A 144,179-nucleotide genomic window follows, 5' to 3' on the forward strand; every position below is an offset into this window, starting at 1 on the left:
GGCATTGAGTGGCAGTCATGTTTGGTCTATAGACCACTTTTAGCATGTCTCTCCCACCCTGGGAGGGTCTTCACAACACCCTTTATTTGGTGCTCTCTTCTCTATCTGAGCTTCCTTCTCACCTAGCACATGTGGCTGGCCTTCAAGTAATGGAGCAAAATTCCTGGTACTAATCTGAGCCCTTCCTGGGTGTTAGTCTCCCGTTTTGTTGCTTTATGTTCCCCAGATGAATGCAATCTTTCTGTGTCTATCCCGCTCTTTCTGACTCATTTCGCTTAACATGATACTTTCCATGTAGTACCACTTGTATGTAAATTTCATAACTTCATCTTTTCTAACAGCTACATAGTACTCCATTGTGTAAATGTACCAAAGCTTCTTTAACCAGTCATCTGTTCTCGGGCACTCAGGTTTTTTCCAGATTTTGGCTATTGTAAAGAGTGCTGCAATGAACAAACAATTGCAGATGTCACTTCGACTATACATTTTTGCCTCTCTGGGATATATTCCCAGGAGTGCTATAGCTGGGTCAAATGGGAGATCGAATTCTAATTTTTTGAGAATCGTCCATACTGTTTTCCAAAAGGGTTGGACCAGCCTGCATTCCCACCAGCAGTGAAGGAGGGTCCCTTTCTCGCCACATCCGCGCCAGCACCTGTTGCTTTTGTTCTTGTGGATGTGGGCCAGTCTCTGTGGTGTGAAATGATATCTCATTGTTGTTTTGATCTGCATCTCTCTGATGATTAGTGATGTAGAGCATTTTCTCATGTGCCTTTTTGCCATTCGGATTTCTTCTTTGCGAAAGTTTCTGTTCATTTCCTCGCCCCATTTTTTGATGGGGTTGGGTGATTTCTTCTTGTGTAGTTTAACCAGTACCTTGTATATCCTTGAAATCAACCCCTTGTCGGATGTGTATTTGGTGAATATTCTTTCCCATTCTGTAGGCTGTCTTTGTATTTTGGTCACTGTTTCTTTTGAGGTGCAGAAGCTTCTTAGTTTAAGATAGTCCCATTTGTCTATCTCTGTTTTCACTTGCTCGGCCAGTGGCGTGACGTCTTTGAAGATACCACTAACTTCAATATCGTGGAGAGTTTTGCCAACTTTTTCTTCAATAAACATTATGGATTCCAGTCTGATGTTGAGGTCATAAATCCATTTTGATCTTACTTTTGTGCATGGTGTTAGGCAGAGATCTGAGCCCACTTTTTTGCATGTAGCCGTCCAGTTTTGCCAGCACAATTTATTAAAGAGGCTTTCCCTGCTCCATTTCACTTTTCTTGCCCCCTTATCGAAGATTAGATGATTATATGTTTGGGAGGAGATGTCAGTATATTCAACTCTATTCCATTGGTCTGCAGCTCTGCTTTTGTTCCAGTACCATGCTGTTTTGATTATTACTGCTTTGTAGTAGAGCTTGAAGTTAGGTAGGTTGATTCCTCCCATTTTCTTTTTCCCAAGAATTGCTTTAGCTATTCGTGGGGGCTTATTGTTCCATATAAATTTCAGGAGTGTTTGCTCCATTTCTTTGAAGAATGTCAAGCAAAAGCCCCTTCAAAAAAGCTGGGGTGGCCATACTAGTATCCGACAACATTAATTTCACATTGAAAAAGATTAGAAGGGACAGTGAAGGCTATTTTCTCTTCATCAAGGGATACATACAGCAGGAAGAAATCACACTCTTAAATGTATACACACCTAATGAGGGAACAGCTAAATATCTAAAACAACTGCTAACAGATTTTAAGGAGGACATCGCTACCAACACAATAGTACTTGGAGACTTCAACATCGCCTTATCAACTCTGGATATATCAACAAGAACAAAACCCAGCAAGGAATTATTGGCTTTGAAAGAAGAAATAGAAGAGAAAGGGCTTATGGACTTATACAGGGCTTTACACCCCAAAAAGAAAGAATACACATTCTTCTCCAGTGCGCACGGAACATTTTCCAAAATAGACCATGTCTTAGGACACAAAACATACCTCAACAGAATCAGGAAGATAGAAATAGTATCAGCCATCTTTTCAGACCATGACGCACTGAGGATAGAAGTGAATCACACACTGACACGGAGAACAAAATCAAACACCTGGAAATTAAACAACTCGATGCTGAACAATGAGTGGGTCAAGAACGAAGTCAAGCACGAAATCAAAAGATACCTGGAAACAAATGAGAATGAAGACACAAACTACCAGAACTTATGGGATGCAGCGAAAGCTGTATTAAGGGGAAAATTTATAGCTCTGCAAGCATATCTTAGGACTGTAGAAACGATGCACATAAACAACTTGACCTCACAGCTCAAGACCTTAGAAAAGGATCAACAGAAAGAGCCTAAATCAGGCAGAAGGAAAGAGATCGTAAAACTTAGAGCAGAAATCAACGACATGGAAAACAAAGAAACAATCCGAAAGATCAATAAAACCAAGAGCTGGTTCTTCGAGAAAATAAATAAGATAGATAAACCACTAGGAACACTCGCAAAGAAACAGAGAGAGAGAGCCTTAATAAATCTTTTATTTTTTAATCTCACAAGAATACAAAAGTGAAATATTTCCATGTGTGCTTTCCCCCAAAAGCATGTTACCCTAAATAACTAAAATTATGTCAAAATAACAAATATTTTGCTTCTCCCTAAATTATTTTGCAAACAGACACTACTATCCAATGCAATGTACTCATGACCAGTGGCGAGTTATTGGAGTTATTATCCCTGATGAATACACAGGATTGTCTTGCAGAAGGCTACACAACTTTAGGAATAAATTGCTCAAAGCAAATGCTGAATTTTAGTTTGTATTGATGAATCATGAGTAAAAAATTCTGTAAAGAATTGAGTTGTTATGTCTTAGCTATTAAACTGAAACACAGTTTTAAATGAAAGTATAGTTACAAGCAAATGATGCCCAATAGCAAAAGAGAAAACATTTTACAAGTAAGCAAAATTAAAATTTATATCTCACCCTAATTTTTCTGAGACATTTTATTGTCGATGAAGCTTTAAAAAAAGTCAGAATTTTGATAATTAAAAGCAAAGCTCTGAAGTCCTAATGTATCCGTTCAGCCTACAGTGGAAATCAGCCAAGGTCCGAGGCTTGTTTTATACTTGATTAATAATGTCTCGTTGGAGTTTTGAATAATTCTATGATTACCCTGATACAAATTTAACTTATTTAGTATAAAAAAAAGCAAGTTATATAAATTCATTTTTCAAGCAGAAAGTTTTTAAAATTTTTCATTAATATTGACAGGTCTTCATACACTACTATGTATCACTCGCAACATTAATTTATCACCAACATTCACAGCATATTTCCTGAAGCTCTAGGAGAGAGTGAAAGTGGAGGTCAGTGAAGAAAAACCAAAGAGAATGGGTTTAACTGTGTCAAGTACTGATGGAAGCTCAACAATTTGAAAAACTGATTTTTCAAAGTAGATGTCACTGCTGACCTTGACCAGAGCAGTCTCCATAAATTGATGAAATATACTGGGTCTAAGGAGCATGAAAAGAGAGGAATTGTAGGCATGGTTCAAACAACTCAGGAAACTTTACCCACACAATGAAAGAATGGGGAGTAACTGACAAGTATATTAGCAAGAGGTGTGTGTGTGTGTGTGTGTGTGTGTGTGTGTGTGTGTGTGTGTGTGTGTTTATGAAAAAGATGCCAGAGAGAGGGGAAAAGTAGATACAGTAGAAAAGAAGTCCTAAAGCAATTATCTTCAGATAGGTCAAAGCTGGTTGGCTCTCAGGCATATGTGGAGCTATTTTCTCATTACCTTCTGGAAATACAATCTGAGATCCAGTGCTCTACAGCAAAGACAAGGCTGCCTGAGCTAATGGCACAGTTGAATTTATTAGAGTCTGCAAAATTATTGCAGTCTCAACGTTTGCAGTGAGAAGAAAAGGAAAGCTCCAGATCACTTTCTAATGATCAAGAAACTGATGGGTTTCAGGAAGGAAAGGAGGAAGTGTAAAATCAGCATGTAAGAATGTGTTTCAAAATGTGGTGACTCACTTTCTCTCTCTCTCTCTCTCTCTCTCTCTCTCTCTATCTCTCTCTCTCTCTCTCTCTCACACACACACACACACAAACCCAAATTTAGAGAGGAGCATGATTGTGTACAAATCCAGTTACATTCTTGAAAAAAAAAAAGAGAGAGATACAGAAGTTGGGGAAAACCCAACTTTAAATAGATATATTATTTAGAGATTGGCCTAGAGTGTTCCAGAGAAAATATGCTGGCTTGGCTATTATTACTAGTTCTTGGGAAGGCATTGTTTACTGGAGATGGAAATTAAGAAACTATAAGTACATAAGAGGACATTTAATCCACTATAAAACAAATTCCAAGTCAAGAGGCCCATTTAGATATATAATACCATAATCTTAGGCCAAACTTAGTAGAACACAGATATTTATGAAATGTCAGGTGATAAACAGCTAGCAGAAGTCCGGCATACTAAAAACGGCAAGGAACCAGGAAAAAATATGAATGCACAGAAAGTGACTGTTTAAAAAATTAATGTAGTAGAGAGAATCAAGAGCAATGAGGGTAAGCACAGATAACTCAGTGTATCCAAAATAAATGGGGTATTCTGGATCATTAGCACCTTAGAAGATTTCTCAAAATGTAGTTTTAATGACATGGAAACACCATGCTGTATTCACAATGGAGAGAAGTTATGATAAATATAAATACATTAAAAACTCAGATATTTAATTGTTATGGAGAATCAAACATTTTAAATGGCAATTTAAAAATAACTTTAAGAGGATGTAATAATACTTTTTGCAGTTTATTGAATTATTATCTTAGTATCTTGGATACATTTTATACTAAGGATAATTAATAATTCATCCATGAATGTTTTTAGGTTACAGATTAAATTATGCATAGATTTAAAAATACTAATATCTCTTTTTGAAAAACATATTTCTGGAATTTCCAAAATTGTAATGAATTATTGCCAGGTTTTTTTGCTTATTTAAGAAAGAAATAAGCATTCAATTTCAAGTGTCTAAAGGCTTTTGTCTCCAAAATCCTGACATTTGGTAACAACTGGTAACATTTTTAAGGAAGTATGGATTTGGTTTTCCCAAAGTTAAAAATATAAGTTGCACTGTAAGATATATAGTAAACTCTTTTTTCCCCTGAAAGAATTCTTTTCATTATGCACAAAAACTATATGAGTCTTTTGCATATTATTTTTTCAGGTCAGATATTTTTTCAAGTAATTCCTGATTATAAGTGCAGTGATGATGGAAATATCATTATTTTATATCTGGAAGGGGAATCATTGTTTCTCCTTTTTATTAGCGAAATCTCAAACTGATTTACTTTCTCCAGTGAAACATATTTAGAATTTTAGAAAGCGATCATAAAGAGAGAGTCACAAACTAAATCCTTTAAAGTGCTAACAACAAAATAAACAGACACATCCCACGTACTTTTAGGTGTAATATCTGTAGATGCCTTGTTCTCCCTATTGCTAACACCCCATTTCACCAAAAGCACTGTTGGAAGCTGATTGACATCAGCGATTAATTTGCAAGCACAGTTTTTTTGACTAGCTAAAGAATTACTCATGTTCATAGTAACAAAAATTTAAAAAAAAAACTGACAAACAGAGCCAAGGATATTGATTTTGAAAGGGGCTCAACGAAACAGAATTTGGCATCCTGATTTGTTTTATTATATACTTCTTATTTCTCTCTTTGATTTTTTTGTCTTATTTGAGGGCCACACCTGGCTATGTACAGGGCTTATTCCTGGCCCCGTATTCAGGGACCACTTATAGCAGGCTTGGAGGACCATATAGGGTTCTGGGATCAATCCTCAGTCAGTCCCTTGCAGGACAAACACTCTACCTGTTGTACTACCACACCAGCCCCTTTTCTCTTTATTTGAAGTACTGAACAAAACTGGTCCTGACCGGATTTCATATATATAAAGTTCCCACACCACACTTTCCTCCAGTGTCCACTTCCATCCACGATTGTCTCAGGGTCCCTCCCAAACATCTGAGAATCTAAATTTTAGAAGAGATTGTGCAGAATGGTTTCAGATACAAACTTTGGGGGTCTTAAAAAAATACTAATCATGAGTTGACTGAGATCAAGGACTTGAATCTGGAGGGATTTTTATCTGCAAGCCACAGGTGTCCAGACCTAGAAAAGCAATAGAAACTTGGGAGATTGAAGAAGATAAAATATGAGAAAATAAAATCTTACTCATTAGCTTAACCCAGATTCTAAACAGGTGTAAGTCATTTTTTGAACTCTAAATCGAATAGACTGCTGAAGCTTTCTGATGCTAAGATATGATATATATGCAGACTTAAATTTAATGGCTTTTAGTTCCATCCATCAAGCCAGCAGCCCCATTGCAGAGTAATCGAATTTCTCTCTGAATAGTTATTCAATTTCAGCTCAATGCTTAATTAAAACTACTGTCTCTGCTCAAATGGTGAGATGATATGGGAGAAAAAAAATAGGTGAAGGACAAACTGCTTTACGAACTGGTTTCCACCTCATTTCTCAATGTCTTCCAAACAATATGGAATCATGGAGTTTTAGATGGGAAACTCTAGCATAACATCACCAGAATAACTACTAGTTGTGTAGAGTACAAAAAAAGTAGTTAATTCAAGGTAATGCATAAAATTTGCTTGACAAGGCACTAAATTATATGCCAAGTTTAAAGGAGTCTAACAAAAATTGCATCACATAATGTCTCCATGAAGATTTTTCAAAAGTAATGCTTGCAACATTTTAAAATCTGCAACTGATTAAAACTGAACTATTTCAGAGAACCTTTTGCTAAATATATGAATTTAAATGGTCTGACATGTAATGATTTTATTCCAGGATATTCTGAATTGTTAGCTCTCTATTTGTAGAAAATTTTCTAAATCAAATTTTGTAGCTGATACAAATACACTCCAATAAACAGTAAAACAGCACTGTCTACAATCTGTTGTTAATCTGAGCACAATCTGTTAAACTGCCAGGACCAGATTGGAGGAAATCTTACTTACAAAATCCTTGCCATTTTTTTGTGCTATAAAGTTTGTTTTTGTTTTAACCCATCCCCAACCCCAACCCCACCAACATTCCCATTCAGTTTCTCTCAATTGATTCCTACAGATAATTGGACTTGGAAATCTAGGAACTTTAAAGAAATCAGGAGTTCAAAACAACTAGGAAGAGAGAGATAAGACATTTCAAAAGACAGACATCCTTGGTGACTAATAGTTTTAACTTAGCTTATTATATCAATCAGAAATATATAAATTATGCCACTAATTAATTGGAAAAATGATAGAAAGTATAATTTTCTTAGGATATAAACCGAATAGGAATTTTTGTTTGTTTTATTGGGGTCACACCAGACAATGCTCAAGGCTTACTCCTGGCTCTGCACTCAGGAGTTACTCCTGGTGGTACTCAGGAGACCATATGGGATGCCAGGGATCAAATCTGGCTCAGCCACATGCAAGGCAAATGCCCTATTTGCTGTACTATATTTCTGGCCACTGATAGAAACTATCTTAAATTACCACTGCCTAAACTTATTTTCAAGTTCAAAAGTTCTATTGAGATAGAATATTAAGTGGAAGACTTGCATTTAAGAAACAAATAATTGGCTTTGTATACAAAAACTCATTCCAGGAATTATTACCCCATAAAACAAATTGCTGAAATATTTGTAAAGCATTTACCGGGAAATTTATATCTATATTTACCAGGAAATTTAGATCTACATTTACAGTAAGTTAATAAAAAAACAACAAAATTAGGCTGTTAAAACCAGTATCAATTCTACCATTTGTTGCATTTGATGTACATATTATGATAGGACACAGAAAGAAATTAACTTTTATGATGAAAGGAAATCAAATTTCTTGCCACTTTCTCTTTCTGTTATATTGTAAAAACTTGGAAATATTCATTTATGACTATGTAAATGAACTGAGGGGTGTGTTGATTTTCCTTCCGAATTCAATTCGTTCTTCTTTGAAAATAACATTAAAGTTAAAGTTTGTTTTATATATATTTTTTCTTTAAAAGTTTTGTTTTTGGGTCTGGAGCAATAGCACAGTAGGTAGGGCGTTTGCCTTGCACGCGACCGACCCTGGTTCGATTCCCAGCATCCCATATGGTTCCTCCAAGCACTGCCAGGAGTGATTCCTGAGTGCAAAGCCATGAGTAACCTCTGAGCATTGCCAGGTGTGACCCGAAAAGCAAATAAATAAATAAATAAATAATTAAATAAATAAAAGTTTTGTTTTTCTTTGTTATTAATTTGATAAATTCCTGTAAGGTTAGGAAGAATAAAGGGGAATTTTTTCATTCTTACAAACCACCTACAATAAAAGCCACGTTGAGTATTAGTTCATTGGACTATATTTTCATATGTTTTAGCCATCCAGAGTTGGATGCATGAAAGTTATTCATTTATATACATTTGGATCAGATTTCTATTGAGTTGTCAGGCTCTATACATTTTATAGTGCTCATGTTTGTAGAGTAATAATTTAGCTTAATAATAATCTCTTAGTTTAAGATTCTGAATACACAATTTTAAGTATATGGGGAGAAAGAGAAATAGGTATTGCTGGTACAATTATACATTTGTACTATCTATTAAAATATAAAATATTTAGGAATACAATTTAATTAGACTCATGAATTTGGCTTTTATGATGGAATCAGGAGATAAAACATTTGTCCATATTCACACCCAACTCTGCTAATTGCCTGGTATGAGGCAAATCCTTTTTCTTTCCTTTTTCATTTTTTTCTGTTTTTATCAGCATTGGTTTGTTTGGGTGGTATGCTTGGTGGCAGGGTAATTGAGGAATGGGTGGATGGAGTGAGACTGCAGATAATTTTATTTTATGTTTTCTCCATCTACTTTTCCCTTTGCATTTTTTGATATTGCCATATTGCCATGTCTACCACGTACATATTTAAACAATTTAACAATCTATTGCTATTCCCTAGCTATATAGAAGTCCTGCGTTGAACACATTTATCTTTATGACCTAATCAGGGCTATTAACATTTTTTAGATTATTTATTCAGCATTCCATCAGCTCTTGAAAAGTGTAATAAGGACCTTCTATTAGTCTGGCATGATTAGGTAAAGGGCGAAGATATGGATTCCTGATTTCATCAGCAATGGAATATGCTAGATCCTGCCTAGATCCTACACAGGGATGAGCACAACCAAGTGCCTGCCAATAATTTTGTGGTCTGATTTTCTCTCTCTTTCATTGAGAATTTTTAATGTGGGATTTTAATGTCTAAATTTCGGTTTAAATGCTTACTTTTCAGCTTTTGCATTTTCCCTAATTCCAAATTTAGCCCACATAGTTCAGACTAGTCGACATGAGTTTATATGGTTTCTGTAAATAGTAAAATGTGTTACCCTTCCATATCTGCTTCAGTTGTGACACAAGTAAAATTAGGAAACTTGTTTAAGCTGACTGAAAGTTTTTGTTTCCCAGTTAAAGTGTTAGGATATAAACATTAACACCTCATGGCTGGAAATTTATATTCTATTAAAATTATTTCAAAATGAACTCTTTTGGAGAAATATCAGAGATATTATCTTTTTTTTCTTTTTTGGATCACACCCAGTGATGTTCAGGGGTTACTCCTGGCTCTGCACTCAGCAATTACTCCTGGCAATGCTGGGGAACCATATGAGATGCCAGAGATTGACTGGGGTCAGCCACATGCAAGGCAAACACCCTACCTGCTTGCTGTTCTATCACTATAGCCCCATATCATCTTATTAGAGTTCTAATCAATTTATTCACATCCATTTCAAAAACCAAAGTATTTGATGCCCAAAGTGTACTACCACCATTTGGTAAAAAATCAACAAAGTTTGAACCCTGCTTTGTCTCCAGTCAACATAGTTCATGCCAGCTTTGGGCATCCCTAAAGAGTACAGTTCAACTCTGCCAATGAGCAACCATTTTAATTACATTTTATAAATGTTCAATAAGATAAAGTAAAAAATAAAACCTACATCTATATCAGGTAAAAAAAAACTCTTGTTTACCATCTTTCTATCAACAAGTATATCTGGCTTTTGATTTTAAAATACAGAAATCATGGGATATTTGACAATCTTGGAGTGAAAGCACAGCGGTAGGGCATTTCCCTTGGGTGCAGCCAGCACGGCTGAGCCCAATTCTTCTGCCCCTCTAGGAGAGCCCAGCATCTACCAAGAGTATCTCTCCCATATGGCAAAGCCTGGTAAGCTACCTGTGACGTATTCAATATGCCAAACACAGTAAGAACAAGTCTCAAAATGGAGATATTACTGGGCCTACTTGAGCAAATTGATGAACAATGGGAGGACAGTGTTTGTTTTGTTCGTCAAATGTTACTCAACAATTATATCTATTAAATTACAATACCTCACTTATAGAACCCAGAAAAATTGAAAAATGTTTGAAATATTGATTTGCAAAGATATGTACATCACTATGCCTACTCTAAAATTCTTTACAATAGAAGATTACTTGAGTCAGCCAAAATGTCAACTGAATGAATAAATGCGTGAGATATCTTCATTGTGGAATAGTGCTCCGCTAGAAACGAAACTGGGTTGTTTGACTGCAACAAGAATGGATCTTGGGGCTGAAGAGATAGCAGAGTGGGTAGGGCATTTGCCTTGCATGTGGCCGACCTGAGTTTGATTCCCAGCATCCCATATGGTTCCCTGAGCACCGCCAGGAGTAACTCCTGAGTGCAGAGCCAGGAGTAACCCCTGTGCATCGCCAGTGTGACCCAAAAAGCAAAAAAAAAAAAAAAAAGAATAGATCTTTAGGGTATTAGTACTGTCAGCCTTGTGGGAAAAGAGAAGTCTATCCATGAAAGCAGCTTCTTTGTTAAAAATATTGTCAGTATTTGACTTTATTTGAAGTTTTAATTATCTGTTAAATATTCTTAAATTCAATCATTCTGAAGAAATAAGTAGAGTGAAAATTCAAATACTTCTCCACTGTCCCTTTAAACTATCTTAAAATACTTTCATAAGTTTGAAAAGACTCATCGCATGAACAAAATATTTAGAACATTTTTGAGAGAGATATACAGGGTGACCTCTCTCATATGCAGGAGATAAAGCAACATAGTAAAGAAATAGCAAGTAGCCCAAAACAACAGAGCCTGAGAACTGAGCATGGTGGGAATTAAGAGTGCAGAACGGAGGGATATGTTGAAGGAGGGGGTCCTGGTTGCTGACGGTTGATGCTGGAACACTGTACATATTAAACTATCCTTAACATTATAAATCACAGTGCCTAAAATTAATAAACAACAAGTACATCCCTTGACTTTCAGTAACTTACCCTTCTGTTTTTTTTAAATGCAGTTTATTTCTACACTTATCTTTCTGTTAATAATTTCGAATACTTCCTGAATATATAAGAACCCATTAGGAATAAGCTAATGGGTGATTAAAATAAGATTGCCGCATATATGTGGATAAATTTACTGGAAAAAATCAATATTCCTACATAAGAGACTTGAAGATTTAGGTCCTCAAGAATCACTTTAGTTTCTAAATTGCATCTCTCCTTCATGTTACTCATTCAGTACCTTTTACGTTTCTAAGAGTGTTACTTTCCAGTGAAATATATCCTCTCCTTATGCACTGCCAACATTTCAGCAAACACAGCAGGATTGTGTCAGGTTTAAGGAAGATATTTTTCTGTACTAGTGGGCAAAGTCAGAGAAGAACGGCTGAAGTTGTCAAATGAATGCACTGCCATTATGTTTCCAGGAGATGGAAAAGGTTTTCTGTGAGAAATGAAGAAACAGCCCACAATTCCGTAAACTCTCCAGTGAAACAACTACCTGCATTTTCCTGTTTTTTCTACTTGGTCCAAAATACACCAGAAGTACACATATGTTTCTCCTAATCATGAGGCAATTCCTTAGAGATCCCGTTTTCACATAGAGCAGTCCAGGGCTGCTGGACTATATATAATAGCTCAGGACAGTATGCATGGGTACAGAAAAAACATAACATGCTCATGCTTGCACCCACACATCAACAAATCTGCTACAAAAGCAGATCTGTGAGGGGCTGGTCAAATTAGACATAATTTTAATTTTTTTTCACATAGTTGGGTAGTTAATACAAATTATGTGATCAGAAATTGATTATTCAACTAGTACTTATTATCAAAATTACCTATTGAAACTAATCCCTGACACAGGGGCTCTGGACTAAAACTAAATGAATGAGTATTTTTCTTTAAAATTGTTCATTCACATGTATTTTCATGTTTATGACTCAGCACTATTGCATTTTGTGCATACACAACGTGTAATACTTTTGTGTTTGCCAGAACTTTCCTGGAGGAAAACATATCTTACAAAACAAATCTACTTTCAATTGCATATTTCAGATTTGACTGATTATTTGATGGATACACTAATCCTCTTCTCCTGGGAGCTTCTACCTGTGGGGTTTGTTAGGTGGGGCTCTGTATATCTGTATGATCTCTTGCCATTTGTGACATTTTTGGAATAGTCACAGAGAAGAGTGTGTCATCCTTAGACATGGAGAAATCAACTCAAATGAGTGTTGGTAAAATAACTTTTATTCACCGAGAAGCTAAAAAGCCCGTGCTCACTTTTTCTTTCTATAGTGAATTAGGATCTTGGAAGTTAACTAGTGCCAGGTTTCTGCACCTCAAGAGAGCAGATGAGAAAGAACTATTTGGAGTTATCAAGAGGCTCTTTGGCTAACCTGACTCTAAATTGTGTTGATAATGAATATATTATTGAGAAAAGAAGGAATACAAAACTCTATTGTCAACTAGAAATGAAATGGTTCAATGGTGAATTACTTTGACACTTCAGCATTTTCTCTTCAACAGTTTGGCAGTATTCATTTGCTAAAGCTTTACTGAAAAGCAATTACATTCCCCAATTTTTATTTTTACCACTGATGACTTGAATGCTAACTTTCACTTCACCTCCATTTTATTTATTTTTGGGGAACTGTAAGAAATTGTCAGACTCCACGGATGGGATCCTGCCTTCTTATCTCACTCATCATTTCAAAGTTCTGTCTGTCATGACCTGAAATATCTAGAGTCATGTAGCTTTAAGAATGATAAATGGTAAGTTCCATAGCTTGCTGTGTACAACACAATGCATCAACTTCATCCAAGTACTCTGATGCCTTTTAAGTCTTTATATCTTAAGCCCCCTTTTGTATTCATATAATTGTTTATTTTTTTAAGTTTTTATTCCTTTTATTTGATTTTGGATCACCCCTGGTAGTTTTCAGGGCTTACTCCAGGCTCTGCACTCAGAAATCATTCCTGGAGGGGCTTACGGGATCATATGAGGTTATGGGGATATGACTCAGGTCTGTAGTATGCAAGGCAAGTGCTTTACCTGTTGTAACCATCTCTCTGACCCCAATATGACTGTTTTAAAAATCTGCATTTTATTAGATGTTTGCTAGGTAAATTGATATAAAACTTAGACTAATAACATTTTAGCTCTGTCAAATATTAAGTCTCGGTTAAAGTTTACCACTCATTATGTTCTAAAAAAATGTTACTAGTCCAAAATTATGTTTCTTTTGTAATAATTGATTCCTGAATTTTAAGAATCAAACAGTTCTTCTCATGTCTATTTCACCTATTTATTTCACCCTTAAATATTCTATGTCTTTTTAAACTATGCAGCATGACCCCATATGAAGTCACATAACTTTTAGAATTTTTTTCAACATTTTAAATTATTTAAATCATCTGTAAATTATTTGCACACCTATTTTATATATCTCTCCACCAAGATATAAAAATATCTTGGGTTGGGCTGGAGTGATAGCACAGCGGATAGGGTGTTTGCCTTGCACGTGGCCAACCCAGGTTTGATTCCCAGCATCACATATGGTCCCCCAAGCACTGCCAGAAATAATTCCTGAGTGCATGAGGCAGGATTATGCCCTGTGCATTGCCAGGAATGACCCAAAAAGAAAAAAGAATATCTTGGGTGAAAAGAGGCTAAGGGGTGGGGGAGAGGAAGTTAAAGCAGCCTTACCCTCATGACAGAAATTTCAAGATAGAAATATGACCCCTCTAGTAGTTTAAAACATCAGTCTAACATCAATAACAGTGTTACTTACCATTGTGCAATCAATGTTTTGAGAAAAGTAGGTTAAATATCATCCCTTATCAGTAACAAACATCATAGATTGCGTTATGTTCTTTTAAACCAGAAACATTATTTGGTTTAGTGCTTCTTGGCAGGAAAAAACATTTACTCAGAGTCATCCTAGAAATCAACACTTCCTCGGGTAGCCTTACAAACTCAGCATCATGCTGTCCATTCAAGTGGCCTGGGAGAGGTGAGATACTGTCTAATTTAAACACTCAGTTCCATATAATGAGAAGACAAAACAACTAACATATGTTAGCAGCTGCAAATGCTGCCATTTTTAATTAAATATTAGTAATAAGAAATACCTATTTTGTTGGCTATTTTTGAATAATGATTTTTGAAAAAAACACATAATATCTATTATTCTTTTATGGTATTTGGCATTGTGAGTTATGTTGGTTTATTTATTTTTTACATGACATCTTTGCTCTGTGTGGAGTAGAACTTGAGAAGAGGTGGGAAACAGGATCTGGAGTCCAATTGCAAAATAAAAATCACATACTTATTCATCTACATCTCTGCCAAGAGAGTCTGTGAGAACATGCTATTCTGTAAACACGCATTAAGAGTAGAGAAGTGGGGGAACATAACTTCTATCTGTCCATAAAACAAGACATGCTTAGAGCTTCAGATATTCTGAGCCCAGGAGTTTGTAAAAAAAAAAAAAGCAAAGATGTATTTGTACTACTGAAGTGATTAAACCTCCCAGCTCCTGGCAATAATTCTATTACATCAGGAGACAAAACGACTGGGATTCCAGAATACTGATAACTAATGTGATTGATTGAATTCCAAAACAGAAACACAAAGTGTAGAGGAGGTTTCAGAATTCTGAATGACCAACTGTTTTTCCCAGGCCACCCACTCATGGGGACCTTACAAAATGCCTGCATTTTTCAGTCATTACCTGAATAACAACCTGGTATTCTTTCATTCTACTAACATGGCTCATCTTCAAAAAAATATATGAAATTCAAATTAAATGTTAGGAGGGGTTGAAAAACCTAGAATTTCAGAGAACGTATTAGAAATGTGAATACTGTCCAACCATTATATTTGCCCACTATTAATCTATTTTTAGAAGTCATGGAAAATCTTCTCCATTGCTGTTCTGGAGGATGTGATGGATCCATCAGGACATCGGAGGGCAGTCATCTTGGTCTTGTAGTTGGCGAAGGACAGGCGGGCATTATGAATACTTTTCCCAGCTTCTGCCGCATCTACCAGTACTTCTGCTCTTCTCTCTTTGAGGTCTTCCTTGATCGCATCTCTGCACTGCTTTTCGAGCTCGGACATTAGCTTGCGGTTGCCTGAGGCATGTGCCAAACCACGCTGGTGAATTAGCTCAAGAGTTTTCGAAGACAGGCGTTTTTTTGTGGCTATCTCTTTCTTGGCGTTCCTCACACATTCATGGAGGTGCTGAACCAGTCGATCGTATTCCTCGTCAATGTTGTCAACAATGGCATCTTCCCATGTTGCTGCAATAGTGCCAAAGAGTTCCCAGTTGGTGGTCGTTCTGGGAGTTCTCTTTTTGAACTTTGCAGCCCTTTCTCCCCGCTCTGTGAAGTAGAATTTTGCACGAAGGAGACGGTGGCCGATCCCGTTAGAAATTTTGGGACAACAGCGATATCGGTCAGACAAAACCATCGATTGAATATGATGTGGTCTATTTCATTGTGGAATCGTCCACCGGGAGACTCCCATGTCCAACGTTTAGATTCTGCCTTCTGGAACTGTGAGTTACCATGGATGGTCTTGGTCGACATGATGAACTCAGACAGTCTCTCACCCTGTTCGTTCCATTCTAGGCCATGGTCAAATCTCTTCGATAGCCATGTCCACTTGCCAACATACCAAATTCCACAGGATGGATATGTTGTTCCCAACGTTCTCCCTCCCGAAATCCGACATGCCATTTCGTCGGTAAAGAAACAAACAGCACCCGGCACAGACAAGGTCAGACCTGAACACCTGAAGAACCTGCCGTCAGTACTCATCAATACACTGGCTCGGCTCTTCACTCGCTACCTGTCTAAATGGAAGGTTCCTTCCGAATGGAAAACCAGCAGGACCGTACTACTGATCAAGAAGGGAGACATCCAAGACATTAGCAACTATCGCCCGATCTGCCTATTGTCTGTCATCTACAAGTTGTTCACTCGAGTTATCCTAAATAGGATTGGCAGAACACTAGATGAAGGACAACCATGCGAGCAAGCCGGGTTCCGCAAAGGATTCAGCACCACTGACCATATCCACACGATAACCAAGCTCATTGAGGTTTCTCGGGAGTTCAAGATGCCGCTCTGTTTAACGTTCATTGATTTAAAGAAGGCTTTTGATTCTGTTGAGATGGAAGCGGTCATTGAAGCCCTAACCAATCAGGGCATTCAAACCCAATATCAAGATCCTGCATGAGCTGTATTGCGGATTCACTACCAGGATCTCACCATTCTACAAAGAAGTGATCGTTGATGTCAAGAGAAGGGTTCGGCAGGGTGATACGATTTCACCGAAACTCTTCAGTGCCACCCTGGAGAACATCATGCGACGACTGGAATGGGAAGGAATGGGAGTGAAGATAGATGGTCGGCAACTACACCACCTCCGCTTTGCTGATGACATTGTTTTAATAACACCAAACATCAGCCAAGCTGCACAAATGCTGGCCGACTTTGACCGTGAGTGTGGAAAGTTAGGACTACAGCTGAATCTTACGAAGATAATGTTTATGAGAAACAGCCTTGTTCCTGACGCCCCATTCTCTCTCAATGGAACGACCATCTCTGAATGCAACAGCTATGTGTACCTAGGTCAAGAAGTCAACATGACAAATGACCTGGCACCCGAGCTGTGCAGGAGGAAGAGAGCGGCTTGGAACGCCTTCAAGAACGTCGAAGAAATAGCTAAGAGGACGAACGTCTCCGGGCACATCTCTTTGATTCCACTGTTCTTCCTGCATTAACATATGCCTCAGAGACCTGGGCCCTATGCAAGCAGGATGAGAACGCTATTCAGGTCTCCCAAAGAACAGAAAGAGCTATGCTTGGAATATCACGTTTCACTCAAATGAGAGAAAAAATCCGGAGTTCCGACATCCATCAAAGTTCAAGAATCAGGGACGCTGTCTCATTTGCCAAGGTGTCAAAAATCAGATGGGCTGGTCACGTAATGAGATTTAAAGATGACCGCTGGACTAGAGCTGTTACTGACTGGATTCCACATGATATCAAAAGAACGCGTGGCCACCCACCTACCAGATGGTCAGACTTCTTCGTCAAGATCATGTACGATCGGTTTTAGGCTCTTCATGTTCCCAGAGCGAACAGATGCCATTGGGCTACACTAGCACGCTACAGGGACAAATGGAGACTTACTGGCGCCCACTTGAGCAAATCGATGACTAACGGGAAGTTAAGTGATAAGTGAATCTATTTTTAAACTGATGAATTTTAGTTTTAAAAGTACAAAGAAGAATAAAAAGAAACAGTGTACCATTAATTTCCTAAATCTGTGAAAAACCTTCCATTTTTATATGAATAATTTAAATTCAGCATTCTACAGAAATATCTAAAAGTGGCTTGCTCTTCCAGTCCATGTTTGCCCCTGAACACTTCTGTCTCTCTCCATGTTTCTGCTCACCAAATTCTACTCTGCACAGGCCTGTGTTCTCTCTTGAACACCTTCTCCTCTCTTTTTCTCTCCTCCCTTCTTTTTAAACAAGTTTCAATAAAAACTATCTCGCTTTGGGCCAGAATTATGATAAAGCAGGCAAGGCACCTGCCTTGTGAATGTTTGATCCTCTGCACCTTATTTGGTCCCTCAAAGGGCCAGCAGGAGTAAATCCTGAATGCAGTCAGGAGGAATCCCTGAGTGCCACCAGGTGTGACCCAGGAACAGGGAAAAAAGGAACAAAACAAAAATTCCTCACAACTATCTTCACGAAAAGAAAGCACTAAAACATAAAAATGAGTTCTTCATAGGTAATTAGAAAGATTACTTAAGTAAAGACTTCCTTTAAAGTAATGTAAATAGATTTTCAAATATTAGTACCATATGGTTTGATTATGGAGTTAAGAGACATTGTTAGTCAATAATACAAAATTACTCTTTAGTAATGCATTTAAAGTATTATCAGACTTACTATATCTCAAAAGCTTTAAAATAAAAGTAAAATAAAAATAATACTCATTATGACAGAAAGAAAATTGGGTATTAATATTAAAGATGTTCATAATGAATTTAGGGGAAAGAATATATTTAGGTGTAATTATTTCCAATATTTACAAAATTTAGATATGTATTTGTATGATTAATTATGTACATAAACACAACTAGATAAAAAGACTACCTTTGTAAAATATTGAGCCAATAGTATTGATAATATTTCAAGAAATACAATTTAACTGAGAAATCTGTAAGATATTTGTTATTTTATTTGTGTCCTAAATATAGTCGTAAAACTATTAATGTTTTACCAGTAAACTAAAATATCAGTTTCTATGACTCTAACTTTGTGTTAGAGCACAATATTTATTTTTTGAAGAGCACCTAAAATAAACTTGTTGTGCAAAAAAGTGGTTATTTTTAATATTTTATATTATTAATTGCTATGATACATATAGAATAAGACCATACCTTCTACAAGATCTTGTTGGTGATTTTAATGCCAAGATAGGACTGAGAAGATCAAACAAAGAACTCCACAATGGACCAATGGCCTAGAATGGAATGAACAGGGTGAGAGACTGTCTGAGTTCATCATGTCAATCAAGACCATCCATGGTAACTCAAAATTCCAAAAGGTCGAATCTAAACATTGGACATGGGAGTCTCCCAGTGGATGGTTCCACAACAAAATTGACCACATCATATTCAATCAATGGTTTTGACTGACCGATGTCACTGTTGTCCCAAAATTCTAAATGGGATCAAACGACCATCTCCTTCGTGCAAAATTCTACTTCACGGAGCGGGGAGAAAAGGCTGCAAAATTTAAGAAGAGAACTCCCAGAATGACCACCAACTGGGAGCTCTTTGGCACTATTGTGGCAACATGGGAAGATGCCATCAGTGACAACATTGACGAGGAATACGATCTACTGGTTCAGCACCTCCATGATTGTGCGAGGAATGCGAGAGAGAGAGAGAGAGAGAGAGAGAGAGAGAGAGAGAGAGAGAGAAAGATGCCTATCTTCAAAAACTCACAAGCTCATTCATCACTGTGGCTGGGCGCAAGCCTCAGGCAACTGCAAGCAAAGGTCTGAGCTCGCAAAGCCTTGCAGACAAGCGATAAAGACCTCAAAGAAAGAAGAGCAGCAATGCCGGCCAATGCTGCAGAAGCCAGGAAAAGCATTCACAACGCCCGCTTATCCTTCAACAATTACAAGACCAAGATGACTGCCCTCTGACATCCGGATGGATCTATCCCATCTTCCAGAAGGGCAATGGAGAAGATTATCCATGACTTATACTCAGATCTCTTTGATAGCCACGTCCACCTGCCCACATACCAAATTCTGCAGGGTGGAGATGTCATTCCCAACGTTCTAGCTTCTGAAATCCGGCATGCCATTTTGTCGGTAAAGAAGAGAACAGAACCCGACCCAGACAAGGTCCGACCCGAACACCTGAAAAACCTGCTGCCAGTACTCATCAATACACTGGCTTGACTCTTCACATGTTACCCGTCTGAATGCAAGGTTCCGTCCCAATGGAAAACCAGTAGGACTGCACTACTGTACAAGAAGGGAGATGTGCACAACTCTTGGCAACTATCAACCAATCTGCTTGTGTCGTCTACAAGCTGTTCACTCAAATCATCCTGAATAGGATTGACAGAACACTAGATGAAGGACAACCATGTGAGCAAGCAGGGTTCCAAAAAGGATTCAGCACAATCGACCATATCCACATGATAACCAAGGTCATTGAGGTTTCTTGAGAGTTCAAAATGCCACTCTGTCTAAAGCTCATTGATTTAAAGAAAGCCTTTGACTCTGTTGAGACTGAAGCAGTCATCGAAGTCCTAGCCAAACAGGGCATTCAAACTCAATACATCAGGATCCTCCATGAGCTGTATTACAGATTCACTACCAGGATCTCACCATTCTACAAAGAAGTGATCATCTATGTCAAGAAGGGGTTTGTACATACAAGTGGAACTACATGGAAAGTATCATGTTAAGCTAAACAAGTCAGAAAGAGTGGGATAGACACAGAAAGATTGCATTCATCTAGGGAACATAAAGTAATAAAATGGGAGAGACTAACACCCAAGAGTGGCTGAGATTAGTACCAGGAATTTTGCTCCATGACTTGGAGGCCAGCTACACGTGCTAGGGGAAAAGGGAGCTCATATAGAGAAGGGAGCACCAAATAAAGGGTACTGAGAGGATCCTCCCAGGATGGGAGAAGCAGGCTGAAAGTAGAAAATAGACCAAATATGATTGCCACTCAATGCCTTTCTTGCAAACCACAGCACCCAAAAGGAGAGAGAGAAAAAAAGGGAATGCCCTGCCACAAAGGCGGGGTGGGATGGGGGGGGGGGGATGGGGGGTGGGAGGGATACTGGGTTCCGTGGTGGTGGAAAATGGGCACTGGTGGAGGGATGGGTTCTTGATCATTGTGTAACTGAAACCCAAGCACAACAATTTGTAAGAACTGTATCACATAATGTTTCACTAATAAAAAAAAATAAACGAGGGGTTTGGCAAGGTGATACCATTTCACCAAAACTCTTCTGTGCCACCCTCAAGAACATCATACGACGACTGGAATGGGAAGGATTGGCAGTGAAGATAGACGGTCTGCAACTACACCACCTCTGCTTCACTGATTACATCGTTCTAATAACACCAAACACTAGCCAAGTGGCAGAAATGCTGGCCGACTTCTACTGTGAGTGTGGAAAGTTTGGACTACAGCTGAATCTCACGAAGCAATGTTTATGAGAAATGGTCTCATTCCTGACGTTCCATTCACTCTCAATGGAACGAACATCTCTAAATGCAACAGTTATGTGTACCTAGGTTGAGAAGTTAACCTTACGAATGACCTGGCACCTGAGTTGCGCAGGAGGAAGAGAGCGGCTTGGAATGCCTTGAAGAGTATCAAAGAAATAGCTAAGAGGACAAAGAACCTCCAGCTCTGGGCATATTTCTTTGATTCCATCATTCTTCCTGCATTAATATAAGCCTCAGAGACCTGGGCCCTACGAAAACAGGATGAGAACAATATTCGGGTCTCCGAAAGAGGAATCGAAGAAGCTATTCTTGGAGTATCATGCTTCACTCAAATGAGAGAAAGGATCTGGAGTTCCGACCTTTGTCGATGGTCAAGAATCAGGGATGCTGTCTCGTTTGCCAAGACATCAAAAATCAGACAGGCTGGACACGTATTGAGATTTGGAGATGAACCTGGACTAGAGCCGTTACTGACTGGATTACATGGGACGCCAAAAGATCGTGTGTTCGTCCACTTATGAGATGGTCAGACTTCTTCGTCAAGACCCTGAACGATCGGTTTGAGGCTCTTCATGTTCCTAGAATGAGCAGATGCCATTGGGCTACACTAGCACGTGACAGGGATGAATGGAGACGTTTTTGGTGCCCACTCGAGCAAATCGATGAGTAATGGAATATCAAGTGATCAAGTGATCAAATGATGATACATATACTCAATATAGCCACTATTGCCTTAGGTGTCAAGGTTCCAACAATGAGTAAAAGATGAGATTTTCTGTGTTTATGTTTTAATTAGAGAATAGAAAATAAGCATGAAGAACACACAGTATATTTAGAAAGAATCAGAGGAGGAACATAAACTTCAATTTTAATGAGTGGTCTGGGAAATGATCAAAAGTAGATATTGAGTGAGGTCGGGGATGAGCCATATGTCTTTCCAGTGTGATTATTAAAGTGAAAGGCCATAAAATAAATCATCTAAGTATGGATATTCAATATTCTCTCCCTTCCTGTCCCTTTTCTCAAACAATTGTAAAAAATTGACCTAAATAGTAATAGACTGTTACAAATAAGTATTTCTGGAATCTGTACCACTATCCTCCCATTGTTCATCGATTTGCTCGAGCGGGCACCAGTAACATCTCCATTGTGAGATTTGTTGTTACTGTTTTTGGCTTATCGAATACACCAGGGGAACTTGCCAGGAACTGACGTGTGGGCCAGATACACTCGGTAGCTTGCAGAGCTCTCTGAGAGGTATGGAGGAATCGAACCCCGGTCAGCCACATTCAAGGCAAATGCCCTACCCTTTGTGTTATCGCTCCAACCCTTCTGGAATCTAAAGAGTCCAATTCTAGAATTGCAGTTACAACAACGTGGGGTTAGAAGTTGCAGATTTTCTGGTTCTACGAGTGGGAAATCCACTGATCCCACAGCTCAGACCAGCCATAGCCATGGTCTCAGATCCCAGATTCGGTCCAACATTTGTGTCTCAGAAATTAGAAGAAATAGGGCCAGAGCGATAGTACAGTGGGGAAAGCATTTGCCAGGTTCAATCTCCAGCATCCCATATGGTCCCCAAGCACTACCAGGGGTAATTTCTTAGTGCAGAGCCAGGAGGATCCCCTGAGCATTACTGGGTGTGACCCAAAAATAAAAAAATCAAAATAAAATAAATAAAATAAAAACCCAGTCAGTGCCAATCCAGTAATCCTTATTTGATTTATGATGCTTTCCCTGAATATTTTATCAGATTATTTTCTGCTCAAAAACAATAAATCCTAAAATTGCTTCTTTCAAACATTTTGGAAATGCAATTCAGACAGAATACACCAGCTGCTTTCTCTGACTGAGGCACAGCAGGTAGAAGAGTCTCATTTACATGCCTTTCATTTTAGTAACTGAACTTAAGCTCCATTTCCCTCTGAGTGACAGCTGAGATGTGTATCTTTGCGTCTCAGATTATGAATCCCCAGTGGAAAATAGTTAAAGCTGATGTTTGAATACAGTGCTGAGCAACTGTTTGTATATCAATATGAGAATTTGATGCTGTGCTAATCACTGGTTGTGAAGTTCGAAACAATTTTATTTGTAAACAGACAATTCTACCATGTTCAGATTGGGGAAATCAAAATAATGCATTCATACAAATTAAAGCACTGATTCCATGTCCAGAGAAATAGCTCAATGAACTGAACTTTGCATGCAGGAGACCTCAGATGGATCCCCAGCACTGCATATACCCCCCACCAAACACTTCTATGAGTAACCCTCTCCACATTACAGAGCCAGGAGAGCCTCAAGCATCAGTGGGTGTGGACCCCAAACCAAAATAAACCAAAATATATTTGAAGGGGAAAGGAAAAAAATAGGGAGCCTGATTTTTAAAATAATTTCATGTACTAAAAAGGAGAAATATGTTAATTTTTAGATATAGTATTATTTTTTATTTGAATACAAAAATAATTAAAAGTCACTAAGCTTTTCTTTTACATACATATTATTGTTGGGAGAGGAGTGGTCATACCCGCTGATGTTCAGGGGTTACTCCTGGCTCTGTACTCAGGAATTACTCCTGGTGGTGGAACAGTGGACAATATGGGGTGTCAGGGATCAACGTGGGTTGGTCATTTGCAAGGCAAATGCTCTCCCCATTGTGCTATCACTCAGGTCACACATGTTCCTTTGAAAATAAACAAACAAAAAAACAAAAAATCTCAATTCATTTACAGTAATACAATGTTTTTTTTAATTTTTTAATGAATCATTGTGAGGTACAGTTACAGACTTATAAACTTTCGTGCTTACCTTTCAGTCATAAAATAATTGAGTATCCATCCCTCCACCAGTGTCCGTTCTCCACCACCAAAGATCCCAGTGTCCTTCCCATCCTCCCCCCACCCCCATTCCCCAATATGTTCATTTTGGTTGCTGTATTGGGCTCGCCAGGATTACCGACAGGACCTTCCTTTCTGAAGAAATTGAATGATTAATTCATCTGAAGCTATTAATCAGAGACAGAATTTTGGGTCAATTGAAGTTACAAAGACAGCACTACCCATTCTGATGTTTTCCCAACAGAGAAATGCCATGAGACCAGTAATTGAAACATGCGACCAAGACCCATGAAGAGAAATGTCAGCTGAGCAGAGGCTCATCATTCAAGAAGAGAGTTTCCTAGTTCAAATTGTACTGCGACAATTATAATTTATTGAAATTATACTGTGGCTGGAGTGATAGCACAGCAGGTAAGGCGTTTGCCTTGCATGTGGTTGACCCGGGTTCGATTTCTTTGTCCCTCTTGAAGAGCCTGGCAAGCTACCAAGAGTATCCCACCCATATGGCAGAGCCTGGCAAGCTCCCCATATAGTATTCAATATGCCAAAAACAGTAACAACAAGTCTCGCAATGGATACATTACTGGTGCCTGCTCAAGCAAATCAATGAACAACAGGAGGACAGTGCTACAGTGCTACAGTAAGATACTGTGCATTATATAACTTTTTAAAATAGGAGTAATGCAGTCTCAATCAGGAAGCAAAACAATTTTATTTTTGTTTTTAGGCCACACCCAATCAGTGCTCAGGGCTTATTTCTGGCTCTGCACTAAGGGAGTACTCCTAGTTGGGTTTGGGGACTAGATGGGGTGCCAGGGTAAAACCCAGTTGGCAACTTGCCAGGTAAAATTCTACCTGCTACGTTATCTCTGCAGCCACAATAATTTTACTTTTTTGTATTGTTTTTGGGCTGGAGCAATAATACAGCAGGTAGGGCCTTTGCCTTGCATGCAACCAACCTGAATTTGATTCCTCTGTCTCTCTCGGAGAGCCCGGCAAACTACCAAGAGTATCCCTCCTGCACGGCAAAGCCTGGCAAGCTCCCCATGACGTATTCTATATGCCAAAAACAGTAACAACAAATCTCACAATGGAGACATTACTGGTGCCAGCTCGAGAAAATCAGTGAACAATGGGAGGACAGTGCTACAGTGCTATTGTTGTCAATATGAACTGGAGTTTTCACTGTATCAAATTCTGCACTACTAAGATATAAATGAAAGAAGATTTTAATTTGCAGATTTTTATAGAAATGAGCATCTAAAACCAATAAAAGTCATGGATATTGTTCTAAGATGGGACTTAAAAAAATAAAACCTTGCCATGTGCTATATATATGTATATTTACAATACTCTGTTGGTAGGAGTTTGAATCTAATATTCCATGGCAGTTTCCTTTGAATATCTAGGAATGAGTATGTTCATTTTTATTTCAATAAAAATATTGTTTCACATGGAAATGCAAATGAAATGTTGGCAATGCCTCTTTTCACACCAGACATACTTCCAGGCAGTCTTGAAACATCCCCAGGATTTCACATTTGAACTATTCTTCCATTCAAATCACGCTGTCCTTCCTATCAGTGTCGTAAGCCCAAAACGGGGCAAACCTGTAAACCGGACACTGAATTCACCAGAGAGCAAAGTAGGGAGCAGAGAAGTCCGTTAATGAACTCGATTATGACTCAGCATCTCCCACAATTACCCCTATTATTGTGCTGAGTTGAAAACCCGTCACCCGCCCCAAATACCAAAGGATCAGCAATGCCCCCGCTCCCATGTTGACGATACAACCACAGCCCAGGATTTCTGCATTAAAGTTGAGTATTTAAAAGAATATTATCAAACTTGACAGTAAGGCATATTAAAGATTAAATAGAAACAGATGTGCAAGTGTGGTTATAATAAGCAAACACTTTATTAGCATTACAGAATCTTAATACCTGTACCCTAGATTAAATCTTTTACCCTCCAAATCTTACCACTCTTGTTCTATGTTTAGAAAGGGTTCAGTAAATCTTTAAACTCTTCTTAATTTTGTTTTTATCTACATAGGAGAGTAGATCATTAGTCTTTACAATAGGAATCATTTCTAATTTCAATTTCACACAATTGTATCTCTTACATGTTATTTCAACACTGGAAGACATGCCTTAGAAAAGCAAACAGTTCCCTGCTGAGAATATTTGATAACATCATTACATTTCCTTCATCTGCCATTTAGTTTCTCATTAGATGAATAGCACTAGAAATACTGTTATAGATTTAAGCTCCTAAATTCTAAAGGAAAATGAAATTTATATTACAAAAAAAATTTCCACCAGCATTGACCATGTTAACAGTTTTTAAAATATATCACCAATATTGAAAAGCTCACCCTGCAGGGATACAGAGAGGAATTTCATTCTTTTTTATAAGATTTATTTCTTTATTCCTGATGGTACTCTCTCTATCTCCTTCTTCCTCTCTCCCTCTCTTCATCTCTCTCTCTCTCTCTCTCTCTCTCTCTCTCTCTCTCTCTCTCTTCCCCCTTCTCTCTAATTGGTGAACTTTGTTAATATTTTTAACTACTTCTCCAGCCAGTGATTATCTTGACTTAATTGGTTTACACAAATAAATTATTATTTTTTTCTGTCCACTAAGGAGATGTGTGCAATGAGAAAAAGGCTAATGCTAGCTAATGAGAAGTTAGTGCAAAATACAGAGGATGAAGACTTAATTGTATCTTATAATACCAATTCCAGTATCTATTGTATCAAGCAAAAAACAAAAATTAAAGCTAAAACAAAGCATTTTAATCTATTTTTTAAATTAGATGATTAAAGAAAACTGTGCTTACTCATGAATATGAAGATATTCAAGTGGCCAAGAAAACTATAAATATTTAAAATATTCATGCTATGGAAATTATTACCATTTGTCTAGGAAGTTTCATTACTTTCTCAAAACTTTGAATTTGTTCTGCATGTGTCTTAATCATGGATTGAGTCATTTTATAGAATAAAATATTCATGTTTGATTTACAGTGTATTAATATTTAACTGGAAATCAATAAGAAGAAGGCCAAATATCATCTGATGATATCAAAGGATGCAGAGAATGCATTTTACCAGATTCTGCATACATTTACAATAAAAAACACAGTAAAATGGGGAGAATATCTCAATATAATAGAACTTCTCAATAAAAATAGAAGGAAAATATCTCAATATAATAAAGACTACATACTAATAATTCACAGCTAGTATCATAATGATAAAAAATTGAAATCTTTTCACTTACAGTCAGAAACAGGACATGTTTGTCCTATCACCACATCCATTTAATTTAGTATTATCGGTCTTGATTAGAATAAGAAAATAAGATATATAAATTCAGATAAGAAGTAAAATTCTTATTATTTGTAGATGGCATGCTTAGAGAGAGATGGTAAGATATATAATTATAAAGATACAATTAAGATATAGTAATATTGCTGGAGAGATAGTAGTTGGGTTCTGGCACTTGCATGCATGTGGCTGACATGGTAGAATCCTGGCACAACATACGGTCCCCTGAGCACTGTCAGAATTTACTCCTGAGTACAGAGCTATAAACAGCACCTGAGCACCACTAGATATGGCTCTAAAACAAACAAAAACAAAAATCAGTCTTTTGTCAAAATATGAATTTGGGGTGGTAGAGTTTTGTCTCCTTATATATATCAACAGAATTGATTTTTTGTCTTCAAACTCTCCCCTAAACTTGCAGAATAATTTCCTTGCATAATAAACTTGCAGAATAATTTCCTCTGTCGTCTCATGCTTTCCCATTTGTATATGTTGTAATCCTATCTCAAAAAGGTACTTACCATACCAGTTTGGAAATATACCAGGGTATTTCAATTGACCTTAACTATCACCTTAAAGGCCCTATTTTCCATAGCATGGGAGATATCTCACTGGACTTGAACTGGTGCTTGCTGGAAGGGACCCCTGGACTACCTTCCCTAGAAACAGCATCTTAAGTTTTCCTGAGCACTGCTGGTTGTGATCCCCTAACCAATATGAAAAAAAAAGTGTACCTATTACTCAATACAGTCATAGTCAAGAGTTGGGAGGTTGAGATGACTTTGGATTTAAATAAATGGATTTCAATTTGAATTTAAACATGACATATATAAAGGCATAATTAAACTTTACTTAACATGGATTCTCAGTCCTTTGTAGAATAGTAACAATAAAATCATTTAGAAATACCAATTTGTTTCTTATAATAATTTATATATAAATGCATCTATATGCATATGCCATGTTGAATTTCAAATGAAAGAATGTTTGTATAGCTAATTCAATATTACGTTTAGTTGTCTCTATGTGATTTTTGTGATCTGTACCAAGGATGACTTAGCAGTATTGTTTCTAAATGTTAGTTAGTAAAATGGCCTTGAAAAATATTTTACAAGCATTTTCCTTGCTTTTGTTTCCAAATTTTATTAAATAAAATTTTTTTATATTTTTTTACTTCAAAGCCTTTGGAAAAGGGGATAAAAATAAAGACAATTAAAAACAATGTCAAGTAAGTGGAAATCAAGCAATAAGTTACTCAAGAAAGAAGCAGAAGACAGTCAAGCTGGAGCCTGCCAATCAGTTAAATGCTTTACCATTTTTGGAGTACTGTGCTGGGAAATAAGACTAAAGAACTTATCTTACAATATAAAGGACTACTATTAGTAAGTCAGGTGGGGTTGAATCAATATTCTTGCAAAATATTACATTAGACTCTGCTATAAGAAATACCCTTCTCAAATGCTGGCCGACTTCAACCGTGAGTGTGGAAAGGTCGAACTACAGCTGAGTCTTACAAAGACAATGTTTATGAGAAACACCCTCATTCCTGATGCTTCATCCTCTCTCAATGGAACGACCATTTCTGAATGCAACAGTTATGTGTTCTTAGGTCGAGAAGTCAACATGATGAATGACCTGGCACCTGAGTTGCACAGGAGGAAGAGAGAGGCTTGGATCGCCTTCAAGAGCATTGAAGAAATAGCTAAGAGGACGAAGAACCTCTTGCTCCAGCCACTTCTCTTTAATTCCACTCTTCTTCCTGTATTAACATACGCCTCAGAGACCTGGGCCCTATGCAAACAGGATAAGAATGCTATTCGGGTCCCCAAAGAGGAATCAAAAGAGCTATGCTTGGAGTATCACATTTCACTCAAATGAGAGAAAGAATCTGGAGTTCCGACCTCCATCGAGGATCAAGAATTAGGGACGCTGTCTCGTTTGCCAAGGCATCAAAAATCAGATGGGCTGGACACGTAATGAGATTTAGAGATGACCGCTGGACTAGAGCTGTTACCGACTGGACTCCACAGGATGTCAAAACACCACGTGGTCGCCCACCTACCAGATGGTCAGACTTCTTCATCAAGATCATGAATGATCTGTTTGAGGCTCTTCGTGTTCCTAGAGTGAACAGAAACTATTGGGCTAAACTAGCATGCAACAGGGACAAACAGAGACGTTACTGGCGCCAGCTCGAGCAAATTGACTATTAACGGGAAGTCAAGTGATCAAGTCATAAGAAATACCCTGAAAAAACAAAGGGTGAGGATTGTACCAATATAAAGAAACGTTAAAAGGCCTACTAATTAAAGTAACACTGAAAAAACACAACGACACAAGATTTAGCTACCACATTAGAAGTTACTGAAAAACTATGAATAAACTCAGAAAGTATAGTACAAGGGCAAGGGGAATAATAGGAAGAGAATGAAAATCTCAACATTATTTCGTTCTATACCATTTCTGGTGTCAAAAGGAAAAGTCTCTGGAATAAATTCTATTGGGACAAGTTATTGCGCCTGTGAAAAAGTAAATATTCTACCTAACACACAAATATGAATTCTTGGTGAATTATAAAGTGAAATAAAAGTTAAAAGTCACTTAAAAATAAGAAGAAAATCTTACCATGAATCAAGAGTTGCTGAAAAATAATTATAATAGAAGTTTCCATTTCTTTGGTGCAATGAAACATTTTAATTTCTCTATTTTGGGTTTTTGGGTGATTCCCACTGGTACTCAGGGCTTCCTTTTGGTTCTTTACTCGGGGATCACTCTGGCAGGGCTCAGAGGACAATATAGGCTACCAGGAATTGAACCCAGCTTGCCAAAATGCAAGGCCAGTGCTATATCCACTGTACTAACGTCTCTCTGGCCCTCGGCAAATATATTTTTTAAAGAGGAAGCCATGTGTGACTCATAAAGGAAAAACTTTGACATTATTATTGTGGTTTTATAAATGGGAGAACAAAAGAATGAAAGGTGAATCACAGTGAGAGAACATTCTAAAACATATATCTCACAGAGACATATATACACACAAGGAGATAGGTATATAGAGAGATAATACAGGTGGCCACAGGATATTATAAAAATACATATTTCAGTATACATGCTTGAAATCAAACTTGAAAGATAAATTAACACTGGAGAACTCTGATGTCTAGCTAAAAGTCATAACTAAAAGAAATTAAGACATAGGCAATAAAATGTTTTAAAGTCAAGAAATGAAAAATAGTTTAAAAATTAACTTTAGATAAATATATACACAAAGTATCAACAGGACAGAATGTTTGAGCCTCAAATTTCTGTTCATGGTTACCGTACCTGAAAATCATATGCTTTAGCATCAAAGGTGAATATATAAAAGGAATGGCTAATTCACACTAATTTTTATATTCCATTCTTGTATAAAAGGCTAAAAATAAATGACTGAATACATAGAGGTAGACTTGCTTCTGTCACCATTTATAGGTATTTCATCTAAATTTTCTCACCATTCATCCTAAGGACTTTTTCCACACTAAAATGTGGAAACATTTTGATCCCTTTTGGTTTGTATAGATATCATGGAATTAAAATAGATTTGTAATCAAAACAGAGGCCATAAAAGTATGGTTACTATAGGGATGGTAATGGGTCATAAATTGCACTTGCTGTTCACGTGTCTGAAATTATAGTACACTGAAAGGGGGGTTCCCCTGGAGCTAATCCCTTGCTTTCCATACAAATATCAAAATCCTTATGAAACAGTAGTTATATTTCCTCCTGCAGGTAGCTAAAGCACTTCAGAAGTAATTAAAATGGCCCTGGAAGTGTTCAAAAATGAAATTAAATAGAAAGTTATATTTATGTTTCAACAATAATTTTAAATAAAGAGTCTGCCTCTTTAACCTCAAGCACCTGAATCACTGACATAAATTTTCTATTTTCATTATTTTTCTGCTTTTCAAATTAAAGTTTGCATGTGAGGCTTATTGTCTATTACCATGCATATTTGATTTCATAAAGGGTGAAATTGATATTTGCATATACAAATGTCCATCAAACATCTTCAGAAAGAAATATATTTAAAATGATTTTGTAAAAGATGTGACTTTTTTATTATGCTTTCCTGGGGCCAGAGAGATAGTACAATGGAGAGGGCACTTGCCTTGACATGGAACCAGGTTCAATCGCCAGCACCATATATGATCTCCTGAGCCCCTACCAAGAGTGATCCTTGAGTGCAGGTCAGAAATAAGCCCTGAAAACTACTGGGTATGGTTCCCCAAAATAATTATTGTGTTTTTTATAAGTGCTTTTTTATTGGGCTGGAGCAATAGCACAGCTGGTAGGTTATTTGCCTTGCACGCGGCCAACCCAGGTTCGATTTCTCCGTCCCTCTCAGAGAGCCCGGCAAGCTAACGAGAGTATCCCGCCTACAGGACAGAGCCTGGAAAGCTACCCATGGCGTATTTGATATACCAAAAACAGTAAAACAAGTCTCACAATGGAGACGTTAATGGTGCCCACTCGAACAATCGATGAACACAGAAGGACAGTGCTACAGTTTTATATTTTAATGTCAATAACCACATTTCATCCCAAATACTCCATTCAGCATAACTGGTCTTTCATCTATTGTCTAGTACCCTGTATTTCAATATACTTATTTATCTCTGATTCAGCACAATAAATTCTTTGAAAGAAGATATAAATGTATGTATATGTAGATATACATATTTAAACACTAAGTGTAATCATATCAAGGTGTATCGAATTATTAGTATATGTTTAACTATGAGTTAGTGAGTGTGGAAAGGTCGATTACAGCTGAATCTCACAAAGACAATGTTCATGAGATACAGTTTTATTCCTGACATTCTATTCACTCTCAATGGAGAAACCATCTCCAAATGCAACAGTTATGTGTACCTAGGTCGAGAAGTCAACATGATGAATGACCTGGCACCTGAGCTGCGCAGGAGGAAGAGAACAACTTGGAACGCCTTCAAGAGTGTCGAAGAAATAACTAAGAGGACGAAGAAACTCCAGCTTCAAGCACATCTCTTCGATTCCACTGTTCTTCCTGCATTAACATACTGCTCAGAGACCTGGACCCTACGCAAACAGGGTGAGAATGCTATTCAAGTCTCTCAAAGAGGAATTGAAAGAGCTATGCTTGGAGTATCATGCTTCACTCAAATGGGAGAAAGAATCTGAAATTCTGACCTCCGTCAATGCTAAGAATCAGGAATGCTGTCTCGTTTGCCAAGACATTGAAAATCAGATGGGCTGGACACATAATGAGATTTAGAGATGACCACTGGAGTAGAACCATTACTGACTGTATCCCACGGGACATCAAAAGATCACGTGGCCTCCCACCTACAAGATGGTCAGACTTCTTTGTCAAGATCCTGAACAATCGGTTTAAGGCTCTTCGTGTTCCTAGAATGAGCAGATGCCACTGGACTATGCTAGCACGCAACAGAGATGAATGGAAATATTACTGGCGCCCACTTGAGCAAATCGATGAGTAACAGGATATCAAGTGATTAGGTGATGTTTAACTATATGTGTATAACTATGCCACTAAGACATTGAAACATTACTCAGTGAATATTTAAATATTTGCTTTAATGTCACTAAGTAATTAAGCTAATGAATCTGCCTCTGTAGAAATTCTTAGCGGAAAATGATGGATGGAAGAATCGTTTGGCATGGGAGATATGTGCTGAAAGTAGATAAAGGACCAAATGTGATAGCCTGTCAATATCTATATTGCAAACCATAATGCCCAAAAGTAGAGAGAGAGTGTAGCGAGAATTGTCTGCCATAGAAGCAGGGGGTAGAGTGGGAGAGGGGTGGATACTGGGGACGTTGGTGGTAGAAAATATGCACTGGTAGAGGGAGGGGTGTTTGATCATTGTACGACTGAAACTCAAACATGAAAGCTTTGTAACTGTCTCATGGTAATTTAATAAAAATATTCTTATGGAAAAAATGTAATTATTGAAAAGTTCAAATACATTCTAGTTGAATAAAATTAGATAACAAATAGATATACATTTTCTAAATATTATAGACATTTAAGTTTAAATATTTTTACATAGGTTTATACATCTAAGAGTAAAGCAACTCATTCATTTTATATATCCCAAATTGTGCCCAGAGTAACTGTAAGAACATGGACTCTTTTAAAGAGAACTAAATCAGCTCTTTTTACACTGACATTCACTGCATCATCATATTTTCTTCCATCTGCATAAAATATTATTTGGTGTCATAAATCTAAAGGCATCCAAAAATATAGGCCCATATACAATATAACTCTGCTTATGCAAATAGTGCATCTGCTGGGTTTTGAGAAGGCCAAGTACTATTTCTAACTAGTGTTCAGATCTTGAAGACTGAATCAATAACAATAGGAATAATAACAAAACTCTATTAGCAACACTTAAAATCTTAATAAAGTCAAGTAACATCATTGTGTTCAAGCTGCCCTGAGTGTCACTTCAAATTTCCCAGAATATTTTCATGTCAAAGCATATTTTCACTTTCATTTTAATTTTTAAATAATATAAAAACAGTAATAAGGAGGTAGGAAGGACATGTACTGTACTGATTTGAAAGTACATTAAAATTAAACTAAAAATTAAACCTAAATTAAATTAAAATTCATATTATTACATTATTTATCAGATATGATGTTCATTGTCCAGAGCAGGTAAAATGTTTCCGCTGAATTTTAACCAAACTAACAATTATTACTTCTCTGTTTTATCCTGCTATAATATTAGCCACTTCTTTTGAACAAATGTTAAAATCTTCTCAATAATAATTCATCAAAGGAAGTTTAGGTAAGGCTGAAATAACCTGCCGCTTTTCTTAGACTTTACTTTTTCATCGAGCTAATTTTTTTAATTAAGAAAATACTGGTCCTTACTCTTTTTCAAAGGCATCGATTATATGTGGGACTTAAGTACAAATCCTAGGCTGCGGTGATAGCACAGTGGATAAGGCATTTGCCTTGCTTGCAGACAGCCCAGGTTTGATTACTCCGCCCCTCTCAGAGAGCCTGGCAAGCTACCGAGAGTATGCTGCCCACACTGCAGATCCTGGCAAGCTCCCCGTGGCATATTCGATATGCCAAAAACAGTAACAACAAGTCTCACAATGAAGACGTTACTGGTGCCTGCTCGAGCAAATCAATGAACAACGGGAGGACAGTGCTACAGTGCAATACAAATCCTGCTTTATAGTTTTAGGAATGCCATTATTTACATGTATTAAAGAATCTAGTTCCAGGTCCAGATGATTCAGGTGAACTTTCAATACGCACCAGGAAAGAAGATCTCAGACTTTACCCGACAGGTATCACAGAGGAAAGCTGTCCTCCCATACCAGGCCCAGGGCTGGTTCTTATCTGCATTTTCATCCCGGACGATAATATTCAGGGTCCATCTGTATCACTAGCCCAGAATACATTCAGTGCAGGGAATGTAGTATTCTTCTGCTTAAGTACTTACCAATACTCTTACAAAGACTTTCTGTTTCAGAGCAGGGGCCCTTGACTCAGATATTTCTCTCTCTGTTATTTTTTTTGGAGGGGGGGGGCACACCTGGCAGTCCTCAAGGCTTACTCTTGGGTGGGCACTCAGCGATTATTCTCGGCGGTGCTTGAGAAACCAAATCTGGCGTCTGGGATTGAACCTGATGAAGCGCATGAAAGTCGAGAGCCTTAACCCCTGTACTGTCTCTCCGGTTCTCAGTCAATTCTGCATTCAGGCCCTCCAAGATGCCCTGGCAGATAAAAATAATGGAACCTTTATTTAAGGCTCCTGAGTAAAGAGAAGGTTGCCTTACCTGTGCTACCAGCTATGGATGAACATTCCTGCTTCTCTTTGAGCTTTGTACTGAGGAAATGAAGTTTTGTGTTTCCGGAAATGAAAGACAACTCCAAAGGCTATGTTCACTTTGGCTTCTGGTCCCAAAAGTATAGCTTCATGACTCAGTAGCTTCAACTGATCCTGATTTTCAGCCTCTATGAAGAGAGTGGACCACCTATTGACTAGTCATCCATCAAAGAAAAATAATCTGACATCTATTAAGAAAATTATTTGTTTTAAAAGTGAGAGGAAGATTCTTGGGGGCAGGAATGAGGCTCAGCAGAACACAAGAATCAGCCCAGGCACCATAAAAAAATCTAGAGTCATATTTCTGGATTCTGCAGGTGATACTAAAAATTGCTAAATGTATAGCAATGCCATTCATGCTGTACCAGATCCTTTCGAATTTACTTATCTACATTTTTAATAATAGATGGTATGTATTAAACAGTAAATTATTCATGGGGAAAAGTTTTAATGCTTATGTTGCTCATGAATAGAACTCAATGCAAAGCCAAACAATGATCTCCAGAATACATAATTTAGCAAACAGTTCCTGCTATTGACTTCCTGTTGGGATGTGATTTGTATTTTATTCTGAGGCTGTTGTGGAAACAATCTGTTATAATTACTGTTGCTTATTCCTTAAGGGCATGGCATTCTTGCATCAATATCAGTAACCAGAAAGTTACTATAAATAATCTGTAATGATGAGGTGCAGGGAGTAATAACAAGAATTCAAGATAGGGAATTCTCTTCCTGCGTCCTATTAGTGGAGACTATAGAGTTTCCAGTGCTCCAGTTAGACAAAACACATACATATACAACACACACACACATACACACACAAAAGAAACCAAAGAAACATCAGATACCCTTTTTTAATTTATAATTTTAAACATTTTGTATAACATTTTCATATAAAATATATTCCATCATTTCTAATTTTGAATCTACTACACACAACTATAAGACCCTAGTTTCCATCCCTTGCCTTAAGTTTGACATTTTGCTGCAGAATTAAAAAATATAAAAGAATTTTGAAGAAATTTCTGAGTTTCTTTTGTGTTTGTTCAAATGACTACAAGTATCCTTCCTTTCTGTCTCCTTATTAGTAATGGTTTTATCTTTTTTAAAATGTCTACTACATTGTTTTTCTACTATCTCTATGTGTATTACATTTAGTTTAGGTCTATATAGCTTATGCATTAGAGTTCCATTTATATTAGCTCATAAACTTAATTCACTCATACTTTATAGTTTCACAGAGGCTCTACAGGTATATTATTTACTGGTCTCTATAAATAAGCAGTTGCTTGGAATATTATTTTGCTACTAAAAACAGTGATGCAATCAATAATGCTTTGTATGTTATTTTTTGTATGTACAAATGTATCTGTATAATCAATACCTTAAATGAAGATTGCCAGGCTGAATGACTGTAGAATAGCATCCTTGAAGAATACACTTAGAAAATAAAGCCTAATCATACTCCGTGTTGTTGCTTAATGCCTACATTTTTTTTATTACAATAGTAGTTTGGTCACTTGGTCTTTTTCAATAGAATTCCATACCACTCCAAAGAGAAATTAAACTGTTTTGCATCATGTAATTATTAAAGTTATTTAAAATACAATACATTTTCTGAAAAGCCATGTTACTTGCCTAATAACCTCATTTATATCCTTGATCTGCATACTCCCTTTGGAACCAATTGTGCCACTAACTACTCTATTTGAAAATTCTTTCTACTACCATTGGGCTAGAGCGATAGCAGAGTGGTAGGGCGTTTGCCTTGCACGCAGCCAACATGGCTGACCCGAGTTCGATTCCTCCGCCCCTCTCCGAGAGCCTGGCAAGCTACCGAGAGTATCTCGCCCGCACGGCAGATCCTGGCAAGCTCCCCGTGACATATTTGATATGCCAAACACAGTAACAACAAAGTCTCCAGTGGAGATGTTACTGGGCCCGCTCGAGCAAATCGATGATCAACAGGAGGGCCTTTACTTTACTTTTACTTTACCATTGGCATCTACTGACTTACTAGTCCTGATTTATGCCTTGCCTGAATTTTCTTACTAATTTTCCTACTAATCTTTTTCCCAGAATAGGAAGCTCTTTAGCATGATTAGTATCTGTTAGTTGATGATGATAAAAAGTCCTTAAATTTATACAAGATATTTAAAAATATCAACATTTATCCACTTCATAAGAAATCTAGAAATCTCAATGCCCTATCATTCCATTTATGTCCTCCCTGCCTACACAATAAAGTATATATTACATCAGCATAATCAAATCTGATCAAACAATATCTCAGTTCTTTGAAACATAATAATTTTAAATAGACCTAATTTTACAGAAACTTCAATAGACATATGGAACTATTCTAATATTTATACACATAAACATGGTTTCCAAGGATTTTAGACTCATAAAACAAGGATGAACTGCAAAAGATACTCTGAGAGATGATTAGTAGGTTGGATAGCAGAATCGGGTTTAAAATTAATCTCTATTTATTAAGATAAAGTATGGTTCAAAATATTCAGTACTTATGAACAAGAAGGGAGAGGTATGGTGTATGGAAAGAGATATCAAAGAATAACTGCAGAGAGGTCTAGGGTGGTAAGAGGAAGATATATATTCATATATATATGCACATACATACACAAACATATACATAAGATTCACTGTCACTGTCCTCCCATTGTTCATCGAATTGCTCGAGCAGACCCAGTAACATTGTGAGACTTATTGTTAGTCTGTTTGGCATATTGAATACTTAACAGGTAGCTTGCCAGGGTTTGATGTGCGGGCGAAATACTCTCCGTAGCTTGCAGGGCTCTCCAAGAGGGGCGGAGGAATCGAACTCAGTACAGCCGTGTTGGCTGCATGCAAGGCACATGCCTACCTGCTGTACTATCGCTCCAGCCCTACATAATATTATGCATAAAAATATGTAAATATATATTTTATGTTTATATAAACACACATTTATATATAAACACATATATACATATATAAGTATATAATATATATTATATATCATGTACATAATATATGAAATGTATATTAACTTTACCATATTATAATTTATATTTTCCTCTATATATGTTTGCCCATATTCCTCTTTATATTACTTCTGCAGATCCTTTCTTTCTTAATTCTAGAAGAAAGTCTAAGTTTTCATCATACTCATTTCAAATGATACTCATTCTCCACATTAGTCACCTTGTCTTTCAAACGGACTTCTGGGCAGAATGAATAGGGATGGACTTTCAAGGCTTTGCAACGTAAATGAGAACCACCAGAGCAGAGAACATCCTGAGCCTGTTCCACCTGATTTCTGAATTCTCATTTTCCTCTCTATTTGCCCTTGAGAACAAGAACCAAGCTTAGCCAGATACTGAAATAGGTTTCTAAGGTAGTGACACAGAGCTCAAGGAGAAATCTCCCATTTCTGCTTAAGGAGCAAGTGATTAAGTTCATAAAGTTGAGATAAAGTGAGGAAAATACTTTATTAGTTCTTCTCTCCACTTTCCCACCCATTTTCTCATGCTTTGTGGCCTTGGTAGATGCAATGCCAGGATAGAGAGAAATAACACAGCGACTCAAGGAAAGCAGTATTTAGAATAGATTTCTAATGGGAAATAATGAGCCCATGCACTGATACACCATAAAGAATTAGAAGAAAAGAACCATCAATGCTAAATTCTATAATCCATCACAATAACCTTTTGAAATGAGGGTGAAAAATGACAGTCTCAGTGGAGGGAAAAAGAGACAATCCACAGTTTACAAATGTTCTCTAAAACAATTACTAAAGAAGGTTTTCTAGATAGAAGGGAAATGATACCAGAAGGAAACCCATAATATATGAAAGCCAGAACGAAACAAAATTCATATGCATTTGAGTAAATACAATGAACTTTATCATATAATTGCTCAGAAATATTTGTAGTCACTGAACTCTCAGGATGAGGAGCTTGCAGCAACAGCCCTTTACCATGTTAAATTTTATATTATTTGAACTACAGGAAATTTTCAAAAGCAGAATTATAGCCATTTAAGTAGCTGATACTTTCAGGAAATTAAATCCTCCATTTCACAATATTTTCACAGCTAGATATCACAGTAAACTGTTATTATTTGTAGTATAGTAAAAATATGTTATCGTCAACCTCAACCATTTATGATTCTTATATAGGTTAAGAAAGCCTGCAATTTAAATCTAAATGAGTAAGTACTGACTCTTTATAGTTTTAATGAATATTCAGGGTCTATCAGTGGAAGGATAAGCAAGATGTGCTACCCATGCCAAACTGTCAGTTTATGCAACTGCCTTGAGAGAAAGCCACTCTCTATGGCTGAGCATTCCTAACGCCATAGGGATTGCTTCATTTGCTAAGACGAGATAATCAGCTATGCCAGGCTGTGTGGTCTCTGTCTCTGCCAAGTCATGAATATATTTTTCAAAAAGTTCCATAAACAGACTGGGATATATGCAGGTCTGTCTTCAGAGCCTTCTGTCAAGAATTTAGAAGTGCTTTTGTTTGGAAAGAGAAAATCACATAGAAGTGAAATAGAAAAGTCTAGTCCTCATGAGAAAATGGTATTCAGGTCATGTGCAACTGCAAATAAACTTAATGTCACATAAAGCACTGTAATTTCTAATACAAAAATATTTGAATAGCTGAAACACATACCAACAGGGCATTAAGTATCCATGACACAAAAGTCTGTGACACAGTAGCATTATCACAGCTTTACCCTCTTTTTAAAAACATTTTGAGTAGCCTGATCCATTGTTTTTTATAGTTTACCCTTTCATTTATTGCACCAGAGTTCCTGTAGGTCTAAATAATGTTTAAGGGGAGAAGGAAGTGAATTTTCAACACACAGAGAAAGAAGTATGTGCCTATTTTCTGACTTTAAGTTAAATTATACTGCTACTTTAGGACCGTTACTACACTCCAATCATAACAGCGTAAATTACAAAAACATCTCTCACCCTTTGAGTTCAAGTCCTTTATTAGTATAATGGTTGGCTGTATGGTTTCCTTTAATCAACAGAAGATTCCAATTACTGATTATTTTAGGATATGTAGCAAACCTACAGAGTCTCCTACCCCCTTGCCTGGCTGTCCTCACTGGGGCCCCTTGGAGGGGTGCGGGTAGAGTTTCCCTCCCTGCCCCGGCAGCCGAAGACCTCCAGAACCAGCCACAGCCATGCTGAGACCACTCTCCACACGTCCAGACAAGCCTCATGCATGAAGGAACCAGCAGAGGAATCCAGGCATGTGGGTCCCGGGGCTGAGATCTCCAAGCCTGCTCGGATTGAGACTGGGCCTTCTCCACCCAGATCCTGCATCCTGTAGGTAGGCGTTACACCCACCAGCTGCCGCCAGCACCAGGTGGTCCCATCAGTGGCCAAGACCCAGAAACTATAAAACGCAGCTCCCAGAAGCGCATGGCCACATTTGCGGCCATGTAACATCTTATTATCTCATTTTTACTTTGGAGAACCTGGCAGGCTATCGAAAATATCCTGCCCGCACGGCAGAGTCTGGCAAACTTCCCGTGTCGTACTCAATATGCCAAATACCAGTAACAATGATAGGTCTCATTCTCCTAGCCCTGAAAGTGAATTGAATATGGCTCTTTTAAAATCTCAGGGCTAGGAAGAAGGAGACATTACTTGTGCCTGCTCGAGGCAATTGACGAACAACAGGATCATGGTGATAGTGATGGTGATGTAGCAAACCTGAAGAAGCATCTCCAAGACCCACTTAGAGGAAGGACCTGGAACCCAATTTCAGGGACAGAGATTAGTAGACAGCCTCCAGTGATCTACTCCTGAGATGACCTTGAAAATTCTCAACAGGGGAGATGAAGCCTTTCCGGAATCGCTATTTTTTTTTTTTTAGTCACCCTGTAGTTCTGGAGCAAGTATTTTCTGAGGATATTTTATAGTTTGACTTCTACCTCTTTTCAAATAGGCAATTTTTAAATTTGCATCATCAAAATCCCGTATCTTGAATCCAGAGTTCATCTCTATATTTGATGTTGGAAAACTCAATTGGAGATTAGAAAGACAAAAAATCATTCCAATATCATGTGAACGAGTCTTGGCTAGTTTTTTAGAAGAGACAGACAGAGAACATATAAGTCAGTCATTCTGAAATTTCATGGGGTCAGACAAATCCTAGCCAATCAATTTAATCAGAGAAAAAGGGGTAGGTGAACGCAGCAGATAAACACCTAGCTGAGGTCAAACAGAACTGCTAAGTCATTGTTTGTTACATAAGTACTGTCTGTTGTTTTAAATAATTGATTGGGGGAGAGGAGATAGTTTAACACAGGGTGAAGTTTACATGTGAAAACGGACACTTAAAAAATAAAGGGTTGTTGAACAAAACTGGAAAAAAACGGAAATTGTTTATTGATCTGAACTGAACCAGCAAAAAAAGTTTGGATTAAAGGTAAATGAGATTGTCAAATTATTAGTCTCACAGGACTCCCTGTCTATAGGCTGAAATTATTATTTTTACTATTTTGGATAGTTCTTTAGCTATAAATATGGGTGATTTTTTTGTTTATTTATTTATTTTGCTTATTTGGGGGCAAATAAGCAATGCCCAGGGCTTCCTCCTGACCCTGTGCTCAGGGATCTCCCGTGCCAGACTCAGGGGACCATATGTGGTACCAGGGAAAGAATTCAAGTCAGCAACATACAAGACAAATGCCCTTCAGCTGTACCATTAGCCCAGCCTGCACCGGACCAGAGTTCTAGCATGTTGGGTGAGGTTTTCTTACACCTCATGAGGTTCTTATTGTATGGGATATTTTTATATGGAATGATTACAGATAATTCATTGTCAGAGGAAAGACTGAAGAATATAAGTTTTTAAAAATGGCTACAGAAAACCTTCAGATAAGGACTTAATGCCCCCACAATGAGATATAATAACTTTCACAAATTTTCTTCTACAGGAAAATTTTTGGATCATCCCTTAGATATTTATGGATAATAAGAAATATAAAATAAATTATTTTTGGTCTTCTCTGGGGGAAGGTTTGAGGGATGGAAAAATGGAGACAGTATTGGAGGGAAAGTGACATAGGTATTGGATTGTTGTTAAGATATTGGATACCGGTAACAAATCACCATGAACAACTTTATAAACCACAGTGTTTAAATAAAGGAGAGGGGTGGGGTGGAAAAAAAAATGACTACAGAAATTTCCTTTGTGGATTTTCATGCCTTTGAGTAATGATTTCTCACTACGACTATTAACTATGTGACTTAGTTTACCAATGAGTCAGTAAGCAAATATAACAGAAGTAGAGTCTCCAAAACACTTCTGTGCTTTATGTCAAGTTTAAGGAAATAGATCACCACATCAGTAATTATCTTGTTGGCCATTATGAAAACCCTAGAACAGGTTCTTGGTTAAGGGCACTGACAGCAGACCCGTGAATGAATCAGATGCTGTGAGCAGTAGACTCTGCCTAACTCTGCCAGCCTCAAAATCTGAAGTCAAATGCACCTTAAAGCCATTAGGCCTAGTGATATTTATGATACATCAAAAAATCAGTGAATGTAGTCAGATATGAAAATAAGTCAAATGAATCATTTTTTAAAAATTAAGCTTCAGATAAAATACTTAATAACACATTTAATATCATTAATATGGCATATGGACCAGAGCAATAGCACAGCGGATAAGGCGTTTGCCTTGCACACAACCGACCCAGGTTCGATTTCTCTGCCCCTCTCGGAGAGCCTGACAAGCTTCCGAGAGTATTCTGCCTGCACAGCAAAGCCTGGCAAGCTACCTGTGAAATATTCAATATGCCAAAAAGAGTAATAAGTCTCACAATTGAGATGTTACTGGTGCCCGCTGGAGCAAATCAATGAACAACCGAGAAGACAGTGCAAGAGTGCTACAATATGACATATAACTTCACATGTCTTTAAGCACTAGATACTATAATGTTTATGATTTAATGCCTTCTAATGATTTAAAGTTTAGTTTTTATTTGAGAAGAATTTCATTTTGAGAAATTTTATTCCACTCAGTTTAACTCATAAAACTCTTATAATATTTGCTTCCAGTTACTTATACTGATTGTTGAGACAGATGTGCCAGCTATTTGATATTTTAAATAGATACATTATTAAAACAAGACAATAGTGCTCTCTTAAAATTAAATTATTTATTATTTTAAATTAGTATCAACTTTGGTTTTTTGTTTTTTGGGGTCACACTCGGCGATGCACAGGGGTTACTCCCTGCTCTGCACTCAGGCGTTACTCCTGGCGGTGCTCAGGGTACCATAAGGGATGCTGGGAATCAAACCCTGATCGGTTGCGTGCAAGGCAAATGCCCTACCCACTGTGCTATCTCTCCAGCCTTAGTATCAACTTTGAATATAGATTCTTAAATATGATTATTGAAGGATTATATTTCTTTAATGTTCAATCTCCTTTTGATCAAATGGGTATTTTGTATATTCAAAAACTGTCAAAACATGCTAACTTTCCTCTCTACTGAGATCAGAGAACATGGGGTAGTTACAGAAACGCTGCCCAATTATGCAGTCCCTCTATTTGTAAGCCAGCAACAGCCAGGAAATCAAAGTTCAGTCATAACTAACTACAGTAAGTAGCCTTGCAATGGTCAAGTCAATAATTATAGGACCAAATGGCACATCAACTTCCTTTCAAGATTTGATTTAGCACACTGTGCTTTGAAAATAAGACCACCATAAAATATCAGAGCTCCTGAATCTGATATCTACTTGTTTTACAGACCCAGTTAGGTGAAATAAACTAAAATCCTTTCATTAATATGTTAATAGAATCACTTTAAAATTGAATTTTCAGAGTAATCCCCTTGAAATTGCTTATAAAGAACTAAGTTTATTGCTGAATTTCTTGTGCTAATTTTAAACAGATAATACCTTTTCTCTTTCAGCACCTTAAAATATTCATGCAGGTTCTGTGTGTCAATTTTTTAAAAAGAAAATGATTTGAAATGTGATCATTTGAAATGTGATCATGAGGGCTGGAGCGATAGCACAGCGGTAGGGCGTTTGCCTTGCACTCAGCCAACATGGCTGACCCGAGTTCGATTCCTCCGCCCCTCTCGGAGAACCCGGCAAGCTACCCAGAGTATCTCGCCCGCAGGGCAGAGCCTGGCAAGCTCCCCGTGACGTATTCGATATGCCAAACACAGTAACAACAAAGTCTCCAATGGAGACGTTACTGGGCCCGCTCGAGCAAATCGATGATAAATGGGAGGGCCTTTACCTTTACCCAATTCTCTAATTTGTGAAGGAGTTCTAGAATGTTTCGTACATATTCCTGTAGAGGGTAATATGCATGAAACAGAATAGAGCTGAATAGGGAAAGAAGACCAACAATGCACAATTTCCTCACACCTTCATATTTGTTTTTGAATTTTCTGAACTAAAATTTCTCCATTATATATATTATCTACTCTATCAGATTCTGATTGATGATTTATTTCTAGCAGTTTGCAAGACAACACTGTCAGCATTAATAAAAAAAATATGTTAGAAGAAAATCAAACCAAACAAACACGCCCTTGCCCTAACCCTGTAAAAGCTTAACATTATTTTATAAGCATTGCCTAGTTGAAGTCATCCCTATGTATATGATTTGTAAAAATTAGTGAATAATGTATTAAAAATCCATATGACCGGGGCCCAGAGTGATAGTACAGTAATAAGAGCACTAGCCTTGCATGCTGCTGACGTGGGTTCAATCCCCAGCATTCTTGATTTCTGGCCACATAACTCTAGTCTCTGCCTCTTAGGCAAAAATTCTACTCTGTGTCAATAGGCAAAAGAACTTGCTGTTGCACTCTTGTAAGATGTCCTTGAGTCAATTACATCTGCCAAAAATTCCCTTCCTTTTTCTACCTAAAGTAACAACCAAAAAGTTCAGGGCATTGGAGAAAAGAATATTCAGATAAAATATTCAGTCACTCACCATACAACTGGTATTTGCAATATGACTGACATTCTCTAAGGCTAGGGTCTTTTTATTTATTTATTTATTTATTCGTTAATTTATTTATTTAGGCTTTGGGGAGTCACACCTAGTGATGCTCAGGGATTACTCCTTGCTCTACCCTCAGGAATTACTTCTCGAAATGCTCAGGGTACCATATGGGTTGTCAGGGATCGTACCCAGCTTGGAGGAGTGCAAGGCAAATGCCGTACCTGCTGTATTATTGTTCTAGTCCCAAGGTCTTTATTTCTAAAGTGCTAAAATAGAAGTTTGATCTTGTAAGGATGACTAATAAATGCATAGACTGAAGTGCAATTCTTTACACAGGGTAAATATCATTAAATGTTGTCTGTTATTGCCATTACATTTATCTATACACTCTTGCCTTTATATCCTACAAAAGCATTAGCACTCTCTCATGAGAAGGATATTGCTGTTGTATAAAATGGTTATATACATTGGTCCAAACTCTTTATTAAACAGAAATATTTCTACTTCCCTAGCAGTTCTCAAAAAGTGATGCCCACTTTTTCTGATATCAAGTCCTCCCTGTGTAACATGAGCTTCTCAATCTACCCTGCCAGATGCTGACAAAAGTCAATTTATTGTGAGTATTGGTTAATGACAGCATAAGCTAGCAAAAGATTTGCACTCAGAAACAAGTAAATCACCTCATTCGAAAAATCTGGACTAAGCCTACTGCTCTACAAGGTTGATTATCACAAAACTTTATAAGGCGTGCATGTGCACCACAGGTATTCACTTTTTCTTTGTTTGATTACTTAGTTATCACTCTTCAAATTTGAGACCAAATACTTCAATTGGAAAAGTAGAAAATAAGCATAATAGTTTAAGTCTGTGATATTTCCACAAAGGGAATTATAGTGACAGTTTTATAATCTTTCTGCAGCTACATAAAAATCAGCACCCATCTAAATTAATTCTTGTAGCTTTAAAACTCTAGAAGCTATTCATGACTTACCTTTTATTTATAGTATATAATTTATAGGTAGATATTTCTCTGCCTATTTTTTTGATTTTCCTATACAATAGTTAGAACCATGGAAATCTACAGTAGATACAGTTTGTTCATTGTTATAATGCCAGTCATTTCAGAGTTAATATTTGACACCTACTATTTTGGAATAAACCTATTTTAAAATAGATTGACTCTCTGTTACTTTACTCAATTCTTTCAGTAAAGTTACACTGGCATTCTGCAGAGTGGATACCAAATAATTCACAAAGATAGTTCAATACTTCTATAGAATATATGCGGAGAATTTTTTTGACTTGAGGTTGGAAGCCTTCATTTTGTTAAAACACATTAATTAGAATTTGATGTTTTTATATATACAGACTACTACCCAGAATTAAACATTGCATTATTTTTCTAGGCTCTATGCCAACTATCTGAGCAACAAACTAATAAACAATAATTTATATTTTGCTTATAAATGGATGGACATAGAGAGTATCATGCTGAGTGAAATGAGTCAGAAGGTGAGGGACAGGAATAGGATGACTGCATTTATTTGTAGGATACACACACATACACACACACACACACACACACACATATACATATATATATGTAGTGTGAGACTAATAGCCAAGGTCAGTGTAAACAGGGTCCAGAAGGACTGGTCAGTGGTTGGAATCTTGTCACCGAGTGTGTAGAAGGGGAAGGTTAGTTAGGATAGAGAAGGGACCAACATTACAATAAAAGTTGGAAATGATCATTTTGAACAGGGACTAAGTTTGGAAACTAGGTAAAGGGAAATACTTGATAACCTTTCAGTAGCTTTATTGCAAACCATAAGGATCAAAAAGAAAGTGTGTGTGTGTGTGTGTGTGTGTGTGAGAGAGAGAGAGAGAGAGAGAGAGAAGAAAAGTGCCCATCACAGTGACAGGCAGTGGGGGGGGGGGGAGGAAAACTGGGACTATTGATTGGTGGTAGGAGGAAAAGTACAGTAGTGAAGGGATGGGTGTTGTAACATTATATGACTGAAACCCAATCATGAACAACTTTGTAACTGTGTATATCACTGTTTCAGTAAAAAAGGAAAAAAAAAAGGAAAAGAAATAAATTTTTAAAAAGTAAAAGGAGGGGCTGGAGTGATAGCACAGCGGGTAGGGCATTTGCCTTGCACGAAGCCAACATGGCCAACACAGGTTCGATTCCCAGCATCCCATATGGTCCCCTGAGCACCGCCAGGAGCAATTCCTGAGTGCATGAGCCAGGAGTAAACCCTGAGCACCGCCGGGTGTGACCCAAAATGCAAAAAAAAAAAAAAGGAAAAGGAAAAATCATTACAATTATTATAAAAAATTTTTAAGTCTACAGCTGTACCTCATGGTGTTTCACTAATAAAAATTAATAATAAAAAGGGAAAATAATTTATTAAAAAATTTTCATTAATTATGCTTAAATATTCATTAAGTAATAAAATTATTGTCATTAATAATGTTGGATTTTAGTTTAAATTCCTACTAACATAAAATGAAACAATAGTGAAGAACACTATATCACGGTTATTTTGGGGGAGGGAGAGTTTGGGACACACCTACGGGGGCTGGAGGACGGCTGGTCGTAGTGGTGCTCAAGGACCCATATGTGACGCTTTGGACATAACCAAGTTGGGTCAGATGCAAGGAAAGCCTTAACCATATTGCTTTATTGGAAACTCAGTTTTTTTCATACTTTTTGACACATATAAATATTTTATTGACAAAAAGAAGATCTACTGAAGGTTGCCATATTTTTACTTAAAAGAAAATCTACAAATAAATATACTTTTAACCCTCCCTGCACATAATGATAGAAAGTTAGACATAGTCACTGAACTATAAAATAGACATAAATCTCAAAGAATCACATAAGTAAGATGCCCCATTTCCTAAGAGTAGGCAAAACTGAAATTTGTGTCTGGCTTAGCAATCTATCAACACTGAGAGCTGACATTTACTAATACATGAAAGTTAATGGAATTTATACATGTTTGTATATTTTGGGAGTCATAACAAGAAAAGAATAATTTTGTTTTGATTTTCAATGGGCTTCACCCAAAGTGACAGCATCTGAAATATTTTGTGTCTAAGTCCTCTGTAAATAAGACATACTTATCTTCACAGGAAGATTGTGTGTGTGTGTGTGTGTGTGTGTGTGTGTCTGTGTGTCTGTGTGTATGTAAGGGGTGAGGGTGGAGAATGGATGCTTAAAAACTTGGCTTTTAAACATAAAACACACAAAATATTCAGTTGCGTATATGATTGTAGAGAGCAGAAGAGGAGAAAAATACATTTACAAAACTGTATTTTGAGCCAAAGTTTCTCAACATGAAATTCTGATTATCACAGACATATTTCACTGTGAAACACTGTGAAAACTCTGACACCTGGCAAGGTAGAGAAGAGTCCTTCGATAACAGCTGCCATGAAGAGGAGAGGCAGGTAAAAGCAGCAACAGTCCAACATCACCCCCTCCTTCAGCAGACCAGATATACATGCCATTATACAAAAGAGGCTGAACTTTACCTGAATAATAGAGGGAAATTTGTCTGTAAACCTAAAGGGTAATAGACATTTAAGAAAAATTTTCTGTTATGTTAATGTAGCACTGTAGCACTGTCTTCCCATTGTTCATCAATTTGCTCGGGCAGGCACTAGTAATGTCTCCATTGTGAGACATGTTGTTACTGGTTTTGGCATATCAAATATGCCACAGGGAGCTTTCCAGGCTCTGCTGTGCGGGTGGGATACTCTCGGTAGCTTGCCGGGCTCTCCGAGAGGGATGGAGGAATCAAACCCAGGTTGGCCGTGTGCAAGGCAAACACCCTGCCCCCTGTGCTATTGCTCCAGCCCTATTATGTTAATATAATGGTAAAAGTGTTCATTTAACAGAATTAACATCCAGCCTATGCATATTTATTAGTATGTATTTTTGAACTTGGAAAAGGAGCAAAAAAGGACAATATCTGGAGGAAAAACTGATGGAGAATGAAGCCAAGAGTAAGATGTTCAATAAGATTCTGTTTTCAGAAAACATTGGTTCTACTTAAGATTTTGTAGTATTGCTAACATTTATTACTTTGTGAATTAAAAGAAACTTTACTCACTTATTTGCTTAAATTTAGATACAATATTTCACCGAAAATACAGATATATTTGCTGCTAAGTTCTTTTAACAAAAAAAAAGTCTAGATGATATTTATTAAAATAGGATTACTTGTGTTATTTTAATAACAACTACATTTTCTTTATTGGAGGGGACAGTGCTAGTGATTAGAATAATGTCTCATGGATACATGGCATATGCTTTGCCACTGAGCCACATTCCCTGCTCCAAGGATTAATTTTTAATATCTCTCAAATACCACAATCTTCATTCATACATTAAATAGCCTGCAATAAACAAACAATAGTTGATTACAAACGATAGTTGATTACAAACTATTCATTACAGAGTAGTTTGTATCGACTGGTGAACTTAACATTTTATAATAACAATAATCACATGAGGTGAATAAAATACAAAACGGCTGCCTTTGTTCCACAAGATGCTAACTGAGACACTTCCAAAGCTCCTGTACAGACACAGGTTTCCTTGTGAGAAACACACAATGCACTGTGGGTTTCTGCTGAGAGTCTATTAAAGGAGCTGGTGCTTATCCGGACAATAGCTGGAGACAGAGGAAAGAAAGCAGAGAATTTCCCATCGTCATCTGGAATTCAGGAATCCTCTTGGCCAGACAGCAGTATCACCTGTTCTCTATTCAACAGCCCAGAGCAATTAAAGTTGCACTTGAGACAGAAAGCTACTTCTGTGTGTGCCTCTTGCTCTTTTTTTTCTCTAGAAAGTATGTGAGTTAATTTGGAGGTTTTTAGCATCTAGCTAGTAAAGGATCATTTGTTCCACTTTCACAATGAAATACTGGACACAAACCAGTGAGAAAGCACTTGCCTTGTGTGCGTGTGAGAACCTGGTTCCATGGTAAGCAACATCTCTCACCCATAAAATGAGAGAAAGAAATATCAGGGCCTCAGGACCCCAAGGATGACTCAGCAAAGAGAAGCTGTCTTGCAGGCATGAGACCAAGAGTGTGATCCCCAGAAGCTCCTCCATTTAAGTGCAAGTTTGGAATCCCTGATGTCATCCCCAAGCATATGATTTCCAGCACTCTACAACCAAGTGTGGATTCTCAGGTGACCATCACAACTAAATGTCATGCCACGCCGGTCCTCATAATAGCAGCATCGACTGAAGAGAAAGAAGGAAGGGCAGTGGGAGGGGGCTAGGGGGAGGGGGCATGGGTTGCAGAGTTTTCTTAACAAATAGAAATAAATAAAAATATGTGCCTTATCTACTGTGCTCTCTAGACCCCAAAAATCTCATATTTGGCATTGCACAAGGCCAACTTAGATCTGACACCCAATACCCTATATATCCCCCTTGAACCCCACCAAAGTGATCCCTGAGCACAGAATCAGGAGTAAATCCCAAACACAGTCAGGCATGGCCCCCACTTTATAAAAATTGTTATTTCTAGTTTTTTTTTCTCTCAAACTAAGAATCAGCAGAAGTTTCCAGGGACTCTGCACTTCCTCCTGGGGTTGCTCCTTGGTGCATTCGAGTGTGATTAATGGAAGCTGGGGTTTATGATGACACCTCTCCCCGTCTGTTCTCTGCCCTGTGAACTAAACTCCTTCTTTTCCAGCATCTTTCCTCCCATTTCCTTATTTTATTTTTCTAGTTGTCTTTTACCCAGACTTTATTTCAGAAGACAGGGCAGCAGATCTTTTTTTAAGAAAACAAACAATGATCCAGGAAAGAAAGTAATGATCCAAGAAAACAAACAAACATTGCCCCTTCCTCATGTCAGTTTCCTCCGAGGTGACACAATTTCCTTTCACTAGAATCATATAAATTCAATCTAACAGTGGCTGCCTCTTCAGTGCTCCATGGCGGTGCCTTATTGGATTTCCATAATCTTATTTTTGAGGCTAGTTTATTTACATCAAAATGACTATTTATCCACTTGGATCTGTGGCTTAGTCCTTTATAAAGACATTATGAAAGTGTTTGAGTTTAGTGGTTTGTGTTGGTTTATCTTGATTTCTAAAGTCCCTCCCCATGTTACCCTCATAACTAGAGGAAGAGAAAGGAGTCAGAATTTATAGAACTCAAATTCCTCTATTTTAAGTGTTTTCCTCTGAATTATTAAAGGGCTATGTTCTTTAAATCACTAATTTAAATATCTTAGATGACTTGTTGAAAACGGCATGATGTGATTGATGCTTTCTCGTCTCGGTCAGACCAATGATGTCCTACTTGAACTTTCGTGCTTGTACCATCAGGTCCTCGATGGATGCTTCAGATGCCAGTTTACATGCATTGAAAGTACGGAGAGTCATTTTTGTCCTTCGTTTTGGCAGCCTAGATTGGCCTTGAGATTTTATCAGCCTCTCCTTCCTCATCCTTCTTCTTTTGTTTTACTTTTAAATTGTATTTATTTATTTATTTAATTTTAAGGCCAGTGAGTTTATTTTTTAATTTTTAAAAATTTTTATTAATGAAACACCATGAGATACAGTGCCTCATCCTTCTCAATGCTGCCTTATTGGTGGCTCTTTCAGGGTCCAGGGAATGAGACCCATTGTACATACTGGTTTTGGCATATCAAATACACCACAGATAGCTTGCCAGGCTCTGCCATGTAGGTGGAATATTCTCAGTAGCTTGCCAGGCTCTCCAAGAGGGATAAAGGCTTTTAGGATGGCCTCTAATCGCCCTTGCCGGTATTCCCATGGTTCAAACCATATTTGAACCCTATCAAATATGGTGCAGTAATCTTGGAAGATCTGTATTAAGTGTCTTATTATGGATCACATGGCTGCAAAGCAGCCACATGGTCCAAAAAGCATCCTCGAGTGTGGTGGTGGCTGGGTAGTGGAGGTAGTGGAGGTCTGCTGGTGAGCTATTTATCTGTTGCTGGTAGGGTGGGTCTTCTGTGTGTAATCACTGGGTCCCTGGGAGGTTGGTATAAGAAGACAGGGCAGGGTAGGATGGGACTTCTGGGTTTAACCCCTTGGTCACCAGAGATTGGTGGGAGCAGGTAGAGGATCTCTGTTCCTGCGTCCCATTGAGCCTGGAGTCCAAGGTCACAGAGTTCCACTTATCTGGTACTGTGGGGCTTCACTCTTGCTGAGTCTCGGCCTGATCATCCAGAAAGCATCCTGGAGCATGGCAGTGGCTGGGTAGTGAAGTTAGTGAAGGAGAAGAACTGTTCCTTGGAACATGCGACAAAAAAGGTGTCAGTGGTGTCGGTGTCCTTGTCAACACAAACTTGGCCATAAGCATTGATTCATTCAAATGCCTAACAACCCGAATCGGATGATTACACTTGAAAAGATGTGGCTCACTGCCGGCAATTTCTATGTTTGTTGTCTACGCACCCACATCCAATTATGATGAAGGCGAAATTGAGAAGTTCTACAGGAAGCTGAAGAAGTTCTATAAAGAACACCACACCTTCTACAAGATCATTGTCTGTGATTTTAATGCCAAGATAGGACCGAGAAGATCAGCCGAAGTACTCCACATCGAAACCCATGGCCTAGAATGGAATGAACAGGGTGACAGACTGTCTGAGTTCCTCATGTCGACCAAGACCATCCATGGTAACTCACAATTCCAGAAGGCCGAATCTAAACGTTGGACATGGAAGTCTCCCGATGGTCAGTTCCACAACAAAACTGACCACATCATATTCAACCCGCGGTTTTGCCTGACTGATGTTGTTGTTGTCCCAAAATTCCAAACAGGATTGGACCAATGTTCCCTTCGTGAAAAATTCTACTTCACTAGTAGCAGGAGCAGGGCGAAAGGGCTGGAAAGTTTAAGAAGAGAACTCTCAGGAGAAGGGAGGGAGGAGAGCGAGGACCCCCAGCGAGCCCAAGCCCCAGCGCGCGTCCAGAGCCGGAGCCCCGCGCGGCAGCACACCGGCCCCTCCCATCCAGGTGGGTTGGAGGACCCGAGCGGAGCCCCGCCCCTGAACCCGGACGCGCGGCCCGCGGAGCGAGCCCAGCAGGAGAAGGGAGGGAGGAGAGCGAGGACCCCCAGCGAGCCCAAGCCCCAGCGCGCGTCCAGAGCCGGAGCCCCGTGCGGCAGCACACCGGCCCCTCCCATCCAGGTGGGTTGGAGGACCCGAGCGGAGCCCCGCCCCTGAACCCGGATGCGCGGCCCGCGGAGCGAGCCCTGCCAGAGAACAGCGCGGATCCCAGGATCCTGGGAGGAAGTGGCCTGGGATTATCTAGGGGCGTGGCCTCTAAGAAGGGGGCGTGGCCTAAAAGTGGGCGTGGCCTACTTCCGGGCGGGCGGACGCTTACGCGGCCGCAGGTATATCACTCACTTCAATCAACTTGGACCTGCATCCTTTCATCCTTTACATCAACTTGTTACCTAATACCAAACAAAATTTCTCACCTCTTCCACTACAATTCAACAAAATCCCACTCACCTACTCCATTTCCAACAAAAGTTCAGTTCGAAAACAGCTATACAAGTTCAGTAATAAATAGTAACGCCTCTAAAAGTTTCACTCAATGTCAGTTATAAAACAAAGAATAACGCCTGATTGAGAAGAAGGTCAGACTCAGAAAGGTAAAGAGGCGCATCTAGCAGCAACAAAGCTGGACGGCTCCTGGCAGCCTCTCCTCACTCAACTAGAACAGTAGCAGCGAGTGTGACAGACCAAACCACACTGGTCACAATGGTAAAGCAATGCAAAAGTCCACCAAACTTTCTTATTTACGAGGCTAGCCCAGACGACACCAACAGTACTATAGCGATAGACAACCTCTCTGACAAGGAATTCAGAATGGAGCTACTCAGGATGCTTAGGGAACTAAAAGAAACAATGGAAACCAATGCCAATAAAAGACAAGAGGATTTGAAGGCAGAAATGAGGAAAATGCAATCGGAAATGTCGGACCTGAAAAACCTGGTAGCCGAATTGAAAACCTCAGTGGAAGGCCTCAGCAGCAGAGTAACAGCGGCTGAGAACAGAATCAGTGAGCTCGAAGATCAAGTTCAGAGTCTTGTCAGAAAAGAGCAGAAAATGGAAAAGAGACTCACAGTTCGAGAACAGATGGCAAGAGAAGATCGTGATGAAGCCAAGAGGGGTAACATAAGAATTATTGGAGTCCCAGAGGGACGGGAAGAAAACCTTGATGAAGAAGAAACTGTCAAAGAAATCATTGCTACAGCGTTTCCAGAGCTGAAGAAAACTTGTGACCACATCCAGGAGGCCCGAAGGGTACCGGCTAGAAGAAATCCGAATAAAAATACCCCAAGACACATCCTGATCAAAATGACCAAAACTTTAGACAGAGACAAAATTCTGAAAGCAGCAAGATCGAAGAAAGAAATCTCTTACAAAGGAGCATCCTTAAAATTCACTGCTGATTTTTCTGATGAAACCCTCAGGGCCCGAAAACAGTGGTGGGACATAGTGAAAAAACTCAATGAAATAAATGCTTCTCCAAAAATACTTTACCCAGCGAGACTCTCATTCATAATAGAAGGAACAACACACAGTTTCACGGACAAACAACAGCTCAGGAACTTCATAGACTCAAAACCATGGTTACAAATACAACTAAATGGGCTACTTTAAGGCAAGACAGACCTCTCAAATACACCAAATTTCAACAGAACAATGGGACAAAATCCCATAACAATAATCTCTCTCAATGTCAATGGGCTAAACGCACCAATTAAAAGACATAGAGTGGCAGGATGGATTAGAAAATTGAACCCAACATTCTGCTGCCTGCAAGAAACGCATCTCAATAGTCAAAGCAAACACAGACTCAGAGTCAAAGGCTGGAAAACAATCCTACAGGCAAACAGCTCCCAGAAAAAAGCTGGGGTAGCTATCCTAATATCAGACCACATCGATTTCAGAGTGAAGAAGGTCATAAGAGACAGTGAAGGCCATTTCCTATTGACCAAAGGATCTGTACAACAGGAAGAACTTACAATAATAAATGTATATGCACCTAATGAGAGACCAGCAAAGTACTTAAAACAATTACTCATAGATTTGGAAAAAGACATCGATAGCAACACAATACTAGTGGGAGACCTCAACACCGCTTTGTCACCTCTTGATAGATCAACCAGACTCAAGCTTAGCAAGGACATACTTCATCTGAGGGAAACAATGGAAGAAAGGGGCTTAGTAGATATATACAGGACACTTCATCCACAAAAAGCTCAATACACATTCTTTTCAAGCGTACATGGAACGTTCTCCAAGATAGACCACATGCTGAGCCACAAAACATGCCTCCATAAAATTAAGAAGATAGAGATTATATCAACAATCTTCTCAGACCATAATGCGCTGAAATTAGAAGTAAATCACACACAAAAACAGAAAACTAAATTAAACACATGGAAATTAAACAGTGCGCTATTAAACAACGAGTGGCTTAGACAGGAAATTAAAGAGGAAATCAAAAGATTCCTAGAAACGAATGAAAATGAGGACACGAGTTACCAAAACCTATGGGACACAGCAAAAGCAATCTTAAGAGGAAAATTTACAGCTCTACAAGCATTCCTCAGGAAGGAGGAGCGAGCCCACAGAAATAAACTAACCTCACAGCTTAAGAACTTGGAGAAGGACCAACAAAAGGAGCACAACCCTAACAGGAGGAAAGAAATAATAAAACTCAGAGCAGAGATTAACGAGATGGAAACCCAGAAAACAGTCCGAAAGATCAATGAAACCAAGAGCTGGTTCTTTGAGAAAATTAACAAAATCGATAAGCCCCTAGCAAAACTCACAAAGAAAGGGAGAGAGAAAACCCTAATAAACCGAATCAGAAATGAAAAGGGGGTCATTACAACAGAAACCACAGAAATTCAAAGGATCCTCAGGGAGTACTTTGAAAAGCTTTATGCCACAGAACATCAAAACCTCGAGGAAATGGATAAATTCCTAGACTCCTACAGACTCCCAAGGCTGAACCAAGAAGACCTGGAATACCTGAACAGACCTATCACCATCAAGGAAATTGAAATGGTAATAAAAAGTCTCCCCAAGCACAAAAGCCCTGGCCCGGATGGATTCACCAGTGAATTCTTCCAAATCTTTAAAGAAGACTTACTCCCAATCCTCTTTAAGCTTTTCCATGAAATTGAAATATCAAACACACTTCCGAACAGCTTCTATGAAGCAAATATCACACTGATACCAAAAGCAGACAGAGATAACACAAAGAAAGAGAACTACAGGCCGATATCCCTGATGAACACAGATGCAAAGATCCTCAACAAACTACTAGCAAATAGAATCCAACTACTCATCAAAAAGATCATACACCATGACCAAGTAGGATTCATCCCAGGGATGCAAGGATGGTTCAACATTCGGAAATCAATCAACATAATCCATCATATCAACAAAAGAAAAGATAAAAAGCATATGATCATATCAATAGATGCAGAGAAAGCATTTGACAAGATCCAGCACCCCTTTATGATGAAAACCCTAGCCAAAATGGGCATAGAGGGGACTTTCCTCAACATAGTTAAAGCCATCTACCACAAGCCTACAGCAAGCATCATCCTCAATGGGGAAAAACTGAGAGCCTTCCCTCTAAGATCAGGGACGAGACAAGGATGCCCACTCTCTCCACTGCTGTTCAATATAGTACTGGAAGTACTTGCAATAGCAATTAGGCAAGAAAAAGACATTAAGGGCATTCAGGTAGGAAAGGAAGAAATAAAGCTCTCACTATTCGCAGATGATATGATACTATACTTAGAGAACCCAATAACCTCCACCAAAAAACTCCTAGAAACAATAGACTTGTATAGTAAAGTTGCAGGTTATAAAATCAATACCCAAAAGTCCATGGCTTTCCTATATGCAAACAGTGAGAGAGAGGAAAGCTACATGAAAAAATCAATCCCGTTCACAATTGTGCCCCAGAAAATCAAGTACCTAGGAATCAGCCTAACTAAGGAAGTAAAGGACCTGTACAAAGAAAACTACAAAACGCTACTTCAGGAAATAAAAGAGGACATGAGGAAATGGAAAGACATCCCCTGCTCATGGGTCGGAAGACTGAACATTGTCAAAATGGCAATACTACCGAAAGCACTGTACAAATTCAATGCAATCCCTATAAGGATACCCATGACGTTCTTCAAAGAAATGGAGAAAACACTCCTGAAATTTATATGGAACAATAAACCCCCACGAATAGCTAAAGCAATTCTGGGGAAAAAGAAAATGGGTGGAATCAACCTCCCGAACTTCAAACTTTACTACAAAGCGGTAATAATCAAAACAGCATGGTACTGGAACAAAGGCAGAACTACAGACCAATGGAACAGAGTTGAATACACTGACATCACCCCCCAATCATATGATCATCTAATCTTTGATAAAGGTGCAAGAAATGTGAAGTGGAGTAAGGAAAGCCTCTTTAACAAATTGTGCTGGCATCACTGGACGGCTACATGCAAAAAAATGGGCTCAGAACTCTGCCTAACACCATGTACAAAGGTAAGATCAAAATGGATTAAAGACCTCAACATCAGACCAGAAACCATAAGATACATTGAAGACAAAGTTGGCAAAACCCTCCATGACATTGAGGCTAATGGTATGTTCAAAGATGACACGCCACTGGCTGAGCAAGTGAAAACAGAGATAGATAAATGGGACTATCTTAAACTAAGAAGCTTCTGTACCTCCAAAGAAACAGTGACCAAAATACAAAGACGGCCTACAGAATGGGAAAGAATATTCGCCGAATACACATCTGACAAGGGATTGATATCAAGGATATACAAAATACTGGTTGAACTCCACAAGAAGAAAACATCCAACCCCATCAAAAAATGGGGCAATGAAATGAACAGAAACTTTCTCAAAGAAGAAATCCGAATGGCAAAAAAGCACATGAGAAAATGCTCTACATCATTAATCATCAGGGAGATGCAGATCAAAACCACAATGAGATACCATCTCACACCTCAGAGACTGGCCCACATTCAAAAGAACAAAAGCAACCGTTGCTGGCGCGGATGTGGCGAGAAAGGGACACTCCTTCACTGTTGGTGGGAATGTCCACTGGTTCAGCCCTTCTGGAAAACAGTATGGACGTTCCTCAAAAAATTAGAAATTGAGCTCCCATTTGACCCAGCGATACCACTCCTGGGAATATATCCCAGAGAGGCAAAAACGTGTAGCCGAAGTGACATCTGCACTTGTTTGTTCATTGCAGCACTCTTTACAGTAGCCAGAAACTGGAAGAGACCTGAGTGCCCAAGAACAGATGACTGGTTAAAGAAACTTTGGTACATCTACACAATGGAGTACTATGTGGCTCTTAGAAAAAATGAAGTCATGAACTTTACATACAAGTGGTACAATATGGAAAGTATCATGCTAAGCGAAATGAGTCAGAAAGAGAGGGATAGACATAGAAAGATAGCATTCATCTGGGGGATATAAAATAATAAAATATGAGATTAATACCCAAGAATAGCTGAGAGCAACACCAGGAGAATTACTCCATAACTTAGAGGCCAGCTGGGTATTCTAGGGGAAAGGACAATTCAGATAGAAAGGGGAACACCAAGTGGAGGGTGTTTGGAGGATCCTCCCAGGAGGGGAGATGCAGGTTGAAAGTAGACTGGGCTGAACATGTTCGCCACTCAATGCCTCTTTGGCTGATCACAGCGCCCAGGAGGAGAGAGAGAACAGGGGGAATGCCCTGCCACAGTGGCAGGGGGGGATGGGGGGATGGGAGGATGGGGGGGGAGGGATATTATCCTGGTGGTGGAAAATGGGCACTGGTGGAGGGATGGGTATTTGATCGGGGTATGACCGAGATCCAAGCACAAAAATTTGTAAATCTACAACTGTACCTCATGTCGTTTCACTAATAAAAAAGAAAAAAAAAAAAAAAAAAAAAAGAAGAGAACTCTCAGAATGACCACCAACTGGGAGCTCTTTGGCACTATTGTGACAACATAGGCAGATGCCATCATTGACAACATTGACGAGGAATATGATCAACGATCAACGGTTCAGCACCTCCATGATTGTGCGAGGATGCCGAGAGAGAGAGAGATAGTCACAAAAAGATGCCTGTCTTCAAAAACTTGTGACCTCATTCACCAACGTGGCTTGGTGCAAGCCTCAGGCAAACCATAAGTGAATGTCAGAGCTCACAAAGCAGTGCAGAGAAGTGATAAATGAAGCCTCAAAGAGAGAAGAGCAGCAGTGCTGGCAGATGCTGCAGAAGCCAGAAAAGCATCGGCAATGCCCGCCTGTCCTTTGCCAACTTAAAAACCAAGATGATTGCCCTCTGTAGTCCTGATGGATCTATCACATCTTCCAGAAGGACAATGGAGAAGATTATCCATGGCTTCTACTGAGATATCTTCGATAGCCATGTCCACCTGTCCGCATTTCAGATTCAGCAGGATGGATTTCATTCCCAACAGTCTCCCTTCCAAAACCCAACATGCCATTTGATTGGTAAAGAAGCAAACAGCACCTGGCCCAGACAAAGTTATACCCGAACACCTGAAGAACCTGTCGTTAGTACTCATCAATACACTAGCTCGACTCTTCACATGCTACCTGTCTGAATGCAAGGTTCTGTCCCAATGGAAAACCAGCAAGACTGTTCTACTATACAAGAAGCTGTACATCCATGACATTGACAACTATCGTCCTATCTGCCTGTTTTCTGTCATCTACAAGCTGTTCACTTGAGTCATCCTTAATAGGATTGGCAGAAAACTAGGTAAAGGACAACCATGTGAGCAAGCCAAGTTCCGAAAAGGATTCAGAACGATCGACCATATCCACATGATAAGCAAGTTCATTGAGGTTTACTGGGAGTTCAAGAGGCCACTCTGTCTAACGTTCATTGATTTTAAAAAGGCCTTTGATTCTGTTGAGACTGAAGCGGTCATCAAAGCCAAATAGGGCTTTCAAACTCAATACATCAGGATCCTCCTTGAGCTATATTGCGGATTCAATGGCAGGATCTCACCATTCTACAAGGAAGTGATCATCCATGTCAAGAGAGGGTTTCAGAAGGGTGATACCATTTCATGAAACTCTTCAGTGCCACCTTCAAGGAACGTCATGTGATGACTGAAATGGGAAGGAATGGGAGTGAAGATAGATGGTCGGCAACTACACCACCTCCACTTCGCTGATGACATTGTATTAATAAAGCCAAACATTAGCCAAACGGCACAAATGCTGGCTGACTTCGACTGTGAGTGTGGACAAGTCAGACTATAGCTGAATCTCACAAAGACAGTGTTTATGAGAAACGATCTCCTTTCTGACATTCCATTTGCTCCCAAAGGAACGAACATCTCCAAATGCAACAGTTACGTGTACCTAGGTAGAGAAGTCAACATGATGAATGACCTGGCACCTGAGTTGTGCAGAAGGAAGAGAGCAGCTTGGAATGCTACAAGAGCATCGAAGAAATAGCTAAGAAGACAAAGAACCTCCAGCTCTGGGCTTTGATTCTACTTCAATTCCACTGTCCTTCCTGCATTAACATGCACCTCAGAGAACTAGGCCCTACAAAAAAAGGATGAGAATGTTATTCGAGTCTCCCAAAGAGGAATAGACAGAGCTATGCTTGGAATATCACGCTTCACTCAAATGAGAGAAAGAATCCGGAGTTCTGACCTCCATTGACGGCCAAGAATCAGGGACGCTTTCTTGTTTGCCAAAATGTCGAAAATCAGATTGACTGGACACATAATGAGATTTGGAGATGACTGCCATACTAGTGACATTACTGACTGGATTCTACGGGACGTCAAAAGATCGCATGGCTGCCCAACTATGAAATGGTCATTCTTTTTTGTCAAGACCCTGAATGATCTGTTTGAGGCTCTTTGTGTTTCTAAATTCTTTTGAGACGGAAGCGGTCATTGAAGCCCTAGTCAATCAGGGCATTTAAGCCCAATACATCAGGATCCTCCGTGAGCTGTATTGCAGATTCACTACCAGGATCTCACCATTCTACAAAGAAGTGATCATTGATGTCAAGAGAGGGGTGCGGCAGGGTGATACCATTTCACCGAAACTCTTCAGTGCCACCCTCGAGAACATCATGGGACGACTAGAATGGGAAGGAATGGGAGTGAAGATAGATGGTCGGCAACTACACCACCTCCGCTTTGCTGATGACATTGTTTTAATAACACCAAACATCAGGCAAGAGGCACAAATGCTGGCCGACTTTGACCGTGAGTGTGGAAAGGTCGGACTACAGCTGAATCTTACGAAGACAATGTTTATGAGAAACAGCCTCGTTCCTGACGCCCCATTCGCTCTCAACGGAACGACCATCTACGAATGCAACAGCTATGTGTACCTAGGTCGAGAGGTCAACATGACAAATCACCTGGCAACCGAGCTGCACAGGAGGAAGAGAGCGGCTTGGAACGCCTTCAAGAACGTCGAAGAAATAGCTAAGAGGACGAAGAACCTCCGGCTCCAGGCACATCTCTTTGATTCCACTGTTATTCCTGCATTAACATATGCCTCAGAGACTTGGGCCCTATGCAAACAAGATGAGAACGCTATTCAGGTCTCCCAAAGAAGAATAGAAAGAGCTATGCTTGGAATATCACATTTCACTCAAATGAGAGAACGAATCCAGAGTTCTGACATCTGTCGACGATCAAGAATCAGGGACGCTGTCTCATTGGCCAAGGTGTCGAAAATCAGATGGGCTGGTCACATAATGAGATTTAAAGACGACCGCTGGACTAGAGCTGTTACCGACTGGATTCCACGGGATGTCAAAAGACCGGGTGGCCGCCCACCTACCAGATGGTCAGACTTCTTCATCAAGATCATGAACGATCGGTTTGAGGCCCTTCATGTTCCTGGAGCAAACAGATGCCATTGGGCTACACTAGCACGTGACAGGGACAAATGGAGACATTACTGGCGCCCGCTCGAGCAAATCGACGACTAACGGGAAGTTAAGTGATTAAGTGATTAAGTGAACTTTGATAAAGTTAACTGAGATTAACAGTGCCAGACATGAGAGTGCCAGGCATGCTGCGTGCTTTGTAAGATTATCTATCTTATTTCTCATAAATAACTCCTGGAGAGATATCTTTGTAGTCATCACTTTATAGAAGAGAAAAGTATACTCTGAAAGCAGAAGTAATTTTCCCCAGGTCAACAGAGTTTATGGGGGACAATATGGATTTAAACCCAGTTGGAACAAGTCAGCAGTAGAGTTTATCTGATGTGAAGTCTACCAATAAGTTTCATTTTAATATTCACTTAAATTTTACATGCATTTCCAGTTACTTATATAACTGTATTTGGACTTTACAAATACCTTCTGTCCTTAGTAAGGTTGGAAAAATCTTGAGTCCAAAAAATAAAAACCAAAACTTTCTGAAAATAATGGATAGCATCTTGTACTCATTCAGTGTCCTAGGTCATAAACTGCAAACTAAAGAGTAATAGAAGAAAATAATAATGTCACTACTCTAAATTGCTAGAATCAGACTAAAATAGATTCAAATGTTTCTCAGCAGATGATTCTCGGCAGTGCAGCTAAGGATGCTTTTGAGGTTACGCTCTTCATAGTCTTTGCAAACACCATCTCTCCTAAAACTCAATGGGTCAATGTAGGAAAATCATTTAGAAGGGAACCAGGGTTAAAAATTAAGCTAAAGACACTGGTTTTAGTCTCCCACGTAATATTTTTCTAAAAGTACAAAACGTTTTCATTATTTAAGAGAATATCACTGAAATACCGTGTGATATAACACCAAATCTTACAAAATAAAGTCAGAATATTTAGACAATTCTGTTTCTCCCTCTCTGTGAGATAAGCTAAATTATTTACAGATTCTACAGAAGAAAATTATATATATATATGTATATATTTTACCTTCCTGCTACATAATTGTTCCATTTATAAGATCTGGGATATTTATGCCAATTTAGTGACATTCCTCACTGCAATGCAGATTGGGCTGGAGCGATAGCACAGCGGGTAGGGCGTTTGCCTTACACGTGGCCAACATGGCCGACCCGAGTTCGATTCCTCCGCCCCTCTCGGAGAGCCCGGCAAGCTACCGAGAGTATTCAATATGCCAGACACAGTAACAACAAAGTCTCCAATGGAGACGTTACTGGGCCCGCTCGAGCAGATTGGTTGTTCTTAGATAATTCTGGCTCCAGTAATGTAGGCAGCTAACACAGATAACAAGTACAGGTATCTTGTGAGGCAGATAATATGAGCATCCTATGAGGTTTAGCAGAGTACACTCCAGAGCAACTCATTCTTTGATGCAGACTCAAAGCATGGTCACTGTTCATGCTAGGAATCACCAGAGAAAGACATAAAGGGAACTCAGAAGAAGGGTAGACCAGGAGAATGAAGAAACTGACATTTGGGATGAGGATCTAAAAGGCATTTAATTTTTCAGAGATTAAAAGTCGAAAAGTGAGTTGACATCTACTTTTTCCTAGATTGCTGTCATGGTTCTTCCCACCATACCCCTGTTTCCAGGAGCTGCAGGGACACAGAGACAATATGTCTTCCAAACCCTCCTGCAGATTTTTTCTAAATACTTTCCAAGATTCTCTGTACCCTCTTTCCCTCTCCATCCACACACACAAAGAATGCCAGGGCATGTACCATAATCAATGCCTTTTGGCCAGAGGGCAGATGCTGAGAATAATAACTCTTTATATCCTCTTTATATCCTCATGGTAGTGCCCAAGTGGTGATTTGAGTAGTGTCATGGTTAGAATTGTTAGGGATTCTTGCAGAACTACTGTACATAAGTGGGAAAACTCTCACTTCATAAATAATCTACAGAGGTAACAAAACTCCCTCCTAGAGTTAAGAGATATGCAGAGAGCACATGCGGAGGAGGTGGTGTCACTTCCCTTTCACTCTGAGTACCTCCACCCAAAGACAAAATAAGCACCAAAAGGGGAGATGGTGAAAAACTGGTCAAAGGTGGTGAAATGCCATAGCAAAAGAACTGTGCTTGAAGACCTTATTTATCTACTCCTACAAGCTAAGGTCTTGGGAGGCAGCAGGGGGTGATAGGGAAGGAATATCCTAGCATGCAGGGAAAACTCTCTACCTCTCACTGCCTAGGGCTACTTCTTGCCAGATGACTTGTTTAGGGCTTTCTTGGTGCAAGCATCTTTGCCGTGTTTTCCAAAGAACAGATGTCCTCTCACTGATGTCAGCATCGGGTACTCTGGAAGCAGCTCAGCAGACTCAGGAGGGAAGATTTGGTCGGGGAGGGCTCATGAGAGGAGAGGTGTCAATGTTCATTCACAGCACATCTGACCACATCTGTGTTGCTCAGGGTCCACCTCACAAGCTAGTGGCCTGTGGTTGTGTCAGCTATGCGAGAGACTCTACAGGACCTGAGGAGCTCACTAGCCTCATGGGTCAAGACATTACTCTTCAGCTGTCCATTCTTCTGGGTGCACAGAACTAAATTGTAACAAAACTTCTACTGAGGCAGTTGAATGACAAACCCCCAGCCTTGAAATCTGATCAAAGTCCCTTCTCCCCGTTGGGTTTCTCTTGATGGCTGAGCACCCAGGCCAGCCTTTCATATGAATCCAATAAAATCAGTTTGGCTTGCTGTCTCCTCATGGTCATTTTCCATCCATTGATCCCTATCTTGCTCCTTTGCCAAAACCTCAGCTGTGTTTACTATATTCAGAGTTTACCACAGTTTCTTCTCTATTGCCACAATCATTTTTTATTTGAACACACTTTTCTGCATTAAAAAATTTGTATTTTGGGCTGGAGCGATAGCACAGCGGGTAGGGTGTTTGCCTTGCACGCAGCCAACATGGCCGACCCAGGTTCAATTCCCAGTATCCCATATGGTCCCCCGAGCACCGCCAGGAGTAATTCCTGAGTGCATGAGCCAGGAGTAACCCCTGAGCATCGCTGGGTATGATCCATGAAAAGCAAAAAAAAAAATTGTATTTTCGGGCTGGAGTGATAGTACAGTAGATAGGGCATTTGCCATGTACATGTCTAACCCAGGTTCAATCCCTGGCATCTCATAGGGTCCCCTGAGCAGCAACAGGAGTAATTCCTGAATGTAGTGTCAGGGGTAATCCCTGAGCATCACTGGGTGTCACCCCCCCAAAAAATTTGAATTTTCATTAAAGTAGCACAGTTAGAATAATGTTCACTTGGTTGTACATAATCACCGTACAAGTCATCACCACCAATTCCCAAATCCTTCATCACTGTCATTACATCATTTCTAGTCTGACTCTTTCTCTCCTTTTTCCATCCCTCCTACCCCCACACCTGCACAAACACTGCTTGGTACTTCTCTTTTTTGTAATCAAAGGCCAAGTTGATCTAGCCTTCTCCCTCTAACTATTATACTTAACCAGAGCCCTGCCAGTTACATTCAAATTGCAACTGTTTCATATTTTTTATGACTGCATAGTATTCCATTGTGCTTCTCTACCACAAGTTCTTCAGCCATTCATCTGTCTATTGATATTTGTGTTGTATCCATATCTGGGCAATTAGTTCTTAGTGCTGCATTATCAGAAACTTGACACCTATTCTAACCATCCTGAATAAAGTCTGATGTTTGGTGTGAGTCTTTTTTTGGAGGGGGGGGTTATTAATTTGTTTATTTTGCTTCGGGACTACACTCTGCAGTGCTCAGAGCTTACTCCTGGCTCTGAACTCAGGAATCACTCCAGTCAGTTTTGGGGGGACCACATTGGGTGCCTGTGATCAAATCTGGGTAGGCTGTATGCAAAGCAAGTGCCTCTCTGTTGAACTATCTCCCAATCCCTAAAGTCTCATGTTTGTACTATTGTCTCGGTAATTTTTTTCTGTAACATTGGTAATATCCAAATAACATAAACTTTTACATGACTTATTATATAACTTACCTTAAATGATCATTTTTCTTCTCAATGAATTTTAAAAGTATTCAGTATTTTTCATATATGTTTACAATCTAGAGTACAGAAAATTGTTTTTCCCCCCCTTTTGAGTATGGGAACCAACTATGTGTGCTCAGAAAGAAGTAAACATAATTCCAAATTGATCTGCTTTATGGTGAAACACTTACACAAGCAGAGGAACATTTTTTTGTTAGGGAAACCAAGCATATTCAAATATAACAAACAAGTTTCTTTCTATTGCTTCCTATTAAAATACAGGCACGCTTTCACTTTACACATCACTCTATGAATCATATTTTTCACTCTTGTTTTTATTACTAGAATGTAAATGGCTGATTCAATCACAACATAAGTTTAAAATAAAATTAAAGGGACAACATTTTCGTGGTATTTCTGAATATTATTTGATTTATGTGCTCTAAGAAACAGGGCAATAAAATGGCAACAAAAATATCTGAAATTGAGAATTCAAATTTTCACCAAAATATCAAATATCCTAGGATCACAGTCAGCTTTATTAAATTTCCTTGTAACAAATGCAAAATTTACTTGGAAATTCTAGCAATTTTATTGGTATCTAAATAGCACTGTATAAAGATCTTGCAGTTTATGAATCTTAGTCTCAAAAGTTCCAATGAAATAATTCTGGACAAAATTTAAATATGCAAGTTTTAAAAGCACACATAATTTTAGAGAACTATGCCATGCTATAATACAACTATTTAAATATAACAGGAGTATTTTTAATTAGGTTTATAAGAGTATACAATATCTATACACGATACAATTTCAGAAATGTGAAAAGCAACTAAGTAACCTCTTTCATTTAGTCCTTCCCCCCCCACCCCCCCAACCCTGTCCCAGTTCCCTCTCCAGAGAAGCCTCCTCTCTTGAGCTGTTAATGGATGCTTTCAGATCCAGATACAGACAGACCAGGATAAAGACAAAGAGGAACTTACAGCCATGTACAGACTTACCTAGCTGTGTGACTTTTTGCATAATCAGTCTATAACACAGTTTTAACAACGAAAGAATCTAGAAGTAAGCATACACACATTTCCTTAATGTGTTGAATTTATTCACTATACTGAACCATGTTTTGTTACTTTTTGAAAGATTCTATCTTATCTGATAAACATTATTGTCTTCAAATATTTAATACCTACACAACATATTTTGTATATGCCTATTTAAGAATATATGTTGGTTAATTCATTTATGAAGATGTGTCACCCCAGACCTGTGATGCTTGAACATTACGTGCCTGTAAAATAAACTTTAAGATCTTGACACACTGGTGGTGAGATCAGCACTGCAAGAATAGAACAATGACTTCAATATTGCTGCTAGCTATGACACTAAATAATAAACTAAAAAAAACTTTACCCAGCATAGTACTTATAGCTGTTTCCTTCCACATCTTTTCACATCTACAGATTTTAATTGATCAGTAATTCCATATTATGTGTATATAGATGCATATATGTATATATATGAAGAACTTAACAAAGTTTTTGGTTATTTATTGATGTAGTGAATATTATTTATTCAAGTGTTGACTGTTTCTGTCATTTTAGCTGTGGCAAATGTCATATACAACCCTGTATGACTTCATGATTGGATAAATATTTGAAAATAAGATAAAGATTGGATAACTATTTGAAAATAAGAGAACAATAAGATGCAAACAATTTTTAAAAAATGGATTTCAAGAGTGATTCTTAGTCTTAAAAAATAGTAACTGCAACCCAGTAAACTAGAATGTCATTGGGACTTTCTTATTCTGATTGAGAGCACCTGAAAAAAAACACATGAAAGCAAAACCTACGTTAAACATGCTGTATGTAATATTCTCATTTTATTACCTGGAGGCACACAATCAGTGGTGCTCAGGGTTCATTCCTGACTTGGGCTCAGGGATTGCTTCTGGCAGTGCTCAAGGACCATATGTGTGCAGTGCAAGCACACTACCTGAGGTAGGGTATCTTGCCCCTGACTGTGATATTCTTAACTGTTTTCTCCTTGAATCAAAAAAGAGCCCAACCGTTTCTACCATCATTACATTTACTCAACAGTTTATCAGCATTCTAGTTACTGCAAGAGGGTATAGTCAGGAAAGCAATAGCATTAGAAAGTAAGATATAAAAGTAATTATTCTCAGATGAATGTTTAATTTAGAAAAAATCACACATATATACACATCACTACTTAGAAATATTTTATAAACAACACAAACGTATTAGGAATGAGTAGGCAAGGTTGGTTCATGTTACAGAATACAAAAGACATTGTGTCATCTACTGTTGCCACAAATTTAGCAAAACATAACTAACACCATTTTCTTGTCTCCGAAAGTGCCAAAGGTTAGGGATAATTCAGGCAGAGCGGGGTTAAGAAGCAATGCTGTGGTATGAAGCATGCACAGAAATGTTTGTGACATTGTGCTAATGGAGGACTTGACCTGAAACAGTCGAGACCCACCCATGAATTCACATTTCTGACATCTCCCTGGACGCATCTGAATCCTTGCTCAGTAATCCCATGGACCCAACACCCTCCACACACATTCTCCAGTGTCACATTCTCTTCAGTGGGAAGAAACTTCACACGCCATCCCAGAACCCCCAGATATAATCTCTTAGATGTTCCAAAATGAAAATTTCTGGGAAAATAGATCTTTTGAAAGTAGGCCTATTAAAAGTTTGATTGTTGAGCCCAGGATAGATATAAGAAGACATGGGAAGAAATACTTTCATCAGGTAAGTGTGAGATCCAGGTGAAGAGATGAGCTAAGCTCGGAGCTGGTACTTTGCATAGGTTTCCTCTGCCATCTCACACACACACAGGTCATGACAGGTGTGAAATCATGGCATGTATAAGTTAATGGGAAAATATGAAAAAGTAACCTGAATTCATGAATAAAACCAGCCCAAAGAATTTGCATATATCAAAAGACACAGAATTGTAAGATGCCACATAAAATCATTGAGATTTTAAAAACATAGTGCAGGTATCAGTATTAAATTGCTGCACACATAGTAAGAGAAAAAATCAGTTACAAAATAAAAACATGTAAACAGCGATGATATAAAAAATATATAGTTTGCAGTCCCAAGGAAGCAAGGTGGAAAAGTAATCATAGCATGAAAAGTCATAAAATGCACCATATTTGTAGTTGGAAAGAATGTGTGTATGTGCGTGTGTATTATTTGACTGATACAAAGAACATGAGAGAAAGAAAACAAAACACTCTACAACCAGAAAAACTAATAAATAAACATGACTGTATACAGTTTTCCTAAGATAGGTCCACTGTGTTGAACATGATTTATGTGTTTAGCTCTTAGCTTGAAAATGAAAATTGGCTTTGGATCCATAAAAGCTGTTAAATGTTTCCAGGGTCTAGCATTGTAAGAAATTGCTCAATAACAACTTTATTTCAAAGAAACTAACTGGTTTGTAACTTTATGCAAATTTTCACCTGGCAAATTGAATGTGGGGGAAGAGAGCTGAGGAAAAGGAAGGTTTCACTTGCTGAAATTTATACTTCATGGTTAATAAATTGTAACAAGCACTTGGAAGTAAAGAAACAGTAGCCTAAGGAGAAGAGAGGCAAAGAAGCATTAATTTCCCCACATTAAATGCACCTTAAGTAGCACAGCTCTTCTCCTGGGGCCAGGAAATAATGAAACCATGGCAGCCTATGACTGTAAATGCTGCAAAATCCATTTGAAAAAAAGGCTACTACCATCATAAAAAATCACTCCTATTACATTCATAGAATCTCTTAGTAATTATAAGAAAAGCAATTTACATTTGAAAAAGTAAACAGTACATTTCTTTGTATAATTTTCTAGCCACAAATACACACGCACATGTGTATATGCTCTATATTCTTCTGATAGAGCTAACATTCTAAGCATGCCTAAACTATGGAAAGAGCGCATGTTGTTGGTGTGTGCAGTAAAATGATAATGTATGAATACTCACACACTTTCTGAAACAAAGCAAATTTTGAGATAAAAGAGAACATTGTATGACTGAAACCCAATCATGAATAGATTTGTAACAGTCGGTCTCACAGATATTCAATAAAAAATTTTTAAAAAGTAACCAACTCCATCTTTGTAAAACTACTGTCACATGACTCTAGCTTGCTCTACAGTAGAGATTTCAAACTGGATCACTTCTCTGCATTTTATGGCTACTGCCCTAACATGCGTTTGTGTCTCACTCACTAAATGGAGGAGATCTTATTTTAAAGAGCAATTGGCTTTTTTCTCTCTCTCTCTCTTTTTTTTTTTGGTGGGGGGAATCCCGGTGATGCACAGGGGTTATTCCTAGCTCTACCCTCAGGAATTACTCCAGGCAGTGCTCAGGTGACCATATGGGATGCTGGGAGTACAACCCAGGTCGGCTGCATGCAAGGCAAATGCCCTACCTGTTGTGCTATCGCTCCAGCCCCCAAATGGAGGAGATCTTAAGAAGAAGCCATTAGTTATGGGCACAAGAAATTCCCAGTAAGACTAGCAGAAGGACTTCCAAGCTGACCCCAAAAGCCATGACAAATATAAAAATCTACCAAGATTTAAATGTTTTCATTGAGTTTATGTGATTCATTTGGTTAGTGTTGTTTGTTCCATAAGATTGTCGGTTATACAACAATAGATAACATATTTAGTCCAGAATTACAGCAATATAACTGTATTATTTATCAAAATATGCATAACAATCTCAATATACATGTCAAGTCTGATGTGATATAATCTAACAGTGCTAAAAAACAAAACAAAGCAAAACAAACAAACAAAAAAACATTGATACCTAACTGAAAAAAATCTTGCAAAACAAAATGTCCTATGGGGAAACCAGAAATCAAGGTATATATCACTCAGAAAGTTTGTCAGTGATATTGGGGTGGGGGGTAAGCTAGGATGCTTATGAATACATTAGCAGAATTGCAGAATTTCATACATGGTACATTGTTGATATGTCAGATAATAAATTTAGCACCTTTTGAAAAGGCATGTAGTTTGCATGTTTTGTGAGTATCAGAAGAGTGCATGTATAAGTGTGTGAAATGCCCTCAGCATCAATGCGCAGTTAAAGTATAGTATGGCTGCAAGAAAGTGATATTAGATCAGGGGCAGGAGCAATAAGATAGTGGGTAGGGCATTTGCCTTGCATATGGTAGACTTATGTTTGATCCTCAGCACCTCCTGAGCCTACCAGGAGTAACTTCTGAGTACAGAGCCAGAAATAACCCCTGAGCACCACCAAGTGTGGGCCAAAAACCATTTTAAAAAAACCCTTTATACGAGACCAGAAACATAACAGAGTGTGTGAGGTGCTTTCCTTGCACACAGCTGACCCAGGTTTGTTCCTGAGCAATGCAGATGATGCTCAAGCGCTGCCAGTAGTGATCCCTGAGTGCAGATCAAGGAGTAAACCCTGAACGCCGCCAGGTGGCCCAGTGCACCTCTCAAATAAATAAAACAACTAAAATTAAAGTTGATTTTCTCAGACCATTTTCAGCCATTGTTTTTACCACTCCTAACTCATAAAAACAGCTTATTTACATGATTCAGGAAAAACTAATAAGCCTATGATAATCCTCTAAAATATATCCATATTCCCTGAAGAAATCAGCTAAAATGAAATGCCATATTATACATAAACAAGATTAAGAAAAATAAATTTATTCATAGAAATAGGCATTCTTAGGGAAGTTATTGTTTTGAGTTTTCCTCATTTATATATGTATAATGAATATGTATCTATATGCCCAATATTATATATACCCAAGTGATAGTACAGTAGGTAAGATGTTTGCCTTGCATGGAACTGACCTGGTATTAGTACCCTTATATGATCCCCTGAGGACCTCCAGGAGTGATTCTTAAGCATAGAGGCAGGAGCAATCGCTGAGCAGTGCTGGCTGTGAGCCAAAAGCCCCATCCCCCAAATTAAAAACTTTTAAATAAATAAAAGGGCTGGAGCAATAGCACAGCGGTAGGGCGTTTGCCTTGCATGCAGCCAATATGGCCGACCCGAGTTCGATTCCTCCGCCCCTCTCAGAGAGCCCCGCAAGCTACTGAGAGTATCTCGCCCGCACGGCAGAGCCTGGCAAGCTCCCCGTGACATATTCGATATGCCAGACACAGTAACAACAAAGTCTCCAATGGAGACGTTACTGGGCCCGCTTGAGCAAATCTATGAACAAAGGGAGGACCGTGAAATAAATAAAAGAAACAATTAAAATAATAAAATTCAAGATGAATATTTTACTACTGCAGGGAAAAATAATACTTTTCCCATTAAATGCATTTAAAGAAATGTAGTATATCATATTCCTTATGAAATCCAAGATTGTATTGAGTGCGAAGTGAAACTTCAAGTAAAAGTCTCTTGATATCAAATCCTGTTTTTGAAAGTCTCTATGTAGTTCTGAAGTCCAGAAAAGGTGCGGGGGTATGTTTTATGCAAACTGTTAAAAAAATCTTTTAAATAGACTTCTATTCTAATAAGGCTAAAGGCAAAGGAATAATGGTTAAATTCTAGAGGCTGATTTCATTTGTATCTCAATACATTTTAGTATTGCAGTGTAGTTTTTCAATTTTTAAAAAGTTTCTTCTTAAATTTTTTCCAGATCACTTATGTTTCTAAATTACAATAGTGCATAAAAAAATCATTAAAAACAACTTTGTAACCAAGTTGCCTAACCGATTATTAAAAAAAGAATCAAAAAAATTAGGAAAAACAAAGACAGCTAAAATATCAATCCTAACTAAATTTGATATTCCAGTGGTTCCCAATCAAAGCAACTCATTGCAAAAAATGATAGAATACATTCTGTTACACAGAAATTCCTGTTATCTGTTACACCATTCTAGTTCTGGAGCAAAGAGAACTTTAACAAACTCCATTAGAAGACAAAAGCAAGCTTCTGATGGGAATCTTAAACTACTCTAAGCGGTGGAGCCTCTCCTTATTACTGATTTCTTTTTTTTTAAGACAAAGAACCCAAAGGGTCAGAGATGTTCATTGGTTTCATTCGGTTTGCTTTCATTAAACTAAAATGTTTTCAACTCAGAGAAGTCAACCAGTCACTTGCTCAACTGTGAAATTGTCCCAGCAACTATTTTTTTTATTTTTTAAATTTTTGAGAAACACAAAGTAGTCTCACCTTGCCTCCCGCCACTTTAGGGAGAATGCTGGGTTTTTTTTTCTCCCTTTTCTTTTTCCAGTTAATACATTTCCAAGGGAGACCAAAGACCTGGTCACACTTACCAGCCACTATACCTCACAGAGCTGACAGAGCTGACGCAGGCCCCAGAAAAGGTAACTCTGGACACCTGGAGCTGCAGCCGCCACCTCCACCGGCCGAGCTAGCCCGGTGGACACGGGCAGAGGGAAGGACCCCATCATCCCGCGTGTTACTGAAACGCCGCACTGCACTCGGCCACCCCAGGTGTGTACAAACTCTCGGGACCACTGGATGCTCAAGTGACACAGAATGGTCCTCGACCACAGGATGCTCAGGCGCCGCAGCCAACTTATAACGTGGCTTTAGCAACATTTCAGTGTAAGGCGTTTGCAGAACATTCAAAGTGTGTGTGTGCGCGCGCGCGCGTATGTATGCAAATAACATCAGTGCAAATAACCTCAGGACCCCTGCAAAACCCGGAGCACCCCCGGGCAGGGCTTCCCTTTAGGGTTTAAGCAAACGTGCCCGCGCCGGGAAAGGCACAGGCTGATTCAATGAAACGTGAATGGGTTTCAGGACCCTTCGTTTCCCAGCCGCGTGGGCCCTCCGTGGAACCGGCTTTGCAAGTCTACGGGTGGTGTCTCGGGGCGAGGACAACCGGGAACACGGCGGCGACCTCGGGTGCAGAGTCCGCAGAAGCTCATGCCGTTGCTGCGCTCACAGCGCCCCCTGCAGGTAGCCCCGCCGTCGGGCGTCCGCGGGGCGGGGCAAGGCCGCGGAGGGGCGGGGCTATGTTATGGGCGGGGCTAATGGGCGGGGTTGAGTTGGGCGGGGCGGGGCGGGGCGGGGCCAGTGGGTTCAAAGCCCCTGGCTCCTGGGATGAGCTGGTAGAGCAAGTGCTAGAGGACACGTGGAATTCCAAATTGAATTCCAAGAAATTCAGGAATAGTTTAGTGAGTAGAAATCAATTTATGGTAAACTCCTTGGAGATGTTTTCAGATTGCCCCCAAGCTCAGCGGCCGCGTTCAGTTCCTCGGTGACTCTACCTTTCCGCAGCCAAGTGCACGTGCCCCTGGCATGAACTTATTTCCCAACCAGCAGATATCAGAGTTATAGGTGTGCTCCAAATCAGGTTAATTAGAGGCAAATATGAGCAGTCCTGGAACAATATCACTTTACAAATTGAAGTCACGTGCATTCCAGAGATTTGGGAAAGGGTTTGGGACCCTAAGGTTGTTCAGGGGCTGTTTCTGAATTTGTGCTCAGGAGTCACTTCTGGTGGTGTTGGGGATTAAACCAGGAACATGCTGGCAATTTTTTTCATTCTTTTCTATCTCCCTAGCCCCATTTGAGATTTTTCTTGACTGATTTTAGCAAAGTCTGGTGAAGGTGGCGGCTGCAGCTTAGTACTAGGTACTAAGCCTAGTACCTCATTATTGAAGAACACAGTAGTCCGGGAACTTAACTTCTGCTAAACTTGTTAACCCGATATGTAGCCTGGCACGATCAGATTTTGCAGAGGTGCCTCATCCTTTCCCAGTAAGAGTGAGCACTTCTGGAAAACTCTATGGGTTTCTCCTCCACAAATGTATATGCATTTCTCTCAGACTTTCTGCTCACCAACTCTTTTTTAAGACCCTTAGAAATAAGTCCCAGCACAACAGATTTATTGTCCTGATATGAGAAATGAGAACTGGAAGAACCAGCCTCTACAGACAGGAGACAGGTAAGTACACAGGGGTTAAAGCTTCGCAGGTGGCTAATCGAGATGGTCAAATATTTAAGGCTGTGTAAGTAAAAATTCATTGCCTTGGAGGAACGTCCTGGGAAGGACCCAAAAGGAAATGATGAATCCAATGCCAGATTGTATCCTGAAAATGATTGCTGGCTCAAGCTGAGACAGGTAGAAGTACCTGAGTTTTTCTGAGCGATAGCATAAATGGGACTAAAGAGCTGGAATGAAGCAAGATCCTGGGTTACTGCCATTACTTATCGCCAGAATGCCCACCCCGAGCCTGAGTAAAAACACCTGTAACTTGAATCCAGGTGATCGTGAATGTACAGGTAGGGAAGTACTAATTGTGCAACCAGAGAAAATAGCAAGGTGGCTTTCACAGAACTGTGCCTGCGAATAACCTGTATGATTATGGTCTGGCCGTGAGGTCACCAGGAAGCAGAAATCTCTAATTAAGAGAAGACCAAGTCATAGCTCTTGAGGCACAGAGTTGAAATGGTGACTGAACTCTGGTAATCTTAAAAGGAGATCAGCTTCCAATATGGGTCCTGCTTAATATCTATCACCAGAAATAAGTCAATAAGAGGCACTGAAGGGGCTCAAATAAAAAAAGAATGATCCACGTTTAGAATTTGTCTTCTAAGAAGCTGTCAATGCAAAAATATAGTGAGAGGTTTGATTCTGGTCCTTAGACCCAAGTATAAGAATTCTCAACAAAACTTAGAGGCATGCAATTGGGAAGACACATGGAAGGATATGACAAAACAGAGTCTGGCAAGCTCCCTGTGGCATATTCAGTATGCCAAAAACAGTAACAACAAGTTTCACAATGGAGACATTACTGGTGCCTGCTCCAGCAAATTGATGAACAACGGGAGGACATTGCTACAATTCTAAATGAACCGTTGTACCCAATGTGTCTTCTGGATTCAGTAGAAAGCATTCCATGAATTGAACTCTTAGGATCAACTCCTTCATTCAAAAATTTCATTGATAAGGATACATCTCTTTAGCAATCCTTCTCGCATTACAACTCTCACAGTCAAACTGAACTTCTAAATTGGAAACATTATCAATAGGCGTCGGCTGGAGCGATAGCACAGCGGTAGGACATTTTCCTTGCACGCAGCCAGCCCGGTTGCGCTGGGTTCGATTCCTCTGCCCCTCTTGGAGGGCCCAGCAAGCTACTGAGAGTATCTCGCCCTCACTGCAAAACCTACTCATGACCTATCTAGGCCAAAACAGTAACAACAAGTCTCAAAATGGAGAAGTTACTGGGCCCGCTTGATCAAATGGATGAACAATGTGGGGACAGTGACAGTGACAGTGATCAATAGGTGTAACCTCAGTTGGAAATTATCCAAAATTATCCATGATCTCAATTCAACAGCTGAGAATTATTCTCAAATTTTTGAAAGAAAAAAATATAAAAAAAAACATACTGAGACTTAACTTCTGAAAGAATGCAAAAAAATTTCTTTTTGTTGAAAACAAAAGTGGTAGAATGAATATAAAGAAGAAATGTCTGATATACAACAGAATGTACGATGTTCAAAATGTAGATTACCCTAGAAATTCAGTTGTTTTTTTTCAACAAATAACTTTCTTAAATTGTGCAAAATTCTAAAGGCCAGAAAATCCTGTGCTGCATTATTTATACACAAAATATTGTGAGAAATCCAAATATAGGAATAAGAAATATACCTGAGGTTCCAAAAACTGGGAGGAAGGAGATTGTTTTTTTCTCCCAGTAGAAATCTAAATCAACCCCATTTGATTATATATACATATATATATATATATATATATATATATATATATTGCTTTTTGGGTCACATCCAGCGATGCTCAAGGGTTACTCCTGGCTTTGCACTCAGGAATTACTCCTGGAGGTGCCTCAAGCACTCAGGAATTATTCCTGGCTGTGCTTGGGGGACCATATGGGATGCCGGGAATCTAACCTGGGTCGGCCACATGCAAGGCAAACTCCCTACCCGCTGTGCTATCACTCCAGCCCCTGATATTATATTTAAAAAGCACTTTATCTATACAGACAACCAATTGCAGTTTTACAAAATATTATATATAAAGGTAAAGGTAAAGGCCCTCCCATTGATCGTCGATTTGCTCGAGCGGGCCCAGTAACGTCTCCATAGGAGACTTTGTTGTTACTGTGTTTGGCATATCGAATACTCTCGGTAGCTTGCCGGGCTCTCTGAGAGGGTCGGAGGAATCAAACTTGGGTCGGCCATGTTGGCCGCTTGTAAGGCGAACGCCCTACCGCTGTGCTATTTCTCCAGCCCATTTTATATATATATATATATATATATACACACACACACACACACACACACACAAATATATGTGTGTGTATGTGTGGGCGTCCTATCTCCATGGCAGTAGAAACATTGATTTGGGGTCATAAAATGAACATTTTAAAGTAGTTTATAGATTAGTTAGCAATTCTATTATTACCTAATGTCATTTTACAACTAAATTAAACATACACTGATAGTAATATTTTCAAACTCCAAGTGTAAACTCCAGGTAAAATGTATAAGTCAATTTAAGCTTATAAAAATTCACTATGTTAAAATTCTAAACATGTGTACATATTATTTATTATACATCTAATTTTAAAGGCAAAACCCATGAGGTTTAGAGAGAAACAATTGGATAATGCTATAAGTAAATTCAAGGAAAGAAACTTTAAATTCAAATTCTTTGACTGAAAATATTCCTACATCTTCCATTAAACACTATTATTTCAAAACTTATACCTGTATTTTGAAAGTCTGGGCTTGAAATAGGCCATTGCTGAAATCCTAGATTCTTTGTAGTTATAATAGTGCTAAAGGCTGATTATTGTTTTCAAACTACACACACACACACACACACACACACACACACACGCACACAAAACTTTTGTAAACTCACAATTTCCTCTATTTTTGAAAATTACACTTTTAGAACTTTTTTAAATTCAACACAAATACTTACATAGTTTACTTTCTGCTGAGTGACAGAAAATAGAGAAAATGAACTGCTTATATAAACTGAAATAAGTAAAGTAAAGTAAAGGCCCTCCCGTTGATCATCGATTTGCTCGAGCGGGCCCAGTAACGTCTCCATTGGAGACTTTGTTGTTACTGTGTCTGGCATATACTAATACTCTCGGTAGCTTGCCGGGCTCTCCGAGAGGGGCGGAGGAATCGAACTCAATAGAAAGTTCCAAAATATATGAGAAAAATGCAATGATATTCCCACAAAATTGTTCTGTAAATTTTACAAAGGGACCCTATAATCTACTATCTTGCATATTTTCATGTAAGAAAACTATTTCAATAGCACCACTTAGAAACAATTTCTACTTTTAGAATAGACTAGCAATACTTTAGTTAAATGAGATAGATTATTGAATGGCAGCAGAGAAAATTCTGTACCGCAAAACACAGAGGGGAATAGTTAAAGTGATTGCTTATATAGCTAAACACATGAATTGTAATGTGTCCCCAAAAGAAATGATGAATTTTCTAATTAGTAATGAGTAACTATGGTCAATCATGAATCCAATGGTAAAAAATCGTCAGCACACAATTTCAATTTATAGTTTACATAACCTATATGTCACTCTTAATAACATTTTAAGCTAAATTTAAAATTCCATATGCTTGTGAAAGTTTTTATGTCATGAAAGAACCATTTAGACTCAAAGATCATGAGTGTGTATTTCCATGAGTTTCTTGCACCCAGTCATCTGGAAAGTTTGTTAAAATGCCTTCATCCAGGAACCAGTGTGGACATATACAATTAGAATCTTTCATCATATAATATTTAATGATTAAAGTTTTACCAAAATTTCAAGTTACTTTTAAAAATATCTATTTAGATTTGTGCTACTTGAATTTTTCTGTATCAATAAAGTTGGGAGTGTATTTCAAAACCTTTACATTTCTTTCTTTCTTTCTTTCTTTTACTTTTTGTTTTACACTTGGAGATGCTCAGGGGTTACTCCTGGCTCTGCACCCAAGAATCATTTCTGGCGGTGCTTGGGGGACCATATTGGATGATGCCAGGGATTGAACCTGAGGCAGCTATGTGCAAAGCAAATACTACCCACTCTATTGTTCTGGTCCCCAGCTTTAGATTTAATCAAACTATAATGGTTCCTGAATTATTAAAATGCCCTATTATTGGGACCAAGGTTGTTTTCACAAAAATTTCCCCAAACCCCATAAATAAAACATATAGAACCTGTACTTAGATAAAATATTAAGACTGCTTATAGTGAATATATTACACTTACCATTCATGAACTACACCACGGTTAACAAAAAAAAAAAGTCAGAGTAACTTAATGCCACATATTTCTCTTGCTCCTAGGTTTTCAATTTGTTCTCAAAAATAGCTTTTCATAAAAGTATATGTTCAGTCATTTTCTACTCTTAGAAAAATTTCTATAATAAATAGGGAGAAAAATCTCACAAACTTAATTTATAGCCTACAAAAGATACTATTATTTACAGAAACAGGTTTGCTTTGAATAAGATTTTGGTATTGAAGAAAAGTCGGAAATTTTTGGTTTCAACATAGATAAAATGACACCCATCATTGGTAAATCTGTTATTAAGATAATAAGAGACTATAAAACCAAGCTCCCATAAGAGAACAGCACAGTCTCCTGCCTCCACTCCTGGTTGTCCTCGCCGGGGCCCTTGGAGAGGGGCGGGTTGAGTTTCCCTCTCCGCCCTGAGCAGAGACCTGGCAGCTGAAGACCTCTGGGACCCAGACACAGCCATGCTGAGACCACTCTGCACATGCTAGGACGCATGAAGGAACATGCACATGCTTCACGCATGAAGGAACCAGCAGAGGAATCCAGCTGTGCGGGATCCAGGGCTGAGATCTCCAGGCCTGCTCGGTTAAGGACTGGGCCTCCTCCACCCAGATCCCCTTCTTCCAGTAGCTAGACAGTTACACCCACTAACTGCCGTATAACCCCATCAATGGCCAGGATCCAGAGACTATAAAACCAAACTCTCAGAAGAGCGCGCCCACATTAGAGCCTGTGCGACCTCTTATTGTCTAGTTCTCACTCTCAGAGAACCTCGCAGGCTACCTAGAGTATCCTGCCCACATATATTCCTGACTGAAAACACCTGTAAACATGATTAGAGGCTTCCCCAAAAGCCTCCATACCTCTCAGAAAGCCTGGCAAGCTACCAGGAATATCCCGCCTGCACGGCAGAGCCTGGCAAGCTACCCGTGGCATACTCAATATGCCAAAAACAGTAACAATGATGGTCCTCATTCCCCTGACTCTGAAAGAGCCCCCATTATGCCATCGGACTACAGTAGCACATGACTAGGATGAATGGAGATGTTACTGGTGCCTGCTCAAGCAAATCAATGAACAACGGGGTGATAGTGATAGTGATATGATAATAAAGTTTAAAAACATGAATTCAGAATAGCCTTGATAATATTTCAAAGTGTGTTTTTACTAAGTAAATATAAACTTATGAGACAAATATTTACAATCATGGTGCTTAAATTCTATATTTATTTTAATACAAAGATTATAAAGCAAATGTTCTCTGAATTGCCTATTTAAACTAATAGACTGGAAATCAATAGATTCTATGATAGTTTATGTTGTTTTCATTACAATGAGGTTATAAGACTGAAGACTCTTCTGCACTCAAAATCTGGATTATACTCTGTGGCGGCAGGTTTGATATTGAGGTCTAAGACAGATATAAATAAATGGGACTGCATCAAACTAAAAAGTTTGTATGGGCCAAAGATAGTATAGCAGTTAAGGCACTTGCCTTCCATGCTGAAGTGGGTTTGATCCCTGGCATCTCATGTAGTACTCCGGGGTCCCACCAGGAGTGATCTCTGAGAACACAGCCAGGAGTAACACCTAGACAGAAAAGGTGCAGACATTCACCATTGTGGGGCTGTTTTATGATTCATTCTCTCTGGAAAAATAGTTTGGAGATTCCTCAAAACATTACAAATATAATTTTCATATGACACTGTGATTCTATTCATGAGTACCTACCTCAGAAACACAAAAACATTAATCTGAAAAGACATGTGTACATCCATGCTCGTTACATAAGTATTCATTTTAGTAGAGATATGGAAATAAACCTATTGCTAATCAACAGATGAATGGATAAAAAGAGCTGTGGTCTAATACAGTACTATTCAGACATGAGAAAAGATAAAAATCTGCAGTTTGCTGCCCCTTGGATGGAATTGGAGAGTATCATGCTAAGTGAAGTTTGTCAGAAAGTCAAAGATAAATACCAGATGATTTTGATCTATGTGAAATCTTGAAAATACCATGATGCATAATAAATAGGTGAGGGTTAGGAGGGAAGAACCAGGGGGTGATGGTGGAGGGAATCTTAAAACACAGGAGCATGCAGTATTTCTGCAACTGTGAACCAACATCTTTACTAGTATTATCAACTGTGATATTTCAGTTTCTCAAAAGAGAAAACTGGACAAGACATATAATTGAAAAGAATCAAACTGTTTATAGAAACAATGTCAAGTATTTGTAGTAAGTAAAGAGAGCATATTAAAGAATAAACATATTTGTGTCATATATTCCACTCTATTGAAAATGTTGGGCTGGAGCGATAGCACAGCGGTAGGGCATTTGCCTTGCACGCAGCTAACATGGCCGACCCGAGTTCGATTCCTCCGCCCCTCTTGGAGAGCCTGGCAAGCTACTGAGAGTATCTCGCCCACATGGCAAAACCTGGCAAGCTCCCCGTGACGTATTCGATATGCCAAACACAGTAACAATTGTCACAATGGAGTTGTTACTGGGCCCGCTAGAACAAATCAATGAACAACGGGAGGACAGTGACAGTGAAAGTGTTAATAAATCTTTGGGGCCTAAATATCAGACATGACACTCTTCTTTTTATTCATTAGCACTAAATATAATTTTTAAATAAAAAATTTGACAAATGAAAAATTTCTTTAATTTTCAGAATCTTTTTAGACGGTATTTCTAGTGAGTACAATGACCAAGAGAAATACTATAGTAAAATAATATGAAAGAGAAAATATCTGAACTTACTCAATTTCAAAATAAACTATCATAGAATCTACTCATTTCCAGTCTATTAGTTGCATATGCAATTTATAGAATGTAGTTTAAACATTTTCCACAGAGAAAATAGTCAATGCTGACATATTATTTGATAAAATTTTACTAGTGGAATTGGAGCTGCTACATTGTGAAGCAGCTTACATTTATTATGCTTAGCTATGTTCTATACTACTTTGTACATTTATTAAAAGTGGTTTTTATGTTTAATTGTCTTTTTCCTACTGATTTTTCTAATTCCAGATGTTATCTTGGAGCTTGTTCATGAGCATTACTTAATATGTCATTATTCTGCCTGTGTCAAAGGACTATTCACTTTCATAGTTTAACTACTGTAGTATTTCCTCTGGCTGACATAAATACTGCTCAAGGTATTCCCATTAAAGCATGAAAAATAAAAATGAAAGACAGAAAAAAGATGTATTTGTTCCCAAGGATGTTCTTTATCTTATTAGATAAAGAAGAATTATGGTATATGTAGTGACACATTCATCCCCCCAGAATCAGTCTTTGTAGATTCCTAGGGCTTGATCCTCTGAAAATCTGTTTTAACATATTGTCACTGTTTTTCCACTGACTTATGTCTCAAATATAATTCACTATCTCAATGGCCCTGGGGAAACTTCAGCTGAAGTTTATTGTGAATAGAATCGAATTTCAACTTTCTGTTTATATCACTTATTCATAGGTTATTTCTCCAGAAATTTCGCAATGATGCACTTGCTTTGCAAGTGCATGCTCAATGTGGCCGAACTACACTAAAATTTCATTTCTTTCTGTTTACATAATTTTAATACGAAACATGAACTTCATAATGAACTTTGTATTAAGCCCTTTTGGAATGAGACTGGCATTCCAAACTCAGTAGCACTTAGCACTGTTCTCCCATTGTTCATTGATTTGCTCGAGCGGGATCAGTAACATCTCCATTGTGAGACTTGTTATTACTGTGTTTGGCATATCAATAAAGTCACAGGGAGCTTGCCAGGCTTTGCCCTCCAGGCAAAATACTCTCGGTAGTTTGCCAGGCTCTCTGAGAGGGGCGGAGGAATCGAACTCGGGTCAGCTGGGTCGGCCACGTGCAAGGCAAACACCCTACCTGCTGTGCTTTCGCTCATTCCTGCACAAATAGCTCATTTTTAAATTTAACATCAACAGGACATACCCTCTCATGATTTAGTTATAGAGTTATATTTTGTAGTTTGATAAAAATGTGACAAAACAGAATATCTTTAAGAACCCAAAGAAAGCCTATCTGTCACCTTTCTTGCAGGAATGGGTTTCGGCCATTCTTCATGATACTTGGGGCTTACTCCTGGTTCTGACCTTAAAGATCATTCCTGGCAAGCTTGGGGGACCAGACAGGGTCCAGACCAGATCTACAGCATGCAAAGTGAGTTTCCTACCTGCCATACTATATCTCTGGCCCTTCTGATGCCAACTTTTATCTCAGGGGAAACTTTCGCACTGAATTTATCCCCTGATTCTTAGAATTGTAGAATTATGTAGCTTTTTAATTACTTGTTTGTTGTACCGAGTCACACAAAACAACAATATTTTGTTGGGTTTGGGGATATATGGTGTATCTTACCAAGATACCATGACATCAACTTTTTGATCTCTGGTTCTATTTTAGATTCTCTTACTTTTGCAAATTCAGATATCAAGCTTTGAAAGTGTAGCTAGGAGCTAAGAAGTTAATATTAAAAAGCTAAAATCACAGAGTCCATTGGTCACCACACCATAACATGACCCCAAGGCTTTGGGATCACTATTTTAATGTCATTAAATTATCTACTGATGATTCATGCCATCTCCATAAAGTAAATGTAGCTCTGATATATACATGAGTATGATAAGAAAAGGAAAACCGATAAGTTCTCCCAACAATGAGTTGTAAAGAATAGAAGTATTTTTTTACTCCAAATAACTGCTAATTCTACTCCATCTTCTAAAGTTCCTTTAAAAAAATGCAATCTCCTATACAACAATTTGTTCTTAAAGATTTAACATCAACAACAAGAACTGCAAGGCAACTTGCCAATATTAAAGCATGTGATATTTTTCCCAATGAAAATTAATTAAAATGGAAATGAATTTTGCCCAATCTATTTGAATTTTGCATGAAAATGTGGAATATTTGCCATCATTCAACACCCCAGTGGCACTGGCATTTTAGACATTATTTAAATGGAGCGTTTTGTGCTGCTTTGCTCATTTTTCAAGTGTCTGCTCTGAGCAGTGGGATTTCAAAATGTTGACCTCCATGTCCTTTTCAGTTCTCAGAATAATAAATGATTTGCAATGTAATTTATATTTTATATTTTCTTATGAATAATTCGTCACAGTATCTACACTAATTCTAAGATGCGACTTGTATTCTCAAATCCTTCTCAGTGTCATCTGCTGTTTATGCCTTACTGCCTTCTTACTGCCCCTAACTTTGCCAATCAAATAAATGACACTTTAATGTGCAATGTGATTTCACATATGACACACAACTATAATCAAGGTAATATACCTAAGAAAAATTCCTCATTTCTGTGTCACCTTGTCTCATTATTCTTCCTTCTTAGTCTGCAGTGAACAGCTAATTCATTCATCCATATGGGTTATGGGATTTAAGAAGCAGACATTTGCCTTGGTCACGCACCCTGGTTGGAGTCAAGTAAGATAAAGTACAGGATTTAACAGGATTTAACTGGAAGATAGATATTCAATAGGTGGGCACTTTTTATTATTTCATTTTAGACTATTGAAAGTTTAGGAGTGAAGAAAGGACCCTGAGCAATGCTTGGGAGGTGCCTCTAAAAAAGAAAAACAAATCAAGATGGAAGGTCAATTTGTCATATTTTTGCTGATTTTTTTCACATTTGTTACATTTTCATAGTAAAACATCACTCTCACCATACTAGGACAATTTACCATGGTCTTGGCATCCCCTAGAGTTGGTTAGAATCTGGGCAACAACTTGATTCCAGGAAATCACCACCCCAAAGCCTTCCCTCTTCTTCTTCAATGTGTCATGAGTATTCCTCCTCGCCCCATTTCCACACCCATTTGAATTAGAAATGTGTGCAGCATGGCATAGCTCTCTCTGAAGTGTGGCCACACTATGGCACTTTGAGTACACCGTGATGTGTAGTAGTAAGCTTAGATGCCAACTACTCTTTGAGTACCCCCACATTCTGATTCCTAAGTGTGTACTATTCTCGAATCAGTCGTTACCTGTTCTTTATTCCCCTGCCTCATGCTGGAATTCTTTCTTGTGGGGGTCAAACACACCTGACCCCCCAGAACAGGGTCTAGCAACATTAGCCCTGACCAAGACACTTCCTGTAACAGGAAGAGGAGGAGGAAGGCATATTTATACTTCCTCTTGCTCAGAGTCTAAATGCCAGGTATGTATCAAGGAGGCATTGAACAGGAAGAAAAATGCCTGCAACCTTAATTTGTCTCCCCAGTGAGTAAACCCTCTAGGCTACTACATGTAGGTCTTAAGGTGAAGCAAATATCTCCACCCATATTTGGCTTTTCTCCTCCCCTTTGTGAAAGTCCTTCCTGGTCTGTTGACCAAACACATATCTCTTGCTACATTTTCTAGTGTGCAGCCTGTGAAATTCCCTCCAACTAATTCTTCATAGATAGGATAAAGGTTACTCCAAAGTAGCATCCTTCGAATGAGATTTATTTTCTGCCACTGCATGACTTGTATGCGCCAATTCTCATTTTCAGAGACTTGACTTGAGAACGGGACTTTCTTTGATGCTGTCATAAGAAGTAGCGAGAGCTGTTACAGATGTTCTCAGGCTGTACTTAATTAAGCGCTGCCAGTTGCTAGCTGGCTGTTCAGGCAATTGTGGCACTAGTGCACCATGTAAATCTCTCCATATGCAAAGCATTACACCTCCAAATGCACTTTCTTGGTTTTATGGGATGTTATGAGTCAGCGAGTTGAGCACAATGACTTGTAAACCTAAGATGATGCTTGGTGAGGGGGGGAAATTCAGCAGATGATACACTTTCCCAGCTTCTGTTCATGGTGTGCTTAAAAGAAAAAGCAATTAAAATCATGAGTTCCTTTCTATCGTTCCACATTCTTTCATCCAGGGCCATATAAAATTTAACTAAGTCAGTCAGCTTGGGTAGAAAAAAAGTTTACTTTCTCCATTAGAGTTATTTTCCTTTTCTGGGAAAAGTTCCTGACTATTTCATAGACATATCTACCTTTCTTGAACTGATGTTTTTGTATCCTTGTTTGGAATATCTGAGTGAGATAGAAATTTTCTTTTCGGGTTGTATGTGTGTAGAAATATGTAGGTGGATTTTGTCTTTTTTACTAATAAAATATGACAGGTACAGACATTATCACAGTTTTTTCACTCTAAATTAGGGATAGGACTCAATGAATTTCTGAAATAATATCAGGTTCAGTACTGACAAACCTCTGTATTGCTGTGATGCTTTTGGTCACTATTCTCAAAGGCATAATGCCATCTTCAATGCAGCAAAAATGATATGACAGTTCTGGGGTCGGATGATAGTACAGCAGGTAGGTCACTTGCCTTGCACATGGACGGCCCAGGTTGGATCCCCAATAGGAGTAGCACCTGAGCATTGCCAGGCATGGCCCCCAAATAAAAACAAACAAAAGATAACACAGTTCAGGGCTGGAGTGATAGCACAGAGGGTAGGGCGTTTGCCTTGCATGCAGGCTACTCAGGTTTGATTTCCAGCATCCCATATGTCCCCCTGAGTACCACCAGAAGTAATTCTTGAGTACATGAGCCAGGAGTAACCCCTGTACATTGCCAGATGTGACCCAAAAGGCAAAAAAAAAACAGTTCTATTCTGGGCACAGGGACACAGCTTTCAAGTGAATCATAGCATATACACATACATGCATGCACATATATATGCATGCATATACATATGGATGCACATATCCTATAGCAAGCTATAATAATATACATATATATATGGGCTGGAGCAATAACACAGTGGGTAGGGCATTTGCCTTGCACGCAGCCAACATGGCCGATCCTAGTTCGATTCCTCTGCCCTCTCAGAGAGCCTGGCAAGCTACTGAGAGTATCTCACCCGCAGGGCAAAGCCTGGCAAGCTACCCGTGGCATATTCAAATGCCAAACACAGTAACAACATGGAGACATTACTGGGCCTGCTCGAGAAAATCTATGAACAATGAGAGGACAGTGATATATATATATATGTGTGTGTGTGTATATGTATGTATATGTGTATATATATACATATACACATATATACATACATATATACATATATATATATATCTATATGTTAGCTCTGGAAATGAAGCAAAAAAGCACAGCAAAGTATCTACTACAGTGAACATAATCATTCTCATACCTGATAGCTAATCATGGGAATACTAGTCTTATGCATTTTTAAAGACAAAACTACAACATTTTTGGTGATGTTAGATACTCAACAAATCATACCTAATTAAATATATTGTGAGGAGATATTCATGATAATCCTGCACAGAACTGCCTCTTCTAATACTGTAAAATTTCCTGTTTCAGTCCCACAAACCCCAATTTGTCTCTAGCATGGCATTTTTCTAGTCACTGGGGGCATTGGAACTTATCCCTTCTCACATAGTCAGAGAACTGTCCAAATATTTATTGGCCCACTATGAAGAGGGTAATAGAGATGCTGAGATCTTCTGCACAAATGGAGAGTCTGAGATATTTCCTGAGGGGCAGGAAATGGAAGTATCCATCTAAGATCTTTGCTTAATATAAATGATGAGATTTTCTTCTCTGTTTAACAGTTCTTACTTTGGACAACCTGGCAGGCTACCGAATGTAACCTGCCCACACGGCAGAGTCTGGCAAACTTCCCGTGGTGTACCCGATATGCCAAATACCAGTAACAATGATGGGTTCCATTCTCCTAACGCTTAAAGAACCTTGAATATGGCACTTTTTAAAATCTCAGGGCTAGGGCGAAGGAGATATTACTGGTGCCTGCTCGAGGCAATCAATGAACAACAGGATGATCCTGATCGTTTAACAGTTGAGAGAAATGTTGCTTTCCCTCTTCCCCGAAAAGAAGTTAAGACACTCATTCCAGGCCACATAAGGCGATAGTTAGGAGTGACTTTCTTCTGTTTGGAAGCCTTCCCCTGTTACAGAGACTAGAAAACATGAAAACTTTTTAATTGTGTTTAAAAGCTCAACGGCTTGGGGTGTTTTATCTTTGCTCTGCTCAGCACTCACATTCTAACTTGGTGCCTCCATCCTGAAGAAGCTTTCACCGTTTTCCATAGATTTAATAGCCATCTTTTCTCCCTAGACATTCTTTTCTCGTGATAGAGAGGCTCAGTATTTTTTTAATAGATAACACAGCCCAAGATCAAACTGTGCAGACATAAAATAAATGGCTTGTGGGGATCCTGTGTTGTCGGGGTGGCGGCGGGTGCGTGGGCTTTGCTGCATCCTGACAGCATCCAGTGCCCTGACGGGCGAAGCTGAGGCGGCTGCAGGAGCCGCTTCGGGTGATTAAATCTCAGTCTTTCTGTCAGCAAACAGCCTGTGATGTCTTTTCTCACAACTACTTATGTCTCATTACAAGCTTCCTTCCTTCTCTGCAGATTCGACTCCAGCACTGCAAAATAAAAAAAAAAAAATGCTTGCGGGGAATGTCTTGTTCAAGAACTTCCTTACCGTGAAGCATGTGGCTTTGGATGTTAACCTGCCCATTAACAGAGCAGCAGAAATGCATTTCTGAAGACATGGAAGATGCGGACGCTTTGGAATCCAAATATATATATTCCTTGGCATTTGTTTTGCACACTACGAAATGGCACAGCTCTGTTTTCACTGATGACTGCAAAGTAAAAACAATCCTTCAAATAGTATCTTCCTGTGTGTATCTCTGTGACAAATGTCTATAGAGTTTTTTGAACTTTCAATTAAAATTATATAAAAATAAGCTATACATAGATGCATATACAAATACATTTAATGTGTGTGTATGTGCGTGTGTGTGCATGCCCGTGAACTCACACCATAGACAGAATAACAAGGACAGGCTGCTTGAGTGAAAAATGGGTTTGTAGACAAACTGGAAAGACTGAGTCACAACCCGGCACATTTAGCTTAAGGGATACACCCTTCCAGGCTCAAAGCTTGAGGATTCCAGATACAGAAATGCAGATACATCAGTATGATATGTTAATAAAAAGATTAAAAGGAAGCACAAGGTCATGATAACTCTAACATACTTTTCCCTCCCAGTCTTTCTCACCTTTTCCCCTCCTCTGGCCCTGTTTCCAGAGAAAAATTGCTGGGCACTTGTGTCACAATTGAATTGCTTTCATTGAAGGAGACGAGAATCAAGCTTCTCAGGAAAAAGAAGCTAATCTACCTGACAGAGCACTAAAACAATCTGTCTGCACCCCCATGCACCCAGAGCCATCCCAGAAGAATTATAGATGACAATTGGTCATTGGGCCTTAAGAAGGACCATATTTCTTTAACTAACTTATGTAAAACTTTTTGATTCGAAATAAGTACTCATAGGCATATAAACTAATCATTTATAATCCATAGCACTGGATTACAAATCAGATTCCCACACAGAGCACTAATCAACATTTGCTATTTTATTATGGGGGAGTGACAACAAGGTAAGGGAAATATGTATTTTGTGGTATAATACAAATGTTTTAGTTTACATGCATGTTAAATGAATGTTTTGGATAAGATGAAAGTACTATTAGTATTCTGGAATCATGATCACTTATCACTTAAACACTTAACTTCCCGTTAGTCGTCGATTTGCTCGAGCGGGCGCCAGAAACATCTACATTTGTTCCTGTCGCGTGCTAGTGTGGCCCAATGGCATCGATTCGCTCCGGGAACATGAAGAGCCTCAAACCGATTGTTCATGATCTTGATGAAGAAGTCTGACCATCCGGTAGGTGGGCGGCCACGCGGTCTTTTGACATTCCATGGAATCCAGTCGGTAACAGCTCTAGTCCAGCGGTCCTCTTGAAATCTCATTACGTGACTAGCCCATCTGATTTTCGACACCTTGGCAAATGAGACAGCATCCCTGATTCTTGATCGTCGACGGATGTCGGAACTCCAGATTCTTTCTCTCATTTGAGTGAAACATGATATTCCAAGCATAGCTCTCTCTATTCTTCTTTGGGAGACCTGAATAGCATTCTCATCTTGTTTGCATAGGGCCCAAGTCTCTGAGGCATATGTTAATGCAGGAAGAACAGTGGAATCAAAGAGATGTGCCTGGAGCCGGAGGTTCTTCGTCCTCTTAGCTATTTCTTCGACATTCTTGAAGGCGTTCCAAGCCGCTCTCTTCCTCCTGTGCAGCTCGGGTGCCAGGTCATTTGTCATGTTGACCTCTCGACCTAGGTACACATAGCTGTTTCATTGAGAGATGGTCGTTCTGTTGAGAGCAAATGGGGCGTCAGGAAGGAGGCTGTTTCTCATAAACATTATCTTTGTAAGATATCAGCTGTAGTCCTACCTTTACACACTCACGGTCAAAGTCAGCTAGCATTTGTGCCGCTTGGCCGATGTTTGGTGTTATTAAAACAATGTCATCAGCAAAGCGGAGGTGGTGTAGTTGCCGACCATCTATCTTCACTCCCATTCCTTCCCATTCCAGTCGTCGCATGATGTTCTCGAGGGTGGCACTGAAGAGTTTCGGTGAAATGGTATCACCCTGCTGCACCCCTCTCTTGACATCAACGATCACTTCTTTGTAGAATGGTGAGATCCTGTTAGTGAATCCGCAATACAGCTCACGGAGGATCCTGATGTATTGGGCTTGAATGCCCTGATTGGCTAGGGCTTCAATGACCGCTTCCGTCTCAACAGAATCAAAGGCCTTCTTTAAATCAATGAACATTAAACAGAGTGGCATCTTGAACTCCCAAGAAACCTCAATGAGCTTGGTTATCGTGTGGATATGGTCGATGGTGCTGAATCCTTTGCAGAACCCAGCTTGCTTGCATGGTTGTCCTTCATCTAGTGTTCTGCCAATCCTATTAAGGATGACTCGAGTGAACAACGTGTAGATGACAGACAATAGGCAGATCTGGCTATAGTTGCCAATGTCATGGATGTCTCCCTTCTTGAACAGTAGTACGGTCCTGCTGGTTTTCCATTGGGACGGAACCTTGCATTCAGACAGGTAGCGAGTGAAGAGCCGAGCCAGTGTATTGATGAGTACTGACGGCAGGTTCTTCTGGTGTTCAGGTCTGACCTTGTCTGGGCCGGGTGCTGTTTGTTTCTTTTCCGACCAAATGGCGTGTCGGATTTCAGAAGGGAGAACGTTGTGAACGACATATCCATCCTGTGGAATTTGGTATGTCGGCAAGTGGACATGGCTATCGAAGAGATTTGAGTAGAAGTCATGGATAATCTTCTCCATTGCCATTCTGGAGGATGAGATGGATCCATCAGGACGTCGGAGGGCAGTAATCTTGGTCTTGTAGTTGGCGAAGGACAGGCGGGCCTTACGAATACTTTTCCCGGCTTCTGCCGCATCTACCAGTACTTCTGCTCTTCTCTCTTTGAGGTCTTCCTTGATCGCATCTCTGCACTGCTTTGTGAGCTCTGACCTTAGCTTGCGGTTGCCTGAGGCATGCGCCAAACCATGCTGGCGAATTAGCTCAAGAGTTTTCGAAGATAGGCGGTTTTTTGTGGCTATCTCTCTCTTGGCATTCCTCGCACATTCATGGAGGTGCTGAACCAGTCAATCGTATTCCTCATCAATGTTGTTAACAATGGCATCTTCCCATGTTGCCTCAATAGTACCAAAGTGTTCCCAGTTGGTGGTCATTCTGGGAGTTCTCTTTTTGAACTTTGCCGCCCTTTCTCCCCGCTCTGTGAAGTAGAATTTTGCACGAAGGAGACGGTGGTCCGACCCCGTTCGAAATTTTGGGACAACAGTGACATTAGTCAGGCAAAACCGTCGATTGAATATGATGTGGTCTATTTTGTTATGGAATCGTCCACCAGGAGACTCCCATGTCCATCGTTTAGATTCTGCCTTCTGGAACTGTGAGTTACCATGAATGGTCTTGGTCGACATGATGAACTCAGACAGTCTCTCACCCTGTTCGTTCCATTCTAGGCCATGGGTCCCGATGTGTAGTTCTTCAGCTGATCTTCTCCGTCCTATCTTGGCATTAAAATCAACCACAATGATCTTGCAAAAGGTGTGGTCTTCTTTATAGAACTTCTCTAGCTCCATGTAGAATTTCTCAATTTCTCTTTCATCATAATGAGATGTTGGTGCAGAGACAAAGAAGATAGAGACTGCAGGCAGTGAATCACATCTATTCAAATGTATATGTCCGATTAGGGTTGTTAGGCATTTGAATGAATCAATGCTCTTGGCCAAGTTTGTGTTGACAAGGACACAGATGCCTCCAACACCTATTTTATCGCATGTTCCGAGGAACAATTCTTCTTCAGTGTCGAAAACGGCATGGTGAGATTCGTGCCTTCTTGTCTCGGTCAGACCAATGATGTCATACTTGATCATTAGCACTTGTACCATCAGGTCCTCGATGGATGCATCTGATACTAGTGTACGTGCATTGAAAATACAGACGATCATTTTTGTCTTCCTTCGTTGTGGCAGCCTAGATCGGCCTTGAAATTTTGTCGGCCTCTCCTTTCTCATCCTTTTCAGTGCTGCCATGTCGGTGAAGCCTTCAGGGTCAGGTGAATGAGACCAGTTGTATTTACTGGTTTTGGCATATCGAATACACAACAAATAGCTTGCCAGGCTCTTCTGTGCAGGCGGAATACTCTCGGTAGCTTGCCAGTCTTTCCGAGAGGGATAGAGGCTTTTGGGGCAACCTCTAATCACCCTTGTAGGTGTTACCATATTTGAACCCTATCAAATACGGTATGACAATTCCGGAAGATGTGTATTTACTGTCTTATGATGTGTCGCGCGGGTCCAGAAAGCATCCTGAAGTGTGGCGACGGCTGGGTAGTGGAAGTAGTGTCATGGTGGAATCATGATGGACGCATACAATTCTAGAGCATTTCATCTTAGTTGGGTCATATGACAGTACACAGTGAAATGGTAAGAAATAAAATGAAATTGTAAGAAATAAAACAATTGAAAGAGAAAATACATGTTCTAATTTTTTATCTTTCTGATGTCAAAATGGGCTGGAGCGATAGCACAGCGGTAGGGCGTTTGCCTTGCACGCAGCCAACACGGCCGACCCGAGTTGGATTCCTCCGCCCCTCTCGAAGAGCCCGGCAAGCTACCGAGAGTATCTTGCCCGCACGGCAGAGCCTGGCAAGCTCCCCGTGACGTATTCGATATGCCAGACACAGTAACAACAAAGTCTCCAATGGAGATGTCACTGGGCCCGCTCGAGCAAATCGATGATCAACATGAGGGCCTTTACTTTACTTTACTTTACTTTACTTTACTTTACTTTACTGATGTCAAAATAGACAAAGCAAAATGACTCTTATATTCCAAAAATAAACCAGAGAGAGAGAGAGAGATACTTACTGAATAACCAAAGATAGAGAAAGCAAAGGATGGTGGGAATTGAAGAGAAATGTATCACTTAAATACAGTACAACTCCACTTGGGACCTGTTTAATGATATTCTCATCTTTACATTCAATCATGATTCTTGCTCCCCAATGCCTGGAAACTAAAGTTGTTTTTCTCTTACTGCTTTTGTTGCAGGGGAGAGATTAGACTTAATAAAATTACTGACTGAATCAACCAATAATGAAAGATTAATGTTCTTTGTATAATCACAGTGAAAGTTTACATATCATGAGGATATATATTTTATGCTTACATACATGAGAAACACAGTAGGTTTTGTTGCTTATAATCAGTGATTTTGCCAATTTAGAATTCCTAAGTTGAACACATCATTAAATAAAATTTATGTGAGATTGAAAATTTCTTTAAGTTGTTTTTGTTGAGCTCAGCATGAGTATTCATTCTCTCTAAATTTAAATAAATCTTCCATATGTTCTTTTCTTCATATATTTTTGATTAGATCTTCACTCAAAATACAGATAAACACAAATACATGCATGTAGGTCATAAACTACCATTTTTATGTGTCACCTCGATCAAATGTGATTTTGAGGTTAAAGCTCATCATTGAATACCTTCTTTTCCATAAAAAGGTGCTGAACCTGTATATTCTCAGAGCAGACATTCTGTGACTCTTAAGTTCTATACATTTCCACTCAGGATTTGTTAAGTATAGTACTTTTCTTTACTGGACTACAGCTGAATCTCACGAAGACAATGTTTATGAGAAACAATCTTGTTCCTGATGTTCCATTCACTCTCAACAGAATGAACAACTCCGAATGCAACAGTTATGTGTACCTAGGTTGAGAAGTCAACATGACGAATGACCTGGCACCTGAGTTGTGCAGAAGGAAGAGAGTGACTTGGAATGCCTTCAAGAGTGTCAAAGAAATAACTAAGATGACCAAGAACCTACGGCTCTGGGCACATCTCTTCGATTCACTGTTCTTCCTGCATTCACATACACCTCAGAGACCTGTGGCCTATACAAACAGGATGAGAACAATATTTGGGTCCTCAAAGAGGAAATGAAAGATCTATGCTTGGAGTATCATGCTTCACTCAAATGAGAGAAAGAATCCGGAGATCCGACCTCTGTCGATGGTCAAAAATTAGGGACGTTGTCTTGTTTGCCAAGTCATTGAAAATCAGATGGGCTGGACATGTAATGAGATTTGAAGACAACCGCTGGACTAGAGCCATTATCGACTGGATTCCACAGGACATCAGAAGACTGCATGGCCGCCCACCTACGAGATGGTCAGACTTCTTCGTCAAGACCCTGAACAATTGGTTTGATGCTGTTCGTGTTCCTAGAACGAGCAGATGCCATTGAGCTACACTAGCAAGTGACAAGGACGAATGGAGATGTTACTGGCACCCGTTCGAGCAAATCGATGAGTAGCAGGATGTCAAGTGATCAAGTGATAGTACTTTTGTTATTATCCACTATGAATTCTGATCAAAATGTCTTATAATCAGAGAGCTACGAGAAACTTAGTGTATTTGTACCATTTTTAAGTCATTTTTCCCCCTAGGTTTTGGGTCACACCTGGCAATACTTGGGAGCTACTCCCAGCTTGGTGCTCAGGGATTGCTCCTGGCAGTGCTCAGGAGACTATACAGTTCTGGGGATGGAACTTGGACTCCCACATACAAAATATACTCCAGCTTGTTGTGTCCTCTCTTGACTTTCATCATTAAAAAAATATGACATTCTATTTCAAAAGCACCACTTTTATTTTTTTCTACTTAAAATATTTATATGCAGAGAGTAATGTAAATAAGAATGCATATAATCTTTTAAGAATTCTTTTGTAAATACCATCAGAAGATTTGCTATCTAGAAAGTGATTTTTTTCATCTCAATCATCCTCACTTAGGAGAATTATTTAGGGATGAGAAGTTGCTTTTAAGTATCAATAAAGAAATTTTAAATAATGTATAATTATTTAAATTATAATTATAATAAATAAACAAAAATAAATGATAATACATTTTCAATTTTGAAGACCATTTTTAAGGCTTTCTGAACACATTTTATGTCTTAATTTTAGGGAAAAAAATCTACAATAGTTTTTTATATTACCTTTTATGGACAATAAAAATAAACCTGTTTTGAGTATGTAACTCGTGCAAAAGTCTCATAATTCAGTTATCCGCTTATAATTAAACTCAGGTCCATTAAAATTCACATCCAAATGCTCCTTTGATTTCATATGATATTTGTGTTATGCAAACTTTTGTGCTCTGACAGACCCAGGAATGAAGTCCCATGGACCCCAGGTAATGCAGAAATTTGTGACCTTGGACTCTGGACTCAACAGACTGGAACAGAGATCCTCTGCCTGCTTCCTCCAGTCTCTGGCACCTAGGGGTCACACCCAGATACCAGACCCTGCCAGTTCCAGATAATGTCATCAGCCTCCCTCCAGAACTCAGGATGCTCCTCCCAGACAGGAATATAAAATGAGGCCACCATAACCATGCCACCGTACTCCATGCCAGACTCAGGGATCGCCAGAGAGGGGTGGGTGAGAGAACCCCCCCCCCCCAAGGGACCCAGCCGATCTCCACTACCCAACTGCCGCCAAGCTCCAGGCCACTTTCCAGACCACATGGTCAAATGCACTTCCTACCCATTGTCTATAATTACCACAACATGTTTGGTGGAGTTCAGACAGTAGGCAACAGATCATAGAGAAACATATACATATATATATATGAATATATATATATATATATATATATATATATATATGCCTCTCAGAGTGCCTGGCAAGCTACTGAGAGTATCCTGCCCACACGGACAGAGACTGGCAAGCTTCCCGTGGCGTATTTGTTATGCCAAAACCAATAACTATAATGGGCCTCATTCCCTGACCCTGAAAGAGCCTGCACTTGTTGGGAAAGACGAGTAAGGAGAGCCTGCTAAAATCTCAGGGCTGGGACAAATAGAGGGATTACTGGCACCTGTTCTAGTAAATTGACGAACAAGGGGATGACAGTGATACAGTGATTTTACAGGAACGTGTTGTTACTCTGTTGCAGGAGTAAATAGAAGAGAGGAGACACAGAAGACACAGAGCTTCTATATATCCCAGTTCTGGCCTGGATTAACCTCTGATCATGCTGATAGAAAATCTAATCATTTATGAAAACTCCAATGATGTCTTTTTCTCCATTTTATTAATATTAATATTAATATTAATATTTATTAATATGGGCTGGAGTGATAACACAGCGGTAGGGCTTTCGCCTTACAAGCGGCCAACATGGCCGACCCGAGTTCAATTCCTCCGCCCCTCTCGGAGAGCCTGGCAAGCTACCGAGAGTATTTGATATGCCAAACACAGTAACAACAAAGTGTCCAATGGAGACGTTACTGGGCCCGCTCGAGCAAATCGACGATCAACGGGAGGGCCTTTACCTTTACCTTTACCTATTAATATTCCAATTCATGTGACATCCACTAATAAAAATCTGAACTTTTAAAAAATATTCTTGTAAATAACAAGGTGAATTGGAGCCATAGCACAGAGAGTAGGTCAGTTGCCTTGCATGCGGCTGACCTGGCCTACCCAGATCACTCAGTTTCAATTCCTCTGCCCCTCTAGAAGAGCACAGCAAGCTACTGAGAGTATCTTACCCACACGGCAAAGCCTGGCAAGGTACCCTTGACATATTCGAAACGCCAAACACAATAACAACTGTCACAATGGAGACATTACTGGGCCCACTCGAGCAAATGGATGAAAAACTGGAGGACAGTGACAGTGACAGATAATTTCACTTTAGTCAGTGATTGGACCAATGCCTTTTAATTAATTTTTAATCAATTTTTATTTAACTATTTTTATTGTTACTGTCACTGTACTCCCGTTGTTCATTGATTTGCTCGAGCGTCATCTTAACTTTTGAACTAATTTTTCTTTCTTCAAAGGAAATGAAATTATCAAAAGTATCAAAAGTCCCCTGCCCCTGCGCCTGGCTGTTCTCACCAGGGCCCCTTGGAGGGGAGCGGGTTGAGCTTTCCGACCAGGGCTCCTGACCAGGGCTCCCGCAGCCAAAGACCTCCAGGACCAGCCACCACCATGCTGAAACCACTCTCCGCACACATGAAGGTACTGGCAGAGGGACAAACCCTCGCGGTTTCCGGGGCCGAGATCTCCAAGCCTACTCGGATTGGGGCCGAGCATCCTCCACCCAGATCCTCCAAATTCCAGTAGGCGGAAGTCACACCCACCAACTGGCCCCCTGGCACCGTGTAATCCCATCAACTGCCAAGACCCAGAGACTATAAAAACTAGCTCCCGGAACCACGCAGCTGCGGCCACGCGAAATCTTATTGTGACATCTTATTATCTCACTCCTACTTTGGACAAACTGGCAGGCTACCGAATGTAGCCTGCCCACATGGCAGAGTCTGGCAAACTCCTTGTGGCATACCCAATATGCCAAATACCAGTAACAATGATGGGTCTCATTATCCTAAAGAGCCTTGAATATAATCTCAGGGCTAGGATGAAAGAGACGTTACTGGGGCCTGCTTGAGGCAATCAACGAATAACAGGATGATTTGTATGATTTGTGATCAAATAATTTTGACTTTGTTTCTTAGCATCGTGGCTTACTCTGCAGATTGTGGTCCTAGAACAAAGTAATTGTGTATTTATTTGGGTTCTACCTCCAGAAGGACTCAAGATTTACTCCTTCCTCTATGCTCAGGAATCACTCTTGTTCAAGATCAAGAACCTTATCTGGTGCAGATGATCAAGCCTGGGTTGGTTCTTTTCTTGTGATAAAGACAATGTAAGAATATGACAAGATCAATTTCTTTTTAATTTTTAGGAACACTAGAATACTTACCAAGTATATCATATTCGCTAAATGCAACTAGCTTTACTTGTAACATAAAATGTATGTACAGCAGAATGAGTTTTGTCAATAGAGTAGAATTAGAAATTATTAGATTTAAATGAAAAGCATAGCTACATAATTACATGCTCTTAAGTTCCTTTAAGTACTGTTCTGTCATTTTTAACAAGCTGAATTTTATCTTTTATTAGGTATATCTTAAATATAATATCACTAATGATTATTCTTGTCTTAACGATCAGATTCATTCTCAAAAATTTTCTACAATTAAATCCCAACCGCAGGGAGAAAGGAATGCAAAGTTTCAGATGAGAACTCCCAGAATGACCACCAACTGGGAGCTCTTTGACTTTGTTGTGGCAACATGGGAAGATGCCATCATTGACAACATTGACAAGGAATACGATCGACTGGTTCAGCACCACCATGATTGTGCGAGGAACACCAAGAGAGAGATAACCATAAAAAAAGCCTGTCTTCGAAAACTTTTGAGCTTACTCACCAATGTGCCTTGGCGCATGCCTCAGGCAACCACAAGCGAACATCCGAGCTTGCAAAGCAGTGCAGAAAGCGATCAAGGAAGACCTCAAAGATAGAAGAGCAGCAATGCTGGTAGATGTGGAAGAAGCCTGGAAAAGCATTTGTAACGCCCGCCTGTCCTTCACCAACTACAAGGCCAAGATGACTGCCCTCCGACATCTTATGGATGTATCACATCTTCCAGAAGGGCAATGGAGAAGATTATTCATGACTTCTACTCAGATATCTTTAATAGCCACATCCACCTGCCCACATACCAAATTCCGCAGGATGGATATGTCATTCCCAATATTCTTCCTTCTGAAATCCGATACACCATCTTGTCGGTAAAGAAACAAAGAGCACCCGGCCCAGACAAGGTCAGACCTGAACACCTGAAGAACCAGACGTCAGTACTCATCAATACACTGGCTCAGTTCTTCACATGCTACCTGTCTGAATGCAAGGTTCCGTCCCAGTGGAAAACCAGCAGGACTGTACTACTATACAAGAAGGGAGACATCCACGACATTGGCAACTATTGCCCAATCTGCCTATTGTCTGTCATCTACAAGCTGTTCACTCGAGTCATCCTGAATAGGATTGGCAGAACACTAGATGAAGGACAACTATGTGAGCAAGCTGGGTCCAAAAAGGATTCAGCACCAGCGACCATATTCACACAATAACCAATCTGATTGATGTTTCTCGGGAGTTCAAGATGCTACTCTTTCTAACATTCATTGATTTAAAGAAGGCCTTTGATTCTGTTGAGACGGAAGTTGTCAGAGAAGCCCAATCAGGGTGTTCAAACTCAATACATCAGGATCCTCCATGAGCTGTATTACGGATTCACTACCAGGATCTCACCATTCTACAAAGAAGAGATCATCGATGTCAAGAGACGAACGAGTTTGGCAGGGTGATACTATTTCACAGAAACTCTTCAGTGCCACCCTCTAGAACATCATGCAATGACTGGAATGGGAAGGAATGGGAGTGAAGAAAGATGGTTGAGATGGATGGCAACTACACCACCTCCACTATGCTGATGACACTGTTCTAGTAATAACAAACATCAGCCAAGCGGCACAAATGCTGACTGACTTCGACCGTGAGTGTGAAAAGGTCGGATTATGGCTGAATCTCATAAAGACAATGTTCATGAGAAACAGTCTTGTTACTGATGTTCCATTTGCTCTCAACTGAATGACCCTCTCCAAATGTAACAGTTATGTGTACCTAGGTCAAGAAGTCAACATGATGAATGACCTGACACCTGAGTTGTGCAGGAGGAAGAGAGTAGCTTGGAACACCTTCAAAAGTGTCAAAGAAATAACTAAGAAGACGAAGAACTTCCAGCTCCAAGCACATCTCTTTGATTCCACTGTTCTTCCTGCACTAACATACGCCTCAGAGACCGGGACCCTACAAAAACAGGATGAGAATGCTATTCAGGTCTCTCAAAGAGGAATCAAAAGTGCTATGCTTGGCGTATCATGCTTCACTCAACTGAGAGAAAGAATCTGGAGTTTCGACCTCCTTCAATGCTCAAGAATCAGGGATGCTGTCTCTTTTGCCAAGGCATCGGAAATCAGATGGGCTGGACATGTAATGAGATTTAGAGATGACTGCTGTACTAGTGCCATTACTAACTGGCACTGGTTGTTAAAAGATCGCATGGCCGCCCACCTACGAGATGGTCAGACTTCCTCATCAAGACCCCAATCAGTTTGAGGCTCTTCGTGTACCTAGAATGAGCAGATGCCATTGGGCTAGCTAGCACACAACAGGGATGAATGGAGATGTTACTGGCGCCTGCTCGAGCAAATCGATGAGTAACGGAATAGCAAGTGATCAATTGATCAAATCCCAACCTATGTTTGGCCCTACCATTATCTAAAAGAATATTTTATTTATCTAAAACACTTTTTTTTGAGCCTTTCTCCTTCACTGAAAGATGGTGCTTTCTCCTCTATAGACACTTTTCTCATTATATATCTGTGTTTTAATCTCCTACTTTTATAGTGGGTTCCGCTGAAGCTGAAGGCCTCCAGAACCCAGCTACAGCCATGCTCAAGACCACTCTCCACACGCTTGGACGAGCCTTGCACATGAAGAAACCGGGAGAGGAACTCAGATGTGTGGGTCCTGGAGCTGAGATCTCAAGCCTCTTGCATAGGGACTGGGTCTCCTCCACCCAGATCCCCCTTCTTCCAGTAGCTAGTCAGTTACTCCCACTAACTGCCCCCAGCACCTTGTAATTCCATCAATGGCCAAGACCCAAAGACTATAAAACCAAGCTCCCAGAATACCTGTTGTTATTGTTTTTTACAACAGGACCTTGTATTGTCTAGTTCTTGCTCTCGGAGAGCCCGACAGGCTACTGAGAGTATCCAGCCTGCATGGCAGAGTCTGTCAAACTCCCTGTGGTGTATTCGATATGCCAAAACCCAGTAACAAAGATGGGTCGCATTCCCCTGACCCTGAAAGAGCCTCCACTGTGGCACTTGCTAAAATCTCAGGACTAGGACAAATGGAGATGTTACTGGTGCCTGCTTGCAGAAAACGATGAATGGGATGACAGTGATACAGTGACAGTGTGATACTTTTATAGTGACCAATCATTTTGACTTGGGGAGTACTTAAAACTTCATTTAATGAATGCGTAAGACCCTGTCTGCAAATACTCATCTGAAGTACCAGGAATTTGGGCTTTGACAGACAAATGTCCTTTTCAGTTAGTATCTCACATGAGTCATTCAACTGTTCTCCTTGCTGGCAGATTGATCCACTCTAAATCTACCCGTGCCTCTAATGTAATTGACTAAACAAACAAAAAAAAGGTAAAATTTGTATATGCTAAATACTTATAAGTTTCTTCTATTCTGGTCTGAGTTTTTGTAATATCATTGATGTGAGATATGTGGTTTTGGGAGATCAAGGAAGGGCTATTAAAATAATGTCACATGTATATATTTCAAAAACTCTGCAACAAATCCTTTCAAGATTTTATACTTAAATACAAAGTTTGTTGAAATTTTTTTTCTTTTGAGTTATTCTATTTATCACCTGTACACTTAGGTGCCCTCTCAGAAAGCTTGGCAAGCTACTGAGAGTATCCCACCCACACAGCAGAGCCTGGCAAGCTCCCTGTGGAGTATTCAGTATGCCAAAAAACAGTAAAAACAAGTCTCATAATGGAGACATTATGGTTCCCACTCGAGCAAATTGATGAACAATGGGACAACAGTGTTACAGTGCAGTGCTAAAACCCTTTTTATGAAATATCGCCTTAAGTTCTGAACTCATTTTTCTTTTTTCAAAGGAATATCAGGGCCTGGGGATATAGTTTAAAGTGGTGGAGAACATGCCTACCACATGCAAGGCTTTGAGTTTCATCTCTACCATCATTTGGACCCTCAAACAGCACTAGGGGAGATTTCTTACACAGATCATTGTGGGGCAGGGGGCAGAGAGGAGAACAGCCAAGCAACCAGTAAGGTGCTTCCTTGCATGAGGCTGACCCAGGTTCAATCCTCGATACCACATGTCTTCCAAGACCTGCAGGAGTGATCCCTAAGCACAGAACCCAGAGCAAAACCTGAACAATTTTGGGTGTCGCACCCAAATCAGCAACAAAAAAGTCATCTGTGTACCTTCTTGAGTTAGGAAACATACTTACCCTGAATGAGGGTACATACTTATTCTTAATGAACAAATTAACTCTCCTACAGTTAGACAAATGCTTTTGTTCAATTCCATTTAATAGATAACCTGAAATCTAACGGTCCCATTTAGTCCCTATGAAGCATAGAACAAGACTTTCCTTCTTTTGCTTTGGTTTTTGAGCCACACCAGGTAGTACTGAGGGCTTAATCCTGGCTCTGTGTTCAGGGATCACTCCTAGTGTGGCTCTGGGAACCATGTGCAGTGCTGGGGATCAGACTCAGGTCAGCTAGCTGCGTGCAAGGTAAGCACCCTACATTGTACTATCTGTCCAGTTTGAGACTGCTACTGTGAAGAGTCTCCCACCTCCGCGCCTGGCTATCCTCACTGGGGCTCCTTGGAGGAGGGTGGGTTGAGTTTCCCTCTCCACCCCGAGCAGAGCCCCAGCAGTTGAAGATTTCCGGTTCCAGCCATACTCATGCATAAGACCACTCTCCACACATTCGGACAAGCCTCACGCATGAAGGAACTTGCAGAGAAACCCAGGTGTGCGGGACCCAGGTCACAGATCTCCAAAGCCTGCTTGGATTGGGACTGGGCCTCCTCCACCGAGATCCCCCATCGTCCAGTATGTAGGAGTTACACTCACCAAATGCCCCCAGTGCTGTGTAATCCCATCAATGGCCAAGACCCAGAGACTATAAAACCCAGCTCCCGGAAGCTTATTACATCTTATTATCTAGTTCTTACTCTGGAGAACCTGGCAGGCTACCAAAAGTATCTTGCCCACAGCAGAGTCTGGCAAACTCCCCGTGGTGTATTCAATATGCCAAAAACCAGTAACAATGATGGGTCTCATTCTCCTGACCCTGAAAGAGTCTCGAATGTGGCAATTTCTAAAATCTCAGGGCTAGGATGAAGGAGACGTTACTGGTGCCTGCTCGAGGCAATCGATGAACAACAGGATGACAATGATACCATGATACTTTTAACGTGAACTGCTTTTTCACTCCATCTCTCTTTTTCCTGAGGAACTGATACATGAGGATAATGAATTTTTCCACTAGGAGGAATTAATTGACTAACCACCACATAAATCTACAAAATGTTCCTGCTTCAACATGCATCAACCTGTTTGTGTCAAAGAGTTATCGCCCCTGCAGGGGGAGACAGAGATGGTGTATCTATTGTCAGACAACTCCAGCATGGGCCAACTTTAGGAAGTTCGATAAGTGATGAAACTGGAATTTCCTGATGTGAAGTGAAATAGTAAGAACAGCCATCACTATTCTGAATCTAAGTATGATTCACATAAAGTATTTAGCACATATTTTCTGTAAAAGTTCGGTAGTTCCCTTAATGCAAAGAATTCATAGGACATACCCTAGCTTACTGAAAATGATCTGTAATTTCATGATGTAGGATAGTACTGTTCTGTCCTTCCTGCATAGCCTCAGGTAGTTTAGGTTTATTGGGTTGCTCTCATCACAGTGCTCCCATTCTTCTGTGTTTATTTGTAACTTCTTTCTTTGTGCTCTGTTGACTCCTAAATATTGTTTTTCTCTTCTCCCGAAGTCCTTTGCATATTGGCCATTGTGTAATCCCATTGTGTAAGTCTATTCAGAGCAATCTCCCTTTTGTGTGGACACAAGAAGACATGCCTTTGTAATCTGATTCTCAGTGATATTTTCTTCTTGGGCATCTGTTCTTTCACCTAAACCTCAGCTGCCTTTACTTCCTAGCGCTCCCAAAAGCAGGGTACCGACAAGGGACTGGATGGAACCAGGGCAAGTGGTAAGCTATGTGCTACCCTGGCATCGAGATGGGCCTGGCCAAAGTGCCATAATGCTTAACTTATAAGTTAAGAGCTTGGTCAGGGACAAATGCTGTCATGATCTAAAAAGTAATATCTAGATGTGGACTCTGCTAGGATTAGGAAAGATTAATCTGGCCTGAGCACTGTAGTCTGAGTCTATGGCAAGATGTTCCCAGGAGAGCTGCCCTACAAGTCTCAATATTATCTCTTACTATGTCCATACAAAAATAGCTAGTATTGATATGATGATAGTTATTTGGACTGAGGAAATGAGAAAAACACCTTAGGAGGTATCTTGCCCTTGGGCAGCCAGGAAGGGCTTTAGAATACCTCTTAGGTGGGCCCTCAGGAAGGGCTTTCTTATGTTGATTTTGCTACCTGACTGGGTGCAGGGTCAGCCCAGAGTGTTGGGAAGTTGGAGGGAAGAGATCAGGGGAGAAGAGGAGAGAGCAGGGCGGCAAGGTGGACCATGGAGAGGTTAGCAAGGGGGAACACGTGATTGAGAGAACCTGGGCCCTCCATAACATAAATTTCTTCTATGGGATAAACTTCCTTGTAATAAACTGCTACTAAGATCAACCTGCATGGCCCTCATCTCTTCCTTCGTCTGCCCTTGGCCAACAGCCATCCCAATCCAGGCCACACACAGCAGCTCAAGAGCACCGAATGCAGGCGGTGAGGCAGAGCTGTCCAGAGAGCCCCCGAACACACAACCTTCAGCATGCATAGTTTTTTACACATAATAAATTCCACAATCAAGGAAAGTGCCTCACCCCCCGTGCTATATCTTCAGACCTGACTTTCCTACGTTCACACTCAAGAAATCTGTTTACGGTCTAGAAATCATTATTTTCTAGAAATCATTGCATTTCCATCCTAGAAATCTGTATCATTTGGTTCCATTTTTATTTTTCCTGGATGCTTCCAAGCAGAATCCCCACATATTCGTGTTACCCATGAACATGTCAATTTGTGGCCCTTTCAGAGAAACTCTTTCCCCCGCTTTTCTGATAGTAGCATTCATGGCAGCCAAATTGATTATAACATTCATCTTCACCTAACTCTCACCCTCCAAGCTCTGTGAGTTTTATATAATAAAGGAAAAGTCTATGAATTTTGTGATTTCTTGTCATCAAGCTCCACTGATTATTAAATAAGAAACCTCGAGAACTCAAATGTTTTCTTAATTAAGACCCTGGAGGTAGCTGCAGCCTGAAGACATTTTATTTCATTTCATTGATCGTGGGACCCCAGTAGAGGTGGTAATTCAAATGTGAAATACAATTATGCAGTAGGAGAGGAGTCTGGTCACCTCTGGAGCTCCTTGGTTTATAGAGTAGATGCTAATCTGATGCTTTCAAATGCCATTTCCTTCCCAGGGCTTAGCTCTCACAGTAGAAGCAAAGAGCAGTTCTGTCTCTCTCATCATCAGATTCCAACAATGCCACTTAAAGAACTATGTGAACTATCTAGTGTTTTTGTTTGGGATTTTTTTGGATGTCCATACCCAGCAATGCTCAGGGTTTACTCCTGACTACTGCTCAGGGGATCAATCACTTGTGGTGGCATATATGACACCAACTGTATGAAATTCAGTGAACTCAGCTGACTGTATGCAACACCAGAGCCCTGCTCACTGTGCTATCTCTCTAGGCTCTGTCAAATGTTTCTACTACATAATGTGCAGAGTGAGCTTTCCTGGAAGTGAAAAATATCAGATTATGATGCAGTCACTTTTCAAGTCTTCTTCCCAGCTGACTTAAGGAGATTGCTGGCTTAGTTCCTGCAACTGAGGATTTAATGACACTGAAACAAAAGGAACTATTAAGTTTCCAAATTATTGGGGATTTGGAAGTTGTTAGATAAGAAAAAAAAGGCACTATTATTTTTTCCATCACATTCATTCCTCTTTAAAAGGAGTTTCTAAAAGAATGTTAGTCCTCTATAGTTTGGATACCTGTGATATTCAGATTTGAGTCTGCATAGGAATCACTTTGAGGGCTTCTTCAAAACAGATTTCTGGGGTTTCAAGAGATAGATCAAGGGTGAAGGCCCATGTCTTGCATGTAGCTGACCCTGGTTCGATTCTCAGCACCATAGGACCCCCAGAGTACCATCAGCAGACACTTTCAAGCACAGAGCTACGAATAGCCCCTGAACACTTCCATGTTTCTTCCAATGCCTAACTTCTGACAAAAAGCCAAAATTAGAGATGTGGGTCCCTGTAGTATAGTAGAACTACTGGAGTAAGTGCATCTGATGGAAGGATACATCAACTTCAGGTAACTATGTTTATTTTCTATTATCACTTGTAACAAATTAGCACAAATAAGATCAGTAGCTTAAAATCACATATAATTATATCATTATTTATGTAAATGAGGAGCCCAACACAATCTAAGCAGATTAAAATCAAAGACTCAGAAATGCTATTCTTTCCGGAGAGCATAGGCAAATCTCTATATGCAGATGCTAGGCTAGAGGACAATATAGGTTTTTCTACGTATTTTTGCAGAGTAGATAATGTAGATAATATCTCTGCATAATTGGAGACAGAGACATGTGGATAGGTCGATAGATTTATAGATGGCAGTCGGACTATAACACCAGGCTATAAATTTTATAAATGCTTCAGATATTCAGAAAGTGACATGTGATTGGGAGGAGGATTTTTAGTAGTGATTAAGAACAGAATAACCACTATATTCACACAGAAGAGAGGGAGGTGGGGGTGGTTCAAGAAGTATTAAAAAAAAACAGCACTGATTGTTTGATTCATTTGTTAGCTCTATGTACCTTTTTGTCGTTTCACATCATTTTACATCATTCTGATTTGTCACATTCAATCACAATACAGAGAAGTTGCAAGTCGCTTTAAGTCAAGCTGTTTGTCCCCTGTTTAATATTGTGAGCTTTATTCAACTTGCAATATTTTTGAAAATTTGTTGCACAAATTACAGAATAATGGTGTTCAATATAGTCATCATACTTTGAAAATAGAAATATTTTACGGTTTCTTTTTAGACTTCAGTGCTCTTTACAATTCAGTAGATATCACCGTTTAAAATATCTCAGTGTTTTCAGCAAGTTCCTTACTTCAAACATCACTTTATATCAAGAGACATTAATTTTTTTTAATTTTTATTAGTGAGACACCATGAGGTACAGTTGTAGACTTACACATTTTTGTGCTTGGGTTTCAATTATACAACGATAAAATACCCATCACTCCACCAGTGCCCATTTCCCACCACCACGGATTCCAGTATCCCTCCCACCTCCCATCTCCCCATTCCACGCTGCCTCTATGGCAGGGCATTCCCCTTTCTAAGAGACATTAATTTTTCAAGCTCTGAATTTTACCTATGTGAAAATGAAGGTTGAGGATGTTCTAAGTTACACAGTGAAGTAGTAGAAAACACTACAAGAAAAACTTTTCATGGAGGCTTTCAATGACTGCCACATGCTTTCACGGACATTACAATCTCTTAAATTTTTCATCTGATGTGGTTTTGTGTTTATTTGACTGGAAAAAAGCACAATGTGTTTGTATGGAGAATGCTAATAGTGCAAAAGTAATTTTATTAACATGTTGTCATTTCTTCCCATCATCCAAAAAAAAAAGTCTCTGGTAGAAAAAGAAAATTACAAATGTAAGCAAAAAACAAAAAGGAGAAAAACAGCATTCTCTGATGCACTCAGAGGGTGCCCAAAGGAAATAGGTTGCACAGAAATTCAAGAGCTTTTCTGTATGAGTAGGTGCTGCTGTTGTTTTTTGCTAGCACCAGAAGACCTTTGGGGATAGGTGGAGTGTGTTTGAATAGGTCTCCTTAATTGGCCTCCAGCCTTCATCTCTGATCAAATTTCTGTGTGCGAGTTTATAAGGAGGGGACCAAGTACAGCTTTTATCTTGCTTTCATTACAGTATCACTACAAACAAGGAAAGTCTATGTATGTCTTGCATACTAATTGATAGTCACTTTCTCCATAATAAACGATCCTGCCCAGACTACATATCTACATCCTCATTTACTTTATGAACTGTTTTTACTGAATCATCCATTGGAATGAAAAGTTCCACCTGGACACTATTATTTTGTCTCAACACCATGTGCCCTTTCGTTGTGAACTAAGTAAGTTTCCTATCACCCAAACACAGATAATAAATCTTAATTTGAGCTCTAACTCATAAATTGAACATTCACGGATTTTTCTATTGCAAATGCTATCTGACAACAAAGATTCCTAAGACAACATCAAGAAGATTTCTTCCCAGTATTCCAGAATAACATTTGGAAAAGTCATTTAAGTGTTTATACATTAAATTTGACAACACATGCTAATGGAAAATGTTGGTGTCCTTAGAATTCTATGCACGTACTTCATCATAGAATGTAAAGTACAGACTTATAAACAATACAAAATTAAGGAGCTAGGAATACCCCCCCCCCCGGCACTAAGGGCTATAACTCTCTCTCTCTATATATATACATATATATATAATATGAAGACTGACTTTTTAATTTTTCTAGCTTCTTGATTTCATTGATTTCATTGAGTTGAGATCATGCAAATTTCCCTGAAATTTCTTTTATTGAGCAATGTCACATATTAGGTTTACCTGAAAATTCATTTGCTGATTCATATTAATTTATGAGCTTCCTATAAAACATAGTCATCTATACAGTATAGTCTGCTAAATTCATACTGCAAAGACCAAGAATTTGTCTTTTCCTTTCTTTGAAGTATTATAAAAGTCAACCTAGATGAAATACATATTTCTTGTAAACATTTCATTCATGGTTAAAGATACGTAAACATGCTTGTTCTGCTACAGAGATCCTAATAAATCATGAGGACAAGCTTGATCAAAGCAACTTATTTCCTGATTACTCTAAGACTTGCTTGGATTTTGTCCATTTATCTTGTATTATGAACTCTCTTGACTTCTACAGCTAAATGTCCATTTAGACTCTGGTTCTAATTACTTTTTCACAACTGACTTCCCAGCTATTTTTTTCATTTCCTTGACATATGATGTACAGCATGCAAATTTTTCACTCTTCTAGTCATTTTCTTTTGCTTTTCTTTTGGAGTACTTGTAAAGAAAATGTTTTATCTTCACAGAGCCAAGAGTAAGCCCTGAGCACCACTAGGTGTGCCTCACCCCAAAAATGGTTATTTCTAATGTTTAGAGAATTCACCCATTCAAGTTTAATATTCATTTTCTGTCCTGCATTATGATACCACTTACAATACCATTTATAACCCTTTTTACTTATTTTCCACTTGTTTTTACATCTAACAAGACCATGTTTATTTTTTCCTTCACACATTATTCCTAAATTCTTCAAAATTTAAAAAAAAAACCATAAACACATCCTAACCCCTTTGGTCTCTCTGCTTCTCAATGCGAACATGGAGGCACACAGGGAGAAACAATGCACAGAAGACTCAAAAGAGACCAACTCCTCATTTTCACACTTGGCCAGTAGTCTCAGTTTAAGCTATGTTTTCAGTTACTCTTGGGCCATCTCTTATTATAATAGAGTTGATTCATGAATAACACAGAGAATAATTTAGAACTTCTAAAATTAAAGAATGGGTAGGGAGGCAAGAAAGACAGAGAGAGACAGCGACAGAGAGACAGAGATAAAGAGAGACAGAGAGACAGACAGAGACAGACAGAGACAGACAGAGGCAGACAGAGTAAGCAGAATGCAAATACTAATCAAAATGATGAATCCTGGTCTTAAGTATCTGACAGAACTTGCTTAGCCATTCCTTGTCTGAGGAATGGCTATGCCCTCAATACCTGGCAATTCTCTTTTCCTCCCAAATGCAAAGAATTCAGACTTCCCAGCTCAGTGTCTCTCTCAGAGAAAGCACAATACACAGTTGGTTCAAAGTTTCCTCTCAGGTTGCTGATTTCATACTGCTAGTCAGACCAATGCACTAGCTCTGTAAGTTCCTTTTGCACATCTAGAGTGAAAATGTATTTTTAGATGACTGCTGTTGAGCCAAGTGGTTTATCCAAATGCTTTATATTTTCTTTTGAGGACATAAATTTTGAGCCCAGAGTGATTTACTGTCAAATGAAAGGGGCTGAATTCCAAATTTAACATATTCCCAATGCTAATTTTTGTAACAAGTGGCACAGGTTAATGTGCATCAAAGAAACTAAAGCCATTTATTAGAAATGCAGTTGACAGCATTTTCTTTAATTGAATAGCTAACGGAGCTAATTGTCCAGGATGAAAAAATTATTTGTAAAAAGTCTTTTTAAAAAAGACTTCAATGGACGAGCGAGACAACTACAAATACTATATTAGTGTAAGGGATGGAGTTTATTCATTTACAATTAAAGAAAATAGTTTAAAAAATAATCTTGGTCTTGACCACTTTATTTCATTGCTGCCAAACACTTCTGATTGAAGCATGTTTTATCTACCTGTTCATATTCCACACTGTTGATCTATTCACTGAAGGCAGTTACAATCTCAACAATAAATATGCTGGAGACCAGGGAAACAGCTGAATGTTCATATGTGACTGATTATAAGGCTTTAAGGATTCCCATAGCATTTTTGTTTTAAAATTTGTGTAAGGTTAATCTTTATAATATTAACGCTTAGGAAAGAAATAAAGATTTCATGTGGCCCCAAATGTGGCCAGGTACTTCAGGATTTCTAAAATTTTAAATAGGCTTATATAGCTGGAGGTGACTTTGGGGTCTCATACTCTGCTCCATTGATCTCCAGGGTGAGATACAACAGTCTTCCCACACTTTCCTCTAAGGAAATTTTTTGGATCATTTTTATCAGATTATTCATAGCAAGCAATCACAATAAATTATTTTGACATGTTTTGGGGGCAGGCTTGGGTGTTGGGTGAAAAAATTTGAAATAATTGTGGTGGGAAGGTGTAATGGTGGTGGGATTGGTGTTGTAACATTGAATGTAATAAATTATTGTGAACAAATTTATAAAAATAAATTAACATTTTTAAAGAAGAAAGAAATGAAGAAGCAAAGGGAGGTGGAAGGGCAATGATGGAATTAGAAATATTGGTTCAGGATTTCAGAGTTGGGAGAAGGCTGTATGGGGATCATTCATATTGGAATCACTCCGGTCATTATAGGTGAAGGAGAAGCCAAGATGTTGCATTTCTTCCTTGGTTTTCATGACAACTTAAAACCTTCTACTGAGCTCAGTGTCAGCGTGCAATTTGAAATTCAGAAGAAAGAAAGCAGAGGCATTGAAGATTTCTTTCTTTCTGCTTTTGTTTGAGGGCTATGCCCACTGCAGCTTGAAGGGGCTACTCCTGGCTTGATACTTAGGGTGGGCTCTTAGCAGTGCTCAGGGGAACATGCAGTGATGGGAATTGGACCTGGAACCCTGCCATATGATTCAGTCCTTTAAAGCCATATCTTCAGATGTGAGAGTTTCTTTTATCTCTGAAAATTTATCCTCTGAAATGGGAAAGTAAACATTAGTCAAGTACTCAATGAATGGGGGCCAGAGAGATAGTACAGAGGACTTTGTGTTTGCCTTGCTTGTAGCTGTCCTGGGTTTGATCCATGGCACTACACATTGTCCCCCGGCTCCTTTGGGAGTGATTCCTGACTTTATAGCCAAGAGTAAACATTGAGCACTGCCAGGTGTGGCCATCAATTAAAAAAAAAAAAACAAAAAAGAAAAGAAAGAGAACTCAACCATAATAAAGAGCCAGATTATCTAACACATTTTTCTGTTTTTCTGTGTTCTTTGTCTCCTTGCTTCATGACCACACAATCATGAGCCTAGTAACATAGAAAATAAAATCAACGCACATCTCTGCATAGTTTTCTACATTTAACTATTACATACTTCAATGCACACATACGCTCACATTATCTAAAGTATTAATGCTGCATTCATCTGTTAATATTCATTTGTAATTTAGTTCAATACTTTTGAAGTATTTTCACAGTATTAATAGTTATATAGCATGTTTCATTTGCTTGGACAATTTTGGGAATTTGAGTGTGAATGCTAAAATCCCTTCAAGTTGCTGATCTGAAAAACAATTGCATATACTTCTTTCATCCTTTTTCTGTTTTTTTTAATTGATGTCGGAATATGGGATATTTATACCTAGTCTGATTTTAAAGTAATTTCCTTTCCTGTCTGTGGGGTGTTACTCCAGAATATGGGAAGATGCACACCATTATCACTGTGAGCAGCATGGTGTTCTAGCATGCCACAGTCTTCTTTGTCTTCTCTGTTCTGTTTCCAAGTAAATGGTCTTTGTGGTCAGAATTACCAATTGCTTTTGCAGTCAACACCCCTCACTTTCAATATTCACTATCTTGAGTGTTCCTGAGATCAGAATCCCTTTGACTTATTTTTCCCCCTCAGACTAACCATTCAGCAATTGCTGTGGCAGGAAGTCATACTCATGTTTGTGTGGCTTTCTTGACATCCGAATTCTATCTTCCATAAACTGTGAAAAACAAACTCTGCTCCCTGCCTTATTTCAGTCCACTATCATTTTAAATTTCAGATGAAATCAGACAAAGGCACAGTTGTTCAAATCTTGAAACTAAAGACTACTCTGCTCTCTTTAGTCTTTGCCTATGGTCAAGTCCCTTTCAATCTGCTATATATATATGTATATATATATATATGTATGTATATATATATATGAATCAAATGACCTTCTTTAAGTTTATTTTTCTTGCTTTCATTTTGTTTATTTTTTTTTGTTTGTTTGTTTGCTTTTGGGTCACACCCAGTGAGGTGCAGGGATTACTCCTAGCTCTACACTGAATTACTCCTGGAGGTGCTTGGGGACCATACGGATGCTAGGGATCAAACCTGGGTTGGCCACCTGCAAGGCATACACCCTACCCACTGTACTATCACTCCAGCTGCATTGGTTTGTTTATAGTATTTTCCTTCCTTGACTGAAAGCCTCTCCTCCTTGAACTTTCTGTTTTGCCTCCCTCACTAGTGTTTCAGATCAACCTTCCTTCCACTGCATCTGAAATTTGTTGACAAAGCAGGAACGGGAGGGTTGAGCCTAATTTCTAATGCCAGTGTGTCTATACTACGTTATTTCTGTAAGACTCCATGAGGATTTGGCACTGTGCTTCTTCAGTAGCAGCCCAATTCTCCCAGGAAAGAGAATTATTGCTCTCTGTGCATTGTTGCCTGAGCTCTGACAGATAAAACTTAAACAGAACCTTCATAATAATTCTTCTATAGTTCTCTCATTTCTTTGATTCCAAAATAGCTATAGTTCATTTGTAATGTTGCTGAGAGTGAGGAAATTTTCCATTTCAGTCAGATCTAAACTTGGGAATAAAAAAAGGCAGAATAAATCTTCCCATTATTTTTCATGAGTGAAAATTTTTTAAATTGCCTTGACCTAGAAAGAGAAACTCGGGGTAATACGAATATCACAAGAATAGTACAAGAAGTGGAAAATGTGCATCTAGAAAGAAAGAATTTGGGTGCACATAGCACTCTGCCTGGTGTTTTAGAGGAAACATTGGATGGCATTAGCCTGAAATATTTACTCTCTCAATACTTTCACTGTCAACAAATGGAGAAATCTTTAAGAAGTGGGCATAAAATAAGGCTAAAATGATTTTAGGAGTCAAATTCACTTTTGAACTAGGATTTCTCAGCTTTGCACTGGGCACTTGAAATTTCCGAGATGTATACTGTCTGCAAAGTTTTATTTCTTCCCTCCCAATCTGTCCACTTTTTATTTGCTTTTTAGGTCTCAATATGTTAACTAGGATTTAAAGAACCAAACAGAGGCAAGAGGATTTCTTTGTATATTTCTGATCTCAGTCAGAAATTTTTAGTTTCTTATCATTACATGGATATAGGCTGTAGATTTTTAATTGTGGGTATATTCTTTACTGAATTTACAATGTTTCCCTCTAGTATGAAGTATTTAAATATATTAAAGAAGGGATTTTTCATGGAGAGGGGGATGGCAGAGGGTGTTGGAAACACATCTGGCAGTGCTCAGGCCTGACTCCTGACTTTGTGCTCAGTGATCACTCTTGTCATTCCTCAGGAGACATATAGTCATATGTGGTGTAGGGAATCAAATTGAGAGTTGATCACATGCCAAAAAAGTACCTTATCCTCTATATTATAGTTCTGTCTCCTAATATAGTTTTGATAATGGGATTTTAACTATCTTGTAAGGAAAATAGAAATCTTTGGAAAACACTGTAGCTTTTGGTTCTAATTAATGATAGTACCATTGCTAATACATTGTTCTCTTTTGGTTTAAATTAAAATTGAGATAAATCCATGCTCTGTTTCTCCTAAGCAATTGTACTCGTGTCTGAAATGTAATAGGAAGATAAAAACAGATTATATAACACTGTAAATCTCATTGTGGGCAGCTTATATTCTTAGAACAACCAAGGGAAAATGAATGTGAAGAAGCTGAGAAATTGATAGAGAAAATGTGTTTAGGGAATGAATTCTAAAACTGTAGTTAATGATCCACTATTGCTTCCTCTGTGAAAGGCAATTTGCCTGCAGAAGAGATACTTTTTCCCTACGATTAAATAGAATATGGATACATGCAACATAAACAATCTTTACAAGTAGAACACTATTTTAAAAATGGATAATTTGGTTCTGTATTCAAATCCTCCAATAAACACACCCATTAATTTACAGCACGTAAAATTATCTTAAGAGCAGCCTCCCAAAATATAAAGAGACTTAGATAGTATTTCTCAATAATTTTACAATGATTCAGTTAGCAGTAATTCTTGATTTTTCATAATTCCAAGCTGAATTGCAATGCAATGATTTTCCATTATTTCTTTTTTTGTTGTGAAGATATTATTCAGTGAATTGGCATTTGACTAGATTTAGTTCTACAGACTTGAGTTTTAGTTTAAGATTTTCTCTTATTTCTTTTAATTCTATCATGAAATTCCATCAATTTTTAATTTTATACTAATATTTTATCCTAATAGATTACATTTTACCACAATGTATCCTCTTAGACTTGTGTTTTAACACAAAATACAGTAAACTCTCTGCATTCATGAATATTATTACACTACAAATAAAACACCCAATTGTACTGTTAACTCACCTAAACAGCTACATTTAGAATTTTAAATTATGACATCAGCTTTTATATGCACCCCCATGCTTATCTGCTTTCATTCCCACCCCCCCACACACACACTATTTAACCAGTTCTCTATTCCTGACTTTAGTCTAGGAAAAATTCTCCTTATGTATTTCTAGGTGGCTATAATTCCACTAAAAGATTGTCATTCTCAATACGTTACAAGACATTTTAGGAAAGCACTTTCTGGAGATATAGTAGAGCAGGCAAGTCACTAGCATAACAATGCAGTGAGTTCAGTTCAGTTCTTGGGATAACAGATGCTCCAACTAAACTCTAGAAGAGACCCCCAGAGCATAGAGCCAGGAGTGGGTCTGAAGCACCGCAGGGTATGTTCCAAATACAAAACAAAACGATAATTCTACTTGCTGTTAATTATATAACAATCAAGAGTGCATTTTCTGCAGGATTATCAGGGATTGCATGATGCTGATTACTCTCACTTGGGCCAAGTGACTTGTGTGTGAAGCACGGTGAACACAGAGGATTCCGCTATCACTCAAAGGGGTATAGAGAATTAATATTAACATTTCTTTTTAAATATAGTACTTTAAAGAAGAATATTTACATCACCACCTCAGAGGTCTATTTTGTTACCATCTTTCCACCTCATCTTTGTCTGAAGAAGGACATCTTTGTGCAATATGTCATCTTTGTCAGATCACAAGAAGCGTATACTTATAAATAAGTATCTGTAGCCAACCAAATGTATGCATAATGACAAAATGAGTGCTGAATAAATTGAAGTATTTTATATAACAACAACAACAAAGTAAGTGAATGATGAATTGCTGAGAATGAGATCTTAGAAAAAACAAAGTTTCAAAAGCAATTCTTAAAATATTTCTTAAAAATATTTAACAAAAGGTTAGTTGAGTTTTTTAAAAGTTTCTCTCTCTTTCTCTCTCTTTCTCCTCCTCCCTCCCTCTGTGTGTGCATGCATGTGCGCATGCTTTTGTGTGTTTATTTTTCACTTTCTTATTCTGAAAAAAAAAATAAGTTATTGCCACAAATCTAATACCAGTTAAGTGGCAATGTGAACCCATTTGAGATACACCAAAGGCCATTTTTAAAAAGGTAATTTAATTGATTCAAATGGCCATCATTCAATTGGCTGAGCCTCTTCTTATTTATTTTCCCTGAGCTTTTTTTGTTTTTCCCAACACCAGTGGTCAAGTTTTATATGGACATTCGCATCCATGAATTTCTAGTTTTTCATATTTATTGATGATCCAGAAACTGGCCAACATTAAAAAAGTAAACATGTATTTTTAGAGAACTTATGTTTTACATGATTAACTGGAGTCTCTTATGAAAATAAAACATTTTAATGAGTGTTTGCAGTATTGTAATTTTATAATTATATTTCAGTTACTATGTGTAAATTGTGGAATGTTTCTCTGAGAAGCAGAAACACTTGCTGCTATTTCTGATATCAGGTTTTTCTGGGGGACTATGCACATCAGGATCAGAATATAAGTAAAGGGAAAGATCAAAAAGGATTTTTTATGAACCATTGAATCTACTTATGTTTTCTGTTATCAAAACATCTTTTATCCAGAATCCTCTCCACTGGTTATCTTGAGATGCCTATCCCTGGAGCTCTAATTATTTCAGCAAACATTTCTGAGTGGGCAGAAATCTCTGCTGAGTACTATTCTTGGTGAAGAACCGAAAGTATAAATTAATTCATTTCTGGAGAGTGTTAAATGACATGGATTTAGTGACACAAATTTTACAAAGCTCATGTGAAAATAAAAGAGAGATACCCTTTTGTAGATGTTGCTTAAGGTAATGTGCTCTTAAGGGCATGTTTAGTTTCTATGACTGTGACCTCTAATAAACTGCTTATAAATAAAATATTAAGAAATGATTTCCTGGGGGCTGGAGTGATAGCACAGCGTGTAGGGTGTTTGCCTTGCACGCGGCCAACCTGGGTTCGATTCCCAGCCTCCCATATGGTCCCCCGAGCACCGCCAGGAGTGATTCCTGAGTACAGAGCCAGAAGTAACCCCTGAGCATCGCCAGGTGTGACCCAAAAAGAAAAAAATAGATTTCCTTCTGACAGGGAATTATAATGTTTCCCCTCTCATATAATTCCTTGACTTCTCTTGCTTCTCCTCAATCTCAATTTGATTGATCCTAATGGAAAGAGTCAAATTCAAAGGTTAAGCATAGTGAACATCTTGACCTTGATTCTCACCATAATCCTATTTTTGTTATCCTGGCAATTCTTTTCCATTCTTCAATTAGATTTTCATAATATAATTATGGTTGTCTGATTTAAAACCCTTCTGAATAAAAGATATCATGTGAGTAAATATGTGAACAAAATAAATCTTACATTTTTATATGTGATGGATTTTAGGTTTTGCATAAAATCTCTTATCTTTGGGCCTGAGGATGTCATGCAGTGGTAGAAGCAGGAGTGAAGCCTCAAATTATGCCTCAGCACTGCAACACACCAGAGATGTCTGGCACTCCATCACGAGATTTATGGCCCTAAAATTCAACAAGAATATCAATGGAAATGGGAAGGCATGGAGAAACCAATAAAAAACAATCAAACAAACAAAAATTCCTATGAATACTAAAGGTGCTGAACTGTGGAAACACGTGAAATTGAAATGTTCTAACACTTTTTAATGATACAGGATTATTTATATCATCAAGCGATCTGTCTAAAACACTCTATTATGATTTATATATTGTGTTAATCTAAAACCTCCCAGGAAAATCTTTGGTCAGGCCCTCTACTAAGGAAGGTGAAGGAACAGACTTGGCAAAGAGAAAGAGTGAGTCTCAGTGTTGGAGAGAGGAGCTCCATGTTGACCACAGTATAAAATATGTTGATGCATCACAGAGATGCTGCTGAAGATGAGTTAGCAATGTTACATGACACAGTGCTCTCTGGAGAGGAAGTAGAGATACATTAAAAGTTAAGGCTCAAAGAAAAGAGTGTGCATGAGCACCATCCTTAAAGAGACAGGATAAAGAAACCATCGTAAATATACAGAATGAAATACTGCACAGCCATTGGGAGAAATCAAGTCATGGAATTTGCTTATACATGGATGGACATAGAGAGTACCAGGTGGGTTAAATAAATCAGAAAGAGAGGGACAGACAGAATGATCACACTTATTTGTAGGATATAAAAAACATAGTATGAGAGTGCTAGCCAAAAACAATAGAAACAAGGGCCAGGAGGACTGGTCCCCAGTAGGAAGTTTACCATAAGTGGAGGTAGAAAGGAGGGAAGTTAGGACAAAGAAGGGACCACTATACAATGATAGATGAAAATGATCACTCTGGACAAGAACTGAGTGCTGAAAGATTAAAATGATATGCATGATACCCTTTCAGTAATAGTACTGTAAACCACAGAGCCTAAATGAAGAGAGAGAGAGAGAGAGAGAGAGAGAGAGAGAGAGAGAGAGAGAGAGAGAGAGAGAGGAGCTAAGAGCATGAGGAAACTAGGGACATTGCTGATATGGTGGTGGGAATGTATATTAATGTGGGAATGTGACTGAAACTCAATCATGAACAACTTTGTAACAGTATTTCATGATGTTTCAATAAAAGAAAAAAGAGAGGTGCTTCTCACTGCTCACAGAGAGAAGGCTGACAGAATAAGCCTGTCTAAACAGTGAAAGTGTGCAGCAAACTCGGATCAGAAGTGGCTGGAGGGTAAAGCCCTCACTCTCAATCACAATCTGGGTTCCTAACCCATCCGTCCAGATTTCCTCACTGGAGCTTGGAAAGTCTCCACCTCCCAAGTTCTAAGGGTGGGAACGAGATATGAGCTCATGCTGGAGTGAGGAACTACACTTTACAGGAAAGAAAAACAGTCCTACCTCAACATAGAACATCTACTTCTCTCAAAGGGAAAAAAAAACATTCAGGAGGAGATGAAATAGTGAAGCAAAATAGCTTTAAAGAAATTTATTGAGAACTGGGATAGTGGGTAAGGCAGCTTTCAGGCAGCTGACCAGGGTTTGATCCTGGAACCACCTGAGACCCCTGAGCCCTGCCAGGAGTGATCCTTGAGCTAAGAGTAAACAGCTGAAGAACAATTGGGTGTGACTCCAAAACAAACAATAGGAAATTATCTAGAAAAATGCGAGGGAGAAAAAGAGAGACACATGTTCAAGAGGTAATACGTGTTCAAGATAGAACTTCTCCAGAGGGGGATTTTTCCTAGAAGGTTATATTCATTTTCTCCAATTTGTCTTAGCCTGTACTTCTCTGAATACATAAGAGTTAATATAGGTATTGTCAAAGGGGAAAAGCCTTGGGCTCTTGGTGGCACTTTCCTATTCCTTTTTTTATTTTTTTAAAAGTTTTTATTTTATAAGGTAGTTCACAATATTTGATTACATTTAATATTCAAACACCAATCCCACCACCATAAAACCTTTCACCATCCTACTTGGGATGTTTCCATCCCAAGCCCCAAGCCCCCTCCCAAAGTACAACCAAAATAATACATTTTTGTATTGTTTATTATGAAAAACTCTTGAAAATGCTTCAAAAAAGAATCTATAGAGGAAACAGTGTGAAGATAATTCTATTTTGGCAGGGACCATGAAGACATTCTTTAGAATATCACTAACATGTTAAAGGTTGAGTGATGTGAACTTTTGTATATGTATCTGTAAATATATATGTGTATATGCATTATATATATATATCTTACTGTAGCACTGTCCTACCATTGTTCCTCAATTTTCTCGAATGGGCACCAGTAATGTCTCCATTGTGAGACTTGTTACTGTTTTTGGCATATCGAATATATCATGGGAAGTTTGCTAGACTCCGCTGTGCGGGCAATATACACTTGGTAGCTTGCTAGACTCTCCAAGAGGGACAAAAGAATCAAACCCTCGTTGGCCATATGCAAGGCAAACACCCTACCTGCTATAAATATATATATTTATATATATATATTTATATATAAAAATATATATATATTTCCCACTATGATTAGTTGCCTACTATTTGAACGCCATCAAATGTGGTGTGGTACTCTTGGATAATGGGTAGGGAGTGTCTTATGATGTTTTGCATGGCTGCATTCGGTCCAGGAATAGGTACACTCGTCTGTGAGTTTCGGCCAGAGCTTGTAGGGAACGACCTTGAGCATGGCAGTGGTTGGGTTGTGGAGGTTTTCAGCTGCTGGGCCTGGGTGCTTTGGGGTGAGCAGGGGTCTCATAAGCCCCCTCTGGGACACTCCAAGTGAAACAGCCTGGTGCAGGGTCCAGTGGCATGGCTACAGTGGGATTCCCCTTTCCTATTCTTACCAATAACTTTGGATTCTCCTGTAGCATTTCCTTTTTCACCTTTCTCTGGATGGTTTCTCAGGTTTTTTTTATCTGGGTGGTGCCTCAGTTTTTCCAAATTCAAAAAACTCAGTAATCAGTAGTCAGTATGTGTATCTGAAAGGACAAGTTCCTTATGCCTTCAGGCTTCTTAAAGATTCGGCAATTTCTTCTTAGTTTTATTATTTCCCAAAGTCTCATTGGGACTCTTTACCAGATCTCCCCTATCTGTCTGCAACACTAAGCTTTGATGCTGTAGGAAATGCCCCTCATTTCTTGTCAGAAAGTTTTCAATTGAGTATCCTGGCAAAGAGTTTGGGTGATTATCTCTAGGAGCAGGAATGAAGGTGAATCAGAACACAAAATGATACGGAAAGAAATTTTAAATCCTGGTGCCTATGCAGGACAGAATCATTACTATCAATAATGATTAGCCAAGAGGCATGCTACTAATCCACCCATTTTTCTTTTCTCTTAGAGAGGGATGTGGTCCAAGTCCTACCACTCCAGAAAAACATCCATCTATGAATGTTGATTCAAGTCACACCAACCAAAAATCGCACTTAATATTTGTTAGGTGTTTTATTTCTAAATACCTTTAAAAATACATAGGAGTGTGCTCACAAGAACCACTAGAACTTTCAGATTGATTACAAGCAGAGTACAAAAGATAAAATTTGACACAATTTACATAGAGGTAAATAATCACAGAGGTTCATGACTTCAATTCAAATATCAATATGGCATAGCGGATTGGCTATGAACTTTAGCAGAAACAGACTTTTTTGACGACTGGTTTTTTGTTTTTTTCTCCACATGATTTTTTTTTAATGGAATCACAGTGAAATGCAGAATTACAAAGCTGATCATGGGCGGGTTTCAGTTATACAGTGTTCCAACTCCGTCTAGCATTAAATTCCTCCCACTCCCAATGTCTCCAGTTTTCCTCCTGCCACTCTACCCTGAATCTATCTCTATCTCATGGCAGGCACTTTTCTTCTCTCTCTCTCTCTCCCTCTCTCTCACTTCTCTCTCTTTATGTCTCCCTCCCTCTCTTTCTTTCTCTGTCTTTCTCTCTCTCCCCACCTTTGGGGCATCTGTTGTTCTTTCCTTCTGTTTTTTTTTTTTTGCTCTGTATAAAAATGATACAGTTCCTGTATGTGAGAGCATTTCAGTAGAAATAGACATTTAAAGGGACCAGAGCAGTGGTGCAGTGCTTGCCTTGCATGCTGTTGGCCTGGATTTGATGCCTGGCGTCCCATGTGGTCCCTGCCAGGAGTGATTCCTGAGTGCAGAACCTGGAGAAACTCGTGAGCAGCATTGGATGTGGCCTAAAAACAAAACGTGAACTAGGCATTTGCAGACAGTGTGGAGTAATAGCACAGCGGTAGGGTGTTTGCCTTGCACGCAGCCAACATGGCCAACCCGAGTTCGATTCCTCCATCCTTCTCGGAGAGCCCGGCAAGCTACCGAGAGTATCTCACCCACACGGCAAAGCCTGGCAAGCTCCTCGTGGCGTATTCGATATGCCAAACACAGTAACAACAAGTCTCACAATGGAGACGTTACTGGGCCAGCTAGAGCAAATTGATGAACAACGGGAGGACCCTGACCGTGATAAAAATGATAAAAATAAATTTTATATACTATTTAAAAACATAAGTAAGTCCATCAAAGAAAAGAGAGTATGCCATTCATTGTGATAAAAGTCTGTTGTAAAAGAGTGACAAAAAATGAAGCAGATTTTCTAAAAGTTATGGGAACTGCTCTTCCTGTTCATCCTCAATGCATCACGGTCTTCTTCCCCTCCAAGGTCAGTTAAGCCACCAGTACTCAAACCAGGGAATTGGCTTTCTTCACACAAGTGCAACGGGCGTCCTCTAGGACTCTGGGTTGCCCACCAGCCCTGAGCCTCTTCCTCTTTGTCTCAAAGGCTGTGCCAGTCTTCTTTTCCTTCCAGCTTGTACCCCTCCCCCCACACACATACACTCCAGGTACCTGTGGGAGCATGGCCTCTTCAGAAGTGTGCGTGGCTTTGGTAGAAGCAGATGTGGCCTGTCATACCAAGAAATCTAGTGTAACATCTCAGTCTCCATACCTATACACCAACATGAAGAAACAACACAAATCCCTACCAAATGGGGAGGATGATGAAAAGAGTTCAGAAGCCTCAGTAGGTGCTAATCACCTAAAAGATCTCTCTGAGAAAGAATTCAGATATGAAGTAATGAAGATGTTCAATGAACTCAGTGAAACAGTCAGACAGATATCCAGCAACATGACAGAAACAATTGAGAAATTACTGGAAGAAATGAAAGCAGAAAATGGAAAGCTACACACAGAAATGTCACGAATAAAAGATTTTGTAGATGAAATAAAAAACTCAGTTTCTGACCTCAACAGTAGAATGGCCACAGCTGAAAACAGAATCAATGAGCTAGAAGATCAGCTGCACAAAGCCAACAGGCAACAACAAACAATGGCAAGGGACCTCAAAATAGCTCTAGAGTGAATCAGAGTCCTAGGAGACAATTCCAAGAGGAACAACATTAGAATCATTGGAGTACCAGAAGATCAGGGAAACAATCCCAAAGAAAAAGCCACAGTCAAACAAAGCATTGCTGAAAAATTCCCAGAGCTAGACAATACAGCCATTCAGATTCAAGGAGCCCAAAGGGTCCCAGCTAAAAGAGACCCTAACAAAAACACTCCAAGACATATCATAGCTAGAATGATCGATGCTGCAGATAGAGAAACAATACTGCAAGAGGCAAGGTCAATGAAGGAAATCACACAAAAAGGAGTACGTCCCTATATTCACAGCATATTTATCAAAGGAAACCCTCTAAGCCCAAAGGCAGTGATGGGATATAGTGAAAAAAATTCACTGAAATGATCTTTTCACCAAGAATACTCTATCCGGCTAAACTCTCACTCAAACTTGAAGGATCGGTACACTATTTTCTAGATAAACAGCAGTTCAGGAACTTCATAGACTCAAAACCAAACCTAAAAGAAGGGGTAAAGGGGCTACTTTAAGAGAAGACAAACCCTACAAGCATAAAAGACCCTTAAAAAATGACACAACCCCCATAACAACAATATCTCTTAATGTCAATGGTCTAAATTCACCGATTAAGAGATATAGAGTGGCAAAATGGATTCAGAGACAGAACCCAACATTCTGCTGCCTACAAGAGACCAATCTGAACAGTCAGAGCAAAAATAGACTCAAAGGTAAAGGATGGAAAACAATCCTGCAAGCAAACAGCACCCTCAAAAAAAGTCCGGGTGGCCATATTGGTATCTGACAACATAAATTTTAGGTTGAAAAAGATTAGAAGGGACAGTGAAGGCCATTTTCTATTCATCAAGGGATACATACAACAGGAAGAAATCACACTCTTAAATGTATATGCACCTAATGAGGGAACAGCTAAATATTTAAAACAACTGCTAACAGAATTTAAGGAGGACATTGCTAGTAACACAATAGTAGCCGGAGACTTCAACATTGCCTTATCACCTCTAGATAGATCAAGAAGAACAAAACTCATCAAGGAAACATTGGCTTTGAAGGAAGAATTAGAAGAGAGAGGGATTATAGACCTATAAAGGGCATTAAAACACAAAAGGAAAGAATACACGATCTTTACCAGTGCACACAAACATTTTCCAAAATAGCCTATGTGGTAGGCCACAAAACATACCTCAATAGGATCAGGAAGAAAGAAATAGTATCAACAGTCTTTTCAGACCTCGATGCACTGAGAATAGAAGTGATTCACACACGTACACGGAGAACCAAATCAAACACCTGAAAATTAAACAACTCAATGTTGAACAATGAGTGGGGCAGGAAGGAAGACAAGTACGAAATTAAAAGATACCTGGAAACAAATGAGAATAAAGACACAAGCTACCAGAATCTATGGGATAAAGCTAAAGCCATATTAAGAGGAAAATTTATAGCTCTGCAAGCATTGCTCAAGAAGGAGGAAAGGACCTACATAAACAACTTGACTTCACAGCTCAAGAGCTTAGAAAAGGAAAAAAAAGGACCCCAATCAGACAGAAGGAAAGAGATCATAAAACTTAAAGCAGAAATAAATGACATGGAAACCAAAAAAAAAAAAAAAGAAAAAAGAAAAACAATCTGAAAGATCAATGAAACCAAGAACTGGTTCTTTGAGAAAATAAAAAAGATAGCTAAACCACTAGCAAGACTCACAAAGAAAGAGAGAGAGAAAACCCTGTTAAACTGAATCAGTAATGAAAAGGGGGATATCACAACAGAAACCAAAGAAATTCAAAAGATCATCAGAGAGTACTTTGAAAGTCTGTATGCCACCAAACAAGAGAACCTGGAAGAAATGGATAAATTCCTGGATTCCTATAATCTCCAAAGGCTGAATCAAGAAGAACTAGAGTACCTGAATAGACCTATTAACAAAAAGGAAATTGAAACTGTAATCAAAATTCTTCCTAAAAACAAAAACCCAGGTCCAGATGGATTCACTAGCAAATTTTTCCTAACACTTAGAGGAACTATTGCCAGTTCTTTTCAAGCTCTTCCAGCAAATTGAAGAAACATAAACTCTCCCAAACAGTTTCTACGAGCCGATATCTCTCTAATACCAAAAAGAAAACAAAGACACCAGAAGAAAAGAAAACTACAGGCAAATATCCCTGATGTACATGGATGCAAAGATCCTCAACAAAATACTAGCAAATAGAATTCAACAACTCATCAAAAAGATCATAAACCATGAACAAGTGGGATTCATCCCGGGGATGCAAGGATGGTTTAACATTCGTAAATCAATCTACATAATCCATCATATAAACAAAAGAAAATATAAAAACAATATGATCATATCAATATCACTGTATCACTGTATCACTGTCCTCCCATTGTTCATCGATTTGCTCGAGTGGGCCCAGTAACATTGTGAGACTTGTTACTATGTTTGGCATATCGAATACGTCGCTGGGAGCTTGCCAGGCTCTGCCGTGCAGGGGAGATACACTTGGTAGCTTTCCGGGCTCTCCGAGAGGGGTGGAGGAATCGAACTCGGGTCAGCCATGTTGGCTGCATACAAGGCAACTGCCCTACTGCTGTGCTATTGCTCCTGCCTTATCATATCAATAGACGCAGAGAAAGCATTTGACAAGATCCAGCACCAGTTTATGATAAAAACCCTTTCCAAAATGGGTATTGAGGGGACTTTCCTCAATATAATTAGAGCCATCTACCACAAGCCTGCAGCAAGCATCATCCTCAATGGGGAAAACTGAGAGCCTTCCCTCTAAGATCAGGGAAGAGACAAGGATGCCCACTCTCTCCCCTACTGTTCAATATAGCACTGGAAGTACTTGCAATAGTGGTTAGGCAAGAAAAAGATATTAAGGATATTAAAGTAGGAAAGAAAGAAATCAAGCTCTCACTATTCACAGATGATAATCTGATACTATACTTAGAGAACCCTAAAACCTCTACAAAGAAACTCCTAGGAACAATAGACTTGTATAGTAAAGTTGCAGGCTATAAAATCAATACCCAAAAGCCCATGGCTTTCCTATACACAAATAGTGAGAGAGAAGAAAGTGACATGAAAAAACAACCCCATTCACAATTGTGCCCCAGAAAATCAAGTACCTAGGAATCAGCTTAACTAAGGAAGTAAAGGACCTGTACAAAGAAAACTACAAAACGCTATTTCAGGAAATAAAAGAGGACATGAGAAAATGGAAATATATCTCCTTCCCCTGGATTGGAAGAATTAACATTGTCAAAATGGCAATACTTCCCAATGCATTATACAAATTCAATGCGATCCCTATAACAATACCCAGGGCATTCTTCAAATAAATGGAGCAAACACTACTAAAATTCATATGAAATAATCAGCTCCCACGAATAGCTAAAGAAATTTTTGGAAAAAGAAAATGGGAGAATGAACCTCCCTAGCTTCAAACTCTACTACAAAACAGTAATAATTAAAACGATTTGGTACTGTAACAAAGGAAGAGCTGCAGACCAAGAGAACAGGATTGAACATACTGACATCTACCCCCAAACATATGATCATCTAATCTTTGATAAGGGAACAAGAAATGTGAAGTGGAGCAAGGAAAGCCTCTTTAACAAATTGTGCTGGCAAAACTGGACAGCTACATGCAAAAAAATGGGCTCCGATCTCTGACTAACATCATGTACAAAAGTAAGAAAAATGGATTAAAGACATCAAAATCAGACTGGAATCCATAAGATGCAATAAAACAAAGTGCATGACATTGAAGCTAATGATATCTTCAAAGATGTCATGCCACTGACCAAGCAAGTGAAAACAGAGATAGACAAATGGGACTATCTTAAACTAAGAAGCGTCCGCACCTCCAAAGAAACAGTGACCAAAATACAAAGTCAGTCTAAAGAATGGGAAAGGATATTCGCCCAATACCCATTGACAAGGGGTTGATATCAAGCATACACAAAGTACTGATAGAACTCCACAAGAAGAAAACATCCAACCCCATCAAAAAATGGGGAGATAAAATGAATAGAAACTTTCACAAAGAAGAAATTCGAATGGCAAAAAGGCACATGAGAAAATGCTCTGCATCATTAATCATCAGAAAGATGCAGATCAAACAACAGTGAGATATCATCTCATACCACATAGACTGGCCCACATCCAAAAGAACAAAAGCAACTGGTGTTGGCGCGGATGTGGTGAAAACGGACCCTCCTTCACTGCTGGTGGGAATGCAAACTGCTTCAGCTCTTTTGGAAAACAGCATTGACGATTCTCAAAATATTTAAAATTGAGTTCCCATTTGACCCAGCAATATCACTCCTTGGAATTTATCCCAGAGAGGCAAAAAAAGTATAGTTGAAGTGACATCTGCACTCGTTTGTTCATTGCAGCACTGTTTACAATAGCCAGAATCTGGAAAAAGCATGAGTGTCCGCGAATAGATGACTGGTTAAAGAAGCTTTGGTCCATCTACACAATGGACTACTATGTAGCTGTTAGAAAATATGAAGTCATGAAATTTACATACAAGTGGTACTACAGAGAAAATATCATGCTAAGTGAAATGATTCAGAAAGAAAGGATAGGCATAGAAAGATTACATTCATCTGGTGAACATAAAGTAACAAAATAGGAGAATAACACCCATGAATAGTCAATATAAGTACCAGAAGGTGCATTCCATGGCTTGGAGGCCAGCAGCACATGTTAGGGGGAAAGGCAGCTCAGATAGAGAAGGGAGCACCAAATAAAGGGTGTTGGGAGAATCCTCCCAGAATGGGAGATCCATGCTGAAAGTAGATTATAGACCAAACATGATTGCACTCAATGCCTCTTTTGCAAACCACAAAACCCAAAAGGAGAGAGAGAACAAAAGGGAATGCCCTGCCACAGAGGCAGGGTGGGATGGGGGATGGGGGATGGAGGGTTACTGGGATTAATGGTAATGAAAAATGGGCAATGGTGGAGGGATGGGTACTCAATCATTGTATAATTGAACCCAGGCACAAACATTTGTAAGTGTACAACTGTACATCATGGTGTTTCACTAACAAACATTTAAAAATTAATAAATAAGTAAATAAATAAACGATGTTGGGAGGATCCTCCCATGATGGGAGATGCATACTGAAAGTCGACTATAGACCAAACATGTTTGCCACTAAATAACTCTTTTGCAAACCACCCAAAAGGATAGAGAGAACCAAAGGGAATTCCCTGCCACAAAGGCAGAGTGGGATGGGGGGAATGGGGATTGAAGGGGTACTGGGATCAGTGGTGGTGGAAAATGGGCACTGTGGAGGAATGGGGACTTGATCATTGTATAATTGAACCCCAAGCACAAAAATTTGTAAGTCTACAACTGTACCTTAAGGTTTTACTAATAAAAATTTAAAATAAATAAATAAATAAAGTTATGGGAAGATTAGAATTAACAATATAACAAGAGAGAATAATGCAATAATTATCTTTCGAAGCAATCCTGTCACAAAACAAAAAGCACATTTAACAGAGATCTATTTATAAAGTCAAATTAATTCCTTGCATCAACGAAATAGTAAAGAATATTGTTACTGCAGATCCAGTTAAACTGCCTAACATTTACTCATTTTATGAAAGATGTTTTTAACAATCCTGTCTACCCATTATGAATGATGAATGACAAGCGAATCAAGGTTCATTTAAGTACTACTCTGGAGGTTAGAGAGATGTATAGAATGGGACATGGTACAGCTCCGCTGCTGTTCCCCCTCATGCCCAGGTCCCCCACCCCGGACTAATTGGCACCATGCTCCTGCCCTCTCAGTTTCACTTTGAGAAATTATGGGACACCAGATGCTGATGGGGCACAGGGTGTCAAAATCCACAGTGTGCTCTCCAAATAAATGCCCGGACTCCGTGTCAAGTGAGGGAGAAAATGACTTTTGGCTGAGAAAGACGTTTTCTCTGCTTCTCTCATTTGACAATTCTGCCAGTGGTGGCTCAGGCAGTGAAGACGCCTGTGTTCAGATCTCCTGATTGTTTTCCCTTGGAAGGGACTTTTGGATCCGATGCTAATAGGTATGCAAACTTCCTGCCTTTTCTCATTCTAGGGGCACTCCACAGTATTTTTGGCTAAAGTTTTGCTTATTTTTCTTGCAATTCGTATACTTAAAAACCATAATACTCTAATCAAGTTGTATAGAGGGTACTGAAAAAAATTATAACTTATTTTTTTCTTTTTGTGTCACACTCAGCGATGCTCAGGAATTATTCCTGGCTCATACATTTAGGAATTACTCCTGGTGGTGCTGGGGGGACCATATGGGATGCTGGGAATCAAACCCAGATCAGCCGGGTGCAAGGCAAACACCCTACCCACTGTGCTATCGCTCCAGCCCCAAATCATAACTTTTAAAAATTAAATTCCATTAGCTGGAATTTTAAGGACCAATGTTTTATATTTTAATTCTAATGAGGCTGGTATAGAAAGACGTATGGCAACTGCAAATATTTGTTAGCATCAAGTTATCAATCCCTCAAGTTCCATGTGTTTTAGGCCAAGCAGCCTCAGGGTTGGCACAGAACCAACCCTGTTTCCCAGGAAGCAAAAAGTCAATAATCCACGATTCAATGATCACTGCCTTTCACAGGAATCTTTAGTCTCTATTTCCTATAGTCCCTGATCTGCAATATATATTTTGTGATGAAAATATATGATTTTTTATAAAAAAGAATTGCTGTAATATTAATCACATTTTCACATTTTTCTTTGAACATCCTGGCATCTTACAAAAATGTGCTGGAAATGATAAGAACCTGAAATCTGTCTCCATGGAAATGAGAATTAAAAGTATTTGAAACTTGTAAAATATTAACTGTAGAATCTGTAAGCCATCTTTGTGGCATGTTGCCTTCTGAGAAAAATAAAAAGTGTACTTACACACTATTTTTCTAAAATTGTCCTTATAGTTATTCATTAGTCCACAAAATGTTACATGTTTTATATCACAGAATGGTGACAATGTCTTCCCCCACCCCCTTTTATAAACAGGGTATATTTTATCACCTTATTGAAAGAAATAAGATATCTACTTAAGGAACTCATTTAATACAGATATTCTAAAAGTCCAAATAAAAATATGCTTTGATTTATTTTTTGTTTGGGGGACAAACCCATCTGTGGTCAGGGCTTACTCCTGACTCTGTGATCTGGGATCTCTCCTGGCAGGCTTGGTGGACCATATGGGTTGCAGGATGATCAGTCACATGCAAGACAAGTGCCTTATCTGCCATACTACAGCCCCAACCCCAAAAACAGAAATGTTATGGGTACAATCAAGGTAGTAAGTTGAGACAACTAAGTGTATTAGATAAGGCAGTCTCTTGTAGATTTCATTTCTGCCCAGGTCATTCTAAGAGATATATGTTATTTATCTTTATTCATATTGAATATAAATACTTATATTCATTTATTCATATTTAACCGATTTTATTGATCAGTTAATATCAGTAAATATCATTAATCACTTAATCACTTAAGTGATCAGTAAATATCATTAATGCTACAATATTTTAATACTACTTTCAAGAATTTCTAAAAGTTAAGTAAAGATCATTTTCTTTTTCCACATTTCTGGGGATTGGACCCAGGGCCTAAGATACGCAAGATAAATGTTCTGTTTATGAGCCACATTCTTCGCCCTACAGATATTTGGTTCAATCCCTGGTAGCTCTTATAGTCCCCCGAGCAGTGCCAGAGGTGATCCCTGAGAACAGAGCCAGGAGTAAGTTCCAAGCAGAGATAGTAGTGGCACCAAAAATAAATAAATAAATAAAAAATAAATAATGATCACGATCATCCTGTTGTTTGTCGATTTCCTCGAGCAGGCACCAGTAACGTCTCCTTCCTAAAAGAGCCATTTCAATGCTCTTTCAGGATTAGGAGAATGAGACACATCATTGTTACTGGTATTTGGCATATTGAATATGACACGGGAAGTGTGCCAGACTCTGCCGTGCAGGCAGGATACTTTTGGTAGCCTGCCAGGTTCTCCAAAGGAAAAATAAGATAATAAGATGTTGCGTGGCTGTGAATACGGCCACATGCTTCCGGGAGCTGGGTTTTATAGCCTCTGCATCTTGGCCATTGATGGAACCAAACTGGCGCTGGCGGCAGCTAGTGAGTGTGACGCTTACCTACTGGAAGATGGGGGGTCTGGTTGGAGAAAGCCCAGTCCCAATCCGAGTAGGCTTGGAGACCTCAGCCCCAGGACCCGCATGCTTGGGTTCCTCTGTCAGTTCTTTCATGCATGAGGCCCGTCTGGAAGTGTGGAGAGTGGTCCCAGCATGGCTGTGGCTGGCTCCGGAGGTCCTCAGCTGCTGGGGCTCTGCTCGGGTATTAAATAAATAAATAAATAAATAAATACCCAAATTCCACAGTCTTAAACAACTCTCCTTTGGTGTACCTGTTGAGGAAGTTTCACTAAAGCTAGCTATTCTACACTGTTTCTTTTCTTAAGCACACTCCTCATGTTTTCGCAGTTATTCTCATCATCTTTTCCACAAAGATTGCCCTCATGATGCTCTGAATCCCTGAAGCTTATTCTGATGGTCCACGTCCCTCCCCTCAGCCATGTCTCGACACGCCACTCTGAAGCTATAATCACTTCTCTTGATTTACCCAAAGCCACACGCACCATGATTTTTCTGGAGCAGCAATTACTGCATGGAACAAATAAATCTGATCCAATAATAGGTGAACAATAGAGGAGCTATGGATTTCTATGCAAGTTCAACGGAAGTTTGAGTTTCCTTATTTTGAAATGTCCAATCACAGTTTTCTTCTGTGGCTCTACTTTACTAGGCCTTCTAGGAAGATATATTATTAGTGGAAGACTGTCTTTCATATTACAAGAAAAACGTCTAAACTTCATTTTCCCAAAAGTGTTTCTGGATAGGATTCTATCCAAACAAAATATATTATCTGCATTCTGCTCACTAGGAGAGTAACTGTATATAAAGATGCTGATTTAATTATGTCATAAGTGGTTAAATTTAGACCAACAGATTTTATGTGAATATTTTGGTCCAGTTATGAGCACCTATTTTCTCCACAGCACAGAGTAAGCCATCTATTTTCTCTGTAGGTTGACAGCCTTATTGTTGCACAGAGCTTAACAATAGATGACAAAAAATATGCAACTGTGAGCATTTCATAACAGAAGCACGATGACCACAGGTATAGATTTACCCATTTTATGCTCACCAGGCCACATTAAATTCCATTAAATTCTCTAAAATTTCATGGTGGTGGGAAGAATATTACCAGTATTAATTGCATGTAACTGGTAATATATTTTCTTCGATGACACAGAGGGCTAGAATGAGCTCTGCTTCTCGCTCCTGACAATCAGTTCCCTACCACAACTGTAGGCTGATACCTTGCACAGTGGGCTGCGTAACATGCTGGGTCTGTCCCCGAACTTTAGGATCATTACAAAGTTTTTTATCATAGTTTCAAGCACCAAACCTTTTAATGTTTCCCAGAGGATTGAAGCAGAAGATGTGGTGGTACATGGGGTTTTGTTCCTTGCTGAAGTAGATGGACCAGCGAAGTCTGGTTTGTGAGAGGGTCTGAAACTCTGGGGTCCCCATTTATGGGTGTCAGCACAGAAGGAAATAGAAGGCTTGATTTCCTGCCCTCTAATTCTTCTGGGGTCTAAGAGCTCAATTTCCTCTCTATAACTCTACGAAAGAGCATGGCTTTTTTTTTGCGACTTTAATGCTTAATCAGTAACATTTTTACAACCTCTTCAATTTCTTCTTTGAATTACTAGGCTGTTGTTTCTACTCCAAATACAGCCAATGGAAAGAAAAGAGAATGTTTTCATCTCATATACATTTAAATTTTAAAAAAATAACTTCATATTTGGGGCTGGAGCAATAGCACAGCGGGTAGGGCGTTTGCCTTGCACGCAGCCAATCCGTGTTCGATTCCCAACATCCCATATGGTCCCCTGAGCACCACCAGGAGTAATTCCTGAGTGCAGATCCAGGAGTAAGCCCTGTGCATTGCCGGGCGTGACCCAAAAAAGAAAAAAAAAACCAACTTCATATTTTATCAGTGAAGTGCTAGGAATATTAGTATTTAAAAAAACTCTCAGAGGAACAAAGATAACACTGTGGTAAAGATGGATGCCTTAACATGATGGGTAAAGCACTGGATTTGCAAATAATTGACCCAGACCTGATATCCGTCCCACATGTGGCTCCCTGAGTCCCATCAGGAGTCACCCCTGAGTGCAGAGCCAGGACTAAGCCTGAGCACAGCTGGGTGTGCCCCACCACAATAACTCTCAAAAACATTGCACTTTAATAAGAAAATTTAAATTGTATATGGATTAAATTTATTACCACAGACTTTTAAAACAAATTTTAAAACTTGTTTCAAAGTCCTTATTGCAATCTATGTTACTTGAACATTCTTGTGAAAAAGAAATTGTACCTGATAAGCATGAAGGTGCAAGTCGAGATTCCATGGGTGCTGAATGTAGGGGGGAAAAATTAGAAGTAGGACAAAACTCAATGTGGGCCTGTGTGTAGATATGAGTCGCCTGATCATGTGCAAGGTATTAAGCATTTTCACAAAGGCACTTGGTATTAATTTGAAGAACTGAATGAAACTGATGATTCCTCACAGTTCATTCTTAAAGAAATGAGGGAAATGCTGTGTATTATTCTTTTGAAGTTACTAGTGAAACTGTTGGCCACCTGAAAATTGGTTAATAATAACTCATAAGCCTATCTTAACTCACACTGCATATCAAGCAGAATAGTAACACTGAACGTGAAGGACTAAACCACACCTCTCACAATGGTAAAGCAACGCAAAAGCCCACCAAACATTCATATTGAAGAGTCTAGCCCAGATGACACCAACAGTACTGTAGTGTTAGACAACCTCTCTGACAAGGAATTCAGAAGGGAGCTACTTAGGATGCTTAGGGAATTAAAAGAAACAATGGAAACCAATGCCAATAGAAGACAAGAGGATCTGAAGGCAGAAATGAGGAAAATGCAATCAGAAATGTCAAACCTGAAAAATCTCGTAGGCGAATTGAAAAGCTCAGTGGAAGGCCTCAGCAGCAGAGTAACAGCGGCTGAGAACAGAATCAGTGAGCTCGAAGATGAAGTTCAGAGACTCTCCCGAAAAGAGCAGAAAATGGAAAAGAGACTCACAATTCGGGAACAGATGGCAAGAGAAGATCGTGATGAAGCCAAGAGGGGTAACATAAGAATTATTGGAGTCCCAGAGGGACAGGAAGAAAACCTCGATGAAGAAGAAACTGTCAAAGACATCATTGCTACAACATTTCCAGAGCTGAAGAAAACCTGTGACCACATTCAGGAGGCCCGAAGGGTACCAGCTAGAAGAAATCCGAATAAAAATACCCCAAGACACATTCTGATCAAAATGACCAAAACCTTAGACAGAGACAAAATTCTGAAAGCAGCAAGATCGAAGAAAGAAATCTCTTACAAAGGAGCATCCTTAAAATTCACAGCTGATTTTTCTGATGAAACCCTCATGGCCCGAAAACAGTGGTGGGACATAGTAAAAAAACTCAATGAAATAAATGCCTCCCCCAAAATACTTTTCCCAGCAAGACTCTCATTCATAATAGAAGGAACAACACACAGTTTCACAGACAAACAACAGCTCAGGAACTTCATAGACTCAAAACCATGGTTACAAGAACAACTAAATGGGCTACTTTAAGGCAAGAAAGGCTCCTCAAATACACCCAATTTTAACATAACAATGGGACAAAATCCCATAACAATAATCTCTCTCAATGTCAATGGGCTAAACGCACCAATTAAAAGACATAGAGTGGCAGGATGGATTAGAAAATTGAACCCAACATTCTGCTGCCTGCAAGAAACGCATCTCAATAGTCAAAGCAAACACAGACTCAGAGTCAAAGGCTGGAAAACAATCCTACAGGCAAACAGCTCCCATAAAAAAGCTGGGGTAGCCATCCTTATATCAGACCACATTGATTTCAGAGTGAGGAAGGTCATAAGAGACAGTGAAGGCCATTACTTATTGATCAGAGGATCTGTACAACAGGAAGAACTTACAATAATAAATGTATATGCACCTAATGAGAGACCAGCAAAGTACTTAAAACAACTACTCATAGATTTGGAAAAAGACATCAATAGCAACACAATACTAGTGGGAGACTTCAACACTGCTTTGTCACCTCTTGATAGATCAACCAGACTCAAGCTTAGCAAGGACATACTTCATTTGAGGGAAACAATGGAAGAAAGGGACTTAGTAGATATATACAGGACACTTCATCCACGAAAAGCTGAATACACATTCTTCTCAAGCGTACATGGAACATTCTCCAAGATAGACCACATGCTGAGCCACAAAACATGCCTCCATAAAATTAAGAAGGTAGAGATTGTATCAACAATCTTCTCAGACCATAATGCGCTGAAATTAGAAGTAAATCACACACAAAAACAGAAAACTAAATCAAACACCTGGAAATTAAACAGTGCACTATTGAACAACGAGTGGATTAGACAGGAAATCAAAGAGGAAATCAAAAGATTCCTAGAAACGAATAAAAATGAGAACACGAGTTACCAAAACTTATGGGACACAGCAAAGGCTGTGTTAAGAGGAAAGTTTATAGCTCTACAAGCATTCCTCAGGAAGGAGGAGCGAGCACACATAAGTAACCTAACCTCACAGCTTAAGAGCTTGGAGAAGGACCAAAAAAAGGAGCACAACCCGAACAGGAGAAAGGAAATAATAAAACTCAGAGCAGAGATTAACGAGATGGAAACCCAAAAAACAATCCGAAAGATCAATGAAACCAAGAGCTGGTTCTTTGAGAAAATTAACAAGATCGATAAGCCTCTAGCAAAACTCACAAAGAAAGGGAGAGAGAAAACCCTAATAAACCGAATCAGAAATGAAAAGGGGGTCATTACAACAGAAACCACAGAAATTCAGAGGATCCTCAGGGAGTACTTTGAGAAGCTTTATGCCACGGAACATCAAAACCTCGAGGAAATGGATAATTTCCTAGACTCCTACAGACTCCCAAGGCTGAACCAAGAAGACCTGGAATACCTGAACAGACCTATCACCATCAAGGAAATTGAAATGGTAATAAAAAGTCTCCCCAAGCACAAAAGTCCTGGCCCGGATGGATTCACTAGTGAATTCTTCCAAATCTTTAAAGAGGACTTACTCCCAATACTCTTTAAGCTTTTCCACGAAATTGAAATATCAAAAACACTTCCAAACAGTTTCTACGAAGCAAATATCACACTGATACCAAAAGCAGACAGAGATACCACAAAGAAAGAGAATTACAGGCCGATATCCCTGATGAACACAGATGCAAAGATCCTCAACAAACTACTAGCAAATAGAATCCAACTACTCATCAAAAAGATCATACACCATGACCAAGTAGGATTCATCCCAGGGATGCAAGGATGGTTCAACATTCGGAAATCAATCAACATAATCCACCATATCAACAAAAGAAAAGATAAAAAGCATATGATCATATCAATAGATGCAGAGAAAGCATTTGATAAGATCCAGCACCCCTTTATGATGAAAACCCTAGCCAAAATGGGTATAGAGGGGACCTTCCTCAACATAATTAAAGCCATCTACCACAAGCCTACAGCAAGCATCATCCTCAATGGGGAAAAACTGAGAGCCTTCCCTCTAAGATCAGGGACGAGACAGGGATGCCCACTCTCTCCACTGCTGTTCAATATAGTACTGGAAGTACTTGCAATAGCGATTAGGCAGGAAAAAGATATTAAGGGCATTCAGGTAGGAAAGGAAGAAATCAAGCTCTCACTATTCGCAGATGATATGATACTCTACTTAGAGAACCCAATAACTTCCACCAAAAAACTCTTAGAAACAATAGACTCGTATAGTAAAGTTGCAGGTTATAAAAATCAATACGCAAAAGTCCATGGCTTTCCTATACGCAAACAGTGAGAGAGAAGAAAGCAACATGAAAAAAACAATCCCATTCACAATTGTGCCCCAGAAAATCAAGTACCTAGGAATCAGCTTAACTAAGGAAGTAAAGGACCTGTACAAAGAAAACTACAAAACGCTACTTCAGGAAATAAAAGAGGACATGAGGAAATGGAAAGATATCCCCTGCTCATGGGTCGGGAGACTTAACATTGTCAAAATGGCAATACTACCGAAAGCATTGTATAAATTCAATGCAATCCCTATAAGGATACCCATGACATTCTTCAAAGAAATGGAGCAAACACTCTTGAAATTTATATGGAACAATAAGCCCCCACGAATAGCTAAAGCAATTCTTGGGAAAAAGAAAATGGGAGGAATCAACCTCCCGAACTTCAAACTGTACTACAAAGCAGTAATAATTAAAACAGCATGGTACTGGAACAAAGGCAGATCTGCAGACCAATGGAACAGGGTTGAATACACTGACATCTCTCCTCAATCATATGCTCATCTAATCTTTGATAAAGGTGCAAGTAATGTGAAGTGGAGTAAGGAAAGCCTCTTTAATAAATTGTGTTGGCATCACTGGACGGCTACATGCAAAAAAATAGGCTCAGAACTCTGCCTAACACCATGTACAAAAGTAAGATCAAAATGGATTAAAGACCTCAACATCAGACCAGAAACCATAAGGTACATTGAAGACAAAGTTGGCAAAACCCTCCATGACATTGAAGCTAATGGTATCTTCAAAGATGCCACGCCACTGGCCGAGCAAGTGAAAACAGAGATAGATAAATGGGACTATCTTAAACTAAGAAGCTTCTGCACCTCCAAAGAAACAGTGTCCAAAATACAAAGACAGTCTACAGAATGGGAAAGGATATTCACCGAATACACATCTGACAAGGGGTTGATATCCAGGATATACAAAATACTGGTTAAACTCCACAAGAAGAAAACATCCAACCCCATCCAAAAATGGGGCAATGAAATGAACAGAAACTTTCTCAAAGAAGAAATCCGAATGGCAAAAAAGCACATGAGAAAATGCTCTACATCATTAATCATCAGGGAGATGCAGATCAAAACCACAATGAGATACCATCTCACACCTCAGAGACTGGCCCACATTCAAAAGAACAAAAGCAACCGATGCTGGCGTGGATGTGGCGAGAAAGGGACACTCCTTCACTGTTGGTGGGAATGTCCACTGGTTCAGCCCTTCTGGAAAACAGTATGGACGATTCTCAAAAAATTAGAAATTGAGCTCCCATTTGACCCAGCAATACCACTCCTGGGAATATATCCCAGAGAGGCAAAAATGTATAGTCGAAGTGACATCTGCACTTGTTTGTTCATTGCAGCCCTCTTTACAATAGCCAGAAACTGGAAGAAACCTGAATGCCCAAGAACAGATGACTGGTTAAAGAAACTTTGGTACATCTACACAATGGAGTACTATGTAGCTCTTAGAAAAGATGAAGTCATGAAATTTACATACAAGTGGTACAATATGGAAAGTATCATGCTAAGCGAAATGAGTCAGAAAGAGAGGGATAGACATAGAAAGATTGCATTCATCTGGGGGATATAAAGTAACAAAGTATGAGATTAATACCCAAGAATAGCTGAGATCAGCACCAGGAGCATTACTCCATAACTTAGAGGCCAGCCGGGTATCCTAGAGGAAAGGGCTATTCAGATAGAGAAGGGAGCACCAAATAAAGGATGTTTGGAGGATCCTCCCAGGAGGGGAGATGCATGTCGAAAGTAGACTATGGACTGAACATGTTTGCCACTCAATGCCTCTTTTGCAGACCACAACACCCAAAAGGAGAGAGAGAACACAGGGGATTGCCCTGCCACAGAGACGGGGGGATGGGGGGATGGGGGTGGGAGGGATACTATCCATGGTGGTGGAAAATGGGCACTGGTGGAGGGATGGGTATCTGATCATTGTATAATTGAAACCAAAGCACAAAAAATTGTAAATCTACAACTTTAAAAAAAATAAAATAAAATAAAGGGGAAAAAAAAAAAAAAAAGAAAAAAGAAAATTGGTTAATAGTAGAAATAAAGTGAGGTACAAGCCTTGAATTTAAAAATAACAATAGACATACTATTAATGGTATTTTTAGTGGTTTTGGTGTTGAAGGGTTTGGAAGTGTTTAGAACAGGGCCAAATTCTATAGACAAAGCAGAAAAATATCTGCGTTCATAACTCAAAGAAGAGCAGATGCAGCAGAGAAGAAAAGTTTTAGAGAAATTGCAAATATCGTGAAATTATAAGTTTGCCTTTATTCATCAGAGAGTGCCCTACACTCAGTGTCTGGACCCAACAATGGCGGTACTATTCTAAACTCTGTGAGATCACAAAGGTTAACACTTGCTTCTGCCTAATTCTTATACATGTTAGAAGAGCATTATCAACTTAGTAAGAGAGCTATGGTTATTAGAAAAATTATTATAAATAAACAATGCTTAGAAGAATGCAGGACACAATCATGTAAGTTTAATACATTTAGACAGTGTTTAATACATTAGCAAATGTTCCATACCTTTTATTTCTTATTATGAATATATTGATTATTGAAAAATAAAATATGAATGGCTTGTGCTTTATGTTCTAAACTGGCTTTATTCTAACTATCCTTAAAGATATAGTCTCCCTGTGTAGAAGGGATGCCTCCAATTTCTTACTAAATACTTCCTCCAAGGTTATACATCTAGAAAGTGGAGGCATAGTGTTAAAACTATGTTATTTTGGAATTTCGATTTCTTGATCATTTCTATGGTATACCATTCAGTTTCTAGGAAACGTCCAGATACAATTTTAGGTGATTAAATCAGAAAAGAAAAAAAACAAGCAGAATTACTTTGGAAATTGTTTTTGTTTCTTTTTTGTTTTGAAAAAAAAGTGGTAGTTGCAATTACTACCAGTTCTGTGCTCAGGGATCACTCCTGGTAGGATTAGAGAAGCATATGGAGGTGTCAGAAATTGAACCCAGATCATCCACATGCAAGGCAAGCACCCTATCCACTATACTACCTCTGCAGCCCAAGTTTCAGTTTAAAAACCTAATGACCAGGACCGGAGTGATAGTACAGCGGGTAGGGCGTTTGCCTTGCATGCGGATGATCTGGGTTCGATCTCTGGCATCCCATATGTTCCCCAAGCACTGCCAGGAGTAATTCCTGAGTGCATGACCCAGGAGTAACTCCTGAGCATTGCTGGGTGTGACCCAAAAAAGCAAAAGAAAAAAAATACTGATGATCTTTGAAAATAAGTTTTTTAAAAAAGGAAAAATAAAATTTAATAAGAAAGGAACTTTTTTTTTTCAAAGACAAAGCACATATATTATGTGGACAGTCACGGAGGAAAGGATCAGATGTGCGTAAGGGCTGAGTTTCAACAAGCTGAGACTGAAAAAATCTCTAATTTCCATAGCTAAGGCCCTGGATTTGATCTGTGGCTCCATGTACATAAAATTGAAATAATGTTTTTGTTTTTGTTTTTGTTTTTTACTCATCAGACTACAATGCTTCTTAATAAAGCAATTCTATTGGTGTGCCTTTCTTCTTGGGATAGATAAAAGAAATGACTACTAAGGAAGCCTGTATACTTGTGTGTGCCATGCTATGATGATCTTAAATCAAGAGTGAGGAAAATGATGTTACAGTGTGGGAGATGGGAAAATTAGGTTTGGATCGAATACGAGCTGTTATTAGGTTTGTGCTGGGAAAGCAACTGGTAGCAACGTGAAGACTTTGGTTGCTAGGACAGCACTAGAGCAAGAGATGCTGAATATAAACATTGCCGTGGTGAGAAATGCAAAGGCTTGTGGATAAAGATATGGAGAGGCTGCAAATACTTTTCCAATGATTAAAAATAGGACCCTGAAAATTGCATTTATTACAAGGGTAAGGAAGAGCAAAACCTATGTCTGGTGGAGACTATAAGAAAGAGGCCCTTTCCAATTATATGGAGCTGGAGGTGAAAGGGGAGTTTCCAAAAATACTATGAATCTGTCTTTGGACAGGATGACTCTGAGATGTATGAATCAGGTGGAAGTATATTATTAGCAGCTGGGAAAAGCTTTCTGAGTCTTGGGAACATTTTGCTGAGTATATAAAGTTAAATGAATTGGAAGATCACACAAAAAAAGTGAACGAAGACAGGTAAACTGGTAGAGAAGGTGATAATTCTAACTTTTCATCCCTTTCTCCTATGTTTGTTTGCTCCATCTGAATCAACTTTTCAGTGAGTCTAGCCAATTCTGTTCATTTATTTGTGGTCTTTCTTCAAGGATCCTGACTTCTGAAATCTAGGTTCACCTTGGCAATTGTACAATGCCTTCAATTCTACACTTACCATTGGGACTTTGCTAAATGAGCATCTGTTAAGTGGAGTAAAGTATCAGACTTCCTTCTATCAAAAGAACACAAGAGAAATGAAAGTAGAGAAACTGGTTGCTCACAGATGCTGGAGAAAATAACAGGGCACACTTCCCTCAGGGAAAGGCTAAGTGGGGTACAGAGAGGTGTGCCTTTAAGTCTTCAATGAAGGTGAAATGCTCAGGAATTCCTGGAATAAGGCCAGATTCAAACACAAAGTGTGGGCTTCTGATAAGTTATGGGATTTGTTGGGTAATCTTTCAATGTACCTGAGGAATCCCCTGAAAGAGTCTGAAAAAGAGGGGAGATTGATTTAAAAAGCACTGTATGATTGAAACTCAAACCAAAAAGTTTTGTGATTCAATTAAAAAAATAAGGCTCCGGGCCCCAAACAGAGTCGATATCACTGGGAGGTCCCAGATGGGGTAGGTGCTGCCATCCCACCTTCTCCAGATGGAATCCCAGTGACCATGAGCTTCTACAAGCATGGCTCTGGCAGGCGGGTACCAGGGCATTTTTTCTGAACCTTATATTCAAAGTGATCAATGGAAAGTAAATGAACCTGCCACAGAGGCAGGGTGGGATGAAGGGATTGGGGGTGGGAGGGATACTGGGACCCGTGGTGGTGAAAAATGGGCACTGGTGGATGGATGGGTATTTGATCATTGTACGTTTGAAACCCAAGCACAAAAATGTGTAAATCTACAACTGTACCTCATGGTGTTTCACTAACAAAAATTAAAAAAAAGTGTAAATGTTGGAGAATGGGCACTGGTGGAGGGATGAGTACTGGATCATTGTATAACTGAAAACCAAGCACAAAAATTTGTAAGTCTACAACTGTACCTCAAGGTGTTTCACTAATAAAAATTTAAAATAATAATAATAACAATAATAATAATAAAATAAAGAAAGAAAAGGCTGTTGGAAAAACATCATGAATTTACATTGGCTTTTAAGAGGGGCTCAGGTCCTTTTAGACAGTGAGGCCAAAGGTCAAAAGTAATGGGACTAATGCAGTAATGCGCAGAACTAACTTCTTTTTTTTTTTTTTTTTTTTTATTAGTGAAAAACCATGAGGTACAGTTATAGGCTTACAAATTTTGTGCTTGGGTTTCAGTTATACAATGATCAAGTCCCCATACCTCCACCAGTGCCCGTCATCCATCCCCATGGGTCCCAGCATCCCCCCCCTCATCCCCCCCCCCCCGTCCCATCCTGCCTCTGTGGCAGGGTATTCCCCCTTGTTCTCTCTCTCTTCTTTTGGGTACTGTGTTTTGCAAGAGAGGCTTTGAGTGGCAATCATGTTTGGTCTATCGACTACTTTTAGCATGCTTCTCCCACCCTGGGAGGGCCCTCACAACACCCTTCATTTGGTAATCTCTTCTCTATCTGAGCTTCCTTTTCACCTAGAGCCTGTGGCTGGCCTTCCATTCATGGAGCAAAATTCCTGGTACTAATCTCAGCCATTCCTGTGTGTCACTCTCCCTTTTTGTTGCTTTATGTTCCCCAGATGAATGCAATCTTTCTGTGTCTATCCCGCTCTTTCTGACTCATTTCGCTTAACATGATACTTTCCATGTAGTACCACTTGTATGTAAATTTCATAACTTCATCTTTTCTAACAGCTACATAGTACTCCATTGTGTAAATGTACCAAAGTTTCTTTAACCAGTCATCTGTTCTTGGGCACTCAGGTTTTTTCCAGATTCTGGCTATTGTAAAGAGTGCTGCAATGAACAAACAATTGCAGATGTCACTTTGACTATACCTTTTTGCCTCTCTGGGATATATTCCCAGGAGTGCTATAGCTGGGTCAAATGGCAGATCAAATTCTAATTTTTTGAGAGTCGTCCATACTGTTTTCCAAAAG

This window comes from Sorex fumeus, unplaced genomic scaffold, assembly GCF_029834395.1.
Source record: "Sorex fumeus unplaced genomic scaffold, SorFum_2.1 ptg000033l, whole genome shotgun sequence".
Lineage (NCBI taxonomy): Eukaryota > Metazoa > Chordata > Mammalia > Eulipotyphla > Soricidae > Sorex > Sorex fumeus.